Below are 115723 nucleotides of genomic sequence, written 5' to 3'. Positions count from 1 at the left end.
GCACGCGGTGTGCTTCACCCCTGCCTTTGCCCCGGAAACCAAGGCGTCCCTGGGCACTTCTGCATTTGGCCACTCTGGGGACTTCTGTATCTCTTTCTACTTTGAGTGTAAGGACTAGACAAAGGTCTGGATTAGGAACACACCACGGACTCATTGAACCCTCCCTTGTTTTCTTCTCGTCCCCCAACCCATTGCCGCCAGAGAGGACTCTTTAGTCCCCCACCCCACTCCCAAGTGCTCCTAGAGAACGGTAGTTTCTTTCCCACTCCTATCATGGAGGAGCTGGCGCCTGAAACATTCTCCCCTTGAGAGTGAATTTTCCTGAATTATTTCTGGTTTTATCGATTTCTTTTCAGCAATTGCACAGGATCCCCTTTAGCTCCTCTCTTGTTTGGGCCACAGAATGTCCCCCAAATAGCTAGGTAATCACCTATCTTTGGAGTGCCAGCCTATGGAATTGGCTTCCTGGGAGAAGGCTAGCTAGTGGATGTTTCTAGAAGGAGTTTTATTATGAAACCCAGTTGGGCAAGCGTTGTGAAATGGAAAGCAACAGTGTGTTGGCATTTGGATTTTCAAAAAGTGATGTGGACTCGAATTGGGACAGTCCTGGGGGTAAAAAATTATCTCCTGACCTTGGTCAGTGACATGCTAACTCCGAGTAAAATTTGTAAAAGAACCACTTCTCAAGGAAGGACTCTGGGCTGCACCACCACCCCCCCCTCAACACATGGCTAACACTGGTGCATAAATCTAAATATTGGGGTTCAACAGCATGTGTGGAAATAACAAATGTGAGATGCCTTTAAGCAATTATTTGGAAGTTTTTCCATACTTTTGAAAACATCCTTGATGCCTTGTTTCTTTGACGGCTGCTCAATAGACACCACGAGGGGCTGGCTGAGCTGTCCCCTCCCCAGCCTTCCTCTTGCGTGCAGTGCTTTCATCCAGCGCTTGAATTGTGTTGTCAAAATTTAGTAGAGGAAAGAGGAGGGGGGCATGAGAACTGGGGAGGGGTTCCTTGAAAAGTCTTGGAAATCGGTATTTTTGCAGGTGTAGAATGTGCCTAATAACCATAGCTAGTGTGTGCTCCCCAATGGCGAGGGTGTGACAGGGACAGCTGGCTCAGTTTTCAGCGTGAAAACACCCCCTCGGTGGACCAAACACAACGACACTGACCTTTCTGCAGGGGGAGCGGAGATGTGCCTTTGACTGAATTGGCCATAAAGACGTCTTGCTATGACTTTTGTTCCCCACGAAAGCAAAGAAATATTGCGTTTAATATGAGAAGTACTGTTCACAGCTTTTCTGTGCCCCTTAAGAAATATTACAGTGCTGATTTACTGGCCTTCTTCCTCTGAGTTGGCCTCAAGGCTGGAGGGTGGAGGGGTAGGGTTGGGGGGTGGGGGCGAGAACCGAGGAGGAGGCTGCAGAGGGAGTGCGGTAAATTGCCTGTTTCCAAAGTTCTCCCTTCGCAGCAGCAAATTTATCAATCTTTTCATCTGACAATACTTTGAAATATATCATTGTCATCCACAGTTGTTTGATAGATTATCTGCAGGCACACAGCCTTTTTCAAGGTCAAGTTGAAGATTCTTGTTTGCTGTTTAACTGGGTTGTTTAAAAACTCAGAACAATGCCTGCCTGTTAAATTTTCACTTGTTCTCATGGGGCATTCCAAAGCAAGTTTTCCTATTGACCGGATGTCGGGATATTTCATCCCTTTGAGCTTCTAAATTCAGCAACCAGGGCTTGGCAACGAAATCAACAGGAGAAGAAATAAAATTTAACCTTAGAATTTGCAGACACCAAGGAGATTGAACCATCTTTCACATCTCCTCAAAGTGTGTACTAATTTTGCTCTGCATGTTGCGGGCTGGTTATAGCCACACATCTATTCAACTTTCTGCCTTTATTCCAGTGGAAGCTGCACATACACTCCCCTAAAGTAGAAGCACAAAGAAATGGCGGCCACTCTGTCAGCACATAACCTGTTGCTCTAAGGACATTTTATAATAAAATCAGCCTCTAAATCATCATGTTTCATGGACATATTTATTTATGCTTTTAATGGAGACAGGCTTCACAGTTTCCACTATATCTGCGATGATTGATTTTTTTTTATTCAGCCAACTTTTATTTACCTTGCAAAAATGTTCTGGACCAATGTGATAAATTACAGATATGCAAATTTCTTTGAATGGTGTTGTAAGTGTGTCTAGCTGGAGCTGAATAACGCCTTGCAAGTCAGTCTGTGCGCGCTCAGGACCCCAGGGAGCTGATCAAAGCACCCATTCTCTTTCATCCCCGGTATTCTCCTCCAAACTATTTCGATACAATATGTTTCCATGATGCACTTAATGTGCTAGGGACATAGAACTCATTACAACCTAGCTAGTTCTGCCGACCTCTTTGTTCTGAGGCAGAAAGTCAAAGAAAAAAGGAAAAGCGCTGCCAGTTGCCAGCTTTCTGAAATGCTAAAGCATGCGTCATTTTTCACCAGGTCTCGTCTTAATATCCTCAGAAGACAAACTATGAAACCGGCCTCAGCCCTTTCTGGCATTAATTACGCTGCTGTCCAGCCGATCTGTTTTTCCTATTATATGCATTTCTCAGCAGGGATTTTTTTTTTTTTTTTTGCAAGAGTAATGCAGCTGCAAGTTAAACTATGAATGCATTTTTATCACTGTGGAAAAAATAAGTGAAAAGGCTGCAGAACACACAACTGAAGTTTGTAAAAAGTTTCTGGTAGATAAGATTTAGGGTGGAACTTGGGAGGTTTGCACAACTTCTGTAAAACCTGAAATTGACTAAGAGCCTCACAAGCATTTACAATGTGCCCTCAGTGTTCTGTAGAGTCATTCATTGTGCCATGTGAAATTCCTCTTTGGTACCCAGATAAATCTTGAAGGTGAAACCTTTCGAGGTTTCTCTGAAAATTCTAAAGTGAAATAGTCCATCCTACACCCAACCAGGAGGCTGCTTCCAAGGAATTTCCGTCCAGGATAACAGCCCAGAGAATATAAATTCTATTTCACTTCCTCCGCTTCTTGTAGGGTTGATTGGTTGGTGGAAATGGCTGGCAGCCAGTTCTGGGAAAGCTTCCAGACCTGACTCCGATTAACCCTCTCTGGTGAAACTCTGCTGGAAACCAACTCACCAGCAATTGCCATTAATCTACTTACTAATTAAGCCAATTCATTTCTAAAGGAGAAAAATTCCTTTCTTTAGCCAAACTGATGGGAGGAAATTTGAAAGAAGCGCCAAACTGTGTAACTGTAATTCAGCCAAGGACTGCTAAAACAAGGTGTTGATATATAGCAGCAGATTAAAACAAGTTTCTAGGGCAACACTCCTTTGGAGACGGTGGCATATAGTGCATAGTAGATGAAGCTCGAATAATGCTTCAGGGCGCTATGCCACCCTGTGTCCTCGCGTTGAAAATACCACGTCTCTCTCCAATTAAATCTGGTGCCTTTTACGCACAAACAAATCGCCTCTGTAGCTTTCTTTTGCACCAGAGTACATCAGCTTTATGTGATAGCCACCACAAATATATTTCTTGAGATTTAATAAACGTCTTTATAAATCTGTAAGCCAGAGCTTACGATCTTGAAACTGGGCTGCAGACCGGGCCTGACTTGTAGACAAGGGAACTGAAAGGGCTGGTTTGACCATTACGCACGGATGAAAAGCAAACCGGTCTTTCAGAAAATGGTGCCTGACATTCGGAAAGAAGAGATGCGTGAATTTTCATCTTGATACTTACCAGGAAACACAACCCCAAAGAGTTTCCACAATTACTAAAGAATTGTTTACAGCGTTTAAGATATGTCTGGGAGCCCCGCGCCTATGTAAGAGTGGACCTCCTTGGAAGACATTTAAAATCTCCTTCGAGGTTTTCTGGTACGCCTTTATGGATCAGTTGGTGGATGAGTAGACAGCAAATCAGTTTGACTTAGCGTTACAGGGATTTCAGGTAGATTAGAGAGGGAATGACACAGGGTTAGTGCCTCAAGCTTTTAAGTTTTAATCAAAGTTCGTTCCTTCCCACCCTAAGGCGACCCGCTGAGCCCAGGGAGTGCCCGGATGGATGCGGCGGCGGCTCAGAGTCTGTGCGCCCCGCTCACCACGCACCAGCCAGCGGTTTCTTGAAGGGTTTGGAAAGGTGCGTCCAAAGCGCGCACAGAGAGCGCACTTCGCGTTCTCTTCAAGTGCGATGCGCCAATGAGTATGCGGCATCTGAAGACGGAACAGTTAGGTTAGAAACACCTTGAAGACAGTGTCCCTCGTCAGGGAGGCAGGCCTTACGCCAGGGTGGTAAGGGCCCTCTTTCTGCCCCCCGCCACCAGACCCCGCTCTGAGCAGCGCAGTGTTCTTTGCCGCTACTCGGGAGCATCTGTGTCGCTCTCTGTGGTGTTCTGGGGCGTCGACTGCTTCTCCTCCTGAGATTCTTCCTCCAGATTTTCTGACCTCACTAAACAGAGGGAGAGATGAAGAGAAGTGTAATTTGCTTTACTTACTGTATGTAAACCACTCCCCACACACTTTCACTCTTTGCCTCACTTTTAGTGGGTTCTCCAAGGCCTGGCCCCGGCTGGGGGCCCTCCTCAGTAAATTGGAGGGGAGGGTGGGACAGGTCATTCTGGCGGTCAGCTCCTCCAAGGCTTTTAAAGGAGCATGTGCCGGTGAAGTCTCCCCTGAGATAGTGTTCCTGCTGTCCCAGACTGAAGAAATGGTCTGAGGTGCCTGTGACCAGGGCCAGTAAATGATCTTCCCGGAGTTACCGCCCTAGAATTAGGAGCTGTTGTAAGAGAATAAAACAAGGCAAGGGGGGACTTGTGTTTGGGTTCAAGGCCTAGCTCAGGTTTACATTTCCATTTGTGTTTTCAATCTTTCCTTCTTATGAAATAGAAAATTTTGAGTAAGAAGGAAAGAAAATCAACTTGGGGGGGTGGTTCTAAAGTTGGGGATGGGGAGGTTTTGCCCTCCCCAGCCCTCACCCCAGGCTGGGCTCCCTGCTCCCTAGGGAGGGACATTTACCTGGTGTGTAAATTGTGAGGAAAGCGTTGGGGGTCTGAGACAGGAAAGCCACAACATGGGATGTGATGTTCCAGCTTTGAAGGGGAACAAAGGCCCTGAGCTAATCCCAGTGAAAGCCAGGAGCGTGGAGAAGGCAACAAAGACTTGCAGCCTGCGGTCACCGGTAGGTGTCAATGTGGACACTTATGGCCGGCGGGGCAGTGGGAGAGGGGAACACAGAGCCGGGCTGTCATTCCAAGGCTTAACATGAACAAAGATAAAAACGTGACAAGCTCAGCTTTCAATGGTTGGGAGGTTCAAAGTGGAGTGCTAGCGAGTGTATCTGGGTCAAGTCTTTTCTGAAGCAGGGCTCCTCTTTCTCTCCTCCCATTATCAGCCAGGGAAGTTCTGAGGCCTTTTTCCTGATAACTTTTCTTACTGATAGAATTCTTCAAAATAATGTCCGATTCTACCCACTGCCTAAGGTGAAGAGATGGAGTTTTCAAGACTTCCAGACCTCAGAAACCCAAGTGGCTGTATAAAGACTTATGAACTTGAACATCCTACCTTAACTTTCAGGATAAAGTTCATGGACTCTTGTATGCATTTCATGAAAAGAAATAACATTTTCTTTTGTGAAACTGTTCATACATGTAGATGAATCGACAGGTAACATAATTTAGAAAGTATTCATCCAACGAAGAAGTTTCATTAGTAAACCATTGAAGGGATAATGGAGACCTGGGAGAATTAAATATGCCTGCGGTTTCAGATTCCCTATTAGAAATCCAGCAGATAAGACATCAACCAGCAAATGAATCTCCTCTAGAATCTGGGAAAGATAATTGGGAATCCTCCACTAATGCAACTGATTAGCAAAGATCATCTTACAGAATGAATAAGTGGAAATGACAACAAATTATGTTTATCCTAAGAACATGGACACATTGTGTTCCTTAAATTCTGGTACTAGAACCAAAACGCAAGCTTAAAAAAATGATCATATAATAAAATTCTGATTTTCCTTAGTTGAAGTAAGTCTCCTAAATAATAATTTTAAAAAAGGATGTAAATATCCTTAAAAGACTAATGACATTTCACAGGTAATGCAATTTAGAAAGAAACACTTCCATGTTTTCTTTTCCAACAATGTGCATTTTTGTAAACTGCTATAAATTGCAATTCAAAAGCACTGCTCTCACCATCCCCAATCATTTTTTATACTGATCAAATGAATGCAGATACTCCCATTTGGGAGGGGCGACATGACATTTCACTTGGCAGTTCTAAACAGGTCACAGACCTTTCACAGACCCTAAGGCAGTGGGAGGGAGTGCTTTACTAAACCGTGTAACCAAATCAAACCAATGGTTACCCCTTTTCAAAACCATTGGAATGGTCTGCACAATGCTATTCACATAGCAGCACAGAAACTGAAAGGATGGTCATCCAATGGAAATTTCTTTCCTTTTGTTTACACTTACAGAGCTCAAAAAGTATACTAGGAGGAAAACAATTACATTCGCTATGATAAAAGTCATAAACACTTAACATGCGTTCTGGCTGGTGTAACTGGTATAGATATGGCCATCCATTGGTATGTATATATGGCACATGTATGTATGTATATGCATGTATATTTATTGGAGATGTCCCTTTGTTTGAAACCTTAGGCACAAAGACACAACATGGCTGCCCTCAAGATGACCTATTGCTTTCAAGTTGCTTGAACACATCAGAATTTCCATTGTTAAGGTTGATTAATTGAAACTGATAAGTTACCATGAATAAAGATTGTTTTTCTGTTTAATGTGGTGGGCCTGATTTGGTAAATGCCTCATTCATGTAGCTTTGCAGTGCAGCATATGGGCAAGAGTCATTCAGTATCACAAACATATACAATTTATTATGCTTGTATGGGCACAACCAAAAGGCCTTCCTATTTTAACGACAAACTTTCAATGAAAAATTCCATTTAAAGAGTCACTAGGAACATGATGTGGGATTTTGTCATTTATTCTTAAGAGTTTACATCTCTGAGTTTCTCTGAGTAGTTTTAAAACTATTGTATTTAAATACAGTTTTTAAAAAGGATGCAAATGTCCAAATTATACCTTAGCACTGGTCATTGGGAATACAGCAGAATTTATGTTAAATGTTAACAGACATACGAAGAGAAAGCACCTTTTCATCTGACGCTGGCTTGTGTGCTATGTAATTGATAAAGTGATCTTAAATGTTTCATTGAGGTGCCATCAACAGAAGTTTCCAAGTTTACAAAGAAAATGTGAAGGGTGTTAGCTTCCTAAAGTCTTTTTTCCCTTTAATAAATCAGAAGACAACATTTAAAAATAATTAGGGACTATCACATGAAAATACAGTGGATTTATTAATTTGCCCACAATTTCATTACTGTTAGCATCCTTTCCTTGAAAGTTGATGTCACTTTTCAGACTACATTAAAAACTGTCATGAGTATTTACCAATAAAGGTAAGTTTTAAAATTTTTTCTAGTGATGTTGTACAGAAACATTCGTTTTTCATTTCAGCTGCTCACATAATCACCCGAAGGATAATAATGACAACAAAAATCTACGAGAGACTTGCTAATGAACTAAAGAAATGACTGTATCAAACCATCAAAGAGAGAGTTACCATATTCAGCCTTTAATGTCTTATCAAATAAATTCTCTGGTCATTCATGTCCTTAAAACAGTTCAAGTTCACCCAACATTTCTCAATTAAATTAGATGGGTAATCTCAGTTCAGCTCTTCGGGAGAGTAATAAACCACATTGGTCACAGTTGACCACAGCTAGTATGCGATTCATAAAGGACTGGATGTCCATTGGAAAGCTAATCAGTGCACCGTCACTTGTAAAATTCCCTCCTGCATTTTGAAGCGATAATCTGTATCTAATTTTTAAAGAAAAATTTACTCTCCTTTCACTCTTCTGAGGCCAATTTCTTTTCTGGACCTGAATAGAGATTATTGGTGAACAGTACCAAATAGCTTTGGTATGTGTACAACAAAAACCCACCTCTTTGTAGAACATAACAAATTATGCAATGTTCACAGATGTGCTTTGCATTGTGCCTTTTGTGAGAAAATGAAGGCCCAAGTCAATTCCCACCCTCCTCTTTATGAAAGCCTGGGCTCCCCATGCAATCTGTCCTAATCCTGGGGAAAAAAATCATTATACCTAATATGGAAGCTTCAGATAGTTATCTGAAAAGGGATTTTTTTCATTTGCACTTTTGGTCTCTGTAATTTGCAGAAATATGAGTTTGAAGTTGCAAGCAAATTTGTTCCTAGAAACAAGCAAGGAAGATTAAAATATTAACTGCTCCTCTAACCCACATCTGATGTTTAGAGGAAATGCTGTGTTCACATGATCTCATGCTTGAATTTATAGGCCACCAAAGAAATAGAGTCATTTTCCAATTACAGTTTGAAAAAATTTACACACTGAAAATATTTTAAATCTTGTTTCTGTATTTTGGCTTTTTATGATTTTTATGGAGGAAGAGGTTAATCCTATTATCATGAGGTAGCCATTGCTGCAGGAACGGTGACAAATGCGGAGGGGCATTCTCAGGTCTACCATGCTTCATGGGACCTCTGTAAATACAGGTATTACTTTTACTGAATGTGCTGGTCTTTGGGAGTCAGTCTTTCAAGCACTGAGGAGATTCTCTGCATCCTCAGTACCTAGCCCAAGGCTTTGTTTGTAGTACATGCTCACAGTTCCTCTATGATCCAGCAATTCCACTCCCCGGCATATATCTGGACAAAATAACAATTCAAAAAGATACATGCACCCAAATGTTCATAGTAGCACTATTCACAATTAGCCAAGACATGGAAGCAACATCAGTGTCCATCAGCAGACGAGTGGATAAAGAAGACGTGGCACATATATACAATGGAATATTACTCAGCTATAAAAAAAAAGAATGAAATAATGCCATTTTCAGCAACATAGAAGGACCTAGAGACTATCATACTAAGTCAGTCAGACAAAGAAAGACAAATACCTTATGATATCACTTATATGTGGAATCCAAAGTTTGAATTTATTTCTAAGACAGAAACAGACTCACAGACATAGAGTGGTTACCAGAGGGGAAAGGAGGTGGAGGAGGGATAAATAGGAGTTTGGGATTAGCAGATACAAACTACTATATATTGGGTTGGCCAAAAATTTTGAGTTTTTCCATAATATCTTATGGAAAAACTCGAACAAACCTTTTGGCCAACACAATATAAAACAGATAAGCAATAAGGTCCTACTGTATAGCGCAGGGAACTGTATTCAATTTCCTGTAATAATCCATAATGGAAAAGAATATACATGTATATGTATACACACATATACCTATATATATCTGAATTACTTTGCTATACACGAGAAACTAACAACACTGTAAATCAACAATACTTCAATTAAAAAAATATAGTAGGTGCTCAAAAAGTCTAGGGAAGGAATGAATAAATGAATGTATTAACAAAAAGAAGGTGAAACCTAGGAGGTTAAGTAGTGTGGGCCCTTGGCATCCACGGCCTTTCCCGTTGCCTCCCACGTTGACTGGTCTTGGTCACGAGACTTGCTCTTACGGAGCAAATGTGCCATCAGATTCAACAGACCTGTGTGTGCATTGGCACTTGCTCTTTTTTGCTGCTTCTGAGAACCCTGACAACCACCATGAAAGCAAGACTAGGTTTGTCTAATCAATATGAGAAATATAAGGTATGATTGCCTCTGTCATCTCAGCAGACACCCAGCCTGATGGCCAGCTAACTGTGGGATATGAGCGAGCCCCAGCAAGAGCAGGCAGAAGACCTATGACCTAGGTGCAGGCATGTATAAAGTCACAGAAGGGTACAAGAGCATGGAACAGCAGGGAATAGCTATTCCAAACAAACAGTTGGTGGTTTGTTATGACTAGATTAGGCAGCTCATGTAGGAGAGAGGCAGGGATTATGCATGGTTTTATAAGCTAAACTGAAGAATTTAGTTCTATCCTAAAAACCACAGACATCTATTGACGGATTAAGCAGAGGAATAACAAAAGCGAATCAAAGAATGAAATCCTTAGTGACTCCAACACTCACTACTCAGAGCTGGTGGCAGAACTGAGTAATCAGGAGAGACTAGAAGGATGCTCTGATAAGTAGGGGAGAACAAGAACAGGTTGGTGTCTTGGAGTAAAGAGGAGAGCATTTCACAAGTTAAGTGAGGCTCGGGGACTTCCCCAGTGGTCCAAGTGGCTAAGACTCCATACTCCCAATGCAGGGGGCCTGGATTCAATCGAATAACAACAAATGGTGGATAAATTGACAACACACTTCAATGACCCTGAGCAGAGGCTCAAAGGCAAAGGCATAGTAACAACACGTGGAGGAAAAAATCACTGCTAACCCTGAACATCATAGCTTGCTAAACTACCCTAAGACAAACAGAATTTACCAAATTACTGAAGTAATGATACTTTTTAGTATGCACATACCCTAAAATGTACACATGCTGCTGCTAAGTCACTTCAGTCGTGTCCGACTCTGTGCGACCCCATAGACAGCAGCCCACCAGGCTCCCCCGTCCCTGGGATTCTCCAGGCAAGAACACTGGAGTGGGCTGCCATTTCCTTCTCCAATGCATGAAAGTGAAAAGTGAAAGTGAAGTCGCTCAGTCGTATCCAATTCTTAGCGACCCCATGGACTGCAGTGCACTAGGCTCCTCCATCCATGGGATTTTCCAGGCAAGACTACTGGAGTGGGGTGCCATTGCCTTCCCCGAAATGTACACGTACACAGGGCGTATTCAGCTTGTAATTTTCTGTTGTCTGAATATTTGAAATATTTCATAGAAAAAAAGTTTCTAAATTAAATAAGCCTATAAGCCTTCCCTCAATGCATTCTTACTAATATGAGAACACAAGTAATGATTACTTTATAATTTTTTGTCACTCTAGTTTACATTTGTGTAGAATGCAATAGTACACAACTTACTTCTTCCTATGACCTATTTTTTTTTCATGTGATTTTTTCATTCAAGATGAGGAACATGCATTAAAGATGCTGAACCAGCCAGGAATGGGACAGGCTGAGGACTAGAGTCCTGTGATGCTTCTTTACACTGACTTACAAATATCTGCTTTTAGTTCTCAGTTTATTCCCTCAAACTCCAAACCTGGAGTTCCTCCTGCTGAAAGGAATATTCATATGGTATCTTTTACATGGTATGGATCAACAGAAGTAGAAGATATTAAGAAGAGGTGGCAAGAATACACAGAAGAACTGTACATAAAAGAGCTTCACGACCCAGATAATCACGATGGTGTGATCACTCACCTAGAGCCAGACATCCTGGAATGTGAAGTCAAGTGGGCCTTAGAAAGCATCACTACGAACAAAGCTAGTGGAGGTGATGGAATTCCAGTTGAGCTATTTCAAATCCTGAAAGATGATGCTGTGAAAGTGCTGCACTCAATATGCCAGCAAATTTGGAAAACTCAGCAGTGGCCACAGGACTGGAAAAGGTCAGTTTTCATTCCAATCCCAAAGAAAGGCAATGCCAAAGAATGCTCAAACTACCGCACAATTGCTCTCATCTCACACGCTAGTAAAGTAATGCTCAAAATTCTCCAAGCCAGGCTTCAGCAGTATGTGAACCGTGAACTTCCTGATGTTCAAGCTGGTTTTAGAAAAGGCAGAGGAACCAGAAACCAAATTGCCAACATCTGCTGGATCATGGAAAAAGCAAGAGAGTTCCAGAAAAACATCTATTTCTGCTTTATTGACTATGCCAAAGCCTTTGACTGTGTGGATCACAATAAACTGTGGAAAATTCTGAAAGAGATGGGAATACCAGACCACCTGATCTGCCTCGAGAAATTTGTATGCAGGTCAGAAAGCAACAGTTAGAACTGGAAATGGAACAACAGACTGGTTCCAAATAGGAAAAGGAGTACATCAAGGCTGTATATTGTCACCCTGCTTATTTAACTTATATGCAGAGTACATCATGAGAAATGCTGGACTGGAAGAAACACAAGCTGGAATCAAGATTGCCAGGAGAAATATCAATAACCTCAGATATGCAGATGACACCACCCTTATGGCAGAAAGTGAAGAGGAACTAAAACGCCTCTTGATGAAAGTGAAAGTGGAGAGTGAAAAAGTTGGCTTAAAGCTCAACGTTCAGAAAACGAAGATCATGGCATCTGGTCCCATCACTTTATGGGAAATAGATGGGGAAACAGTGTCAGACTTTATTTTTCTGGGCTCCAAAATCACTGTAGATGGTGACTGCAGCCATGAAATTAAAAGATACTCCTTGGAAGGAAAGTTATGACCAACCTAGATAGCATATTCAAAAGCAGAGACACTACTTTGCCAACAAAGGTTCGTCTAGTCAAGGCTATGGTTTTTTTCTGTGGTCATGTATGGACATGAGAGTTGGACTGTGAAGAAGGCTGAGCGCCGAAGAATTGATGCTTTTGAACTGTGGTGTTGGAGAAGACTCTTGAGAGTCCCTTGGACTGCAAGGAGATCCAACCAGTCCATCCTAAAGGCGATCAGGCCTGGGATTTCTTTGGAAGGAATGATGCTAAAGCTGAAACTCCAGTACTTTGGCCACTTCATGTGAAGAGTTGACTCATTGGAAAAGACTCTGATGCTGGGAGGGATTGGGGGCAAGAGGAGAAGGGGACGACAGAGGATGAGATGGCTGGATGGCATCACCGACTTGATGGACATGAGTTTGAATGAACTCCAAGAGTTGGTGATGGACACAGAGGCCTGGCGTGCTGTGATTCATGGGGTTGCAGAGAGTCGGACACAACTGAGTGACTGATCTGATCTGATCTGATCTTTCACATACAAATGAGAGAGTCATTTCCTAGGCAGGTTGATAAAAAGTCTAGGGGTCCCCAAGGACAGAGGGCTCTGGAATTCTCAAGGAGGAAGAAAGGACAAACTTTTTCCTCTACATTCCTTAGGATTATATAACAATAATGTATCCTTCCTGAGGACAGTCTCTGGATTAGACCTTCTGACTAATCCTGTTATCTTCAGTTCAGTTCGGTTCAGTGGCTCAGTCATGTCTGACTCTTGCGATCCCATGAATCACAGCACGCCATGCCTCCCTGTCCATCACCAACTCCTGGAGTTCATTCAAACTCATGTTCATCGAGTCAGTGATGCCATCCAGACATCTCATCCTCTGTCATCCCCTTCTCTTCCTGCCCCCAATCCCTCCCAGCATCAGAGTCTTTTCCAATGAGTCAACTCTTCGCATGAGATGGCCAAAGTACTGCAGTTTCAGCTTCAGCATCAGTCCTTCCAATGAACACCCAGGACTGATATCCTTTAGGATGGACTGGTTGGATCTCCTTGCAGTCCAAGGGACTCATAAGCGTCTTCTCCAACACCACAGTTCAAAAGCATCAATTCTTTGGTGCTCAGCTTTCTTCACAGTCCAACTCTCACATCCATACATGACCACAGGAAAAACTACAGCCTTGACTAGATGCACCTTTGTTGGCAAAGTAATATCTCTGCTTTTGAATATGCTATCTAGGTTGGTCATAACTTTCCTTCCAAGGAGTAAGCGTCTTTTAATTTTATGGCTGCAATCACCATCTGCGCTGATTTTGGAGCCCCAGAAAATAAAGTCTGACACTGTTTCCACTGTTTCCCCATCTATTTCCCATGAAGTGATGGGACCAGATGCCATGATCTTCATTTTCTGAATGTTGAGCTTTAAGCCAACTTTTTCACCCTCCTCTTTCACTTTCATCAAGAGGCTCTTTAGTTCCTGTTCGCTTTCTGCCTATAAGGGTGGTGTCATCTGCATATCTGAGGTTATTGATATTTCTCCCGGCAATCTTGATTCCAGCTTGTGCTTCTTCCAGCCCAGCGTTTCTCATGATGCTCTCTGCATATAAGTTAAATCTTAAAATGTAAATTATGGGAGTAGGTCTGCTGAGGTCTTTACAAACTCCAGACATTCTTTTGATTCATTGTAATGACTAACTGGAGTATATAACTCCATTGCTAACACTAGCAAGGGGGTACTCTTTCTGCCCCCTTCTGATGCCTCTGTCAGAAGCTTTCTATATCTCCTTTATACTTTAATAAAACTTTATTACACAAAAGCTCTGAGCAATCAAGCCTTGTCTGTGGCCTCAGATTGAATTCTTCTCCTCCGGAGGCCAAGAATCCTGGCGTCTTTTCATGGTTCAGCAACAACCTTTCACAAAGATGGCACTCCCAGTTCACTTAAGAGTGTACTTGATATGTCCATGAATTTGTGTGAATCCATACATAATATCTTGCAACATTTTGCCATTTCTCTAACAGAAACATTACTAAATTTAAAATTTAATACCCACTCTACACTACCTAAAACCTTTCTCAATATTTTGTTAACCACCATAAAAGGCTTATATGGTTTATAATGACTCTTAAGTAGCTGGGCAGCAATGAGTCTCTGGGGTTTGGGATGAAATCAGTGGCCACAGGATCCAGAGAGGCAGCTGGAATCCAATTCATGGCCCAATAAATGAATAACACACCAGAAAGTATTCTTGCCTTATGCTTCATGTTTTGGAGACCTCTGAGTACCAGTTTGGGGCATAATTAGGTATATGCTTTGTGGCATTTACTCAGTGAAATTCTGCCTGTGCTTAGTCACTCACTCGTGTCTGACTCTGCGACCCCTTGGACTGTAGCCCACCAGGCACCTCTGTCCATGGGGATTCTCCAGGCAAGAATACTGAAGTGGGTTGCCATGCTATCCTCCAGGGGATCTTCCCAACCCAGGGATCGAGCCCAGTCTCCTGCATTGCAGGCAGATTCTTTACTGTCTGAGGAAATTCTGTCTACATATACTTAAAAGCAGGCTTCCCAGGTGATGCAGTGGTAAAGAATTAGCCTGCCAATACAGGGAAACACCAGAGACTTGGGTTTGGTCCTTGGGTTGGGAAGATCCCCTGGAGGAGGAAATGGCGATCCACTCTAGTATTCTTGCCTGGACAGTTCCATGGACAGGGGAGCCTGGTGGGCTACAGTCCATACTGTTGCAGAGTTGCATACAACTGAGTGAGCACACATGTTCCCTTGATATCTCCAATTTTCTTGAAGAGATCTCTAGGCTTTCCCATTCTATTGTTTTCCTCTATTTCTTTGCATTGTTCACTTAAGAAGGTTTATCTCTCCTTGCTATTCTTTGAAACTCTGCATTCAGATGGATATATCTTTCCCTTTCTTCTTTGCCTTTTGCTTTCAAAGCATGGATTATCCATTTTAATTTTTCACATGTCGCAATCCCCTATTTGATCAGTCGACAAAGCTTCAGTTAGAAAGAAAACTTTGAATTTTTGTGATTAATTCTCAAATCCAATTAGTCATCTTGACTCTTCCCTATGCCATTGAAAATTCCCTGTATTTGGAAAGGTATGTTAAGAGACACACTGTTGGTCTTCCAGACTTCAATTTGTCATTCAATATCTTACATCTCATGCCTCAAATAGAAAGTATCAAAAAGAACAAAGGCATAAAGAGCAAAGAAAATTCCCAGGAAAAATGTAGTGAAGAGTCAGCCCAAATCTAAAAGACAAGGATGACGTATATAACCTAGAAATAGAACATCTGAATTATAAGTAATTGGTGACAATAAGGGAAGTAGTAGAAAAGTTGGTGGCAGTGACATCATAAACATTAATAGATAGGTTAAAACATTATATTTAGTAAATCAGGTTAGTCCCTTTTTAACATTTTTAATAGACATCAGTTACATGTGAAGTGATGTTACATACCATCAGCTATGTATATTGCTTGTGTAGGAATGTATGTATGTAGCAATATTATAAAATATGCATTTGAATATGAATACCTTACTAAATTATATTAATTACAGCTGAAGTCTAGAAAGAATATGTAAAACAATGCTAACACTTATGCCTAAAATGCTTCCTTTTTATCTTTTAAGTTACTTCTCTTGTGTGATTTTTAAAATTATTTTTGTGTTTAAAACAAAAACGGGGGAAGTGAACTCCACTTTTGGTGCATACCACAATTACTTAAGAATGAAACACTTTTCAGGTCTAAAGTTTCAAAGGATGAAAAGAAATATTTAAAAAACCTATCCAATGTACTACAATTATTCTACCATTCTTTAAAAACCTTTAAGATCATCTTTTCCATGTTTCTTCACTAAAAGTCTCAGAGAATTAACAATACAATGTAATCTAGGTTTAAATTTGGGTTTCTCCTGCGTTTCAGATATTTATGTTTGAGGTTTCTCTTACCGACAAGCCACTTAAAGGGTCACTGTTACTTTGAGGTTTTATCAATGAGATTCGTGTCTTTGGGGCCCATTAGGAACATTTTCGAAGATTACAATGTCAATAGCACCTAATTACTGGACTGTGAGAAAGGTCTTCTTAAGTACATAAAATCCGTGGCCGTGCACAGTACACAATGGACTGCTCAGATCCCAAATTTTATCACAGCTAAGTAGCAAACAAATTAATAATGTTACCTGGGATCTCCTGGGATAATTACTACTGTGTAAAAAAGACTGCTTTGAAATTCTGCCAATAGTATCGTACCTCATTTTTAAAAATTTCTTTATATTCATGAAGATTTCTTTATCTCTTAAATTTTCTTTCTTGCAAGAGCAACTCTCTGCTTCACACTAGAATTTTTTGGAGTAAAGCTTGCAACATAACAAAGAGTAAATTTCAATTTGCTTGGGAAGTATATATGCTCTGATGCGATTTTAAGTTATGTTTTATGTTTTATTTTGCCCTTTTCAAAATGTCTACAGTATGATTTGATACTAATGACAAACAAACATTATTCTTTCTTATGCATGGTGGACATAGAATTAAAAGAGACACCAGTTCTTTTAAATCACTAGCCTACTTCTGAGAACATTATAATTCTCATGTAATGGGTTAAAAAGCAGGTTTGCCAGACTTTATTTTCAGAACCCAGGGATTATATTATCCAGAGGTCAGGAGGAAAAGTAGGGATGGGGTTAGCTAGGCAAGTCACCTCATTTAATCCTCATAACAAAGCTAGGAGTTAGAGTCACCACCTCCATTTTACACAGCAGAAGGAGCTGAGACGAAGTCACCCAGGCAGTAAGTGGCCGGAATGAGATGGGAACCAAAGCCTGTCCACCTGCAAAGCCTTTCTGCTACATCACGTTTTCCCTTTGTGTGTTGTTGAAAATGAGACCACACACTGTCATGCATGTGTCTTAGAGTAAGTCAGTATAATTGACTGGTGACAAACCTGGTCCCTGGGGCCACATAGTCTGAGTCTGAACCCAGCCTTTTTTGTAGAAATAATAATCTATTTGCAGTCATAACCTTGGCAGCCTACTAGGCCCCTCTGTATCCAACTGTCTCCTTTATAGACTTGAGAAGGCAAGAGTGCTGACCTTACAGGGTTTTTGTGAGGGTTAGAGCTAAAACCTGAAAAGCATTTAGAATAGTTGGTTGTTGTTTAGTCGCTAAGTCATGTCCAACTCTTCGCTACCCCAGACTACAGCCCACCAGGCTCCTCTGTCCATGGGATTTCCCAGGCAAGAATGCTGGAGTGGGTTGCCATTTCCTTCTCCAGGGGATCTTTCTAATCCAGGAATCAAACCTGTGTCTCCTGCATTGGCAGGTGGATTCTTTACCACTGAGCCACCAGGGAAGCTCATTAGAATAGTACCTACACCCATTAAATGTTAGTTATCCATAATTTTCAGAAGTATCTTACTGTATAAATATACAATATAAAAACCTCTATCTTTAAAGCAACACTGAGGATTCTGGTAACAGGGAGGATAAGTATTCCATAGGGTATGTAAAATATTAATTTTCCATTTACGTAATTTAAAATACGGACCTCAATAACACAGTGACTTTAAAGGGCTCAGTTTGGCTTCTGTCACCAGATAGGTTACAGTCACCCTCATGTTATAGAAAGTAATGATTTGTCTATTGGTTCACATGAGTCATGTAGCTAAACACCTCCTAGACAATGAATTTGTGAATTAGTGCTTGAAAACACTGATAATGTACTGAACTATTTCCTAGGGGCCTGGAGGGGTTTCTCCACCTTCTAAAGCACCTGGGAAGCTTGGAGTGCCTTGTTTTGTGAAGACTGTTTGGCCTTTTGAACAACTAGTGTGCATATTGTTCCATCCCCATAACCATGAAAGACAGCTTTCCAATGAAAAAAAATTCATTTACTTTTCGAATTAGTAAATTCATAATTCAATTTCCTCCTGGCATTTATGTGTTCAGCTGAAGAAGCTGAAGTTGAACGGTTCTATGAAGACCTACAATACTTTTTAGAACCAACACCCAAAAAAGATGTCCTTTTCATTATAGGGGACTGGAATGCAAAAGTAGGAAGTCAAGAAACACCTGGAGTAACAGGCAAATTTGGCCTTGGAATATGGAATGAAGCAGGGCAAAGGCTAATAGAGTTTTGCCAAGTGAACACTCTGGTCATAGCAAACACCCTCTTCCAACAACACAAGAGAAGACTCTACACATGGACATCACCAGATGGTCAACACCGAAATCAGACTGATTATATTCTTTGCAGCCAAAGATGGAGAAGCTCTATACAGTCAGCAAAAACAAGACTGGGAGCTGACTGTGGCTCAGATCATGAACTCCTTATTGCCAAATTCAGACTGAAATTGAAGAAAGTAGGGAAAACTACTAGACCATTCAGGTATGACCTAAATCAAATCCCTTATGATTATACAGTGGAAGTGAGAAATAGATTTAAGGGACTAGATCTGATAGAGTGCCTGATGAACTATGGATGGAGGTTTGTGACATTGTACAGGAGACAGGGATCAAGACCACCCTCATGGAAAAGAAATGCAAAAAAGCAAAATGGCTGTCTGAGGAGGCCTTACAAATAGCTGTGAAAAGAGGAGAAGTGAAAAGCAAAGGAGAAAAGGAAAGATATAAGCATCTGAATGCAGAGTTCCAAAGAATAGCAAGAAGAGATAAGAAAGCCTTCCTCAGCAATCAATGCAAAGAAATAGAGGAAAACAACAGAACGGGAAAGTCTAGAGATCTCTTCAAGAAAATCAGAGATACCAAAGGAACATTTCATGCAAAGATGAGCTCGATAAAGGACAGAAATGGTATGGACCTAACAGAAGCAGAAGATATTAAGAAGAAGTGGCAAGAATACACAGAAGAACTGTACAAAAAAGATCTTCATGACCAAGATAATCATGATGGTATGATCACTGACGTAGAGCCAGACATCCTGGAATGTGAAGTCAAGTGGGCCTTAGAAAGCATCACTACAAACAAAGCTAGTGGAGGTGACGGAATTCCAGTTGACCTATTCCAAATCCTGAAAGATGATGCTGTGAAAGTGCTGCACTCAATATGCCAGCAAATTTGGAAAACTCAGCAGTGGCCACAGGACTGGAAAAGGTCAGTTTTCATTCCAATCCCAAAGAAAGGCAATGCCAAAGAATGCTCAAACAACCACCAATTGCACTCATCTCACACACTAGTAATGTAATGCTCAAAATTCTCCAAGCCAGGCTTCAGCAATATGTGAACCGTGAACTTCCTGATGTTCAAGCTGGTTTTAGAAAAGGCAGAGGAACCAGAAACCAAATTGCCAACATCTGCTGGATCATGGAAAAAGCAAGAGAGTTCCAGAAAAACATCTATTTCTGCTTTATTGACTATGCCAAAGCCTTTGACTGTGTGGATCACAATAAACTGTGGAAAATTCTGAAAGAGATGGGAATACCAGACCACCTGATCTGCCTCGAGAAATTTGTATGCAGGTCAGGAAGCAACAGTTAGAAGTGGACATGGAACAACAGACTGGTTCCAAATATGAAAAGGAGTATGCCAAGGCTGTATATTGTCACCCTGCTTATTTAACTTATATGCAGAGTACATCATGAGAAATGCTGGGCTGGAAGAAGCACAAGCGGGAATCAAGATTGCCGGGAGAAATATCAATAACCTCAGATATGCAGATGACACCACCCTTATAGGCAGAAAGTGAAGAGGAACTAAAAAGCCTCTTGATGAAAGTCAAAGAGGAGAGTGAAAAAGTTGGCTTAAAGCTCAACATTCAGAAAACGAAGATCATGGCTTCTGGTCCCACCACTTCATGGGAAATAGATGGGGAAACAGTGGAAACAGTGTCAGACTTTATTTTCTGGGGCTCCAAAATCAGTGCAGATGGTGATTGCAGCCATGAAATCAAAAGACACTTACCTCTTGGAAGGAAAGTTATGACCAACTTAGATAGCATATTCAAAAGCAGAGACATTACTTTGCCAACAAAGGTTCGTCTAGTCAAGGCTATGGTTTTCCCAGTGGTCATGTATGGATGTGAGTGTTGGACTGTGAAGAAAGCTGAGTGCTGAAGAATTGATGCTTTTGAACTGTGGTGTTGGAGAAGACTCTTGAGAGTCCCTTGGACTGCAAGGAGATCCAACCAGTCCATCCTAAAGGCGATCAGCCCTGGGATTTCTTTGGAAGGAATGATACTAAAGCTGAAACTCCAGTACTTTGGCCACCTCATGTGAAGAGCTGACTCATTGGAAAAGACCCTGATGCTGGGAGGGATTGGGGGCAGGAGGAGAAGGGGATGACAGAGGATGAGATGTCTGGATGGCATCACCGACTCGATGGACATGAGTTTGAGTGAACTCCAGGAGTTGGTGATGGTCGGGGAGGCCTGGTGTGCTGCAATTCATGGGGTCACAAAGAGTCAGACACAACTGAGTGACTGAACTGAACTGAACTGAAGGCTGTAATTAAAATGTCAGGTAGAACAAAGATTGCAAATTTAACAATTTACATTTTAATGATAAATCATGAAAGTCTCTCTTCCCCAGGCTTCCCTGTCCTTCACCATCTCTTGGAGCTTGCTCAAACTCACGTCCATTGAGTCGGTGATGCCATCCAACCATCTCATCCTCTGTCTTCCCCTTCCCCTACTGCCTTCAATCTTTCCCAGTATCAGGGTCTTTTCCACTGAGTCAGCTCTTTGCATCAGTTGGCCAAAGTATGGTAGTTTCCACTTCAGATCAGTCTTTCCAGTGAATATTCAGGGTTGATTTCCTTTAAGATTGGTTTGATCTCTTTGCAGTCCAAGGGACTCTCAAGAGTCTTCTCCAGCCCCACAGTTTCAAGGCATCAGTTCTTCCATGCTCAGCCTTTGGTGCTCAGTCCATATGATCACATGGACCTAAACCTTGCCTAACTCAATGAAACTATGAACCATGCCAAGTAGGGCCACCCAAGATGGATGGGTCATGGTGGGGAGTTCTGACAAAACATGGTCCACTGGAGAAGGAAATGGCAAACCACTTCAGCATTCTTGCCTTGAGAACCCCATGCACAGTATGAAAAGGCAAAAAGATATGACACTGAAAGATGACCCCCCTCCCAGGTTGGTAGGTGCCCAATATGCTACTGGAGAAGAGTGGAAAAATAGCTCCAGAAGGAATGAAGAGGCTGAGCCAAAGCGGAAACAATGCCCTTTTGTGGATGTGACTGGTGGTGGAAGTAAAGTCTCATGCGGTAAAGAACAATAGTGCATAGGAACCTGGAAAGTTAGGTTCATGAATCAAAGTAAATCAGAAGTGGTCAAGCAGGAGATGGCAAGAGTGAACATCAACATTTTAGAAGTCAGTGAACTAAAATGGACAGGAATGGGTGAATTTAACTCAAATGACCATTATATCTACTACTGTGGGCAAGAATACTTTACAAGAAATGGAGTAGTCCCATAGTCAACAAAAGAGCCTGAAATGCAGTACTTGGGTGTAGTTTCAAAAACAGTAGAATGATCTTCGGAGAAGGCAATGGCAACCCACTCCAGTACTCTTGCCTGGAAAATCCCATGGACGGAGGGGCCTGGTGGGCTGCAGTCCAGGGGGTCGCTAGAGTCGGACACGACTGAGCTACTTCACTTTCACTTTTCACTTTCATGCATTGGAGAAGGAAATGGCAACCCACTCCAGTGATCTTGCCTGGAGAATCCCAGGGACGGGGAGCCTGGTGGGCTGCCGTCTATGGGGTCGCACAGAGTTGGACACGACTGAAGCGACTTAGCAGCAGCAGAATGATCTTGGTTCATTTCCAAGGCAAACCATTCAATATCACAGTAATTCAAGCCTGCTCCAACCACTAATGCTGAAGAAGCTGAAGTTGAACAGTTCTATGAAGACCTACAAGACCTTCTAGAACTAACACACAAAAAAAGATGTCCTTTTCATCATAGGGGACTGGAATGCAAAAGCAGGAAATCAAGAAATACCTGGAGTAACAGGCAAGTTTGGCCTTGGAGTACAAAATGAAGCAGGGCAAAGGCTGACAGAGTTTTGCCAAGAGAATGCACTGGTCATAGAAAACACCCTCTTCCAACAACAGAAGAGATGACCTTACATATGGACATCACCAGATGGTCAATACCAAAATCAGATTGAGTATATTCTTTCTTCCCCATTATGATATTTTAGAAATAACTTACTGTAGGGATTGGAATTTCCAACAGTCTACAGATCTAGCCCTTTATTTAAATGCTGACATCTTTAGGGACTTCTCTGGTGGTCCAGTGGTTAGGACTCTGCGTTTCCACAGCAGGGACCTGGGTCTGATCCCTGGTGAGGGAACTAAGATCTCCAAGCCATATGGTGTGGCAAAAAAAAAAAAAATGCCGATATCTTTAAAAGGTTGCCATGCTTTAAGCCAGCAGCCACTATAGAATCCAGTCTGGGTGTCGTCATTGTTCAGTCACTCAGTCATGTCCAACTCTGCAACCCCATGGACTGCAGCATGCCAGGCTTCCCTGTCCTTCACCTTTTTCCGGAGTTTGCTCAAACTCATGTCCATTGAGTCAATGATGCCATCCGACCATTTTAACCTCTGTCGCCCCCTACTCCTCCTTCCCTCAATCTTTTCCAGCATCTTTTCCAATGAGTTGGTTCTTTACATCTGGTGGCCAAAGTATTGGAGCTTCAGCTTTAACATCAGTCCTTCCAATGAATATTTAGGGTTGATTTCCTTTAGGATTGACTGATTTGATCTCCTTGCTGTCCAAGGGACTCTCCATAGTCTTCTCCAGCACCACAGTTCGAAAGCATCAATTCTTCAGCACTCAGCCTTCTTTATGGTCCAACTCTCACATCCATACATGACTACTGGAAAACCCATAGCTTTCACTATATGGACCTTTGTCAGCAAAGTGATGTCTCTGCTTTTGAATAAACTGTCTAGGTCTGTCATAGCTTTTCTTCTAAGGAGCAAGTGCCTTTTAATTTCATGGTTGCAGTTACTGTCTGTAGTGATTTTGGAGCTCAAGAAAATAGAAACTGTCACTGTTTTCATTTTTTTTCCCCCTATCTATTTGCCATGAAGTGATGGGACTGGATACCATGATCATAGTTTTTTGAATGTTGAGTTTTAAGCCAGCTTTTTCACTCTCCTCTTTTACCTGCATCAAGATGCTCTTTAGGTTCTCTTTACCTTCTGCTATTAGGGTGGTCTCATGTGCATATCTAGGTGTTACTATGATCAAAAATGTCAGTCCAGGAAGCAGAGAGGACTGTGGCTGCCAAAAGATTCCCAGCACCCAGGCAGGCACCTCTGGAAAAGATACTACCTACATCTGTAAACACTACAGAAGTCTCTCCATTGCGTGGAGGCCCAGGAGAGAGGTTCCTTTCTCAATCTTGTTTTCAAAAAGTAGATGATTTTAAAATTAGGGTCTAGGATTTAAACTCATTTCACACACTTCCTCCCTGTATAAATATTCATGATAAAACTTTACTTTTAAAGATTCCAAGAAATGAAAATCAGAAATTACTGAACCTCTTGATTACTATCTATAATTCAAATGAAGAACATTGCATTTTGTTAATACATGTTCATTAGAGAAAAGCAAGCCTCCTAAAGACGTATAGAAACTTGTGAACAAAATGTACCTCCACCTCCCAAACAGTCCAATTTGAGGCCCTGCAAGGACTGATGGGAGATAAAAGAATGCTAGAAATGGTCAGATTTTTCTTCTATTATTAAACTGGAAACTAAGAATTTAACAGGAGCCTCAGATTTGTTGGCAGTTTAAAAAAAAAAAGAAACAGGATTCCAACCGAGACAGTTTCTAGTTTTGATGTATGACTCTCATTTTCAATAAACAGAGATCAATATTCAGAAATACATATTAACATTCTTTTATTCATCGTATCAATGCATTAGTCTTATAAAGTGGCTGGGAAAAAAGCCATGCATTCACCCAGAAACCAAACATCTCAGTACAACAAAGGAAAGTGCTGCTAATCTGGATTCATTGCCCATCCTGTGTGTGTGCACTGTTTCTCCAACAATAAGGATTCTTACCTTGTGGTGAAAGTGGGAGGGAAATCTGATTGCTGCCTACATCTTCATACTTGATGTCTACCTGTAGGTAAAACGAGACGTTTAATTACTGACGCTGAATAATACTGACTGATTAAATGTTAAATAGTAAAAAAGTAATCTACCTACCGAAGGCGAATGATCAACACTTGTAGCAGATGTCGTCACTGTTGCCAAGTTCGTTTTGGATTGCACAAATAAAGGTTTAACTTTCTGAAAGACACAAAGGGTATGTACCATTGTTATCCGGGGGAAATCAAGATCAACTCAAATGGAGGTAGAATGCTCTTCAGTCCTTAGTTAACTGAGATATGAAAATTATGCTTCTAACTTAATTGCTCAAATATCACTGGGGAAATAATTTCCTTTAAACCCAAGGAATGTCAGACTCTTTGTGACCCTATGGACTGATACCTTCCATGCTCCTCTGTCCATGGGATTTCCCAGGCAAGAATACTGGAGAGGGTTGCCATTTCCTCCTCCAGGAGATCTTCCTGATCCAGGGATCGAACCTGAGTCTCCTGCAACTCCTGCATTGCAGGTGGATTTTTTCCCCACTGAACCACAAGGAATGGATCCCTTCCTAATTCAGGCTACTTTGTGAGAAAATTTAAGCAAAAATGTTTTCCTCAATGTCTCTTGTGACTCTACTTTCTTTTGATTCTCCCTAAGCCATTTGGGATTCACTCCTTGTAACTGGCCAGGTATCACAAGGTCATCCCCAGCACCACTCAGTTCCTGGAAGCTACACAGTAGTGGTCCTGGTTCCCAGGAACTAAAGAATGAAAACACAAAAGCATCTCTTCTAGGAGTTCAGAAGCAGCAGCACAGAAGCAGAACGGCCACCAACATCATATACTGCACGGTAAATCATGACTTTAAAAATATGCTGGTGAAAATGACCAAAAGCACACCACGCATTATTATAAAAAAGAGGTCTGAGGTCTGTGGGTGCACCTGGGAATTTAAGTGACGTTTTCCCTATTCAAGGCTTCTCTCTTGTTGGTTTGTATGTATGCACACATATTTGCATGCATTTTTCTATCCCTCTACAGCCTGCTCCCACTCCCTTTTTGTTCCCCTCGACAAATAAACAATTTAAACATTTATATGAGGACTCCCTTGGTGGCCCAGTGGTTAAGACTCTGAGCTCTCAATGCAAGAGGCCTGGGTTTGATCCCTGGTCAGGGAACTAGATCCCATATGTTGCAACTAAAGATCCTGCATGCTGCAACTAAGACCCAGCACAGCCAAATAAATAAATAAAAAGAAATATCTTTAAAATTGTAATCTTTGGTTGAGAAGAGAAAAAAACAGAAGGAGAAGAGACTATTGTATATATAGACCAGTTTTGGAACACTTTGGGGGAGTCAATTATTAAAAATCCTTAGCAAGTTTCTCACATGTGTGCATGCTAAGTCGCTTCAGTCATGTATGACTCTTTGTGACCCCATGGACTATAGCCCATTAGGCTCCTCTGTCCATGGGATTCTTGAGGCAACAATACTGGACTGGGTTGCCATGCCCTCCTCCGGGAGATTTTCCCAACCCAGGAATCAAACCCATGTCTCTTATGTCTCCTGTATTGGCAGGCAGGCTTTTTTTTTTTTTTTACTACTAGCGCTACTTGCGAAGCACAGCAAGGTTCATTTTGCTATGTAAATTTAGCTAAAAATTAGAAATAATATCATCTTGCCAATGTTCTTAAGTTCTTTGATGTCTTGCAGCAACTTGGATTTTAAAAATCATCCTAAAGTGAAAATTGTGGAAAAAAATTTAAAAAGAAAGTGATTTTGGATTGTAAGCCTTTTGAAGCATGAAACCAAAATTTATATTTCTTGTGAAATATTTTTAAATATCTTTCTCACAAACCTTATTTGTCCCCAAAACACTTAGCATCACAGCAGTTTCTAAATGACATTTATAGTATGTTGTTTATTTTGTCTATGATATCACTTATACATAGAATCTTAAAAAATGATACAAATGAACTTATTTACAAAACAAATATAGACTCAGACATAGAAAACAAACATGATTACTAAAGGCAAGAGGCGGGGAGAGATAAATTAGAAGTTTGGGATTAAACAGATACTCACTAGCACATGTAAAATAAACAATAAAGACCTACTTATATTACAGGGAACAACTATAGTCAATATCTTGTAATAACTTATAATGTAAAAGAACCTGAAAAAGAACAATATATATACACTGTGTATATGTTCAGTTATATATATGTGTGTGTATATACATATATATATACACACGTGTATATACATATACACGTGTGTGTGTGTGTGCTCAGTCGCAAGTCATGTCCATCTCTTTGCGACCCCATGGACTGTAGCCTGCCAGGCTCCTTTGTCCATGGGATTTGCCAGGCAAGAATACTGAAGTGGGTTGTCATGCCCTCCTCCAGGGCATCTTCCCCACCCAGGGATAGAACTTGAGTCTCCTATGTCTCCTGCATTGACAGGTGGATTCTTTACCACTGAGTCACCTGGGAAGCACCCCACCCCCACCACCACCACATATGTATATAAATAATAACTGAATCACTTTGCTGTACACCAGAAATTAACACAACATTGTAAATCAACTATACTTCAATTTTTAAAAAGTCTATTTTAGAATTGGGCTTTGTCTACAGGTTACTTCTAGTACGAAAATGAATGACCTGGTACTAGGAACAGATTCTTTAACCTCCTTTTTCCATTTGGAAGTGACTAGATATTTGGAGAAGGCAATGGCACCCCACTCCAGTACTCTTGCCTGGAAAATCCCATGGATGGAGGAGCCTGGTGCTGCAGTCCCTGGGGTCGCTGCGAGTTGGACACGACTGAGCGGCTTCACTTTCACTTTTCACTTTCATCATTGGAGAAGGAAATGGCAACCCACTCCAGTGTTCTTGCCTGGAGAATTCCAGGGACTGGGGAGCCTGGTGGGCTGCTGTCTATGGGGTCGCACAGAGTCGGACATGACTAAAGTGACTTAGCAGTAGCAGCAGATATTTGAATCTTCAGCTGTGATTGTTCCTATGTTCCATCCATGCCCACAGTGGTCAGGTTAATAGATTCCTCCCAGGAGGAATGAGTCACCCTCCTCTAAAATTTTCACTTGCCTCCACTGTAGCTCAACCATATCGCATGGGAGCATCTGTTTACACATCTATTTCTCATACTACATTGAGCTCTTTGGGTTCAAACACTGTCTTATGTTATCAGCATCTAGCAGAGTGCCTCCTGTACTATCTCCAGGGCTAAGAGCAGAGATTCTAAAAAAGCTAAGTTCAAAAAGGCATGTTACGGCTGCATCAAAAAGACAAAGTGCATCTACCCCAACATGTACTTACAACATAATTGAAGGATGTGTCAGCCAGCACTGCAAACTGACGAAATAATGTGTGCCTAGTAAACATCTCATTCTTAAGGACATGAAAGCTGAAATAAAACATGCAATGGAATTAAAATGAGCAGAAATCATAGGAAAGAGCAAATTGGTATTATGTTCATGTGATGAGAAACTAGAATTTTCAATATAAGAGCAAAGAAATGCAAGTAAAAAAATTTAAATATTAATATAAACTTATCACTCTTTGGTTTCTAGAATTATATATTTTCAAGCCGTGAAAAGCAAATAAGGAGGAATAGCCTTATTAATACCAGATATTAACATATATCACAAAATGATAGCATAATAATATCCTGGAAAGGAAAAATAAATGGAATAGAATAGGAACACTGAAACAGATTCAGTAATATACTAGAACATAGTATGTGACCAAAGTGGCACCACAACCCACTCCAGAAAGAACTGGAATAAAGACCTAAATATGAGAGGTAAGTCAAGAAGGCTTGTTTATAAAAGTGGGAGAATATCTTAGTGAAGATGGAGAAAGATTTTCTAAATACATCTAAGGAAAAAATATTGATGGATAAAGATTAAGAATTTCTGTACAATAAAGGGCAACATACACAAAGTTCATAGACTGGGAAAAGGTATTTGTAACATCTAAAATTGATAAGGAATTGAAAATAAGAATACACAAACAAATTTCACAAGCTGAGAAGAAAGCAAAAAGATGAAAAGAGTTCACAAAAGAGGGACATCCTTTAAAGGGAAAACATCAGATCAATACAAACTTTTGAAAGTCAAATACCACCAGATATTAGAACTCAATCCTTGTATCTCTCCATTTTTCTCCAACACTTATTCTTAGCTAATCTCATTTAATCCCATGACTTTAAATACCATCTATACTAATGCACCCCAAATGCATGCCCCCAGCCTCAACTTTCTTCTGAGTTCCAGACTCATATATTCATCTGCCACTAGACATCTACCCTTAGGTTACTAAGAGGCATCTTGAATTTCACATATCAAAACTGATTTCCTGACAAAATGCGCTTGTTTGTTGAAGTTGAAGGCAACTTCATTTTTCCTGTTGTAAAAAATCTTTGCAATCAAACGACTTCTTTCTTTCCCCCCTTACTGCCAATCTTTCAATATCTCCTACTTTTAAAACATGCTGCTGCTGCTGCTAAGTCACTTCAATCGTGTCCGACTGTGCAACCCCATAGAGGACTTTCAAAACATATCCCACATTTAATCATTTCTCAACACCTCCATGTCTCCCATCCCAGTCAAATCACCATCATGTTTTGCCTAAAAGAGGCTTATTCTTTCTGGAGCTCCTAACTTTTCTCCCTGCCTTTCCTTTGGTTTCCCTATGGCCTTGTATCAATACAGAAGTCAGAATTATTCTTTCAAGACATCAGATCATTTGGGTCTTTCCTTAGTTCAAGACTCTCCAATGAGGTTTCAGGGTACCAACTCATTATTCTGAATATTGATAAATAAAAAGGATCAAGCATTTATCTTGCCTTATCTCATCTGAAACTATATTTCAGGGTAACCAGTTAAGGGGAATGTTTTTCTTTGATAGCACTTAGCTAAGAAATGCAGAAGGAAAGATAATATTGAAGTATTAACAATTTGCCATCTTAATGAAATCTTGACTCATGGTTTGTGATTATTAATGGATGTTAAGATTATTTGGAGAAAGGTCAATTGGTAAACCTTGAAATTCATGAATCAGGCTGATAACATGATAAATAACAAAGTCAGACACTAAAGTGCCCTATGATGGGATGCGTAAGAATTACCTAGTAGTTCGTGTGAAGTAGTCTTGCCTAAAATGTTGAATCGGAATCTAATCAACTCTCTAGATTTAAGATCAGTTTGTAGGACGTACAGACTGAAGAACATGCTAAAAGGCACCACACACACATACACACATGCGTGTAAACAATTAGCCAAATCCAGAATGGGGGACATTCTACATAAGAAATGAACACATTTCTCTAGCAAATCAATGGATTGGAAAGAAAGGGGCTTATGTGGGATCATTATAGAAAAAAAAAGATTTAAAGGATGTAACTCCCAAATGCAGTGATCTACTTATTCCGAATCCTGATTTAAACAAACAACTATAAAAGATGCCCTTGAGATAATCAAGAAATTTGAATATGACTTGGTTAATAAGAAATACTAAAGGATTTATATTGCTAGGTTTATTAAGTGTGGTAATGACCTAGTAGGCATGTAAAAGAGACTTTCTTATCAGTTAAAACCAAGAGCTCCTGGGTCGGTGAACGTGTGGAGGTGTGAGGAGAGCAGCATTGCCCAGGAGCAGGAGTTGTGAGAGCCCTCCCACAAACTTTGCCCTGTGTATCTCTTCCAGGTGGCTGTTTCTGAGTTATATCCTTTTTAAATAAACTGGTAATATGAAGTCCCAGAGTGGACTTCCCTCAAGGCCGGAATGTTGGAGAAATTTATTCAGGGGACGTGGGTTCGATCCTTGGTCCGGGAAGATTCCACATGCCATGGGGCAACTAACCCTGTGTGCCACGACTACTGAGCCCATGTGCTGCAACTACGGAAGCCCAGGTATCTAGAACCCATGTTCTGCAACAAGAGCAGCTCAAGGCGCACCGCAACTAAGGAGTGGCCCCTGCCTGCGTCAACTAGAGAAAGCCCGTGCACAGCAACGGAGACCCAGCGGAGAGGAAAAAACGCAAACGAAAAACGAAGCTTCTAGTGATTTCCCATTGAGCAAAACCTCAAATGTTCTTCTCTGAGCTCTTCTACCACTCGCCCCTGCTCACGTCATTCCAGCCATCTGGTGTCCTCCCTGTTCTTGAACACATGAACCAACGCTCATCCCAGCACTTCTGCACGTGAGGCTTCTTTGAGGGGAGTGGGGGGTCTCTTCTAAGCAACCAGACCTCACTCCCCCTCACTCACTCAGATCTCTATATCTGAAGATAACTATTATCATGTGCAAATAAGCCGGAAAACGTTTTAATAGGCCTATGGGGGAAGATGACTGTGTGGGTCCGATTAAACCAGTTATCAAGAGAGTCTGTCCATCCTGTTGATTATTTACATTTAAACACTGAGATCAGGAATAAAACAGAGTTTGGAATTTAGTTTTTATTTGAAGTGACTTTGACTACTCTTCTACTTTAGGTCAGTTATTTTGCATCTCTTATTTGAAGCATGTGATGGCATTTTATATTACTTAATACACAAGAAAAATGCTAGGCTCCCAATTTCCTTAAAAGATGATTAGTCACCTTTTTTACAAATAGACTTTGTATATATCACCACACTATACCTGTTCCTGAGAATTAAGAATTTCTTTTCCCAGTTTTTGTTGATATGTTCTGATTCCTTTTTAATCCTGTAATAAATTTATAGATGGTTATATATATATAGTATGTATTAGCTGCAAATGAACAATTATGAATTATTATTACCAGTACCTTTCTGACTTCTTTTTCTCTTTCTCTAACTTAGACTTTAATACTTGTATTTGCTCTTCCAAAACACGTTTCTCTTCTTCAATCTTTCAATAGAAAATACATCACAAAGTTAATGATATGAATCCTGTTTGTACTGTTTTATCCATAAATCTGAAATGTTATTTCTATTGAATAGCATACCATCAAAAATAATTTGAGAGAACAATGAGTTACATTTACTTGCAAATTCCCATAAATTGGAAGAATGTAAGATCCCATGCCTCCATTTCCTGTAAATGATTCACTTCAAAGCAGCCACTGTGAGACAACATTACAAAGCAACCAAAATTCTTCCTCATCACCCCTCCCCTACTAGGTATCGCGTTTTCTAATCTCTTCATTATAGTGGCAGCTGCCCCAGTTACTGTATTTCCTCTATCAAAACTATCCTCAGGAAAGGATCTGACCAACTCAACAACATTAGAGCTATATGTTATTTCTCAGTATTGTCTACATTTTACAAGGGGATGAAGTTTTGGAAAGGAATGAATCACGGTGGAGTTATAGGCATGTCATGAAGATTTCTTTGGATGTGGCAGGGAGATACCCCAGAATCATACTATAGAGGCAATCAGGTGCTCTGTCTCTTCATTCGATTGATTCTTGGTGTAGCTTTCGAAGTCACTGCTACTTTCTCAGAATAGTCAGCATCCATATGAACAACATTTAGGTTAATAAGAATGGTCACATTAGTCATAACTATACCTTAGCCACTGATAGTTGCATCTTTTCTCCATGCATCACAGCAGGTCCTGCATGTGTAGCCTGGAGAGAAAATAAACTAAGGTAAATATAACATTTCAAATCAAGGCATAAAGATGTGGTTTTTCTGTAGTTTAGAGAAAGGCAAATGAGAAAAATTATGCCAACACTAGTTCCATAGGGGTCTTGACTGCCTCAATTAATTTACAGGACTCAGGGTTTACACACTGCATTTGCAACTGGACAGTTACAACTGATTAAAACCAATGTTCCCACTATTGCTTTTTAAAAAATTTGTTTTTTTAATGCATTACTCTGAAATTGTATATGGGTCAAATTGTAACACTAGGTATATATTTTTAAATAAGCAGGCAATTATCACCCAGTGAAGTCACAAGCTTTAAAAAAAATTATTTTCCTCAACTATCTTTTGGATTACATCAAACAAATCCCAGTTATAGATATAAAAATGCTGCATTTCAAAATACTTAAGTAAATCACTTGTACTTTTTTGTTTTTTTAGACTGTAATGCATTATTTGCTCATTTATTTACTAATAAACTTTATTTTTAAATTTATTTACTTATTTGGCTATGCCAGATCTTTTGATCTATTGCCTGTCTTGAGGGGGTCAGTTCAGCCAAACAGGGTCTGCAGCCAGGTCTGCTGAATAAAGTGAAAGGAATCCAGCACTGCCCTGAGCAATGAGAAGAGCTTTAAAAGGAGAGGATGGCCAGGCAGGACCCTGAGGCGAGAGGCGCTAGTGCATGGTGAAGGCACAAGGTGACATGTGCCCAGGGGTGATGCCCAACATTCAATGTGAAACGGTATCTGGGTGATGCAAACTGTCCCTGTCACTCACCTTCAGCAACCTTGTCCATCTAAAAGGTGTCCTGTGAGTGGGTGGTTTTAGTAGCAACTGAAGAATTGGGTTGAGTTCAGAATCTGATTCAACAAAATGTGAACTGGAATGAGACAGAGTGCCCTGAAACTCAGGAACTGACTTGTTTCAGTAGGAGGAGGGGCCTAAACACAGCAGTGGCCATGAGAGGATGCCATGGGCATCAGTGGGAACCAGTGGACATCCTTCTGGCTCCCATAAAGCGAAGAATGTAGGCTTGAGCCAACTTTACTTACATTTGAAGGGACAGTGAGAATGCAGCTGACATTAGTTACCACATATAAAAAATGACAAAATTTGTAATTAACAGTCATAAAAGTTATAATTTTTTGAGTGCCTACTATATGCCAGTATGTCACACATATTGCCATTTATTCTACATACTAACATTAATTTCATCATCCCTGTTACTTTAGATATTTAACGTGGAGAAAGCATGCACGTTTAAAAAATATGAACAGCAGATAGTATATATGAACATAAACTCTCACTTCCCAGAAGCCAAAGGTTTTGTTTTCAGTTTTTCTCATTGTTATAAATAAGTAGTGGCCTTTATTGCTTTGGGCTCTCCACAAATAAAGATTAAGATTTAGAGCATTTGTTTACTATATAGCACAGGGAACTATATTCACTATCTTGAAATAACCTGCAATGGAAGAATAATCTGAAAAAATACAGCTGAATCATTTTGCCACTCACCTGAAACTAACACAATACTGTAGTGTTATACTTTAATTTTATCAGTTTTACTTCACAAATATTATTTTATTTTACAGTTTTACTTTACAAATTTACTTTTAATCAATTATACTTTAATTTTAAAAAGTAAATAAAAATAAAACCAATGGAAAAAATTTTAATTAAAAAAAATAATTTAGAGCATTCGAATCACCTGCTGGCTCTCTCTTTCCTCACACGCTCTATTTTTTACTTGCAAATGTTTAGCTCTTACTGTGGTTGCCTTTATTATGATTTCAATATATGAACGTCTATATCATGATCAATGAACCCTCTGCTGATAATTTCTGATTATCCCCTGGCTGACAGGTGAATTCTCAGCAGGACTTAATCCTGAATTTGACCCTAACCCTCTGCTGTTATCTTAGTCACTAAACTCTAACTCCTATTCCATCAGTCCCCACATCCCACAGAGCTTTCTGGTGGTCCTAGAACTACCGAAATTATTGTTCCCTTGGTTGTCTCCACACCTTCCTGGAGAAAACTACCACCTACCATCACCAGCATAGTGACTCAGTCTCCCCAAGGCCCATGTGGCAGGAAAGGAACCAAAAACAAAACCGGAGGCACAGCAACACTAATTTAACAAAACAGTGAGAGTCTTCATTCTCATCAGCCTTCCTTGGCTTCCAATATATGGGAATCACTCAAGTTATGGGAGGCATGCACTTTGGGGTCTCCCTCCACCTACCTGTTCTCAAAGAGCACAATCCACTTGAAAAGCCTCTCTGACCACGGCATAAGGAGTACACACTGCATACAGTGCCATCGGTTAACAGGGGACTGAAGAAACCGTAGGAATAAGAGCCCCAAGCTTTGGAGGGGCTGTATGCAAACGGATCTGCTGGCCACTGCAGGAGACACAGGTTGAATCTCTGGTCCAGGAAGATTCCACATGCCGCAGGGCAATTAGCCCTTGTGCCACAACTACCGAGCCCATGAGCTTTAGAACCTGCGCTCACCAAGAGAAGCCACCGCAATGAGAAGCTCAAAACTATCAGGTAGCCCCCACTTCCAGCAACTAGCGAAAGCCCACGCACGGTAGCAAAGACCCAGTGTGGCCAATAGTAAAAATAACTGAATAAATTAATTAATTAAGTGAAATAAAAAGAACCCACAGAAAGGAAAACAAACTGGCAAAGCAAAATAAGTTTCCACTGAGAAGGACATTTATATTTATTTCACTCTATCTGAAGTCATATCAGTAGTTGAAAGTTTATTTTAAAATTTGATTCTGTGTTTAAATTCGTGTACAGTAAAAATTAGTTCCAATTTTCAAGGCTCCCTTTTCCTGACTCTCATATAATGATCAACTCTGTAATAACTAGAGATAAAACCCTGCTAAAGCATATCTTATGTAAAGCAAATAATTATTCAATCTCTCCCAAAGACAATACTCTTAGCATCACAAAGATAGCTTCTCTTTTCATTAAAAAACAAAAAAGTACCGCGTGTAGACTAGCGTGTTTGCTCTCCAGTTCGAGCTGAACTTTCAGCTCTGCTATAGCACGTTATATTGAATCCTGACTCTGTCCACATTAAACTGTCATTTTGTTTTGCCAGCTGCTGGCATTCCACTTTCACTGGAATACATGTGCTGGTCTTTATGTGGTTACTTCATTGACAGGTACAAACACCGGACTGCTAAACAATAGATAGACGTGAAAGTGAGTGATAATAGGAAGTAGATAACTTAGTAAGTAGGAAAATGTACATTAAATTATTACAAGGAAAACCAAACATTGTGACTAGAAAGAACTCATTAAAAATATTTCTCATATTCTCTTGAATTTACTTCAGGGAGATTCTTTACCATCTGAGTCACCAGGGCTCTTTGTGTGTGTGTGTGTATATATATATATATATATATATATATATATATATATATATAATTTATATACATATATATCTCCAGGGGATCTTCCTGACCCAGGAATCAAACCGGGTCTCCCACATTGGAGGCAGACGCTTTAACCTCTGAGCCACAGGGAAGCCCCTTATATATATATATAAAACTAAAATCCATAAAATTAAGAAATAAGTTTTATTCATAACAGAAATCATGATTCTTAAATGTTTCCCATATTTAAGGATTTACAACAGGTTAAAAACCAACATTCAATAAATATAATCTAAATCTGGAATCAGTAGCCAAGGTTTCTATTAATAAGAACAGAAACACAATTATGTTTATGAGCTGTCATAAGAGCAACCATATTCCTTATCATACCCCCTTTCTCCTTTTGTTCTCAAAGAGTCATTACATTCTTTAATTTCTCCCAATTTCCACAAACATCCATCCTCCTAAACTTGGGCCCTTCATTCTGGATTTAATACCGCCTTGAATCTCTTCTTTAAACCATCAAATATATTATCATCAAAATGATGTTTCTAACTCAGGAAGAAAGATGATCTTCTGTCTCTAAAATTTCATTCATCTTGACTTTCATATTATCATTTCTTTCTAGTTATCTTCTAAGCAAGCTACTATTTTTGAACACTAGGAATGTGCCAGTGTGTGGTGGGCAGCGCAGTGGGGGCGGAGGGGCATGGAAGGGAGAATGACACAAGCATAGGAAGAGAAGAGGAAGAGCCTCTGAATAGAAACAGCACGTCAAATGCTCAGGGGGTGAGACCCAAGTCTGGGCAGTGTCAGGACTCTGACCAAATGACCTGGTGTTCGAGACTGGCCCTGACCTCCAGGGAGAACTGAGGAGAAACCCACAGCTAAAACCCAGGAAAGTGGAATAAAGCAACAAGATGCAGTGAGGAGTCAGAAGACTGCCCTGGGAGCTCCTGAGTGACATTTCCTGTTACTACCAGGTGATATTATGAATTAATATTATTAATAGTTAATATTATTAATACATGTCAGGACCTAGTGTCTGCCCCATGGTTCAGAGTGTCTACAGAAGAATAAAAATTGATACAAATCTCTTTTTTCCCTGGTTTCCATAGCAATATCTTAGGGCTTTAAATTAAATTACACTAAGATATCATAAATTTTACAAGTAAAATGTTATCATTGTTCCCCAATGAAAATTAACAAGAAGCAAAGCATAAAACATTTCAAGTGATTTTTTAACAAAAATTTTTTTCATTTGTGCAAGAGACGTTGGAGATTATTTTCACCAAAATATTTTCAGTTCCAAATATACTATAAGTACTTAATTATCATCAAGCTACTTAGAATAATATAACACAAAAGTCAAAGCCACCTTTCGGCTGAACTTTAAATATGATATTTCTCCAATTTTTCCATTTTGGTCTCTGACAGCGGAATCTAAAGATGCATTCACTGTAGTGGCAAATGACAAATGTGATTTTAAAATAAAAACAATTGTAGTGTATGATTTCAGTTATCTCTGCATTTGAAAGTTATTTCTATTTGGGACTTCCCTGGTGCTCCAGTGGTCAGGACTCGGCACTTTCACTGCCATGACCCCCAGGTTCGGTCCCTGGTGGGGGAATTGAGATCCTGCAAGCCTCTTGGCATGGCCAGAAAAAAAAAAAAAAAAGGAGTTATTCCTATTAGGAAACAAAGATTCAGTATGATTAGGAAACATAATCAATGGGCTTCCCAGGTGGCTCCAGTGGTAAAGAACCTGCCTGACAAGGCAGGAGACATAAGAGACACCGGTTTGATCCCTGGGTTGGGAAGATTCTCTGGAGGAGGGCATGGCAACCCACTGCATTCTTGCCTGGAGAATCCCATGGACAGAGGAGTCTTGTGGGCTATAGTCTATAGGTTTGCAAAGAGTCAGACACGACTAAAGTGACTTAGCATGTAATCTATCAAAATACAGTAAATTCCCTCTGACAGCCTCTGAAGACTGTATGCGTGTTCAGGATGGTCCCAGCTCTGCATTACTCCACCACCTTGCGGAGGGGTGGGGGTACAGATCAACAAGGAGCAAAAATGCCAGCTTTTTCACATAGCTCTGCAGAACTATGAACTGCCTGCTTTATCAAGCCAAGCCCAGAGGAAAAAAATAACAAAATAATGAAACAATGAACAGATTGTATGATTTTCTTCTCTGATGGAGTTTATTTTCCACTTCACATTCAATTCAATCCAGAAAAAGGAATGTATAGGAGAAAAATAGGGAAAGATCTTCCTTTCATCCACCTTACCTAGAATACTCTATACCATAATAATTCCATATCCCATAATCATAATAATTTTTAAAAATTACTAGCTTGCAAGATGACTATGGTCATACTTATAAAACTATTGCAAAGTACTTCACTGTGCAGTTCTTGAATTGTTTAAAGAATAGTGTTCCAGAGTTTTTATGAAAGTTTTTTTTATGCTGTCCAAATTGTTTTGTATCTAGTGAAGTTTACGGATGGGAACACGACTGACGGTCCCCTGTCCCACTTCCCACACGGAAAGGTCCTGATGCTTTCTGCAGATCCAAGCACACGCCATATGTTCCATCAGCACAGACAGGTGACCCCGTGGAAGCTCAGAAGTCTTCCAGAGAAGCATTTACTGGGCGCAGCCTTAACTCACTAATTACCCTGGAGCAGGGCTGAGGGGGGGAAGCGAGGAACCCAGTTTTAACCTTGTTCTGTGAAACCTCAGTATTTGAAATGTTTTACAGCTATCAAAAAATAAACTTTACACAAAAACGCTGTCCAAACACAAATTTCACGTTGTGAAATCTTTCATAAACGGAAATCAGACAGCAATGTTCCTATCACACTTTTCAGACTGGCTAAATACTCCGTTTATCACCGTGTGCGCCACTGAGTGAAGCACGTGTGCTGTTCCCACAGAATGACACAGATTTCAAAAAATAAGTATGATTAATTAGATAAGGTAAATGACTGATGTAAAATGTTCCTGCAGCAAGCCCTCCGTTCGGTCATCTACACATGCTCAAGATGATAAAACCCTTTAGAGACAATTTTTAAGAAGTCCAACTACTTCGGTATTGACAAAATATTCAAGAGTTCTGAGAAACAGGAAAATGATAACCAGAGTACATATGTGGAGAATTCATCTACAGTGAAGAATATATTGCATGGGGAGGTGATGGAAGGGAACACTCACTATAATAGGATTATCATTAACAAAAGTGTATATGAAAGTAATAACAGTGTGCTAGAAAAATATATTTCACATTAAAAATCAAGTCAATTCCTAGGAAAATGCTAAGTCCAGCTTACGTCATCTCTCCCCTCCCCCAGTCCAATTTTTACTTACTGTTACACATTAACTTCTGAGTCTCTGCAGCTGACAAAATGTACTGTTAAGCTTCAGAAACATCTAGATAACAATCATTACGGTCAGAAGGAAAGCCTGGGACACTTAAGAGAAAATCCTCATGACACTTTCTCAGATATCCTTTCTCCTCATTGTGGTATATTTTTTCTTTTTTTGTCTGCCCTTCATGATACATTTTCTTTGGGGGAGAATGGGCAGTATTTTTGCCCCTTGTAGCTGGGACTTTGGAAGCTCAGTTTTGATCTGTAACCTGGGGACACTGGAGTGTCTAGTCTGCAGTGCTACGATTGAGTTAGAGCCCTGGGCTTGCTGCAGGGACCAGGCTGCTCTGTCTGGGTTTCTGACCCTGCTCTGCGATTCTCCCACCATCATCTCAGAGCCTCAGACCACAGAGCCCTGGCATGCATCCTGATTTCACGGCAGCTCAGGGGTTTCTGGAACAGGCTCCCTAAGTCTTAGGCTTGAACTAGAGCCCCTCACCCAGTAAGGCTGGGCCCCCACCCAGGTTAGCAGGCAGCACTGCAAATTCAAGCCCAGCACTTGCTTTTGGCCTTTCTGTGTTTTTTTTTTTTCTTGTGTGTGTGGGCTTCCCCCTGTCCTGCCTCCCTCAACCCCCACTGCCCAAAAATACTTCCCAGACCTGGATTCCAAAAAATCTTACTTTTGGAACCTAGTCGCTGGTCAGGCATGCACCATATTCTCTAAGTGTCATTCTCCTCATTGGGAAATTACATTGGTTTCCGGTTGTTGATACTTTCTAACTCTCTGCAGAGTGGAAGTGCTTGTAGAGGAGAGGGTTTTTCTCAGCTCCCGGGCTTTCCTTCCAAATGGAGCGACTCCCCACTAAGCGTCACACCTGCCTCCCTCCACCTCTGCTCCACTGCCCTCGTTCCCCTCTGCTGGGTTCAAGGGGTGACCCTCCTGCTGCTGAGCTATGGAGACAGGTTGATGCCTTTTCCTGCCCCGTCTGGAGCCAGAATGACACAGTGAGCAAGATTCTACTCTGTCCTCCTGCCCTGAGTGTTGGAGCGGTAGACTCTGCCCTCTGTGAGAGGAGGAGGAAGAATGTGGGGACACACAGCAACAAGAGTCTGGGAAACCAAAATGTGCTAGTGGACAGACTATCTCCAGGAAATGCTGTACCTTGCAAGTACGTGTCACCAATCCTCATCTAAGCTTCCAAATGGTGTGAAAAAGGAGTTATGCCCGGGTGCACGATTCACAGTGCCCACAGGATAGATCAGTTGCTCAGAGAAATGCAACTATTCCCATAACTAGGGGAGTACCCTGGCAGTCCAGTGGTTAGGATTCTGCACTTTTGCTGCTGAGGATGTGGGGTCAATCCCTGGTTGGGAAACTAAGATCCTGCAAGCCTCTGATAAGATACTGGGCAGTCATGAGTTAGAGATTTTACACCTTGAAAGTGCTTGTAAGGTGGCTTCTCTTACTAATTTAACAGAGATCCACGAAGGCTTGGTGACTAAGCCAAATAAACCACCAAGCTAAGCACAGAGGTGGCGTCCTCCTGGGTAAGGTAGGGGGCCTGGTGAGGACACACTGGTGTGGAAAGAGCAGCCAGAGCCTCCTGTCCAGACGCCCACAGAGGGGACAAGGAGAATCGACTGTTTGAGACACTGGCCTTGCTGCTGGACCAGAGGAGCAACGCTGAGGTTGCAGCGGTGCTAACAGCGCCCTCTGCAGGTGAGGGTGTCACGGGTTGTGAACCAGTCTCACCATGGGTGGCTCCTCCTTTAAAGTCTTCTTTGAACTCTTGACCCTCTTGATCTTAGAAGGCGATGAACCGACGGAGGAAGAACGTGGCCTCAGAGTACTTACACCTGCACTCTTAGTCTGTGAGGGCCACTGGGATGAAGGGATCTCTTTCCCCTTGGTGCTTCTGGGGCTCTGGCACAGAAGAAGAACCATTCTGTTATTAACCATAATGTCATTCTCATTATTCCTGTTTCAGATTCACCTCCCTCTCTTTTGCTCCCTTGCCCTCCTCTCTTGAGCTAGAACCACAGGGTGGAAGTCTTCAGTCCCAAGGGGCCTAGATCTATTTTTGCTCCCAGTGCCACCATCCCTTATCCCCCAAGCCCAAACCCTGACTGATTTAGTCTGCGGGTGGGGCCTGTTTTTCCATCCCTCCCACTGATGCTCAAGTACTGAGACAAACATACCAACAGACCATTGATTTCTGAAAGTTCCTGGGGAGGTGGGATCTTTGTGGGGTGGGATGAGGCAGTAGCTTGAGGAGTGTTTCATATTCCTAAGAAGGCAGTGGGGGCAGCACTGGCAGGTGGAAGCCATGGGACAGGCATCGGAAGGGCCAGGGCACCAAGCCTGGGGGTCAGGACACCAGCGATGCCTCCCGCTCTCACTCTGCCCTTACTGCTCTAACCCCCCAGGTCCTCGTCTCCTACTCACATGCCTTGCCTCACTTTTAAGCATTTTCTCCTTCAAACTCAGATGCAAGAAAGTGAAAAGCCTCTGGATGGTGTGTATAGGTTCTTCAACTCAGATGCCCAAATATGAGTGAACAGAATAAAAGCAAAGAAATAAACTTAAATGCCAACCTTGGCAACTATGGCGTCATACTTTCTTCTCATTTCAAGGTCCTCTTTCTGCTTATTAACCTGTGAAATTAAAGACCCGTGTCATTTGTTATCATTGGCAAAGATGAAAAAAGAGAATTTGCGGTAAACCTTCCTTAAGCAATGAAAGAGTAGCATTTTAAACCATTTTGCTGCCCAAACTATTATGGGAATATAAGTCACCATATTGAATACAAATAAATTAGGAGAGAAAATAAATTCGCTCCCAGAAGAAAAAGTACTTTGTAATAGAGCTTATAGGAAAACATGTAATTGTTTGCTTATGTGTTTTTATTAACATTACTGTGTGCCAGGCACTGCACTGTGTTGCTATTCAGCCACACTGTATTAGGCTCTTAGAACAAATAATACGGAGGAGGCTTGCTGGCTACAGTCCAGGGGATTCTCAAAGAGTCAGACACAAATGAAGCGACTTAGCATACACACAAACCCTGCCTTCAAGCATTTAGGTTCTAGCAGAAAATGAGTTTCTAAAATGCTTCAATTAAAAAAAAATTATATATACCAAAAATGTATGCAGTGCAAATATAAGTTAGAAGTAAAATTAATATGACCATCCGACTTGAGAAAGAGAACAACAGCCATAGTGTTAAAGCTCCCTGTGTAACTGTCACGATCCTATAACCAACTCCAAACCAGGAAACCACTATTCTGAATTTTGTGCTTAGAATTCCCTTTTATTTTCTTGATTAATGTTTTGTCAGGTTTATAGACATCACTTCATCCCATTGGTATCCTTAAACAATATACACATTTAGTTTTGCTTACTTTTAAACTTTTTCAAAAAATCATAATTTATGTGTTCTCCCTTAATGTGTTCACTTCATAGTTTCTGAGATTAACCCATGTTGATACTGGAAGCAGTTTATTCATATTTGCTGCTGTATACTATTCAAGAGTACGAGAACAGCATAATGTATTTATCCATTCCCTGTCGATGAACATTTGGGAAATCTCAGGTTTCTTCTTTTCTATATAATATGGCTTTAAATATTCTTGAACCTGTTCCCCTAGGCACGTGTGCTAGGATCTCCTTGGTGATGTTATATGCCTAGGAACAGAACTTTGGGGCATATGTTAAGAGAATGATCAGCTTCAGCAGATAACCCAAATTTGTTTTCCAAAGTTTCTGCAACAACATACATATTCCCCAGCAGTTTATGAGAATTCTTTACATACTTAACAACATTTGGTACTGTTATATTATTCATGAAACCAAGTACATTTTCAGTCAATGTTCATTGGTCACTGGGTTTCTTCTTTGGTGAAGGGCCTGTTAAAAACTTCAGCCCAGATTTCTATTGGGTGGTCTTTTCCTTATTGATTTGAAGGAGTTATTCACATATTCTTGAAAACAGCTTTGTGAATACATAAATGGTGTGAATATTTTTGCAAATTTGTGGCTAGATCTTTAAATTTTCTTTGAGACGTCTTCTGATGAAAAGGGGCCCTTAATTCTCATGGGGTCGATTTTTTTTTTAATTAATCAATTTATTTGGCTGCACCAGGTCTTAATAGGGGCACATGAGATCTTTAGTTGTGGCATGTAGGGTCTAGTTCCCTGATTAGGGGTTGAACTCGGGTCCCTGCATTGGAAGTGTGGAGTCCTAGCCACTGGACCACCAGGGAAGTCCCTGAAACTTTTAATTTTCCATTTACACCTTGTTTATTTTGTGTCTTGTTTAGGCAATAATTTCTACTTTGAGATTACACAATTTTCCTCTAAAATTAAAAGAAAATTTCCCTTTATATTTGAATCCTTAATTCATACAAAATGGATATGCATGGTATGAGGTAGGGAGCCAATTTTATTTTAGGCAACTGTTTAATCAATTGTCAAGCATCTTTAGTGAAAATTCAACCCTATTTGCATTGATCTGCGGTACTGACAGATACTATTTATGCATGTCTGGTTCTGCTACTGGGTTCTCAATTTCCTCCCAAAGCTCTGTCCATGTCCCAGGACCATGACGTCTTAATTACCTTAAATTTATATTAATAACTCACAGAAGTCTCTCCCTACTCCATCATGTCATTATTTCACCTTGTTTCTTAGCTATTCTTGACCCTTGTTCTTCCATATTAATTTCATTGTTTAAAATTGTATTTATTATTTATTTTTGGCTATGCTAGGTCTTCATTGCTGCTTGAGGGCTTTCTCTAGTTGCGGCAAGTAGGAGCTAGCTGCAGTGCGTGGGTTTCTCTTGTGGTGGCTTCTCTTGTTGCAGAGTTCCGGCTCTAGGTGCGCAGGCTTCAGCAGTTGCAGCTCCTGGGCTCTCGAGTTGTGGTGCATGGGCCTAGTTGCTACATGGCATGTGGGACCTTCCTGGACCAGAGATTGAACCTATGTCCCCTGCATTGGCAGGTCGGGGAAGTCCCTTCCATACTAATTTTAAAATAGGCCTGTCAATTCCATGAAAAGCCTTATAGTAATTTTGGCTGGAATTTTATTGCATATAGAGATCAGTTTGGCGAAAACTATTGCTAAGATAATCCAACTCTGTAGCTCACCTTTTCTGTTTTCTTTCAATATTTGGAAGAACAAAAGTTTTTAATTTTGATAAAATGCAGCTTACAGTATTTAAAGAAATCTCTGCCAAATTTGATATCACTAAGAGAAGGCAATGGCACCCCACTCCAGTACTCTTGCCTGGAAAATCCCATGGACGGAGGAGCCTGGTAGGCTGCAGTCCATGGGGTCGCTAAGAGTCAGACACGACTGAGCAACTTCACTTTCACTTTCCACTTTCATGCATTGGAGAAGGAAATGGCAACCCACTCCAGTGTTCTTGCCTGGAGAATCCCAGGGACGGGGGAGCCTGGTGGGCTGCCGTCTATGGGGTCGCACAGAGTCGGACACGACTGAAGCGACTTAGGAGGACTTAGGAGGAGGAGGAGGAAGATCCCTACTTGGCCTTGTTCTATTAATTTGTGGCTTTAACTATTACATTTATGCTCATGAATCATCTCAAGTAGATTTTTATATGAGATGTGAGGCAAGCATTAAGGTTCATTTTTTGCCTAGAAGTATCCAATTATACCGGCATCACTTGTTGAAAAGATTATCCTTTCCTGCTTGAATTGTCTTGGTACTTTTGTTAGATATCAGTTCATCATATAGGACCCAAAGAGTCTATTTCTTGGCTTTCTATTCTATTCCATCAATCTATATGTTTATCTATATACTAGTAGTATGTTATCTTGACTAGTGTGTCTTTACAGTAAATCTTAAAATCAGGTTATGGGAGTTCTTTCTCTAGCTGTGCTCTTTTTCAAAATCATTTTAGCTAACCAAGGTCTGTGAATTTCCATATACATTTTTCGGGAGATTGTTGATTTAAAAAAAAAAAAGGCCTACTGGGATTTTGATTAGGCTTGTATATACAAACCAATTCAGAGATAAGTTAAACAACATGGATCTTCTGAATCATGAACATGGTATGTTTCTCCATCTATTTAAGTCTTTAACTTCAGTATTTCATATGGTTTTGTACATAATTAATAAAATTTATCCATAACTATTTCATATTTTTATGTTATTGTAAATCGAGTTTTTTAAAGTTTCAGTTTTTGATTGTTCTTTGCTAGTATATAGAAACACATTATTTTGATCTTTGCATTCTTGCTAAATTCACTTTATAATTTTAGTAGGTTTTTGTAGATTCCTTAGGACTTCCTATATAAATTATTGTGGTTATCTGGGAATAAAAACAGTTGTACTTTTTCCTTTCCAATCTGTATGCCATTTATTTCTTTTTCTTGAATATTGTACTAGCTAGGACCTAAATAACAATGTCTAATGGAAGTTATAAGAACAGAGTCTTGTCTCATTTCTCACCTTAGACTTAAAACATTGCCTTTCATGAAATATACTAACAGTTATGTTTCATAGGTATTCATGATCAGCTTTAGAAGGTTTCCTTCTATTCCCAGTTTGCTGAGAGCTTTTATCATAAATGTATATTGGACTTTCTCAAATGCTTTATATATATATATTTGCCCTCTGGCTCCAACATTTTCCATTTTTACCATATGCAAAATACATTCATCCTCATTCAAGGCCTCAAAAAATCTCATCCTCTGAGAGCATCTGCTTGAGGTCAAGATCTCATTAAATAAATTAGGTTCAAGTGCAGATGAAGCTCCTTGAGTAACTTTATCTTGATCAGAAGACCCAGCAATTAAAGAGACAAGTTATCTGACCCCACAATCAACATACCATGGTGGGACATAAGATAACCACTAAAGATCCTCCCCTTGGGTCAAGGACTCATCTATTTCCATTGGAAATCTGTGATGGCTCCTAGGCACAGAAAATCAAACATGTATTTTATGAGTAAATGATTGGGTTACCAAAACATGACTTTTCCAGCTTAATGGCCAAACACTGGCATGTTACATGTAACAGACAGATTTGAAGCATGTCTCAGAGGGAACTTGGGCAACAAGGAACCGAGTATGAGATCAAGGCCACTGCAGAGATAAGTCAGTGCTGTGCCCTGACATCTTAATTCCTTTCTATCTGAAGTCTGGATGGTTTCCTAGAAATAAGGTGCACTGAGATGAAACAGATGGAAAATTAGTTAAGGGTAAGAGTTCAATTATGGTAGTTTTCTGATAGGGACCTTTTTTTGTTAGCTTCAGGATAAATGAAAATTCAATATACAAAATCTACATATAAAAATCAGTAGCATTTCTATTCATGAACAACGAATTATCTGTGAGAGTAAAAAGAAAGGCATCTCATTTATAATATCACCAAAGGCAGTACAATATTTAGGAATAAATGTAACCAAGGGAGTGAAAGCTTACAAGACATTGATGAAAGAAATCAAAGAGCATACAAGTAAAGGGAAAAAAACTTCATGTTCATGGACTATAAGAATTAATATTGTTAAAATGTCCATACTACTCAAAGCCATCTACATATTCAATATAATCTCTATTAAGATTTCAATGGCACTTTTCACATAAGTATAAAAAACAATCATAAAATTTATATGGAGCCACAAAGTACCCCCCAAATCAAAGCAATCCTAAGAAAGAAGAGCAAATCTAGAGGAATTATACCTCCTGATTTCAAACTATATTATAAAGCTATAGAGTCAAAACAGTATGGTAGTAGGATTAAAAACAGAGACAGAATGGAACAGAATCAAGAATATGGTCAACTAATACTTGATGAGGCAGCCAAGAAATTCCATGGAGAAAAGGCAATCTCTTCAATAAATGGTGCTGGGAAAATTGAATAGTCACATATAAAAGGATAGAACTAGACTTCTATCTTATACCACTCACAAAATTAACCCAGAATGGATGAAGACTTAAATTTAAGACAGGAAAACATAAAACTAGAAGAAAATATAGGGGAAAAGCTTCTTGCCATAGCTCTTGGCAATGGTGTTTTTTAAAATATGACTTCTAAAGCACAAGTGAAAAAATAAGCAATTTGGGACTACATTGAACTAAAAAACTTCTGCGCAGCAAAAGAAACAACCAACAAAATGAAAAGGCAAACTACAGAATGGGAGAAAATATATCAAATCATATATGTGACAAGAGGTTAATATTCACCATATAAAATGATCTCATACAACTCAATAGCAAAAACCCAAATAATCTAATTTAAAAATGGGCAGAAGATCTGGGTAGATATTTTTCCAAAGAAGATATTCAGATAGTCAACAGATACATGAAAAGGTGCTCAGCATCAATCATCAAGAAAATATGAATTGAAACCACAATGAGAGATCATCTCCCTCTTATTAGAATGGTTGTCACCAAAAAGACAAGAGATAACAAGTGTTGGCAAGGATGTGGAGAAAAGGGAACTCTTGTGCACTTGTTGGTGGAATGTAAATTACTGCAGCTGCTATGTGAAACAATACAGAGGTGTTTCTCAAAAAAATTAAAAATAGAACTACCATATGATCCAGCATTTCCACTTCTGTATATTTATCCAGAGGAATCAAAACACTATCTTAAAAAGATATATGCAGTCCACGTTCACTGTTATTTACAATAGCCAAGACACAGAAGCAACCTAAGAGTCTGTCAATGATGAACAGATAAAGAAGATACGGTATATTTACATAACAGAATATTATGCTGCCATAAAAAGAAAGCAATCTTGCCATTTAAGACACTATGGCTGGACCTGGAGGGGATTTTTCTGAGTGAAATAAATCAGAGAGAGAAAGACAAATACTGCATGATCTCACTTATATGTGGAACCTTAAAAAACATAGATAATAACAACAAAAAAAGCCAAACTCATAGAGAGAACAGATTGGTGGTTGCCTGAGGTGGAGGGAAAAATGAGTGAAGGAGCTCAAAAGGTGCAAACTTCCAGTTATAAGATAAATAAGTCCTGGGGATGTAATGTACAGCATGGTGATTCTAGTTAACAATACTATGTTGTATATTTGAAAGTTGCTAAGAGAATAAATTAAGTTCTCATCACAAGAAAAAAAATGGTATAAGTTTATGTGATGATGGATATTAACTAAATAGACTTCTGGTGCTGATGATTTTACAATATATGCATATATCAAATCATTATGCTGTATTCCTGAAACCAATATTATGTTAAATGGCAATTATATCTCTATTGGAACAAAACAAGGGTAAATAAAAACCACAGAGCACAGGAATCATAGAAAGATTCAAAACTATTTCATATTCTTCTTCTAAAGCTAATCCAAGGGTACATCATCCATACTTTATTGCTTACCTATACTTACCGATCCTGCCTTTTTACTACAAGCTCCTTGACTTTTAAACTAGGCTCTTAAAAGGTCAGAACATACACTGTATTGAAAACAGTAACAGACCAGGGAGGGTGAAAGTCTTAATTTTTGCATAGTGACTCTGGTCAACTCTACCTTCTCCCACTCCTCCATCTAGCGCCCGTTGCAAATCTCCATTTCTGGGGGAGGGGGGTGGGGGAAGCATGGTAGCAGCAAAGTTCAGATAGCCACAAAGCCAGTCTCCCTCCAAGTGAATAACAGAATCCCTTGGTGCGGGGGAGGGAGCGTCAAATAGTGACCTTGCTGGGCCCAAAGGTACGCCATGGAAACCCAATCATGAGAAGTGCACTCACTCTACTGAAAAAAATGACCCTCCAGAGACCAGTTCTGAACATGCTGGAGGTTCGTGTGCTGTCCTGAGGTTTGCAGTGCAAGATCTTGCTGCTTGGCAACAAGCATGGTGCTCAACTTCTAAACTTGTAAACAACAAAATAAAACAGTTGGTTCCCCCGTGGGCAATATAATAGCACTGGTTAACCACTTACAGTTCAAATAAAGAGGCAAAATAATTCACAAACTGTTGGGTCTGTTCCTAGCATAGGCATGAACTCACTGATGAAGTAGTTCAGTTTCGTTTCTACTTCTCCTAACAGACTGACAGTTTAACATTTGCTTCTCATTTTCCATTTGAATGACAATGTACACATTTAGTTGGTTGTTTTCAGAAGCAACTCTGGGACTTGGGGTGGGGCGAATGACAGAAGAAGAAGAGGGTGAGACAGAAATTGACCAAGTATATTCAATTCATGAAGATGATTTTTATATACCAGGTATTTAAAAGCAAAGAGTTCACACTTCTATATTTTAAATGGATAAGCAACAAGGACCTACTGTAGAGCACATGGAACTCTGCTCAATGTTATATGGCAGCCTGGATGGAAGGAGGTTTCGGGGGAGAAAGGGTACAGGTATATGTAGGGCTGAGTCCCTTTGCTGTTCTCCTGAAACTATCACAGCATTATTTGTTAATCGGCTATACCCCAAAACAAAATAAAAATTTTAGAAAAACAGCAAAGAGTCCAAACCAACACACTTGTTAACACATGGTTTCTGTAGATTACTAGCCATAATTATTTTTTTCCTTGCCTGCATTCCCAAGTTGGTTTCATAGAAGGCTTTATTGTAATCCCAGAGCATTGTTTTGCATTAATTTCTATGACAAGGCACCCCAAACACATGGTGCTGAGAGCAACAAAACAGAGTTAGGGGAACAGTCATGACTTGGCACAAAGTGTGACAAGCTGTAGAAAAGGGAACGTTTCAATATCTGAAGTGGCGCTGATTTCCTATGAACAACCTTTTCTCTTCTAAACAGTATCATATTCTTTTCAAGCACATTTAGAACGCAAGTCAAGCTGTGTTTTATTTCTGATTATAATAAACACAGTCAGTTTACTGTAACAAAGGCAGAGTAGTGGTGATCAGTCTGAAAGCCAGAGTAAGACACCATAAGCTGGGGGGGAGGTGAGGTGGGGGAGCCTGGGGTGGGGGTGGGCAGTCAACTGATAAAATAAAAGACCAGCCGTCTGGAAAGTTCTCTTAAAAGAACATAAAAAGGCAGTGTTTTCTTATGAGACAAACACAGAATGCCAAAATATCTGGCTGGGCTGTTTTTTGTTGTCGCTTATGGCAATTTGTAACTAAAAATAGCAAATCCTTCAAAATATTGGGCTCTCATATTTGTTTTTTTAATCCCTAAAATAAAATACAAAAATTCTGTACACTGCTTTAAATTGTAATACTGTTTCCTGTATAAGACTCTTCTACATAGTAAGCATATTTATTATAACACTATTGCAATTGTTTTCTACAAAACAATCATTAAAAATGTTTATAACTATGCATGCATTTAGACTGTTGATAAAAGTGAAATAAAATGTTCACAGCAAACAGTTAAAAATAAAGTTTATAAAACTTTCATGATCAAATTCCTGGTTTCAAATTTATTAAGAAATAATGTAAATCCCCTTACCATATCTTGAACTAATGATTTTTCAAGCTCAAGCTCACTTATTAATCTGTCTCTGCCATCAATTAGCTGAAAGAGAAGAATATTACATTCTGATTAAAGATAACAAAACATCTGAGATTCCCCTTTCAAATTTAGTGAAAGATCTTGATTCCAAACGTGAGAAAAATGGATCCCAATATGATCAAAGCAAAAATTAAATGGCCACAGATTACCATGTAATAATAACATACTATTATATAATTATTTCTTAACTATATAAGCAGGCAAAACACAGACAGAGAATGCCAGTTCATTTATTTACAACCTTTCTCACCCTACTCCCCCCGCAAAATGTGACATCAATATATAATAAAGTAAGTCTGTCTATCAAAAAGAACAATTTTGCTTTACCCTTTATATGAACCATTTCTCTTATTTTAGGTTTTGGTGTTGTATTTATATACATATCAAGCCATATTCATATCAATTGAAAACAACCATCAAAGTATATACTGTAAGGCCTTTGGACCAACTTGACTTGCCTCAGTATTTTATATGACAGTGTGTGTGCGCTATATAACACTGACAAAATTCAACCTTTCATTCTGACATCCATTCAATTCAAGTAATTCATATATTCATTAATCTAATAAACATGTATGGAACACCTTTGAGATGCCAGACATTTTGTTAGGCTGTGGAGGTACAGAAGTGAAGTAGAACAATTCCCTTCCCTAAAGTACCTACAGTATGCTAGGAGAACAATGTGAAAAAATGACTGTAATATGTAAGAAAAAAGTTAATACATAAACTCTTCAGAGTCAAAAAGCCTAAACATCCACATAACTTGGTAATCCTGTAATTACAAACAGATAAGTTCTCCCTGGTGTTAATGGCACAGAAGGGCTATTTGACAAAGGTCTTGAAGGATCTGTAGAAGTTCAACAAGTTGGAGAAAGAAAAAGGCCAAGAAAATGGTAATAAAGACAGCAAAGTAACCACGGCGAAGCCTGAAGTAATGTAGGAACCAGGGAAGGTTTGGTGTTTGTGGACCCAGGGTGCATACAGACAAGAATATCGGAAATGAAGGGAGACAGAAATTCAGGGTGATATTACGAGGGGCCTAACCTTGATTAGGAAGGGAGGGCAGACTGGCGTAACGTACAGAATGAGAGTTGGTTCAAAAGAGAGCTCTGCTGCTTATGCTGTGTGGGTAAAGTAATTCTATGCTTCAGGTCTTTTTTCTTGCTTTTATGTAATTCTATGCTTCAAGTCTGTTTTCTCATCTAAAAATTAAGATAATAACACCTACTTAGAAGAGCTCTTCTGGAAAGAATTTGAGACAGCAAATGTGAAAGGGCCTAGTGGCTCCCAGCACATCAAAATCATGTAGAACACTTTGAGACAGTCTGATGTTATGTTGAAGACAACAGGAAAGCAAGCACTGAAGGTTGTAGCATGTAGGTGAGACTGGGGTGTTAGATAACCATGGAGGCAGTGTGGAAGCTAGACTTGAAGGAGAAGAGAGTGGAGATAGGAAAATGAAGTAGGAGTCTATACAGATGAGCAAACGATGGGGTCGCAACCAACTCTGTGACAACGCTGTTGTAGAGAAAAGGGACAAGAGGTAAATTTTGGAAAGAAAGTCTCTAGACCTAGTGACCAACAGTTTTAAGGTACAAAGGACAGAGTGGATGGAAATTACCTGGCAGTCCAGTGGTTAAGACTTGGCCCTTGGGTTCAAACCCTGGTCAGGAAAGTAGGATCCCTCCCACAAGTCGCACAGAGCAGCCAAAAAAAAAAATGAAGAAGAAGAAAGCAGAGAAGGACCCTTGATCTGTCAGTGGGTCCTCTGGGACAGATGTCAATGTAATTCATTTAAGTGGGAAGCACAGCTGAGTCCAGATTTGAGGAGTAAGGAGATCAAGTTTTGACACTGACTTTGATGAACATGTAAGGATTATTTTTTTCCAGCAGACATTTTTGAGGGCTCATATAAAAGTAATAAAGAATAAGACGTAGTTCTTGACCTCAAGGATTGAGGGCAAGATGAATCTCACTGTGAACTTATCAACAGCAGCAGTGTGAAGAAGAGGCCAGTAGATACATAGACAAGTTTACTTTAGTTGACATTTGAAGAGTGAATGGTAATGGCTTCAGGGGTAACCAGAGTCAAGGAACACCACCCAGAATGATGGCTTGGCTGTGTATACAGGCTAGTGGGGGATGCTTAGAGGCATGAGAGAGGGAGAAAGAGAGAGAGTTTGACCGATGAAGAAAGGTCTCAGAAGAGAAGGAAGGAGAAGATGGAGTCAGGCAAGTAAGTGGAAGGATGGGTCAGGGCAAAGAGGAAGGTCCCCTCTTCCGATGAGAAGGAATAGAGGTTAGGCTAAGTGACAAGGTGAGCAAGAGAGTGCAAAGGTGAAAAAGTCCACATGTCTACTGTTTCTCTGTGAATTAGAGAATAGCATAGATGAATGGAACTAGGAAAAGTAGCAATGATGGGAAGAGAGGCACTGGGTGGTTAGAAAGGGTGCTGGTTACAGATATAAATGACTATATATAAAATGGATAGATAACTAGGTCCTACTGAATAGCACGGGAAACTATATTCCATATCCTGCAATAAACCACAATGGAAAAGAATATGAAAAAGAATATATATAGGTATAGATGAATCACTTTGCTGTAGAGCAGAAACTAATATAACATTGCAATCCAACTGTACTTGAATAAATTAATAAAATGTGTTTTTGTCAAAGGGTGCTAATTAGATCCAAGTAAAAGGAAGAGTAGGAGGAGGGAGCAGTGAGTTAAAAATCTGAGTTAAAAATCCCATAACCATCGTGCAATGTCACCTAAAGGCAAGGATCTGTTTGTCTCCAATGGCAGGGTTGGGGAAAGTTGGGTCTGGGTACATGAGAGCCTCAGAAGGGGAGGTGGTGGTAGTGTTGAAGATGTGAAAGGCTGAACAGCAGGTTTAGAGAAAGTAAAGGAATGAGAAATGGAAGGAAAGGAAAAGATTTTTTGTTGAGTCATTATACCTTGGTCTGAAAAGAAGTGTCATTAAGTTTCCAACAGGCATCAATAACTGGCAAACACCAAAGCCACTGGCCCCAAGCCTTCCTGCCTCCTTGGGTCTCTTATCAGTGATCTCTTCTCTCTATTGTATTTTTACCCACTCATTCTTCTTCCCACTGATGTCATTTAAAAATGCTCTAGCTTCATCTTCAAAAAAATTCCTTCCTTAACCCCACATCCCCCTCCAACCACTCTCTGACCTCTCTTTGGCCATCCACAATCAAACTTCTAGAAAGGTGCCCATGCACACTGTCTCCACGTCTGCATTCACTCCATTCCTCAGTTACTACCATGTTCCAGTAAAATGACCTCATTAATTACCAGGGTAACTGGAAAGGACCCTGATGCTGGGAAAGATTTAAGGCAGGAGAAGGGGACGACAGAGAACGAGATGGTTGGATGGCATCACTGACTCAATGGACATGAGTTTGAGCAAACTCTGGGAGTTGGCGATGGACAGGGAGGCCTGGCGTGCTGCAGTTCGTGGGGTTGTAAAGAGTTGGACACAACTGAGTGACTGAACGGAACTGAATTACCAGGGTTTTAATTGCCAAAGCTAATTGTCCAATCCTTCGTTTCTAGTCTTTTGCACACCTGGCCTCTGGGAAGTGCTGGAATGGATCCTCTCTTCTTGAGCCTTTTGCTTTGTTGTTGTTCAGTCGCTAAGTTGTGTCCAGCTCTTTGCAACCCCCATGGACTGCAGCAGGCCAGGCTTCCCTGTCCTTCACTATCTCCCAGAGTTTACTTAGTTTGCTCAAACTCATGTCCACCAACTCCAACCATCTCATTCTCTGCCACCCTCTTCTCCTCCTGCCCTCAATCTTTCCCATCATCAGAGTCTTTTCCAATGAGTTGGCTCTTCACATCAGGTGGCCAAAGTATTGGCGCTTCAACTTCAGCATCAGTCCTTGCAATGAATATTCAGAGTTGATTTCCTTTAGGATTGACTGGTTGGATCTCCTTGCAGCCCAAGGGACTCTCAAGCCTCTTGCTTGGTTTCTGTGAAATCCACTCTCTGCTGCTCTACCACTGTACTCATTTTCATCTGAGTGTCAGCCGTCCACTTCTCTTCCTTTATCTCTCCCACTTTCAATCTTATCAAAGACCATGGCTTTTATTGCCTAATCATCTCTTGAATTCATCTACCCCCTTCTTCATCCCCGTGTCACTGTCTTCTTCCTGTTTCAGGACTTTCTATTAAGTTATCCCGGTTTATACAAGAAATCTTTTAATTGGTGTCTCTCTGGCCCTGGGTTTTCCTTTCCTCCATTCGTCCTTTCTCTGAAACACGAATCCCATCCTGCCTGAGTGTCCAAGATGCCCCTTTCACTCAGGAGGCAACTCACACTCCCCCCGAAATGCATAACAATCCTCAGCCACGTGCCCTGCTTCTAGCCACCCCTGTTCCCACACATCCTCCAGCCGTAATCAGTCACGTACCCATCCCATACACATGTTCTGGCTCTTCCCACTACTCTCCCTTTCATCCTTTCCTGGAAAACTCTAACCTTTCTTCTGAGGGCCAGTTTGGTGCCCTTCCTCTGAACTTCCCTGATCTCTTATGACCCAGGCTGGCTATGCCCCCAACTATCCCTATAGCAACCAACACTGCCCTGTATCCTGACACTGCCACACCTGGGATATAATCTCTGACTGCTGGTCTGTCCCCTCTCAGAAGGAAATTCATCTTGTAGCCACAGCTGAAACAGATTCAGCTGTCACTCAACTACTAACATTTAAACATAAAAGCTGCTGAATCTTAACAGTGTTTCAGTCCTATTTTCAACTCATTTTTAATTGTATCCAGGGATGAAAGGCTTCCCGGGTAGCTCAGTGGTAAAAGAATCTGCCTGCCAAGCAGGAGGCACAGGAGATGCCAGTTTGATCCTTGGGTTGGGAAGATTTCCTGGAGGAGGAAATGGCAATCCACTCTAGTATTATTGTCTGGAAAACCCCATGGACATAGGAGCTTGGTGGGCTACAGTCCATGGAGTCACAAAGAGTCAGACACGCCTGTAAGCAGAGAGAGGGCTGTACAGGCGAACATCTAGCTTATCCAAAGCCTTCTGAGCTGCTCCTTTACACTCTTCTGGTTTCTGTTTACTCCTTCCTCACACCCCAGACACCCCCTCTTCCTGTACTCACACAAATCTCACCACGTGGTCTCACTGATCCCACCTCCTGCTCCAGCCACACCAGAGTTCCACGGGGGTAACTTACACTTTACGCATTCATAATCTGTATGCAGCCTTCCACCCTCCTGCATGTATGCATGCTAAGTTACTTCAGTCGTGTCCAACTCTTTGCAACCCCAAGGACTGTAGCCTATCAGGCTCCTCTGTCCATGGGATTCTCCAGGCAAGATTACTGGAGTGAGTAGCCATTCTCTTCTCCAGGGAATCTTCCTGACTCAGGGATCAAACCCAGGTCTCCTGCATTGCGGGCAGATTCTTTACCGTGTGAACCACCAGGGAAACCCTAAACACCTGGAATCAGTTCAAGAGAAGGAGTAGGAGATAGGTCTGGAAAAATTTGTGAAGTATTTCTAGAACCTTCCAGGTCAATTTTCAGTTCAGTCACTCAGGCATGTCCAACTCTTAGGGACCTCATGGACTGCAGCATGCCAGGCTTCCCTGTCCATCACCAACTCCCGGAGCACGCTCAAACTCATGTCCATCGAGTCAGTGATGCCATCCAACCATCTCATCCTCTCGTCCCCTTCTCCTCCCGCCTTCAATCTTTCCCAGCACCAGGGTCTTTTCCATTGAGTCAGTTCTTCGCATCATGTGGCCAAAGTATTGGAGTTTTAGCTTCAGCATCAGTCCTTCCAATGAATATTCAGGACTGATTTCCTTTAGGATTGACTGGTTGGATCTCCTTGCAGTCCAAGGGACTCTCAAGAGTCTTCTCCAACACCACAGTTCAAAAGCATCAATTCTTTGATGCTCACCTATCTTTATTGTCCAACTCTCACATTCATACGAGACTCTTCCCTGGTGGCTCAGACGGTAAAGCATCTGCCTACAATGTGGGAAACCCGGGTTCGATCCCTGGGTTGGGAAGATCCTCTGGAGAAGGAAATGGCAACCCACTCCAATACTCTTGCCTGGAAAATCCCATGGACGGAGAGCGTGGTAGGCTACAGTCCATGGGGTCACAAAGAGTCGGACATAACTGAGCGACCTCACTTTCTTTCTTTCTTTCACATTCATACATGACTACTGGAAAAACCACAGCTTTGACTAGATGGACCTTTGTCGGCAAAATAATGTCTCTGCTTTTTAATATGCTGTCTAGGTTGGTCATAGCTTTTCTTTCAAGGAGCAAGCTTCTTTTAATTTCATGGCTCCAGTCACCATCTGCAGTGATTTTGGAGCCCAAGAAAATAAAGCTTCTCAGTTTTCATTGTTTACCATGTACATATGTCTATTACAGCACCATCACACTCCCTATGGTTATCGTCTCTCTCTAGACTTGATCTCTTTCACAACAAGCCCGTGTGTGTGTGTTTGTGTGTATGTGTATGTGTGTATAAAATTTCTGCATCTCAGCAGTGCCTGGCACTAAAAGGCATCTAATGAACATTGCTGAATCAATTGATTTGATGAAGGATATTGGAAACAAACCAGTAAATATTAGCTCTCATTTTGGTCAGCAACTGCTGGTCTGCTTTCCAATTGACAAAGCCTTTTGATGTACATTATCTCATTCTATCCACACAGTAAGTCTGTGAGACTCAGGAAGGAGAATGAGAAACTGGTCCAAGTAACTACAGTTGTCATAAATGGAACAGAGACCCAAGGGTCTAGATTTTTCCTGCTCAAAACCAAATCATATAATATCATATATGAAATGAATTGCCAGTCCAGGTTCGATGCATGATACAGGATGCTTGGGGCTGGTGCACTGGGATGACCCAGAGAGATGGTACGAGGAGGGAGGTGGAAGGGGGGTTCAAGATGGGGAACACGTGTATACCCGTGGCGGATTCATGTTGATGTATGGCAAAACCAATACAATATTGTAAAGTAATTACCCAATTAAAATAAATAAATTTATAATTAAAAAAAACAAATCATGTCTACATTCAACATCTGTGTGGAGGCCTAGTGTATGTAAAGAAAAAAAAAGAAGAGAGACAGGAAAAAAAATATGATCAAACAAACTACAGATTTGCTATATTTGTCTAGAACAAAATTGTCAAATAAAAATATGTGTCATATATATAACTGAATTTTAAACAGCTTTCTTAAAAAGGTAAAAATAGGTGATATTAACTTTAATAATATATTTTATTTATACCAATAGCTATGCAAAATAGCTTAAATATATAATAATCAATATTAAAAATCATTAGCAAAATATTTCACATTCCTTACAGCACCTAAGTCTTTGAAATCCAGTGTGTATTTTTCACTTAGAGCACATCTCAATTTGAAGGCTAAAATTTTCGGGCAGATACTTGATCTGCATTTAGATTTCATAAAATTTACAAATAGAAATGTACATTCACATGCTCAGATTATTCAAAATATACATAAAAGTTTTTCACTAACTGAAACAAATATCAGTATTTTATATTGAAATTTAAAAATTAAAAGTAAACATAATTTAAAATTCATTTTCTCAGTTGCACTAGACATAGGCTTTCAATAGCCACACGTGGCTAACGCTGGGCAGTGCAGCTCTAGAGAATGAAGGCAGCATTTAATATAACCAGCCACTCCGTGAGGCTGTTTCTTTCTAATTGATGCCTCAATGGTGAGACTTTTTTAAAATTTCCTTGAACTTTTCCCAGAGAAGAGTAGGCTTGTTTGACTCATCTTTACCAGTGACAGCACAGACTGAGACCCTGGAGAAATATTTACATAAACTGAGATGATGCCCTTGGAGGTTATTAAGTAAAACTAGAAAGCTGAGATTTCATTTTTAGCCTTAAAAGTTGATGCCAAGAAGGTTAAACTGGTCTCTTCTTATACTCTCATTATCTCTGTAAGAATGACACTCCTACCCTCACCATTGAAAACAGGCTCAAGCACCAGAAAATGACTTTATGTTGTGAAAACCTGTGATGGATTCAGTGATCATAGGAAACATCTCCCAACTCTGACCCATTACAGTGTGCATTTCTTTAGAAAATAGTTCTTGGGACTTCTCTGGCAGCCCAGTGATTAAGACTCCACACTGCCAATCCAGGGAGCTCAAATTCGAACCCTGGTAGGGGAACTAAGATATCTCATGCTGTGTGGCCAAAAAATAAAAATCAGTTCTTGGAAGCAATTTTATCTAAAACCGAAGAATAGGACTTCCCTAGTGGTTGAGTGGTTAAGACTCCACCCTTCCCCTGCAGGGGTGTGAGTTTAATCCTTGGTCTGAGGACTAAGATCCTGTATGTGCACAGCACCACCAAAAGTAAATAAGTACATAAATAAAATTTAAAAAAGTTTTTTTTAATGAAAAATAAAACTTAAGAATACCAGAAGTGCAAAATCTAGGTTGAAATCTGAATCTTAAGCTTTATGAGCTCTGGCTATGAGGCCAGCATGACTGAGGAACTCAATTTTTAATTTTATCTAACTTTAATTTTCATTTAAAAATTGATACTCAATTCAGTTTGTGGAAAACTTTATTTGGAATAATTTGAGGATGTAAATTCACATTTTTATCTGTAAATTTTATGAACTCTATCTAGATATACATTCTTACTCTATGAAATCACTCAAAGAATATTTTTAAATGTACCAGTGCTCAGCACTGGGAAAAGATCAGAGACCAGTGCTGTCTTTGGGTTATAGGGCCTTTGGCAGTGCAAACTGACCATCACAGAAGAGGGTTTTGAGAGCTGAGAAAGCTGAAAGCAGGAGCCCCTAACCTGGGTGTGGAGGGCAGGAATTGCCGTGGTTCTGTGACATCGGATGCCCCAGGAAATCTTGATCTTTATGATATCAAAAGCATTCCCTGCTCTAAATACAGATTTTCTGCAAAATACAAACCCAGTTCATTCACATACAGAGAAATGGAAATAAAACAACATCTGGTATGAAAATAGGCTGCCCATTCCTAATATCATTTTTCCACAAGCATATCTTTGGACTCCCTGTGTCATATGATTTTTCAATTCCTTACAGTCAACAAGGTAGACACTCAGTTACGCCAAATAAAAGAAAACATTAGTTCATTTTCAAGATGAAATCCTTTCTCATTACTAGAGAAATCATCCCAAACAACACTAAATACAGGAATCGACTTTTCTCGACATCACAAGACAAGGCGGGGGCATAGTGTTATTTCATTAATTATGCTGATATTCCCATTGAAAAGAGTCATTCATCAATGTAAAAAAGTTACAGTACCTTTTGAATAGTTTTATGATCCTTTTCTGCCATCTCTTTCAGACTTATAATTTCATCTTCTGTAAACAAAAGGAGAGAGAGGCCAACCATGAAATTACAAGCTTATGGCCCTGTATTCAATCTGCCTGCTTCAGGGCAGGCTATACACCGCTGGCAGGCATGGTGGACGCAAGTCCTAGCAGGACTATGACCTTCACAACTGCCCTTGACATTCACAGCCTTCTTCCTGCTGTTCAGACGGCTGGTCAGATAGGGATTAAGAACTAAGTTCAAGATCCAAGTGTGGCTGAAGGCTGAAAGCTTTTCATCGAGTCTAGCAAGGGACATTTTTGCTGTTAGTCGCAGCCAATACAAACTGCTTTAGCAGGTGGCACTTTATGGACTGGGTAAGAACTACCAAAACCTGGAGACGCATTATTACACCACATCAGGAGAGAAATGACGCTACACTGGCATGGTACAACTTACATCCAAGAAACACTGCCCCATATCTGATTTTATTAATGTTTTGCTACAAACTCTATATTGCCTACTCAAAGGGCAAAACTTCAATGTTTCACTACAAACTTTATATTGCCTACTCAAGGGCAACCATAAATACAGTGATAGCAGTGCCTGTAAATGCTTTAAAGCAATCCAACTTCAATGATTTAAATGCAATGTTTACCAATGTTTATGGTATGTAAGAAGGGGGTATAGGGCCAACAAATGGAAATTTATACTTAAAATCTGTGCCAAAAATTGAAGATAAAGTAGTAAGTAGGAGCATATTTTCCTGAAGGGCCAATTCTGTTTCTTCACAAAGCACACTTCAGTATATATGCTCAAATATGAAAATGTTAGAAATTTTAGGTTTTAGATAAAGCACATGAAATTTGTTTAATAGTTATAATATTTCTAAGTGATATTGAGCACTAATGAGCACATTTTTCAAAGGACAATGCTTGGATTTGAAAACAGCCACCCTGAGTTAAAAAGGCACGGCCAGGGGAGTATGACCAATTTCTGTCCCAAGAAAAGAATGAAAACTAGAAGTGGCTAACAAGCTGATATTTTAAATGTAAATATGGTTTGGTAACAAACACATGTTTGAAAAAGACAAGCGCGGCCATGAATTTTATAAACATGCCCAATGTATAGAGTTTTCTCAAAAACGACTCTAAAATGTTACCTAATACTGAATTTTCTTTTACATTGAGCTGGATTTCTTCTTCGAGTTCTGAAATGACTTGAAGCAGTCTCTCATTTTCCGTTTTGAACTCCAAATTTTCCTTTTCTAGAGTTGTTCTCAGAGGGCTGCTCTCTTTGGTAAAAGAATCCTAAAAGAGGGAGAATTCCATATTTCTAAGCAGGGAGCCAAGGATTTAAATATGCAAGACGAGACAATACAGATACAGAAGAGCTATCATATAATTTTCTGAATTCTATTACACACTTATAATATGAATAGTAAAAAGGGAAGGAGAGTAAAATAGAGCTTGCTGGAAGAAAGGCTGCAGTACCTTCTGTACAAAGACCACAGCACATGGGGACAGTTTATTGACAGGAATAATGCATATCATACTGTTTGTGTGCCCTCATCATTCAGGTCAATTCATCATGGAGGCTGCGTCCGGGGAGGCAGCTGGGGCCCCTCCACCCACACTTCCCTCTGTGTGCGTCTGAAGTGCTGCCGTAACCAGGCAGGCTGGGGAGCCCGCGGACCGGCAGCAGCGCCGGGGAGAGGGGGTGCGGGCGGGGGCGGGGGCGGGGGGCAGAGTGCACGGCTAAGGAGGGGGGCTTGTTGCCTTTGTGGCATTTTCCAGTGTCAGCGCTGCCAGTGTCAAGAGGAGCACACCGCATGTCAAAGTGGTGACGTTTCCAGGCTGGGAGCCGCATGGAGCCCATCAGGCACACGGATATCCACACAGTTGGGTTTTCTGCTTGGTGGAGGAGCCACCCAGAGGCAATTCATATTCTGAACATTAACGTGGCTTTGCATGCCTGTCACACTGGGACTGTGCAGGCGTTGAATGCTATTGAAGACTTCGGTTTAAATCTCTATGCAAACAGTGATTACCTTGTAAGAAGGTTTCAGGATAACTTACAACAAAAGACTTTAAAGTTATAGTTTTGGTAAAGCAAACTCATTTACATTTTTATTATGTGCGTCTTTTGTTTAAATCTTGCCATGTCCATTACGGGAGACGCTTTTTCTTACGCAATAGAAGCTTATTGGGACAGCGACTCTTCTTTTCTTCTTCTCGTCTGTTTTCAAAGCTATTGAAAACATCTGACTATACTTGCTTATGGCTGTCTAGATTTTACTTGCTGCACTTCTTTTTAAAATTAAGATGTAATGAGTTGGAGAAGCTGATGCAGAACCTTGTATTTCATGACGGTAAAATATTAAACTGATTATGCAATCTCAAACTAGTAAAGAACATGCTTGAAAGTCATTGTATTATTACATTAAAAGAGACAGAAGTATTTATATGCCTTTGTTCAAAATCAATATGGACACTAGAAATACTTTTAAACTTTAACTTTCAGATGAATTATAAGCTATTCTTTTAGTAGCAATCCCATGATTGCAAATACATAAGAATAAAATCTTCTCTTAAAAACAAAATCATTCCTCCCAAAAGTCATTCCTCCCAATATAACTAGTGTCCTTTTGAAAGTACACTTTTATTTAACCTTAGAGATAACTGAAAGTAAATTATCAAAAAAAAAAGGTTTCCTCCGTGGTCATTATAATGGTTCAAAAGAAAAATATGTAGCTATTATGTTTTATAGTACATGAATAAACTCTTGAAAAACAACAAGGGACTTTTTAATGAAGTCAGTTATACCAGACTTAATATTTATAATGATGACATTAAATTTTGCACTAAGCCCATTTGTGAATCTTCATGATTTTGATTCACCATTCCACTTAAATTATTTAAGCCCAATTCATTCTTAACTCATGAGACCTAACAAATTTAATAACTAATAACAGTATTTTCTTAATAAGAAAGAATCCCAGTCATTATTTTCTTGTCCCACATGGTTCAACTTGAGAACATCAACCAATGAATTTCTAGACTGAAAAAGCTTTTTAAAAAGCAAACAGCGTTTGCCTTAATTGGCTTAAATGTACATTTCCTAACAGTGGCAGAAAATGAACATCCATTGTGGATTACATGAGCATCCATTATAATAAACTAAACGAGAACTATTTGAATAATCAGATGAAGTGTAAAATTTACAAGAGGTGGCAGCTAGCACCTAAATGGGTTTTCTAAAAATCTCCCAGAAAAGCAGGAAAACAAGGCTACACTTGCAGCTCAAGGGTTTCCTCCCTCCCACAAATCCATGGACAGCCCCAGTTCCTGAGAGGTCAACCTTTAGCTCTGTCCCCACCATCTGTCAGCTGCAGGAACTGCAAGTAATTAACTATTCAGATTCCCACAGCAACGAGGACACTCATTAGCAAAATGAACAAAGGGATAGTTCTGGGCGGCTGCGGTCATCTGTTACACTCTGAGTGGCAGGTTTTGTGGTGGTGTTTCTCCTACCATCTGCCCACACCACTAGCTTGGGCTCACTGAAACCACGAGACTTCTTTAAAACAAGCTGTGTTAATAAACCGAAGTTAAGAAGGATGGAGATCATTAAAAGGCGGTTAACTAGTTAAAGCTATTTAAAGCTACATTATTGCCCAAGACAGCCTGCAGTGCGATCCACGGTCACTCTGGGATTTAAAATTTATAAAGGAACTTGTCAAGTTAGAGTTCTTCTATCATGCAGTGGACGCTAGGACTTCCAAGTGCCGGCTTACATGCTATTTCTCTTGTGAACAGCCACAGGATGTGCAGTATTCCTGTCCGAGGCCTCAGAATCCCAAACAGTAGTGAAAGAACCATTTCTGGAAATGGGTGTTCTCCAGAGCCTCACTACTCCAAACGTGGTCCAAGGACCAGGAGCCTCGGCATCACCTGGGAGCTTTTTGAAAATGCAGAATCTCCGGCCCCAATTCAGACCTGTCTGAATCTATATCTTAACAGGAGCTGCAGGTGACCCATACGCACAAAAAGTCAATAAAGGCTGAGAAGCACTGTTTGGGGCACCGCAGGTGCCTTCCCAGCAGTCTCCCTTTTGCCACACTGGCGTCTCAATCCGGCAGGCTCCGCGTACAGTGCTTGGACATCTCAATTTGATGCTGGGGGTGGGGGGTCGGGGTTTCTGCTGCATGCCCATGCTGTGTGACAGTCACAGAGACGAGCAGGTGCTTTCCCAGTGAGTGACAGCCAAGAAAGTGGCCCACTGGGGCAGTGCAGCCCTGCAGAGCTGCCGCTCTTGAATGACGGCTCTGTTTCAAAACTGTCAGCAACAAACAGTCATGTTTATGTGTTGGTGGTGGCGGGGGTGGGTAGGCATGATAGTTGCAGAGCTCATGCATGTTGGGGTAAGAAAGAAAAGTGAAGTCTTTTCGAAACAACTCTAACTGCAGTTGAAGCACACAGGCGTGTGCGTGGGTACACAGACACACTACCCTGAGCAGCTAGCTCCTTTAGCAATTCTTGAGTGGATTTATCAGCATATAGCACGGCAAGCTGAAAACTATAGCAGAGTACCATTAACTCATTGAGGCGGTTCACAGAGCCTGAAAAGACACTCAGCCCTTGAATGTGTTTGTGTGTGTTAGTCACTCAGGCATGTCTGATGCTTTTTGGCCCCGTGGACTGTGGCCTGCCAGCCTCCTCCATCCATGGTATTTTCCAGGCAAGAATACTGGAGTGGATTGCGATTTCCTTCTCCAGGGGATCTTCCCAACCCAGAGACTGAACGTGGGTTTCCTGCATTGCAGGCAGACTCTTTACCATCTGAGACACCAAGTGAAGCCCTCTTGGGGAAAACTCAACATTAAGGGTGTTCTGACCTGGAGAGATGAGGCTTCTGTAACTTGACGAGATTCCTTTTTCTGATTTCCATCTTGTCATAAATATAAGCTAAGCTAGATGTTTACTAAACCTTCCTTTCCCTGTCATTCTTAGATTTTACTCTAAAACAATCTGGAGAGAGATTATGAGACTAGTAACGATGAAGTGATTTATGTGATCAGACTATGAGGAAGAACAAACTAGAGTGTTCCCTTATTGTTTATTCAATTTTCTTATTTCAAGTTGTTTTTGTGAGTTATTTCAACTGCTGCTTTGAGAATTTCTAATTGTTTCTCCAAATTTGGTTTTCCAAATATAATTTCAGCTACTTGCTGTATTGAGCTTTTTATACCGCTAGAGGGAGCAGTCGTATTAGATGAAATTTCAAATTTAGGGCTTCTCTGGTGGCTCAGCAGAGAAGGCAATGGCACCCCACTCCAGTACTCTTGACTGGAAAATCCCATGGACTGGAGCCTACCAGGCTCCTCCGTCCATAGGGTCGCAAGGAGTTGGACAAGACTGAGCGACTTCACTTTCACTTTTCACTTTCATGCATTGGAGAAGGAAATGGCAGCCCACTCCAATATTCTTGCCTGGAGAATCCCAGGGACAGAGGAGCCTAGTGGGCTGCCGTCTATGGGGTCGCACAGAGTCGGACACGGTTGAAGCGACTTAGCAGCAGCAGTAGCAGCTGGTGGCTCAGATGGTAAAGAATCCACCTGCAGTGCGGGAGACCCAGTCAGATCCCTGGGTCAGGAAGATCCCTTGGAGAAGGAAATGGCAACCCACTCTAGTATTCTTGCCTGGAAAATCCCATGGATGGAGGAGCCTGGCAGGCTACAGTCTATGGGGTCACAAAGAGTTGGCCATGACTGAATGACTTCACTTCACCTAGAACTTGAGTGGCATGGAGTTCTAGGAAAGCTAGCTCTTAGAAGATTTTTTAAGAGAAATTTCAGATTTTTTTTTTTATAACCTGCTTTTGCAGTGTTCATTTCCATCCTATCGAAAGGTACACTAGCCCTGCTCTGCGTTGCCCTAGCGTGGGTACTGCTGCATGCCCTAGCATGGTGCCCTAGGATTGCACTAGGGTCCTCTGGTGCTGGGGAAAATGTATACACTCAGTTAATCAGGAGTCTCACCTTCCTCAATTCTTAAGTTGTTTACAGCAATACTGATGTGGTGTCCATGGATACAAATTACAGTGAAACAACCAAGGTCTTCTGCTGGAGAAGACTCTTGAGAGTCCCTTGGATGGCAGAGAGACCAAACCAGTCAATCTTAAAGGAAATCAACCCTGAATATTCAATGGAAGGACTGATGCTGAAGGTGAAGCTCCAATACTTTGGCCATGTGATACAAAATGCTGACTTACTGGAAGAGACCCTGATGCTGGGAAAGACTGAGGGCAGAGGAGAAGGGGGTGATGGAGGATGAGATAGTTGGATGGCATCACTGACTCAACGAACATGAGTCTGAGTAAACTCTGGGAGACGGTGAAGGATAGGCGTGCTGCAGTCCATGGGGTCACAAAGAGTTGGACACGACTGAGCGACTGAACAACAACCACCACCAAGGTCTTCAGAATGTTACCAGATGCAGAGAATACCTGCTTATACCACAGCAGTGTGGACCCTCCCACTTCTTGTGGTCCTCACCAAGCCCCGCCCACCTCATCTTGTTCTTTACCCAGGATGTCCAGGCAGACCAGTTAACAGGCTGAGGACAATCGGAGGTGTAAACACACCAAGAAAGACCTCGTGTTAGAAGCTCAATTACAAAACTGGGATATTTTCCAACAGTGCATTTCATGGAATGTAAACCAGATGGTAGTAAGGACTTGTGTATTTCCCCATCATGATAACTAGAATTTATATGCATGCCTTTCTTCAGAGAACTCACAGTGATTCACGTTCACAACAATTCCCCCTCATAACACTGTTGGCTAGGCAGAGATCACTTTTCATTTCACAAGTGGGAAATAATTGGATCAAAATTATCTTGCTAATCAATGCTGGATATCGTTAGTCAAGGGCAGGAGTAAAAGCCAAAACTATTACAACTTTTCTATTAAATTTTCTACTAATAATTCTATTAAATTATTTTCTCCAAAAAACTAAGAGTAAATGTAGATACAAGATAAGAAAAGTAAATGCAAAAATTGGATGTGTCTCTTCCTCCAAGGCGATCAGAATATGTAAAAAGAAATAATATTCAATTATATTAGATCTATGATAAGAACACTTAATACTAAATTGCTTAGAAGATGCTCTGTTTTTTTTTAGAACATAGAGAATTCTTTTTTTTTTTTTTTTGTATAACATAGAGAATTCTAATAGATTAAACAAAGTATTCTTTCCCCAGTTAGTAAACAAAGTCCTTTAGAATGGTGCAAGTTCAATTCCTTATCTTTTCTAACTTTGGGGGTTTTAAGTAAGAATACTAGTGTGGGACTTAGATAAACTAAGGACTGCACTTAAATAGCCCAGCAACCTGGAACCTGGAAGTGTTTCTTCCTAGCATTCACATTTGATGTGTTACTTCTCAGAGTTCTCCCATATATATATATATATACACACACATACATACACACACACACACACACACACACACACACACGAGTCAATATTTATGTGTGTCTACACAGGGATCACTATATACTTAGTGATGTACACTTAGTGAGCAGGGCATCCCTGATAGCTCAGGTAAAGAATCTGCCTGTAATGCAGGAGAACCTGGTTTGATTCCTAGGTCAGGAAGATCCTCTGGAGAAGGGATGGGCTACCCACTCCAGTATTCTTGGGCTTCCTTCGTGGCTTAGCTGGTAAAGAATCTGCCTGCAATGCGGGAGACCTAGGTTCGACCCCTGGGTTGGGAAGATCCCCTGGAGAAGGGCAAGGCTACCCATTCCAGTATTCTGGCCTAGAGAATTCCATGGACTATATAGTCCAAGGGGTTGCAAAGAGTCACACACGACTGAGCAACTTTCACTTTCATATACAGGGATCACTATACACTTAATTATAATTATAATAATTATGTATGTTATATTGATTTATATATATACTGTAATACCATAATCCATTATAATAATATAATGTACATAGAAGAAATATATGTTATATAAGAGTGTATATATTTGGTTGGCCAAAATGTTAATTTGGGTTTTCCATAACATTCTATGGAAAAACCCCAACTTTTTTTGGCCAACCCTATATATATGTGTGTGTGTGTGTATACATATATATATACGTATATTGCAACCTTTAATTCTTACTCTATACAGAGGAGGAAGCTACACCTCCTTATGTGGGACTCTGGATTCAGATGGACCTTGGTTTTCATGCCTCGTCAGCATTTACCAGCTGCATGTTATGGGTAAGTCTGTGCTTCCTCATTGGTAAACTGAGCTCTGAGGTCAGGAAGTACCCTTGCCAGCTGACACTCAGCAGGTTGTGATTCTCTGGCTTCTCTGGTCACCTCTTCTACTCAAACAATCTACTTCTTGCTCTTAGAACCTAATATGAAAACCCCTCTATGGCTATTTGTTCGGGGTCCACAATTTCAAGATCCTTCTCATTCATCTCCTCAACAGGTAGCTAAGCTCTCCTTTCTGCTTTCTCTCTCTCCCCACTTTTGTTCTCTTCAGACCTTGGAGCAATAAAGCAGCTCCTGGCTCCCACTACAACAGGGAGAACAGGGCGAAACTCCTCTGAGAACTTTCCTTCTTGACATTTCTATGGAAGGTCATCCTATTACAAGCTGGTTTCTTGAAAGCCTCTGGCTTGAGATTGTTTTGTGTCTTTCAGATTAACTGGACTGAAAAAAAAGGGTGGGACTCTTCTGTATTAAAACAAAAATGTATTTACATGCTTTTCTAGGGTGGGAGATAGGTTATTTTATTTCCCTTACAAATAAAAATTGAGAACAATTATACTGCTCCTATTTATAATTATTATGGGTTTTCTAGACTATGTTATTGAGCAAAAAAAGAGTTGAACTCTTATTTTGTGAAGAAGATACCCAAGATACATCCACTGTAGTCCCTTTATTCCAAACCCAAGCTTTCAGACAGCTGTAACTTCATTTACATATATTAACATAAATTATTCTTTGCTGTGAAACTTACAACTCTTTGAAATCCATATTCTTCATATTGGTCTAGTTCTTCTCTTAATTCCTTAATGACTTCTTCTTTCTCCCTCAGTCTTTTTAACAAAATGTTCATTTTGACAGTCATTGCGTCATGCAGGGATGTCCTCTCTTCTTCTACCTCAAAGTATTGCTGGGGGGAGAGAGATACTAGTCAGATACTATGCTAGCACCAGCAGAAAGCATTTCATGTTTTATTTAAGCTCCTGTCTTGTAAAGTTGTTTTATTTTTGCAACTTGCATGCAAGCTTTAGTAAATTATGATATTTATATTGACCAATCACTAAAAGTGTCAATGGCATCACAGCACACTCTTATCCTATAAGAGACAAAGCACAGTGTCTTACACTGACTGTCAGTCTGCCAATAATAAAAATAGTAAGCCTTAGCAGTACATCTACATCATGACTGTGAATGTCCTACTTCGATCTTCTTCTAGAAAGGAAACTAGTAAAAATTTTGACTATGTAAAACAGAAAAGAAATGTACTTCAATGGTGCAACTAATTCCCTCAATGGTTTGGAATGGAGAGGTGGAAAAAAAGTAGAACCATTTCTTGAACCTATTTTAAGTACTGAGGTGCTAGCCTATTCACAGTCAGGACTCTGAAGAATTGTGTCACAAAATCAAAGCAAGGAAAATGCTATAAAATGGATGCTGCTATTTATTTCCAACATATAAAAATCTCATTTTCAACACAGACATGCAAAAGCATTTTGTCCATTTTGGACTCTTTTGGGAATTATAGAAGCATTTTTTATTTTCATTATCTGTTACTAATATATGTGGACACATGGACTTACAATAAACATAGTAAAACTTAATCATATCTGCTAATATACATAATATTGTATTTAAAAGAGTTAAATTTAAAAACTACAATTGTTCTAATATTATATAATGAATACTGGCAGACTGAGAAGAATAATATTATGTCCGGGTAGCATTTAAGAGTCAAGCTAGGGCATCCCTAGTGGCTCAGTGGTAAAGAATCTGCCTGTCAATGCAGGAGACACGGGTTCCATCTCTGGTCTGGGACAGTCCCACATGCTGCGGAGCAACTGAGCTGGGCTCTAGAGTCCAGGAGTCACAACGACTGAGCCCATGTGCTACAACTAATGAAGCCCACACACCCAAGAGCCCATGTTGCACAACAGGAGAAGGCACTGCTGTGAGAAGCCCGCACAGCACAACTAGAGTAGCCCCTGCTCACCAAACTGGAGAAAAGCCTGCACAGCACACCCCAAAATAACTGACAGTCTATACCACACTAATGAAAAAAATCAGTAAATGAACATGTGGTAGAGTTTGAAAGAGTGAAAATAGAACAACCATATGACAGTATTCGGTTTTTAATTGGGTGATTCTAGAGAACAGTATTGAGTATGTAGGTCTGTTCTTCACATCTACTCTGTTTTATGTCTCCAGCTTAAATGCTCTGCAGAGGTTAAGACACTTACCCCACTGGTGCCCTGAGTGTAAGTTCCTGGGCATCTCAAATTCAACAGGTCCAAATAGAGGTTCCCATCTTCACTCTCCTCCTCTTTGCCTCTCCCATTAACATCAGCCCAAGCCAGAAACCCACTTTCTGTCATTTTAAGCACCTTCTATTCCCTCACTAACTCACCAAATCTGTTCAATGCACTTCTAAGTCACTCCCGAACCTACCCTCTCCTTCTCTGATCCACCGCCTTGACGTTATCACCAAAATTTGGGCCTGCCAATCTACTGACATCAGGCTTCCCTGGTGGCTCAAATGGTAAAGAATCTGCCTGCAATTCTTTAGGAGACCTGGGTCTGATCACTGGTCAGGAAGATCCCCTGGAGGAGGGCATGGCAACCCACTCCAGTATTCTTGCCTGGAGAATCCCATGGACAGAGGAGCCTGGAAGGCTACACTCCAGGGGGTTGCAAAGAGTTGGACATGACTGAGCGACTTAGCACACCCAATCTGCTGACACCAGGTTGTGGTAAAGGAAGGTTCAGTGTTTATTACTAAGTGCCAAGCAAGGAATCCAGCACAGTTAATGCTCAAAAGCCTGAACTCCCCCAATGGGTTTTGACAGTTTTTTAAAAAATGTATTTATTTGTTTGACAATGCTGTGTACAGTTTGTGGGCTCTTAGTTCCCCAACCTGGGAATGAACCCTGACCCCTAGCAGTGAAAGCAGAGAGCCCTAACCACTGGACTGCCAGGGAATTCCCCAGCAAGGTATTTTTAAAGGCCAGGTGAGGGAGGGGAGCCCCAGGGTGTGCGATCAGCTTGTGCAAAATTCTCAGATTGGTTGATGGTGAGGTAACTGGGAGGTGTCACAGGGGTTAATATTATTATTCCTTAGGATCCAGGAGGCCGGCAGGCTGTGTGCTCATGGTCATTAAGTAGTTAACAGGTCCCATTTGGTGAAGGTTTTAGAATCTGTTTAACAGCTCAGGAAGTGTGCATCAGATACTGCTATCTGGGTGCTGCAGAGATGAGGTGCAGCAGAGGACATGGGGGAGGAGGTCTGTTCCAGAAAGGCCCCATAGGGTCCCGTTCGGTTACATCGGGCTCTGTCTTGTTCACTTGCACTGTTGCACTAGCTCTTAACTCACTTCCTTCTTCTTCTTTTATTTTTTTTTAAATACCTAATTTTTAAAAATTAATTTTTTTGGAGTGTAGTTGCTTTACAATGTTGTGTTAGTTTCTGCTGTACAGCAAAGTGAATTAGCTATACAAATACATATATCCCCTTTTTTGGGGGGGATTTCCTTCTCATTTAGGTCACTATGGGCTTCCCTTGTGGCTCAGTGGGTAAAAATCCGCCTGCAATGTGGGAGACCTGGGTTCAATCCCTGGGTTGCAAAGAGCCCCTGGAGAAGGGAAAGGCTACCCACTCCAGTATTCTGACCTGGAGAATCCCACTCACTGTATAGTCCATGGGGTCGCAAAGAGTCAGACATGACTGAGTGACTTTCACTTAGGTTACCACAGAGCACTGAGATGAATCGGGAGATTGGGATTGGACATATATACACTAGTGATATATGCACAAAATAGATAACTAATGAGAATCTACTATATAGCACAGGGACTCCCCTGACTCTTCTTTTGTCCTCTCCAACCAATCTGCACCCTGTGACTGAACTGATCTTTCTAAAATGCAGTCCTCCTTGTCCTCACAGGCTTAAGTCTAACTCCCTTAGCACGATGGATAAAATAGCATCCCTGACTTTTGCTGGGCCCTTCCCTCACCAGACTGGGAATTTTATCAGTGCTGATACTCAGCACGAAATTTCTCAGAAGTACTGTGGGACCACAGGTCTCCACGCATTTGGAATTTCTAGGCTGCCTATTAAGCTCTTACTTGTCAATCTCCTGAATGGCATTAGAATAGGTTGGCTTGGGTCTGCAGATGAATCTGCCACTTAGTAGTAGCTTTGTTGCCTTGAACAAGTTTCTTAAGTTCCCTGGGTTTGTTTTATCATCTGTAAAACGGGAAATGTTGAATTTGATTTACCAGTAATTTGTTGAGGATTTTTGCATTTCAATCAGGCAACAATTCACCTGTGTGTGTGTGTGTGTGCGTGTGTGTGTGTGCATGTGCTCAGTTGCTTCAGATGTGTCCCACTCTTTGTGACCCATGGACTATAGTTCCTCTGTCCATGGGATTCTCCAGACAAGAATACTGGAATGGGTTGCCAAGCCCTCCTCCAGGGAATCTCCCAAACCCACGGATCAAATCCAACCGCACTGAAGGCAGATTCTTTACCATCTGCGTCACCAGGGCGTGTGATGTGACTGAATTGTAGTGCTTCCTATAGCACGTGTGCACGTGTGCTCAGCTGTGTACGACTCTTTGAGACCCCATGTACTATGGCCCACCAGGCTCCTCCTCTGTCCATGGAATTTTCCAGGCAAGAATACTGGAATGGGTTGCTATTTCCCTCTCCAGGGTATCTTCCCGACCCAGGGATCAAACCCACGTCTCCTGGGTCTCTTGCACTGGCAGGTGAGTTCTTTACCACTGTGCCACCGGGGAGGCCCTAACAAAGATGCTTTTGATGAACTGGCTGAGTCATCTCCTTGATAACATGACAAAAACCGCTGGGAGCTCATTTCAAATCCCACTATGGTACTTCCCTGGTGGTCCAGTGGTGATGAATCTGCCTTGCAATGTAGGAGATATGGGTTCAATCCCTGGTTGGGGAATGAAGGTTCCATATGCCTTGGGGCAACTGAGCCTGCGTGCTACAACTACCAAAGCCCACGTGCTCTGCAGCCCAGGAGCAGCAAATGGAGCCCATGTGCACCACCACTAAAGACTCCAGTGTGCTGCAAAGAAAGATTCTGCAAGCCACAACAAAAACCAGACACAGCCAAATAAATAGAGATTAAAAACAAAATTCCCACCAGGGGGCTTCCCTATGGCTGGGCTTTCCCAGTGGTTCAGTGGTAGGGAGTCCACCTGCCAATGCAGGACACATGGGTTCAGTCTCTGATCCAGGAATATCCCACGTGTCGAGGGGCAGCTAAGCCCGTGTGCCACAACTACGGAAGCCTGTGTGCCCTGAAGCCTGTGCTCCACACGAGAAACCACCTCAACGAGAGGCCTGGGTATCACAACTAGAGAGCAGCCCCCACTCGCCCAAACTAAAGTCTGAGCAGCAACAGAGACCCAGTACAACCAAAAACAAAAATAAATAAGAGCATTTAAAAATCCCACCAGAAACTGTGCTGTGATGCTGTACACACTCAGCATCACTGGGGCCAGCCTGCCTTTAGGATGTGCTCAGCCCCTCTGGACTTCAGGATGGGGGTGGGGGTGGGGTGAAGGGAGGGAGGGCACAGTTCTTTAAAAGAACAGAAAGTTTCACTTTTGGACATTTCATAAAGTAATTGTAAGGCCCAAACACACTGAATTCATTTCTCTTCATCTCCAGGAATGTTTCTGATGTTTTATGAGTACTGAATGAGCTGGGCTTAAGAGGAGGTAAGCAGAAAGCAGTTGTTTTTTTTTTACCACCCCTTCAAATCTGATATCCTGCCTCATGTTTCAACCTCTTAGAAGAACTCTCAGGAAAGTGCCATGGCTTTTTTTTTAAAACTCTTAGATAGTAATAACCATGTTGAATAAAAGAAAGAAAGTAATGAAGAAAGGAAAGAAGGGCAAGCCCAAAAAACACCCTCAAAGTCCCAAATCCCTATCCAGCCTACTCTTACACATCAAATCTGAACTTTCCCGGCTCTGGCCTCCCTTAGACTTGCAGCCCAAAAGGGAGGAGAGGGGTTGAGCCTGGGTCCCTTTTCTAGTATTCACAGATTTAGTCAAACATCAGCTTAGATATTGCTGTGAGGGTATTTTTCATATGAGATTAATATTTACATTATTAGACTTTGAGTAAAGCAGATTACTCTCCATATGGTGGGTGGGCCTCATCCAATCAGTTGAAGACCCTGGGAGAAAGATGAGATTCCCAGGGAAGACGGAATTCTCAGAGTGTCTTCAGACTCGAGCTGTAACATCAGTTCTTCTCCAGCCTGTCAGTCTACTTTTCAGATTTCAGATTTGCCAGCCTCTACAACCACAGGAGTCAATTTCTTAAATCTCCATCTCTTTCTCTTCATACACCCTATTGGTTCTCTATCTCTTAATATAATTTCTCTTAATTAATTTCTCCTAATACAGTATCTACATCTAAACAACATTCATTCACACCAATACCTTCCTCTCCAGCCCAACACCACAGCACTGATGATGGCTTGTCTCCTTTCCATAGTACAGCCCCTTCCTCTGGCAGTAAGACAGCCTGTGGTGCTCGATGCGCTGACATCCACTCCATCCTCCCTTCATGACTGCAATGCACCCTGAGAACTTGGCTCTGATGCAGGGAACAGCGAAGGGGAAGGATGCAGGGGTGTGTCTTTGGTATTTTAATTCACAATGGCAAGACAATTCTATTTTGGACTTTCATTCTTTTGGTCTTACAAGAAAATTTAATATTTTTCCTTTGGCAGTTGAAAGTAAGGAGTTCATATTCAAATCTGGGACATAACTGTTGGTTGTTTTATTATTAGAATAATTTTATGATGTTATTTGACCTCATAGGCACAACCTCTTGACAGATAATATTGGTCAACACAGCTGGATATAATCTGGGGTGAGAAACAGACCAGGAGGTAAATTCTCAGTATGGGGAGCAAAGTGACCTTGGAGTTTAATGTAAATGAGGCACTCTTCTAACACAATGCTGAGTCTTCCAGGGCACCAGTGGTCTCAGGATGACCAGAGGAGTGGGGGATGGTACTGAGGGGTCTGCATCATGAATGTGGGAGCAGGGCTTTCCTCCCCCCATCCCCCAAGGCTCAGACACACGCCTAGTTGATCACAGGCTAAGTGGTTAAGTTCAATGTGTTAAGAGAAGAAAAAAACCCCAAGGAATGATGTTTCCTTCCACGTGGAGTGACGCCTCCATTTATCTGATTAAAACCTGAGCAGAAGGAACATGGTCACATCTTGGCAGTCTCCTGCCCCCTGCCTTTCTCTTTGGGGAGCCGATGCTCTGCCCTGGCAGACAGAGACTGCCCCAGCCCAATTCTGCCTGTGAGGGGAGTTAATCTGCCAGATTCTGGGTTTTGGTACCGCGTAGTCTGTTTTATTAGTGAAGCAGATGACCTCCGTCTGCTGGCTCCCTGACTTTATTTCACCAGGTCCAGAACCTGAGGGGGGAGGACAAGTATTATTTATCAAGTCCCATAAATACTCCAGAAACAGTTGTCTCTCAGGTTTGCAAATCTAAAGCAGGTCATGAAAGCTGCTTGTGGAGCAGAGAGGAGGAATAAACAAGGAGATTGGGGTTGACATATACACACACATAAAATACATAGATATATAAAATAGATAACTAGTAAGATCTACTGTATAGCACAGGGAACTCTACTCAGTACTCTGCAATGGCCTGTATGAGGAAAGAATCCAAAAAGGAGTGGATATATGTATATGTATAATATAACAGATTCACTTTGCTGCACAGCAGAAAGTAAAACAACACTCTAAATCATCTATACTCCAGTAAAAATTAATTCACAAAAAAAAGCTGCTTAGAATTCTATGATGATTATTTGATGTCTTCGAGATAAAATATAAGCTCCATGGACTTCCCTGGATGTCCAGTGGCTAAAACTTTGCCTTCCAATGCAGGGTCTGTGGGTTTGACCCCTGGTCGGGGAGCTGAGATCCCACATGCCTCACGGCCAAAAAACCAAAACACAAAACAAAAGCCATATTGTGTCACAAATTCAATAAAGACTTAAAAAAAAATTCCATGGGTTCCCTTTCCTATATCAGCTCTCACCACTTCCTCAGCCCTCTTATACCAAAGGGCTAGCAGTTCCCTGGCTGTGCCCTGAACCTTAATTGCCTCTATGATGTCAAGTGGGCCACGTCCCTATCTTTTCCCCATTTTCCCTACGCTTGTCAATATTTCATCATCCTTTGCTGGGGGCCCAGTGCAACCTGCCCTAAAATGTGCCTCCATGGCATATTGATTATTTTGAATTACAGAAATTACTTAAGAAATGTTCAATGCAAGAGGGACACTCTGACCCTCCTTTCTGTCTCCCTGAAAGCAGAAAATCAACCTCGCATAAGAAAGGTGCTCTCCCAGCATCTGGAGGTAGAAGGACACCCTAATCACAAGGGTGCCCACATCCTGCTGCTCACACTCAGGGACGCAAGGGGGTGATCACTCAGGAGAAAGGGGAGAGTTAAGGGGGAAGATGCTTTGTACAGCTTGTGTCATAGTGAGTATGGGATGACCTATTTTGCAACTCTTTTCTTTATAGTCTTTATTTTCTTGTCATTTCATCTAAGCAGTTTTCTCTCTCACTGTCTTTTCAACAAAAGCCTCACTCAGGCCATTGCATTACTGGCGATCCAAGAGGATGCGCCCTGCCCTTGGCAGAAGCCCATCTTGGTTTCATAAATCAAAGTCTGGAAAATTTCATCCCCTCCAAACACCAAAATATCGGTATCTTATTGCATTATGAATTTTTTAAAAAAAATCTGAAATAAAAATTATTTAACACCTGGATAGTATTTGCTGCATCAAAATTTGGAATCTAAAGTTAGTGCTCTCATTAGAACGGGATTTTCTATACCTCTGCCATCCTCCAAAAGTGGGAGACAATGACAACACAGCAAGGCTTCTATTGTAAGAATACATACTATCTCTCTTCAGAGACTTTTAATTATAATTTTACTATTTCACCATTTTAACAGACTCATGTTTAACATAATAGCCTTGAAATGGATTTGGGTAATTCTTCCTTGAACCTTCATCCATATTTCAGGAAGTATGGAAGAAGACAAACCTGAAATGCTGTCCCTGAAATAAGCACTGCTACTTGCTATCCATAGGAGCGTTGTAGTCCTGAAAAGTGAACTAAGAGTTGTTTGCAACGATCTCTCCAAAGTTACCAAAACAGATGTGATTATTTGATAAGGAAGATATCATGGGAGAATATTTGAAGTCAACTTATAATGATTTTCATTCCAGGAGATGGCAGCTTAGCCAGAGGGGAGAAGACACGAGATAGTAGGGTCTTATCCAGACATTCGAGTGAGGGCACGTGGAAGAGGAGGGTTAGTTCATCCACCTTTCCTTCTGAACGCTGATCACAGTCACACCAAAAAGGAAGGCACTGGGATAAAAACTTAGGTATTAAAATTTACATTTTCCTGCAATCCATTTGAGCCTAACGAGTCTTTTTTGTCTTTCTGCAGAAATATAAAAGCACATGAAGCACTTTGCATAGTGCCTGGGCCATAGTAAATAAGTCACTGAGTGATAGCTGCATTCACTGTCATTAATTATGTGCCCTGGGAAAAGGAGGACGTTTCCCCAAGCATTGCCACTCACAGTTCAGCTCCATCACCAGCGCCACCTAACACAAAGAACTGCAGCCCCACCATGTCAGAGTCAAAGAGATCAGGTCTGTGCAGAACGACATGTGTAGGTACGCAGGGCTCCCTCCGCTCCTCTGTGTCCTTCTCCAAAGTCCCCTCAACACTCAGTTCCCTAAGGCTCTCTATCTAGCCCGAATTTTCCTCCAGAAGAAAAAATACCCAATAAGAAAGTAGTGACTTCATCCCTTAGCCCTTTGTATACAACCCCATAACTTATTTATTTTTGCCCAAACTCTTAAAAATGTAATATGCCTCAGTTTATCAGTTTACATGAGGAAAACATCAAAAACCAAGAGAAAAGGCAGAGATATTCAATAAATGATGTTGGAAAAATTGCTTATTTATTTGAAAGCTAGTGGCAGTCTCCCAAGCTTTTATTCCTCCAGTCTCTCTAAAGGGTTTTATTTGCTTCTAAATCCCTCAGTGTCTGAGGGACCTAAAGTAATGTGTTTTCCTATCCGAATCAGAGCTGATACATTTCCAGGACCAAAAGAAGCTAAATAAGGTGCAAGTTTTAACAAAACATTTTCTTTTATCTGAAAATAAGGTACTATAATAGCACACAAGAACTTGTTTTAATAGTTAAATAGATTTTTTTTTTTTTTTTTTTAATTCTTGTCCCTAAGGACGGGAGGCTTCTCCAGTCCCCTGGGGCTAGCTCGGCTTCCAGAGCTGGAGGGACGCCCCCACCCGCCTCCATCCTCGGGGACCACACCCTCCAGCCGCTGGCCCAGGGCTTCGAGTTGTGCACACCAGCAGGAGGGTCATTAAATAGATTTAAAACCTTGTTCCACAGCTGAAAAAGCACTTGGACCTGTATCCTGAACTGGTCTCCAGAGGGCAGCAGAGAGTCATTCACATTAACAAAAGTTCCCTCTTAACCACAAGTGTGTGTATCCAGGCTGTTTTTCCAACTCTTCTTTCTTATGACTAAGCCTTAACAAACTGGGTGGCCAGGATTTGGAAAGCTGTCTGAGGTCATGGATCAAAGTGATGCCAACAAGCCAAAGCAAAGATTCAAAGAATCACTTTCATATATTTAAAATAATTCTTTAATTAGATAAACCAACGAACCACAATTAATACACTGTTGACTAAGCATATTTAACCAGCACATGTTTATGAAACACTGATGCATATAAAGCATCTAATCCTTTCAGGGCTTTCTATTCCTAGACATACAAAAGGTATATAGAAAAGAGTAATAGTCACTTATTCTGCCATATATTTTTTGAGCATTTGATGCACACTAAAAATTTATTCAGTTCAGTTCAGTCCCTCAGCTGTGTCCGACTCTTTGCGATCCCATGAATCGCAGCACACCAGGCCTCCCTGTCCATCACCAACTCCCGGAGTTCACTCAGACTCATGTCCATTGAGTCAGTGATGCCATCCAGCCATCTCATCCTCTGTCGTCCCCTTCTCCTCCTGCCCCCAATCCCTCCCAGCATTAGAGTCTTTTCCAATGAGTCAACTCTTTGCATGAGGTGGCCAAAGTACTGCAGTTTCAGCTTTAGCATCATTCCTTCCAAAGAAATCCCAGGGCTGATCTCCTTCAGAATGGACTGGTTGGATCTCCTTGCAGTCCAAGGGACTCTCAAGAGTCTTCTCCAACACCACAGTTCAAAAGCATCAATTCTTTGGCACTCAGCTTTCTTCAGAGTCCAACTCTCACATCCATACATGACCACTGGAAAAACCATAGCCTTAACTAAATGGACCTTTGTTGGCAAAGTAATGTCTCTGCTTTTGAATACGCTATCTAGGTTGGTCATAAGTTTTCTTCCAAGGAGTAAGCGTCTTTTAATTTCATGGCTGCAGTCACCATCTGTAGTGATTTTGGAGCCCAGAAAAATAAAGTCTGACACTGTTTCCCCATCTATTTCCCATGAAGTGATGGGAGCGGATGCCATGCTCTTCGTTTTCTGAATGTTGAGCTTTAAGCCAACTTTTTCACTCTCCACTTTCACTTTCATCAAGAGGCTTTTTAGGTCCTCTTCACTTTCTGCCATAAGGGTGGTGTCATCTGCATATCTGAGGTTATTGATATTTCTCCTGGCAATCTTGGTTCCAGCTTGTGCTTCTTCCAGCCCAGCATTTCTCATGATGTGCTCTGCATATAAGTTAAATAAGCAGGGTGACAGTATACAGCCTTGACGTACTCCTTTTCCTATCTGGAACCAGTCTGTTGTTCCATGTCCAGTTCTAACTGTTGCTTCCTGACCTGCATATAGGTTTCTCAAGAGGCAGGTCAGGTGGTCTGGTATTCCCATCTCTTTCAGAATTTTCCAGTTTATTGTGATCCACACAGTCAAAGGCTTTGGCATAGTCAATAAAGCAGAAATAGATGTTTTTCTGGAACTAAAAGTTTATTAGTGACCCAGAAATTGTTAAAGACACAAAGACTTATAAAAGCACGGTCCTGGAGAAGGAAATGGCAACCCACTCCAGTATTCTTGCCTGGGAATTCCCATGGACAGAGGACCCTGGTGGGCTATAGTCCATGGGGTCATAAAGAGTCCTACACGACTTAGTGACTGAGCATGCACGCATATATACTTGTATATATAACTGAATCACTTTTCTGTATACCAGACCGTAACACAACACTGTATAGCAGCTATACTTTAATAAATATAATCAAGTAAATATCTTAAAAAAAATAAAAGCAAGTTTCAAAAAACATCAGGACTTCAGTGCTGGTGCTGTGAATAGGAATCCACCTGCCAATGTAGGGGACGTGGATTCCATTTCTCGTCTGGGAAGATTCCACATGTAGAGGGGCAACTAAGCCCGTGTGCCAAAACTACTAAGCTTACAGACCCCAACCACTGACCCTGAGCACCCGAGAGCCCATGCTCTGGACCAGGAGAAGCCATCACAATGAGAAGCCCGCATACTGAAAGTAGAAAGCAGTCCCCTGCAACTAGAGAAAGCCCAAGTGTATAAGGAAGACGCAGCACAGCCAAAAATAAATAACTAAAATTAAAAAGAAAAAAAAAAAACTTAAAAAAAATTATGTTTAAAAAAGCATGTTATTCTGACTTTTACTTTGTAAACAACAACAAATCTGGATACGATAGGTAAAATGCTTCTATGAGCTGACAAAGTAAGGAATAGTTAGGCCATAATTAAGTGAATGCAGGCATCCAGAGAAGTGTGTGGAACACTGAAGGTGGCCTGGACTCCAGGGCATTGCTAAACCAGGTAAAAATTTAAACTTTGGTTTACATGTCTTTAGAGGACACAGAGAAAAGGCATCCCAAAGGCCCCCTCCAAATGGGGATTCCCAACAACAGGAGACCACCTCATGAAGGCTGAGACGCCAAAGGGTGATCGCTTCAGGGTGAGAACGACTTAGGAGCAACCACCTTGGACCCTCTACCGCCTCCCACCCGAGGGAAAGTGAAATCGCCTCCTATCTGGAAACTTGGCTCAAAGTATGGAGGAGGGAAGAAAATCTCTTCTGAGTTTAAGTTGAGGTGGCCCACATTCGTACATCTGGGTGGTCTAAAAATAATGCCTCAAGTTGAAAATTAGGTTAAGGTGGTCACAGACACAGGAGTCTCACAGAAGCAAACAGAAATCTTCTTTGTAGAGACTCACCTCTATTCCAGGCCTAAAAGAGTTTCCATAGAAATATAAGTTTGCAATCAAACACCATGAAACCCGAAAGTAAAGGACATATCATGAGCGACAGCCAGTACTTATCAGACCCTCAAAGATGGAAGACGTGGAATATCGATCACATACGTTCAAATATATGCATAGAAATAGAAGGATGAGCTAAGGTATAGAGCAAGAACCATTAAAAAGTAACCAAACAAGCCAAACACAGGACTTTGTTTCATAAAAAACACAGTAAGTGATATTTTAAAACTTAATCAAGGAACTTCCCTGGCGATCCAGTGGTAAAGAATCCGCCTTCCAGCGCAGCAGACCAGGGTTCAGTGCTTGGCTGGCGAACTAAGATTCCATCTGCCACAGGGCAACTAGAGTCCCTGCAAGTCACAAGGGAAGAGCCTGAGCACCACAATGGAAACCAGAGCAGTGCCCTCCCCCCTCCAAAAAAAAAAAAAAAACTCAATGAAAACAGACAATAAGGTGATACTAATAAAAACATGCAGTAGGGTTAGTGGGATTAAAATATTTGAGAGCAGTAAGATACATATTAAGACTTTATTCTAACAAAGTTTTAAGTTTAAAGGAAAGACAAATGCCCTAACAAATAATACTTCACTGTATCTGACTCAAAAAGAATACAGAACCCAAATTGTCTCATAATCAGTTAAGGAAATTGAATGGGGACTTCAAAATATGTCAATATATCCATCAAACAACGCCTCTAGGCCCAGGTGGCTTTCCTGGCAGTTTAAAATATTTAAGGAAGAAATAGTTCTAATTTTACACAGATGCTGCCAAGGATGCAGATAATATCCTGCAATTCATTTTGTGAAGCTACCATAATCCTGATACCCAAACCCAATAAGAACAGCATAAAAAAAGAAAAGTATAGCTCACCACACTGATGAACACAGATTTAAAATATCGTAAGCAAAATAAGAACACACTAAGTTCAGAAACAAATTTGAGAGACAAACAAAAGGACATTATGATCAAGTTGGGCTTATACAAAGAAAGAAAGGTTGACTTAACATTCAAATAAAAATTAAGTAATTAATTTTACCACACCAAGAGATTAAGAGATTAAAAAAAATATGGCCCTTCAATAGATTCATAAAACCCCACGTTTTACAAAATTAAAATGCATTTGTGATTTTTTTCAAGTCATATAGTAAAATACATAGCCTGAAAGTTCCTATAGCAAGTGTTGTGTGTAATGTTGAAATGCTATATTCATTCCCTGTAAGATCAGATAGAAAATAAGGATGTAAAAATAGAAAAGAAGGATGCTTGCTGTCATCCCTTTTATTTAACATTTTATTAAGTGCTCCAACAGTGCAGTTGGCAGAGATGAATGAATAAATGAAGAAATGGTAGGAGAAAATTGTAGCAGACCAAAATTTGCCATCCCCAAAATGTGTCCCTTTGACATGAGGATTAATTGGGCTAATTATTTTTAAGAAACAGAAAACTCGGAAAGTTTCTCTTGTTACTTTCCCCTTCGCTGCCTAAGGAATTTAGATAAAGGGCCTGTTTCCATGTTTTGTAAAAAAATATAGACAACGTGTGGTGGGGGAAACTTGGCAGGGCCTAGAGATCAGGGTCCTCTCTGTGTCTCATTGTCTCGGCAGGCCCAGCAAACATTTGTTTACCAAACATTTGCTTTTCCATCTTCATTTCCTTCCTCTCCAACCCCCTTTATAAAAAATTATTTATTTTTGCTTGCACTGGGTCTTCAGTGCTGTTCTCGGGCTTTCTCTAGTTGCGGCAAGCGGGACTACTCTTGGTTGCAACACTCAGGTTTCTTATTGTAGTGACTTATTTTGCTGCAGAGCACAGGCTCCAGGGCACTCAGGCTTCAGTACATCAGCACGCAGGCTTAGCAGCTGCAGTGTGCGGCTACAGAGCACGTGGGCTTCAGCAGCTGTGGCTCAGGGGCTTACTTGCTCCATGGCATGTGGGATCTTCCCAATCCAGGGAACCTGTGTTCCCTGCACTGGCAGGCAGATTCCTATCTACTGTGTCACCTGGGAAGTCCCCACTTCCTCCCCTTTGAAGTCCCAGACTAGAGAATCTGTGTGCCACAACAAAAGATCCTGCATGTTGCAATAAGACCCGATGCAGCCAAATACATAAATAACAATGTTTCTTTATGGAAATATACGGCAATGAAAGACAAGATGATAGTTATAAAGACTAAAAGAATCTCAAGGTCCTCACTAAGATGAAAATATAATAATGGGAAATGATGAATTTCCCCATCATGTAGGAGAGGGATGCTCAGTTTCTGACAGATAGAAGTGTCCCCATCATTAGAGAAGTTATTCCACTGAGGATCCGAGACTGTTCCCTGGCATTTACTACAGACCTGATGAACTTTCTCTTGAGACTCCCTTACCTCCTTCTGCCGAACTGCATGCTCACCAAGCAAACTGGATCACTTTCCCAGGTGTGCTAGATACTCCACTGGAAGTTTCCAGTCTCTGGAGTGTTCTGTCACCATCAAGTGGTCAATTTAAAGTGAGCATGGACAGTCAAGGACCTGATCCCTTTTTGGTGACCTGAAGATCAAGGACTCAGATCTTGAAAGCTAAAAAATGCTGACTGGCAATCCATGATGAGCCCCATACTGGGCACTCCCAGGATACCAAGTTGCTCTCGCCCCTGACAGCCCTCAAAACTCACCTGGTACATTCCTTTGATAGTACCTATGGCATCGGCCAGCTGCTGATTGTAGCATTTTCGTAAGCTCTCTCCATTCTGCAAATGAAAAATAAATACAAAGAGTACCATGATGTATTCCCAAATATAATTATCAGACCTACAAGGGGAGGAGGGTGGGGGGGGGCTAAGTATCCACCATTCAAATCATCACGTTCTCTTGAAATTTCACTATATAATCATCTCCCTTAGGCTTCCACCTAAAACAACACATTTCATTTTCACTTACACTTAACCAAAGCAATAGAGAGTGTGTATGGATAAAATAAACACAGTGAATGTGACCATGTTCTCTCATCTTCATATCACAGATTTTTAGTGTCTTAGTTGTTGTAGTTGTTTAGTTGCTAAGTCCTTTCTGACTCCTTTGTGACCCCATGGACTGTAGCCTGCCAGGCTCCTCTGTCCATGGGATTCTCCAGGCAAGAAGACTGGAGTAGGTTACCATTTCCTACTCCAGGGGGATCTTTCTGACCCAGGCATGTAACCCACATCTTCCTGCATCACCTGAATTGGCAGGCAGATTCTTTACTACTGAGCCACCTGAGAAGCCGCCATATATACACTGCTAAGTCACTTCAGTCGAGTCGGACTCTGTGCGACCCCATAGACGGCAGCCCACCAGGCTCCCCCGTCCCTGGGATTCTCCAGGCAAGAACACTGGAGTGGGTTGCCATTTCCTTCTCCACATATATACACTACTCTGTATAAAATAGATCACTAATAAGAACCTACTGTATAGCACAGGCAGCTCTACTTAAAGTTTTGTGTTGACCTAAATGGGAAGGAAATCTGAAAAAGGGGATATATATGTGTGTGTGTGTGTGTGTGTGTCTGTATACACACATAACTGACTCAATTTGCTGCACAGCAGAAACTAACACAGCATTGTTAAGCAACTATACTCCAATAAAAATTTAATTAGAAAATAATTAAATAAAATAGTGAAGTATATTTGGAATCCATATCCTCTTTTGGTCCTGGTCCTTTTTCGATGAACCATGCTCATGAAAAGAAATCTAGGGCCACTAATCCTCAAACTAGAGTCATTTTCTGATTCAGTTCAGTTCAGTTCAGTTCAGTTGCTCAGTCATGTCCGACTCTTTGCAACCCCATGAATCACAGCACACCAAGCCTACCTGTCCATCATCAACTCCCGGAGTTCATTCAAACTCATGTGCATCAAGTCGGTGATGCCATCCAGCCATCTCATCCTTTGTCGTCCCCTTCTCCTCCTGCCCCTAATCCCTCCCAGCATCAGGGTCTTTTTCCAATGAGTCAACTCTTTGCGTGAGGTGGCCAAAGTATTAGAGTTTCAGCCTCAGCATCAGTCCTTCCAATGAACACCACGGACTGGTCTCCTTTAGGAGAGACTGGTTGGATCTCCTTGCAGTCCAAGGGACTCTCAAGAGTCTTCTCCAACACCACAGTTCAAAAGCACCAATTCTTTGGTGCTCAGCTTTCTTCACAGTCCAACTCTCACATCCATACATGACCACTGGAAAAACCATAGCCTTGACTAGATGGACCTTTGTTGGCAGTAATGTCTCTGCTTTTGAATATGTTATCTAGGTTGGTCATAAGTTTTCTTCCAAGGAGTAAGCGTCTTTTAATTTCATGGCTGCAGTCACCATCTGCAGTGATTTTGGAGCCTAAGAAAATAAAGTCTGACACTGTTTCCACTGTTTGCTCATCTATTTCCCATGAAGCGATGGGACCAGATGTCATGATCTTCGTTTTCTGAATGTTGAGCTTCAACTTTTTCACTCTCCACTTTCACTTTCATCAAGAGGCTTTTTAGGTCCTCTTCACTTTCTGCCATAAGGGTGGTGTCATCTCCACATCTGAGGTTATTGATATTTCTTCCGGCAATCTTGATTCCAGCTTGTGCTTCTTCCAGCCCAGCGTTTCTCATGATGTGCTCTGCATATAAGTTAAATAAACAGGGTGACAGTATACAGCCTTGACGTACTCCTTTTCCTATCTGGAACCAGTCTGTTGTTCCATGTCCAGTTCTAACTGTTGCTTCCTGACCTGCATATAGGTTTCTCAAGAGGCAGGTCAGGTGGTCTGGTATTCCCATCTCTTTCAGAATTTTCCACAGTTTATTGTGATCCACACAGTCAAAGGCTTTGGCATAGTCAATAAAGCAGAAATAGATTTTCTGATTAATCAAATTATTTAATCCTATCTGTTATGCATAAAATATACTCTTGATTCTGTTACCAATTTTGCTTCCAACATGGAGTGTAAACAATCAGTGGGCTTCAGAATCAGACAGAACTGGATTTCAATGTCACTGTGCAACTTACCATCTTTCTGATTTTAAGCAAGGACTTAACCTGCCTGACTTTAAGCAAGCTTAAATTTTAAGCAAGTTTCCTTATCTGTAAGGTAGGGATAACAGGATTTCCACTTGAGGATTGTTGGGAGACTTAAAGAGGAAATGCATTAAAAGTTACTCTGGAGACTTCCCCGGTGGTCCAGTGGTTAAGACTTCACCTTAAATATAAGGGGTATGGGTCTGATCCCTGGTCAGAGAGCTAAGATCCCATATGCCTTGGGGCCAACCCCCTCCCCGTCAAGAAACAAAAGCAATATTGCAACAAATTCAATAGAGACTTTTAAAAATGGTCCATATTAAAAAAATACTTAAAAAAAAATTGTGAGGCCAACAACACGTGGGTATTTTGTTTCACAGCAGAAAAGCAACACTAATGTCCATTTTTAATCACAGATAAATATGCTAACATGATCAAAGATTTTGGGGAATTCCTCAGAATAGCAGAGTTTTCATGTCTTTGGCTTCTACAGAGCCATTAAAGCACAAATAAGTTCATGTAAAATTTCAGTTAAAGGCTGGAACTCAAGCATGAAACTGTCTGACCTAGAACCTAAACCCCAGTGGTTTCTTAACCAGTGACACTGAGCAGGTGAATTAACCTTTCTGTGCCTTGGTTTCCTCAGCTGTATCTGTATAATACAGATCTCATCTGTATAATAATTGTATGTACTTCATCAGGTTAGTTGTGAGGCTTAAATGAGTTTGTACACAGACTACATACAAACGTTCCTGCACGTGGTAAAGTTGTAGGTGCCACACAGCTTTATGTAACTATCACGTGCTGCGCTTAGTCACTCAGTCATGTCCGACTCTTTGTGACCAGGTTGTAGCCCGCCAGGCTCCTCTGTCCATGGGGATTCTCCAGGCAAGAATACTGGAGTGAGTTGCCATTTCCCTCTCCAGGGGATCTTCCCAACCCAGGGATTAAACCCAGGTCTCCCACATTGCAGGCAGATTCTCAACCATCTGAGCCACTAGGGAAGCCCTGTAAGTATCATTAGAGATAACATATGCAAATTAAATTACCCTCATAAGTTGCCAAGCTAAAAACTGTAGTGCCTACACAACTAAACACAAAATTAATCCACAAAATTAATTACTTTTAAAACAGAGGAAATGAGAGAACTTCTACCTGTTGGTAATGTTTTTCAGCGGCCATGATCCTGTCATGTAGAGTAGTGAAGAGTCTGTAAGATTCCTCTTTAAGACGGTCCTCAAACTTCAGTTGCATCAATTGCTTGAGGAACCCAAAATCCACCTGTAGGGATTTAGTAATCTAAAAGTGGAAAAAACATCGGTCATTATAGAGCTTAAGGGCACTCTGTGTAAAGATTCCAACACCTGGCCTGGTTCTGGGCAGGTAACTTGGGCACCTGGTCAGGGGCCTGTCCTGAATCTAAGATTACATCTCCAGAGTCGTGTACATTGGGGAACTCCAGTTAATCTGCAGAACTAACAGATGCTGATGGAGGAAGGGAAAGGAGGCTTCCAGCAGTTTCCTCCCATAGTAGTATTAGTTGCTCAGTCACATCTGACTCTTTGCAACCCTATGGACTGTAACCTGCCAGGCTCCTCTGTCCATGGAATTCTCCAGGCAAGAATACTGGAGTGGGTTGCCATTCCCTCCTCCAGGGGAATCTTCCCGACCCAGGGATCGAAAGACCCAGGTCTCCTACATTGTAGGCAGATTCTTTACCATCTGAGCCACCAGGGAGAATAAGTTATCCCTTGGGACTTCCCTGGCAGTCCAGTGGTTAAGACTTCTCACTCACTCCCACTGCAGGAGCCACTGGTTCTATCCCTGGTCTGGGAAATAAGAACCCCCATGCCACAGAACACAGTAAAAAAAAAATGACAATACATTGGGAAGTGTGTGGGAAAAGAGACACCCTCCAAAGTGGGAGTGTAATTGGTATAATTTTTATGCAGGGCAATTTGGCAACATCCTCCAAAATGACTAATGCATGCATCCTCTGACTCAGACGTTTCACTTTTAAGAATTTACACCCTAGATTTACTGGCATGTGAGTATGTACAGAATTATTCATCTTGATAAGAGATCTGAAATGACCAAAATGTCCATCAGGAGGGGATAGCTAAATAAATGATGCCAGTTTGTGGTATGATGTACTTGTAAAATCGATGAAGAAGCTCTTTATGCACCAATGTATATAACTGATTACCAAGTTATGTTACTAAGTGAGAAAACAGAAGTGAAATACTATTTACAGTAGTATACCACCCTATGTCACTGTTTTGTTGGCTAGGACTTTTAATAATAAGTCTTAATATCTGATGTCTATGAAACATTCTGTTACTTTACAATCAAAAAAAGCACCAAGGCTTTGCTGTATAAAAGAAAGAAACACAACACTGTAAATCAACTACACTTCAATAAAAATTTTTTTTTTTTACTTATTTTATTTTTTAAAAAACTTATTTGGCTGCACTGGGTCTTTAGTTGCAGCACGTGGGATCTAGTTCCCTGATCAGGGATTGAACTTGGACCTTCGGCATTGGGAGCTTGGAGTCCCAGCCAGTGGACCACCACAGAAATACCACTTCAATAAAATTTTTAAAAATTAAAAAAAGCTTTTTTTTAAGTCCCAAAGGAAATATGATAGAATATTGAGATTTGGGGCTTCCCAGGTGGGATTATTGGTAAAGAACTGGCCTGCCAATGCAGGAGACATTAAGAAATGAGGGTTTGATCCCTGGGTCAGGAAGTTGCCTTGGAGGAGGGCATGGCAACCCGCTCTTGTATTCTTGTCTGGAGAAACCCATAAACAGAGGAGTCTGGCAAGCTACAGAGTTGCTCACACAGGGGATCGCACAGAGTGAGACGTGACTGAAGCGACTTAGCATGGACATATGCATCAAGATTTGACAACGGTGTATGGTGGTATAGGGGAGCAAAACTTGCCATCACAAACTGTTTCTTTGGCAAGAGTATTTATTTAGGCTGACTATTTTTAAGGACCGAAAGACTCAGGAAGAACCCATAAACTTTCCCTTAACTTCCTAAAAGATGGAGGACCTGCTTCAGGAAGGGAGTTAGCATCATAGATACCTGTATTATAACATGAACTAGGTATGCAGACAGAGGATGAGATGGTTGGATGGCATCACTGATTCAGTGGACATGAACTTGGGCAAACTCTGGGAGACAGTGAAGGACAGGGAAGCCTGGCGTGCTGCAGTCCATGGGGTCAAGAACAGCTGGACACAACTTGGAAACCGACAAACAACCGGTGTGTAGACAGATGGGAACCCAGCAAAGTGAGCTAAAGTTTCTGTGTCCCACTGTCTCTGCAGGCCCGGCAAATGTGAGTTGACAGACATTTGCTTTCCCATCTTCATGTGAATTGCCTTCCTCTCCCTGAAGTCCCATACCATTACCCTCAACGCCCTCTTCTGTCTTTACCTGAAGGTGAGACCTTTGGCTATTTAGACAACTTACTCAATTTTCCTCGGTCTCCCCCATGTATATGGTATTTAAGTTTTTGTTGGATTTTCTGTTAATCTGTCTCATGTCAACTCACTTTTTAGCTTAGCCAGAAGAATTTAGAGGGATAGAGGAAAATTTCTTCCTCCCTGACAATGGGTGACATAGTTATTTATTATATTATTCTCGACATTTTTCTATAGGCCAAAAATATTTTATAAAATTTTTAAAGTATCCTAAACAGAAAATGTTCACAGATGGCAAAAGAATTACAGAGAGAGTAAGAAAACATTTCCCCAAATAAGTTAACATAAGGACTTCCCTGGTGGCCCTGTGGTTAGGACTCTAGCTTCCACTGTCAGAATCCAGGCTTAGTTTCTCTCTGGTAGGGGAACTAAGATCCTGCAAGCCATGCAGTGCAGGGAGAAAAAAAAAGTTAACATACATGAAATAAATAGGATGCAAATAGAAGTAGTGTGTGTGTGCTAAGTTGCTTCAGTTGCGTCCGACTCTTTGCACCCCTATGGACTGTAGCCCGCCAGGCTCCTTTGTCCATGGGATTCTCCAGGGAAAAGTACCGGAGTGGGTTACCATTTCCTCCTCCAGGGGATCTTCTCAACCCAGGGATCGACCACACATATCTTATGTCTCCTGCGTAGGCAGGCAGGTTCTTTACCACTAGGGCCACCTGGGAAGCCCCAAATAGAAGTAGTGTGTATGCTGTATGCTCAGTCACTTCAGTTGTCTCCGACTCTTTGTGACCTGATGGACTGTAGCCTGCTAAGCTCCTCTGCCCATGGGATTCTTCAGACAAGAACACTGGAGTGGGTAGCCATGCCCTGAAGTAGTTGTTTATACTAATAATTAAAAACACACACACACACAACTGTTATCCACCTCAGTTTATAGAAGATGCTAATATTTTAAAAATGTTAATCATTTCACTTTTGTCAAGGAAAGAAACATGAAGGCAAATAATACAAATTATCTCAGGAGTTTCTAAATAAATTCAGATTTACCTGCACTAGATTTTGTGTAGCTAAGCTCAACTCTTTCAATGGCAGAATCTCACTGGAATCCGTTTGAGTAGCATGGTCTGTGCTGAAAAAGCCAACCTTCAAATCATCTGAAATGGTAAATCTGAAAAATAAAAGAGGGGGGGAGATTAAATGTGCTTTATATAATAGATATTACCTTAAAGATATATTTAGTGATATATATTTGGAGAAGGCAATGGCAACCCACTCCAGTACTCTTGCCTGGAAAATCCCAAGGGCGGAGGAACCTGGTAGGCTGCAGTCCATGGGGTCGCTAAGAGTCAGACATGACTGAGCAACTTCACTTTCACTTTTCACTTTCATGCATTGGGGAAGGAAATAGCAACCCACTCCAGTGTTCTTGCCTGGAGAATCCCAGGGACGGGGGAGCCTGGTGGGCTGCCGTCTCTGGGGTCGCACAGAGTCGGACATGACTGAAGCGACTTAGCAGCAGCAGCAGTGATATATATTTACACGTATTTTGTATAAATCATATATATTTTTTTAATTTTATTTTTAAACTTTACAAAATTGTATTAGTTTTGCCAAATATCGAAATGAATCATATTTTAAAGATTCAAAGGATTGGTGAAATGAGAAAACCACTTAATTATCTGCTCATGATTTTGGGTTTTCCCTAGGTCTCAGTTGGATTATCAGATTCTCTGAACTATTTCACATTGCTACACTGATCTGACTTCCATTTTCTGAGTCATGACCAATTTATGAGCCTCCTTTTAAAATCTCATCCACTGTTTTATGTATGCTGCTGCTTGAGGTCATTGTAAATCATGTGTGGGCATAACAAGCAAAATTCCTTTTAGGTAGAGGTTCTGAAAATGTGGTCTGAGAACTCCTGGAGTTTCCAGAACACTCAGGTAATCCACAGGTAAAAATTATTTTCATAATATTATTAAGATTGAATTTATCTTTTCTCCTATCATTCTCTCACAAGTGTTCAGTGGAGTTCCAGAGGCTATAGGTTATGTGCCTGGATGACAGATGAATGCAGAAGCAGAGAGGAGAATTCAGCTATTTTCCATTAAGCCAGGCATTGAAAAGATTTGCAAAAATGTAAATGATACTATTCTCATTACAGATTCTGTCTTGAAAAGAGTCCAATTTTCTTTAAAATATATTACTTATACAGAATAGGTTTATCATTATTTTAAATGTTTCTCCTTTAAAATTTCTAATATGGTAACTATGAATAAATAAAACATAAACTAAAGATCTTTGAGGGCCTCAATAATTTTTAAGACTGTAAAGGGATCCCGAAACCAAAAAAAAAAAATTGAGAACTACTTCTCAAGATAATCACACCACTCTATTGTATTTGGCTTTAAACTCAGTTCCCCCCGAAAAAATCAAAGTGGGAAGAAGTATTTTGTAAAATCCTCCTACAGACTTTTAACGATGGACATCTCAAACCGTAACAAGAAGGCCAAGTTTCTGGATGTCCTTTGTTTGTCAGTTTGACCAAACTTACCACAAGCAGTGGTTTCTAAAATGTCAGCTAAAAAAAGAGAGCCATGAAAGCCTAAGGAACATTCCCAGGCTTTTCAATGCAGCCTCTATAGAGAGAGTATCCATGTATCTACCCTCCCTTCTCTGCTGACCAGGTGGAGCAGATCGTGATGAGGGGTACCCCATGGCAATCTCCCTCTTTTTACTGCTGGCAGAGCCTCAGACTTATCTCCTACAGAACTCAGGGAAGGGTGAGAAAATTCCCAGTATCAAGGGCAACACTTGTGTGGTCTCAGCCCACCGCAGTGATCCCAATCTTCTGGGCAGGTTTTTTAGGAGTGGGAGTGGGACTCGGTTCTGAGGAGTGTGATAGGACAAAAGGCCTGTCAGGGGCATGTTAAGCTTTTTACACAGGAGCACCTGGGGATAGGTCCCTCTGTGACTCTGGACACTGCCACATGTAGAAATGAGGCCAGGAACTGGCACAGTTGTCTGATGACCACAAGGGGGTCAGCCAGAGGGCAAAGCCAGTGCATAGATGATGCACTTTTAAAAAGATGGACACAGGCACTTCCCTGGCAGTCCAGTGGTTAAAACCCCAGGCTTCCAATGCAAGGGAAGTAGCCTCCGTCTCTGGTTGGGAAACTAATATCCTGCATGCCTAGTGGTGTGACCAAAAACAAAACAAAGCAACATGTTGGGAGACTGGATAAATTGAACAAATATGTAAATGTACTGAAGATGACAGAAGTCAAGTTCTCCAGTCCCAGAAATGAAATTTACAAACATAAAAAAAGAAGTAGAATAGGATATACCCTGAGACAATGTAATGGAACTGGAAGTTTGGGTATGAAGGCATGGTTTTATAATTATGTACATAGATAGTGATAGGTACAAATATGTGCATACGTATGTGTGTACATACTTATGGACATTTGTTTCTAGTTCTGTCCAGCGTGAGAACCTAGAAGCGATGACACCCCAGTAGCAATGAACACACCAAAAACACAGATGTTGATTTTTTAAATAGCATTCTGCATTAAAAGGAACCAGGGCTTCTTGGGAAAATGGCTGGTTTCAAAGGTGGGAGAACAAAAACATAAAACGAGCCTGGAACATCTTGTTTTTCCAAAAAGTTGGGAAAGAGTGAAAAAAAAAATGATAGAGACAGAAACTAGACTGAAGAGATTCCCACTGGTCATATCTGGGACAATTTGAGCATCAAAATAAATGATGAAAGTATCAGATTACAGCCTATTGAATAAAACAGGAATCTAGCAGTCCAAATGAGAATGAGACGCTCTAGTAAACACAGAAGAGAATGGTGAAAATAGAGAATCACCAGTGGGCAGCCACTACAGAGGTGATGGATTAGGGTGGGAGTTATCAATAGCAGCTGGGGTTAAGCTTAGCTAAAAGGCTACAGCTCGTCAGTGGAAGTTTGATTAGGAAAAGGAAATTTTGTTGACAAATTGAACAACACTACTATATAATTCAGCAGTCTCACTTCTGAGTATATATCCAGAGGAAGCAAAATCACTGTCCCAAGGAGCTACCTGCACGCTCATGTTCACTGCGACGTTATTCACAATAGCCAGGGGTCCACTGACGGATGAAGGAATAAGGAAAACGTAGCGGACTTCCCTGGTAGTCCAGTGGACAAGACTCCATGCTCCCAATGCAGGGGGCCAGGGTCCAGTCCCTGGTCAGGGAACTAGATCCCACATGCCACAACTGAAAGATCTCACATGCCTCAACTGCAGATCCCTCAGGCCTCAGTGAAGATCGAAGATCCCTCGAGCCTCAGCTAAGTCCTGGTGCAACCAAATAGACAGACAAATAAAAAATAAACATCAAAAAATAGAAAATGTAGTGTGTGCATATGTGTGTACAATGAAAAGTCATGAAAAAAGAAAATGAGTTCCTGTTATTTTCAATAACACAGATGAACCTTGAGGCCGTTACATAAGTGAAATAAGGCAGACTGAGAAAGACAACTGTTTGATTGCACTCATATGTGGAATCTAAAAAAGTCAAACTCATAGAAACAGAGAGTACAGAGACCGTTGCCACAGGCTGAGGGTAAAGGAAATGGGGGGATACTAGTCAAAGGGTAAAAACTTTCAGTTATAAGATGAATAAGTACTGGGATATAATGTACAACATGACGATTACAGTTAATAATACTGTATTGTACACTTGAAAGTTGCTAAGAGAGTCAATTTGAAATGTTTTCATACACACAAATGTAACTATGAGAGATGATGAATGTGTCAACTAACCTTATTGTGATCGTTATTTACAATATAAAAATGTGCCAAATCTTCACATTGTACACCTCAAACTTACAGTGTTCTGCGTCAGTTATATCTCAATAAAGTTGGAGGCAGAGGAGGAAGAGGAAATTTTGTAATACTTAGGCCCTACAGGTGGTGCTAATGGTAAAGAGCCTGCCTGCCAATGTTGGAGATGTAAGAGACATGGGTTTGATCTCTGGGTCCGGAAGATCCCCTGGAAGAGGGCACGGCAGCCCACTCCAGTACTCTTGCCTGGAGAATGCCATGGACAGAGGAGTGTGGCGGGCTACAGTCCACAGGGTCGCTAAGAGTCTGACACAACTGAAGCAACTTACTATACACGCTCACACTCCCTACACACAAAATAGTAATTTATTACAAAGGGAAGCATGGTGGATTTATGGCAGATCTGGGAGACACCAACCCAGCAAGGTCAAGGTTAAAGCACCAATGAGGGAATAGACTGAATGACACGCACTGGCTCAACTGATGCCCTGAGAATACGCAGCTTCATTTCTGTGGCATTCCTGCCAAGAACGCATGGCCTGAGTCTGGTTACAAGGAAACAGAAGACGGACCCAGGTAGCGTTGGTCATGCTACAGAAGGTCTGTACTTTTTAAAAAAAGTGTCAAGGACATGAACAGTGGGGAGAGGCTGAGGAACTCTTCCTGCTGGACGAGTCTGAGGCGACTGGATAGCTAAAGACAACACACACTGCTAGATAGGATCCTGGACCAGAAAGGAAAAAAAAAGTAATTGCTGGTACTCTTGGCCCAGCTTGAAAGGAGGCTTCGATAGGGCTGTGCAGTGTGGATCTGCTGATTTGAGAGTGTGTGCTGGTCATGCAGGAAGAAGTATCCATTTTAGGAAAAACACACTTGAATGCTTAGGAAATTCACACTTAATGGGAAACATGTCTGTAACACGCTCTCAGAAGGTTCTAAAAAGACTGATGATAATGAATGTCTGGGTGAGTGTGAGAGTGTGTGTGTGTGTGTGTGTGTGTGTGTGTGTGTGTGTACAGAGGCAGGGGGTGAGGAGGAAGAAGAGAGAAAACACATGGGAAAATGTTGGGAACTGAATCTAGGTGAGGAGTTCTTAGTTCTGTTCTGACAACTTTTCTGTATATTTGAAATTATTTAAAGTAAACTATTTTTTAAAAGTCAGACACCACCTTCAAGCAAGCTCAGATTCTGCCAATTTCACTCGGTAAGAACCGTCAGTATTTTAGGCATAAATCTCTAGAAACTCTTATCAATGGAGCAGGCATGAGCTTAAATCTGCATCACAACCATCCCCCTGTTTACTGTGCTTTTTCTGGAACTTTCCATAACTGGCTCCCAACATCTGTTTTTGTCTTTAGGTAGAGATTCTATTTAAGGTAGTGGTTTGAACCATTTCAAGGAGTTACTCTGTTTTCCTGGGTATCTCCCTTGTATACAGGAGGAATAGATGTTATTAAACTTCTTTTTCTTTTTTCTCCAGTTAATCTGTCTTTTATTATGGGGGGAGGGGGGCTCAGCCAAGAATGCAGAAATGGTAGGAGAGATATTCTTCTTCTCCTCCACTCAGCACATGGGACCGTCTTTCCCACAGCCGTAGGTCCAAGAAGCTTGGTAAAAATGCAAGAGGCGCCTCTCACTATTACACCTAATAACCCACCCCTGAAATCATTGCTTCCTTTCCCAGAAACTTTATGACCTACTGGCTTGGAGGTCTTAGTTCCCAAAGGGAGATTGCTTCTACTGGGAAGCACAACCATGGTTCTACTGAATTAGACGAGAGTGAATTGAACTGGCACCTGGCCACTGTGTAATCCCTACGCCACTAAACCAAAGACAGAGAAAGGGGGCACAGTACTGGTTGAGGTGATTAATTCTGATCATCAAGAAAGCAGGTTGTTGGTACACAGTGGAGTCTAGGACTACGTCTGGAACTCAGGAGATTCTCTGGAGTGACTCTGAGCATTTCCACATTCAATAGTAAAGATTAATGTAAAAATACAACCAACTCCCCCGAAAAGGCAGGGCTTTTGAGGGCTCAGAACCTTCAGGAATGACTATTTGAATTTCCCAGCTACATAAAGAACCTTGGCCTGCCTGTATCTTTCACCAAGTTCACCATGGCCACTCAACAAGTCATGCCCATGGACCAGCTCTGGCCGGCACCCTCTGGCAAGTGTCTCTACCACCAGCCACATCCTCTCCCAAGAGGTCTTAATCTCAGCGTTTGGTGGGAGTGGGGGACCTTTTAAATTCTTAGTTCTGTCCACATTTACTCTTCTTCTGCCCTCGGGGTCACAGCTACATTTGCTATTGTAATGCTGCTTAGAGGTTTTTTTAAACTGAACTAAAAATCCTTGTTAATATTTAATAAGAAACAAGAAATAGGACTTCCCTGGTGGCACAGTGGATATCTGTCTGCCAATGCAGGGGACATGAGTTCGATCCCTGGTCCGAGAAGATTCCACATGTGGCAGAGTGACTAAGCTCCTGTGCCACGACTGCTGAGCCTGTGCTTTAGAGTCCAGGAGCCACAGCTACTGGGCCTGTGTGCCTAGACCCCGGGCTCCACAAGAGAAGCCATTGCGATGAAAGGCCGATGGATCTCAAAGAATAGCCCCCGCCGACCACAACTAGAGAAAGCAGTGCAAAGCACCCAAGACCCAGCACAGCCAAAAACAAATAAATAACAACATTAAAGAAACAAGAAATATTTGTTCCTTGTTCAAACACTGGTGAGGTTTCTATCTCCTGTTTGAACCCGGAGTGCTGCATCAATAAGATAAATACAAACATGACCTAAACTTAAAACTGTTTTCTTTCTGCAATGCCTCCCACTTAACAGACCTCCATGATTCATCGTTCCAGCTGAGAAATGCAATTCCTCCCCTTCCCTAGCACCAAGCAGCTCCTATTTATTATTCAGCTTCATCTTTCAATAAGCTTGACCATGTATGGTCTTTCCTTCCTTCCCATTTTAAGCTAAAGATCTAGGGTGGATGGTAAGTTATGAATGTGAGCAGGTTTTATGATAAATATACAATGTTACATGTCAGTTATATCTCAAAGCTGGGAAAAGAAGAGAAGTGCAAAAAAAAATCACCCCCAATACACGTATCTTTAGGATATGATTTAGAAACTTAGAATAATGTTTTCAGTTATTCCCTCTGGTGCCATAATATTACAGTAATACAGTCTGATATTTTAAAACCAGTTTGAAGAATTTGATAGATACCTCCTCCACGTGGTAAAAATAAAATTAGTGCCTATTTATTGTGTGAAACAGAAAACCATAGGCTCAAAATGGCATTACTTATTCTAAAGCACATGATACCAAATCCAGAATTAATACCTGACTTAATTTGGGTTTCAACCTTCCCCAGAAATGTTAACCTTAATTAGCCAGCACCAAGAAGATAATCTGGAGAAGGCAATGGCACCCCACTCCAGTACTCTTGCCGGGAAAATCCCATGGATGGAGGAGCCTGGTAGGCTGCAGTCCATGGGGTCACAAGGAGTCAAACACGACTGAGCGACTTCACTTTCACTTTTCACTTTCATGCATTGGAGAAGGAAATGGCAACCCACTCCAGTGTTCTTGCCTGGAGAATCCCAGGGACGGGGGAGCCTGTTGGGCTGCCGTCTATGGGGTCGCACAGAGTCGGACACGACTGAAGCGACTTAGCAGCAGCAGCAGCAGCAGCAAGAAGATAATCCGTCGTGCAGGCCCTCTCCACTCTGTACCCAGAGGAAGAAGAGGCAATCTGCATAAAACCCCTGCCTTGCCCTTTCCCCTGCAAGGATAAGTCCTGGCCTAAAAACAATGCTTTTTTTTCTTCCTGCCTTTTTTCCTTTATGCTAACATCTCCTTTGTCCCACCCTTTCCCTTATAAAAACCTCCCATTTTGTACAGCCCCCTTGGAGCACCCTTATAATTGCTGGACAGGATGCTGTCCAATTCATGAATCACCTAACAAAGCCAATCAGATCTTCAAATCTACTCAGTTGAATTTTGTTTTTTAACAACTGAATGCTTAACTTGTCCCCTGTGCTTAGTCAAGGCATCTGTCTTAACACACACAATCTTTTCTCAGGTTATCTACCTTTCTTTGTTTTGAGGATATGGAAGCTGAGGCTCAAAGATTGTAAGTAATTCATCTAAAAATCACAAGCCTGTAAATTCCCTGGCGGTTCAGGGGTTAGGACTCTACATTCTCATGGCCAAGGGCACTGGTTCGATCCCTGGTTGGGCAACCAAGGTATCACAAGCTACACAGTGCAGCCAAAATGAAAAAATCATAAGCCTGAAGTGAGAGTCTTATCCTCCATCCCTTGTGAGAACAGGTCTATGGTCTACTATCCCTAACTGGTCCTAACCTTCTGAATGACTGATTCAGAAAGTTCTGACTCATTCAGAATCCAAGTGAAACATGAAAGTTCATTCTTCAGCTTCCCCTTAAATTCCAAATGTCTCTAATTTTAGATGACAACCCCTCTGCCTAGAATGGAAACCCACATCACAACAAACTAGCTAAGTGGTTCCTACACAGTCCTTATTTATAGCCTCAGCAATTTGATTTCTGAATAATAGCTTGGTTGTTATGCATAAAATACAGTCTCACAAAAATAGCAATTACAGGTTCTTTTTTTAAATAAATGAGATACAAAATTAACATATTAACTTATTACAGAAAACAGATCCATGAATATTTATTAACAGAAGGCAGTGACACTTCTCACTAAATCCTAGAATAGTCTATCTTAACAAATGCTCATTAATGAATTAGTCAAAGACAGTGGCATTAAGTGCACTAAATTTTCACAATGGTGTATTGCTCAGTTTAAATTTTTTATTTATTTTCAGCCATACTATTAGGTATGTAGGATTTTGGTTCCTCCATCAGGGATCGAACCCGCACCCACTGCACTGGAAGCTCAGTCTTAACCACAGGACCATTAGGGACCTCCCTGCTCAATTTCAAACAAGGAAAAAAAAAACAAAACAAAACCAAAGCACTCTTGCTTCCACTTTTTTCCTCTTGAAAGAAGGAAAGTTTGAGGTGTCCCAAGGTTCACAAGTTTGAGGTGTCCCAAGGTTCACACACTTCTTTTCAGTCATTTCCTGGGTGATCTCACCAAGTCTCCCATTTGTAGATGCATCTGTGTGCCAATTACTCCCACACTGGTATATCCAACCTGGCTGGACCTCTCTTCCCTAAATATGGTGCTTTAGCATAAGGATGGTTTTGAGTCAATTGTTTTGAGAAACTGCAGACACAGGAGAAACCCTGGAAGCAGAGTAGAAGTTATCTGTTTGTAAGAGAAATTTACATTTATAAAGGAAATCTCCACTTATAAGTGTCTTCCTCTCCTACCAGGAAGATGACTCTAATTCACAAGAGAATCTTACTAATGGAGAAGGCACCCATTCAGATCTGCATAACAAACCTTACCCTTGTTTACTGCTCTTCTTGGTAACCCCCCATAACTGTCTTCCCTCCACTCAACATCTTTTGTCTTTAGCGAAGATGGTATTCAAGGTGGTGGTTTGGGCCATCTTAGAATTTTAGTCATTTTTCCTAGGTAACTCCTACGTACACATGAGATATGCATGTTAATAAACTTTTTAAGTGTCTTAGCCAAGAATTGAGAAGAATACAGGGTAAATTATTGTTATTGCCCTAAAGACTCATACAACCAAAGAGCCTAGATGGATGACTAAGAGTTACTTCCAAGATATTATGTCCAAAAGTAAGCTTCTGAGGGACTTCCCTTGTGGTTCAATGGTTAAGATTCTGAGCTCCCAATGCAGGGGGCACAGGTTCGAGCCCTGGTCAGGGAAATAGATCCTGCATGCCACAACTAAGCCCTGGTGCAGCCAAATTAGGAAAAAAAAAAAGTAAGCTTATGATATTCCCCACAAAGCTATTCGTCTCAATCTTCTTCATCCCAGCTCATGGCATTTCCATCCTTCCGGTTAGTAGTTCAAAAAAATCAGAATCTTACGCGCTCTGTGTCTATCAGTTCTACTTTCAGCATAAATCTAGAATCTGACTAGTCTCACGACCTCCAACCACTGCTACCATCACAGTCATTTTCCACGAGGCTTATTGTCGTAGTCCCCTAACTGGTTTCCCTCTTTCTGCCCGTCCTCACTCAGTTGTGTCTGACTCGGCCACCCCATGGGCTGCAGCACACCCATCCCAGAGCTTGCTCAAACTCATGTCCATCAAGTCGGTAATGCCATTTAACCATCTCATCCTCTGTGTCCCCTTCTCCTCCCACCTTCTATCTTTCCCAGCATCAGGGTCTTTTCCAATGAGTCAGTTCTTTGCATCAGGTGGCCAAAGTACTGGAGTTTCAGCTTCAGCATCAGTCCTTCCAATGAATATTCAGGACTGATTGCCTTTAGGATGGACTGGTTGGATCTCCTTGCAGTCCAAGGGACTCTCAAGAGTCTTCTTCAACACCACAGTTCAAAAGCATCAATTTGATGCTCAGCTTTCTTTATAATCCAACTCTCACATCCATACATGACTACTGGAAAAACCATAGCTTTGACTAGATGGACCTTTGTTGGCAAAGTAATGTCTCTGCTTTTTAATATGCTGTCTAGGTTGGTCATAGCTTTTCTTCCAAGAAGCAAGCATCTTTAAATCTCATGGCTGCAGTCACCATCTGCAGTGATTTTGGAACCCAAGAAAATAAAGTCTCTCACTGTTTCCATTGTTTCCCCTCATTAGAGTCTAATATCAAAACAATAGCCAGAATAATTTGGTTGACAGATAAACCAGATAATGTGATTCCTCTGCTCCATTCCCCTCATATCTTCCCATCTTTGCAGTGTGTTTTATAATTTTATAGATATAGATATGTGCACGCTCAGTTGCTCAGTCGTGTCTGACTCTTCGCAACTCCATGGACTGTAGCCTACCAGGCTCCTCTGTCCATGGAATTTTCCGGGCAAGAATACTGGAGTGGGTTGGCATTTCTTACTCCAGGGAATCTTCCTGACTCATTGGATTCTTTACCAACTGCACCTCCTGGGAAGCCCTATATGTATATATATACAATATACATATATTGGTCTTCATCCATGCTTCTTGCCTCACAGCAGCCCAAACCCTTGGAATTTCCTAAGCGACAAGCACAATGAGAGAATCTTTTATTGTAATGTTTGGTCTGCTGTCCTCATTTTCTGAAATAGGGGAAAAGGTGAACTGGGTGTCCTTGGCTATTCAAGAGAAGCCCCTTTCAACCACACCCGCTTTTATGTTAATGAAGTGACTTTTGAAAAGCCCCTGAGGATGGAGGTGGTTGCCAGGGGAACCAACCAGAAGGAGAGGGATAGAACTTCCAATCCCACCTCCCCCAACCTCACTGCCAGAGAGGGCTGGAGGTTGAATCAATCACAAAAAGTCAATGATTCGGTCAATTGTGCCCGTGTAATGAAGAGTTTATAAAAATCCCTGAATTATAGGGTTTAGAGAACTTCCAGGTTGGTAAACAAGAATGAATTCATGGGGTGTACCCCAAACTCCACAGGGACAGAATCCCCTGTGCCCCAGACCCTTCTAGACCTCACCCTATGTATCTCTTCCTCTGGCTGTTCATTCATGTCCTTTAATAGTCTTTGTAATAAACCAGTAGGCAAGTAAGTAAACTGGTTTCTTGAGTTCTATGAGCCACTGTAGCAAATTAACTGAACTCCAGGAACCTCTGAGCTAGCCCTGCTTGTCAAAAGCACAGGTGACAACCTGGACTTGCAATTAGCCTCTCAAGGAGGACAGGGACAGTCTTGTGGGGCTGAGCCCTTAACCTGTGAATGTGACACTCTCTCCAGGTAAACTGCAGGACACAAGAACAGACCAGGATTACCAGTGGGGAGAGGGAAAGAGGGAGGGGCAAGATAGGGGTAGGGGATTAAGCAGTGTACTACAAACTATCCGGTCCCATCACTTCATGGCAAATAGACAGGGAAACAATGGAAACAGTGAGAGATTTTCTTTTTGGGGGGCTCCAAAATCACTGCAGATGGTGACTGCAGCCATGAAACTAAAAGACACTTGCTCCTTGGAAGAAAAGCTCTGACCAACCTAGACAGCATATTAAAAAGCAAAGACATTACTTTACCACCAAAGATCCCTCTAGTCAAAGCTATGGTTTTTCCAGTAGTCATGTATGGATGTGAGAGTTGGATTATAAAGAAAGCTGAGAATTGAAGAATTCATGCTTTTGAACTGTGGTGTTGGAGAAGACTCTTGAGAGTCCCTTTGACTGCAAGGAGATCCAACCAGTCCATCCTAAAGGAGATCAGTCCTGGGTGTTCATTGGAAGGACTGATGTTGAAGCTGAAACTCTAATACTTTGGCCACCTGACGCAAAGAACCGACTCATTGGAAAAGACCCTGACGCTGGGAAAGACTGAAGGTGGGAAGAGAAAGGGACGACAGAGGATAAGATGGTTAGATGGCATCACCAACTCGATGGACATGAATTTGAGCAAGCTTTGGGAGTTGGTGATGGACAGGGAAGCCTGGTGTGCTGCAATCCATGGGATCACAAAGAGTTGGATACAACTGAGCGACTGGACTGAACTGATGTAAGCTACAAGGATATACTGTACAACATGGGGAATACAGCCAACATTTTATAATAACTATAAATGGTGTATAACCTTTAAAAATTAGGAGTAACTCTATTGTTCACCTGTGACTTATAATACATAATATTGTACAGCAACCATATTTTAAGTAAAATACATAAATAAGCAAACCACAAGACACACCCAATCACTGTCCGCTGAGAATTAGAGAATTGCTTGGGGGTGTTGGAACAACCACATCTGACCACCTCATTCAAGGTCAGTGCTGCAGTCCTTACAGTGATCTGGGTTCCACACCATGAGCACCATCCACCTCTGAGCTCTCCTCCATCACTCTTCTCCAGCCACACCAGCCTCATTGCTGGTCCCGTGACACCTATGCCCACTCTCCTTTACTTCTTGTCCTCTGCCTGGAACACTTGCTCCCTGATAGAGCAGAAAGGTCCCCCTCTCAAGTCTGCAGTTCTTCTTCCCAAAGTCATTTCCAAGAAGTCTTCCTTGAACACAGAATCTAAAATTATAGCCCTGTAAGACTTACCTGGTGGTCCAGAGGTTAAGACTCAGCACTTCCAATGCAGGAGGCTGGGTTCCATCCTTGGTAGATCCCCACACTCCACATGGTATGACCAAAAAAATAAAATTACAACCCTCTTCTCCACTCCACACGTTATTTCTTCTGCTCTGTTTCCTCCTTAGCACTCACCACCACTTAACTGACTTTATTACTGAGTCGGCTTATTTATCGCTGGTTTCCTGCCTAGGATGTAAACTTCAGAAAGGACAGGCTTCTGTCGGTTTGTTGACTGGTGCCTCCCCAGTGCCTGATTCTCTCCTCACCCCAAGACTGCAGCTTCTCTCACGCACACCAGATACCAGAGCACCAACAGCTGGCCTGGGTCCTGCCGATGAAGAGAAACTCACAGGGGCAGCCACAGCTCCTTTATTCAGACAACAAGCACTGACTGAGCCCCAGGCACTGTCAGTTTGGCTGCTGAGCACAGCCAGTGCATTTTGCTGGAGAAGCTCACCACCAGGAACACCAAGGAATCCACGGTAGGAAGTCATCTCTCTTAGTCAACAACTAGAGCAGTTCAACACCGTGCCCACCATCCGCTACCGCCAATATGTGCTTTCACACCACCAATCAACCGGGTTCTGAGTGCATCCCCATCTCTTTTCACAAAGGCACTCACTTAACACAGTTCAGCGGGGGCAGCTGGGCTGGCAGCGCCATCTCACTGCGTCAGTCCCCACCACGGGGCTCTGCGCCCTTCATCCTACCCTAGAGAGACGCCAGTTGCAGGGCTGGTGTCTCAGCCAGCCCACCTGGCACCACGAGGGTCCCTGTCTTAGGGCACCTAGAGCAGTTAACCTAGTGAGGGCCATTTACGGGATTTCAAAAGGTTTTTAGAAAGAAAAATACCTCCCTCCCAGTTCCCCCACCCCAAGCATCAGGTCTACATTATCCAAATAAAACTGGGACAGAGGAGGGCAAAGGATTATAAGATGAAAAAACTGTCCAAAAGGGTCAAAAACAAGATAATTATATTGGCAAACACTTGCACGATACTATGTACCCTATTTGTATGTCGATCTTCCAGATTGACTCATTGAATGTTCGCTATGAACTATGAAGGAGGCGCTGTGCACCACCATCTTGGCTGTTTTCCTGAAAAGATAAGGCGGCACAGAGAAGTTGACTAACTCGCCCAAGTCTTGGGCCCTTGGAGTGTCAGGAGGATTTGAACCCAGGCAGTCTGGCCCTAGAGTCCGTGCTTGGTACACGGTAGTATATTTAGATATCAAAACAGCTGCCTGGGGGCTTGGAGCTAGAGAACCCGGGAGCGGTGGAGCGCCGGCAGGGGCACGGGCCCGGGCGCTGCAGGTCGCGCCGGTCACCTGGGACTGAGCCGAAATTGTTCAAGAGTGGACTCGAGATTCCTGATAATCCTCCAGCACTCCTCGGTCTCGGGCGCCGAGTCGCCACAGACCTCCATGGGAGACGCGGAGGTGGCCGCTAGGCCATGCGCCGCCCGCGGAGTCCAGAACCCGGCGTCCGTTGCCATGGCGACTCCCGGGCAACCGGCCTTGCGCCAGAATCCCGGGGCGCTGGCGCGGCTGGAAGCCTGGGGTCTGCCGGGCCGGCAGTCGCCCGACTGTCGTTTCCACTGCCCACCTGGTTCAGGACTTCCTGTCCTGGACGTGTATGGACCAGGCCGCCGCTGACGTGTCCCCAGGAAAGCTGGACTCCTGAAGATAACACGGCGGCAGCCCACCACGCTCCGAACCCTCTGTGCCTTCTCCTGTGCGAAAGCTCAGAGCTCAGCCTCCTGCAAGGCCCATGCACTAAGGGGCGTGGATTCCTGAGCTGTGTTTCTGCGTCAACAACCCTCTGCAGGCTACTTTCAACGGTGCTCCACAGTCTTCGTTTTAGTGACCTTCCGCCCAATGCTAAAGGTCAAACCTCCAGGAGGATGGAAAATAGTGCACCTGGCTAATAAGGACGCCCTTTACATAATGAGCCCTGGGTTCTCAGAGCAATCCCATAATAAGAGGGAAACAGGCAGTTGATGAATTGCCTATACCTACCACTTGCCCATAAACGTAGGCGTTTGTGGACAAAAATTTATTTACAGAAACTAAAAGGGTTAAAATTCATATTTAACATAAAGTGTCAGAACCAATGCATTGTTTTAAACTATACCGTATTTATTATTTCCTTGGTCTCGTCTTGGGGAATGTGGGATCCATCTTGGTTCCCAAGCAAGGATCCAGACGTGTCCCTTGCACTGGCAATGGGGAAGCTTAACCAGGTAAGGCCCACCAGGTAAGTCACTAAGTTATAAGGTGTTGTGTGGAATTCATTATTACTGTTTCTACAATAATAAGAGAAGTTCCTTAGAGTGAAATTGTTGCTATCCTTTATTTTAAATTATGTACCGCCCTGATATGATAGCAAACATATTTCTGATATCATCTACATGTCATTGCCTGGTCTTCAGTTCAGTTCAGTGGCTCGGTCGTGTCTGACTCTTCGTGACCCCATGGACCACAGCACACCAGGCCTCCCTGTCCATTACCAACTCCCAGAGTCTGCTCAAACTCATCTCCACTGAGTCGGTGATGCCATCCAACCATCTCATCCACTGTCATCCCCTTCTCCTCCCGCCTTCAATCTTTCCCAGCATCAGGGTCTTTTCCAATGAGTCAGCTCTTCGCATCAGGTGGCCAAAGTATTGGAGTTTCAGCTTCAGCATCAGTCCTTCCAATGAATATTCAGGACTGATTTCCTTTAGGATGGACTTGTTGGAAATCCTTGCATTCCAAGAGACCCTCAAGAGTCTTCTCCAATACCACAGTTCAAAACCATCAATTCTTTGGTGCTCAGCTTTCTTTATAGTCCAACTCTCACATCCATACATGACCACTGAAAAAACCATAGCCTTGACTAAATGGACCTTTGTTGGCAAAGTAGTGTCTCTGCTTTTTAATATGCTGTCTAGGTTGGTCATAACTTTCCTTCCAAGGAGTAAGCGTCTTTTAATTTCATGACTGCAGTCACCATATGCAGTGATTTTGGAACCCAGAAAAATAAAGTCAGCCACTCTTTCCACTGTTTCCGCATCTATTTGCCATGAAGTGATGGGACTCAATGCCATGATCTTAGTTTTCTGAATGTTGAGCTTTAAGCCAACTTTTTCACTCTCTTCGTTTACTTTTCATCAAGAGGCTCTTTATTTCTTCTTCACTTTCTGCCATAAGGGTGGTGTTATCTGCATATCTGAGGTTATTGATATTTCTCCCGGCAATCTTGATTCCAGCTTGTGCTTCATCCAGCCCAGAGTTTCTCATGATGTACTCTGCACATAAGTTAAATAAGCAGAGTGACAGTATATAGCCTTGATGTACTCCTTTCCCGATTTGGAACCAGTCTGTTGTTCCATGTCCAGTTCTAACTGTTGCTTCCTGACCTGCATACAGATTTCTCAAGAGGCAGGTCAGGTGGTCTGGTATTCCCATTTCTTTCAGAATTTTCCACAGTTTATTGTGATCCACATAGTCAAAGGCTTTGGCATAGTCAATAAAGCAGAAATAGATGTTTTTCTTGAACTCTCTTCTTTTTCAATGATCCAGCATACATTGGCAATTTGATCTCTGGTTCCTCTGCATTTTCTAAATCCAGTTTGAACATCTGGAAGTCCATGGTTCATGTATTCTTGAAGTCTGGCTTGGAGAATTTTGAGCATTACTTTGCTAGCGTGTAAGATAAGCGCAATTGTGTGGTAGTTTGAGCATTCTTTGGCATTGCCTTTCTTTGGGATTCGAATGAAAACTGACCTTTTCCAGTCCTGTGGTCACTGCTGAGTTTTCCAAATTTGTTGGCATATTGAGTGCAGCACTTTCACAGCATCATCTTTTAGGATTTGAAATAGCCCAATTGGAATTCCATCACCTCCATTAGCTTTGTTCATAGTGATGCTTTCTAAGGCCCACTTGACTTCACATTCCAGGGTGTCTGGCTCTAGGTCAGTGATTATACCATCATTATTATCTGGGTCATGAAGATCTTTTTTGTACAGTTCATCTGTGTATTCTTGCCCCCTCTTCTTAATATCTTCTGCTTCTGAGGTCCATACCATTTCTGTCCTTTATGTCCTTTATCTTTGCAGGAAATGTTCCCTTGGTATATCTAATTTTCTTGAAGAGATCTCTAGTCTCTCCCATTCTATCGTTTTCCTCTATTTCTTTGCACTGATCACTGAGGAAGGCTTTCTTATCTCTCCTTGCTATTCTTTGGAATTCTGCATTCAAATGGGTATATCTTTCCTTTTCTCCTTTGCATTTGGCTCCTCTTCTTTTCACAGCTATTTGTAAGGCCTCCTCAGACAGCCATCCTACTTTTTTGCATTTCTTTCTCTTGGGGATGGTCTTGGTCCCTGTCTCCTGTACAATGTCACGAACCTCCATCCATAGTTCATCAGGCACTTTGTCTATCAGATCTAGTCCCTTAAATCTATTTCTTACTTCCACTGTATAATCGTAAGGGGTTTGATTTAGGTCATACCTGGATGGTATAGTGGTTTTCCCAAATTTCTTCAATTTAAGTCTGAATTTGGCAATAAGGAGTTCATGATCTGAGCCACAGTCAGCTTCCAGTCTTGTTTTTGCTGACTGTATAGAGCTTCTCCATCTTTGGCTGCAAAGAATATAATCAGTCTGATTTCGGTGTTGACCATCTGGTGATGTCCATGTGTAGAGTCTCCTCTTGTGTTGTTGGAAGAGGATGTTTGCTATGACCAGTGCATTCTTTTGGCAAAACTCTATTAGACTTTGCCCTGCTTCATTCTGTACTCCAAAGCCAAATTTGCCTGTTACTCCAGGTGTTTCTTGACTTCCTACTTTTGCATTCCAGTCCCCTATAATGAAAAGGACATCTTTTTTGGGTGTTAATTCTAAAAGAACTACAAGTAGTTCTTCAAAAAACTGTTCAACTTCAGCTTCTTCAGCATTACTGTTTGGGGCATAGACTTGGATTACCGTGATATTGAATGGTTTGCCTTAGAAATGAACAGAGATCATTCTGTCATTTTTGAGATTGCATCCAAGTACTGCATTTCTGACTGTTTTGTTGACTATGAAGGCTACTCCATTTCTTCTAAGGGATTCTTGCCCACAGTAGTAGATATAATGGTCATCTGAGTTGAATTCACCCATTCCAGTCTATTTTAGTTTGGTGATTCCTAAAATGTCGACATTCACTCTTGCCATCTCCGGTTTGACCACTTCCAATTTGCCTCGATTCATGGACCTAACATTCCAGGTTCCTATGCAATATTGCTCTTTACAGCATCAGACCTTGCTTCTATCACCAGGCACATCCACAACTGGGTGTTGTTTTTGCTTTGGCTCCGTCTCTTCATTCTTTCTGGAGTTATTTCTCCACTGATCTCCAGTAACATATTGGACACCTACCGACCTGGGGAGTTCCTCTTTCAGTATGCTATCATTTTGCCTTTTCATACTGTTCATGGGGTTCTCAAGGCAAGAATACTGAAGTGGTTTGCCATTCCCTTCTCCAGTGGACCACATTTTGTCAGAACTCTCCATCAAGACCTGTCCATCTTGGGTGGCCCCACACAGCATGGCTTAGTTTCATTGAGTTAGACAAGGCTGTGGTCCATGTGATCAGATTGCCTGGTCTTAGAACTAAATAATTTCAATTTAGAATGAAGCATATCAAACTGTTATCCACAGGAAAACAAAATATTTTCTTCTATCTCATAATAATCATGTAAAAATAAGTTAGTCTGATATTTGAAGCTCAAAATACAAATAATAAATCACTGTAACATTATCACTACTCTTAAAGACAAAGGTGAAAAGACCCAAATGCCCGACAAAGTTCATAAACAGTGCCAAGATAATCTTCCATGAAGGTTCATTTTCCTTCTGGAAGTTGAAGGAAAGAGAAAAAGAGCTACTTTTACTGTATAGGGGCTTTTTAAAATTTTATTAATTTTAATTTATTCCTTTGGCTGTGCCAGGTCTTATTTGTGCATGGGATCTTTAGTTGCAGTACTCGAAGTCTTAGCTGCACCATGTGAGATATAGTTCCCAGACCAAGGAATGAACCTAGGCCCCCTGCAATGGGAGCGTGGAGTCTTAGCCACTGCACCACCAGGGAAATCCCTATGGTGGTTTTTCTTTTCAAAGTCTAACTTCTAAGTCTACTTAGGAGAATTTTACTATTAATCAAAAGAGTATTTAAAAAATATATTTAAGTATAATATGTATGTGTGTGTATATATAGATAGATAGATAGATAGATAGATTATCTTGTCTTAGGTGAATTCTTATTTTACCTAAATGCAGGTGAATTTTTTAAAATGACTTAAATTCCAAGTTAAAGTAAAAAGCCTAATCTGTTCAGAACCCAGGTCAAGATAGGGAAAAGACTTACAAGCTGTTGGGTATTTTGCTAATGCAGTGCTAAATAAGTGTTTTGAAACTGAGGGAGATCGTCTCAGGATAGATTTCATAGTCATTGGTCAGCTCTGTCCTGTGTTTGTTGACCTAAAGGGGCTTCATAGTTACACTGTTCCCACAAAAACATGTACTGAACAAAACCTTTTTGTTTGAAGCCATGCTATATAGTATATCAAGGAGCTTCCGATTTCAGTGTCTAGGAGACCAAGTTATAATGATGTTGTTTTTGAAACTATTAATTACATAACACTTCTTAGCAGTTACTTACACTGATCTCTCAGGTGTTCTGACTTGTAAAATTGTTCATTTGGCATCACGTTCCCGCCTTCAATACCTGGGGTTGGCACTGTCAGAGTATTTATCATACTAAATGCAGACCTTTTGTATCACATATTTAATTCATTGATAGTTGCTAGTGGAAAGCTCATGAGCTCTGGGTTAAACGTTAAGACAAAAAAGTAGTAGTTCTGAAACTTGCTTTAGTATATGGGACAAATTTTCTGTTTTTGTTTTAACGTCTCTGAGCCTCTCTTTTTTCACCATTATAGACAAGAGAATCAACCTTTCCCAGGGTGATTGGGAATAATCCATAAAGCAAGAAAAGCAGAAAGCATAGAACACACTGCAAATCCAGTGCTAACCAGGCCCAGGCCTTCAGAGAGTGTGTTCTTTCCTTCTAAACCACACTGAGGAATGTATTCTTTAAAGTTTTCCATTTTTTAAAAAGTTGAATATTTCATTAGCTACAATAATTTTTACTTGCTAAATTAATAGGACTTGGGCTCCAACTGTAAATTTTCAAGTGCTTCTCTGAACCATATATAAATATAATGTGTCCTTATATGAAAAGATCACCTACCAATTATTAAAAGTGTTAACATCTCAGATTAAATAGCATGAGGATTTGATTAAGAGTCAAGTGCTGGCTCTAAACATAGTAATTTATATATTGCAGTTGGATATTATCAGTTCTACAGCCTAGTAAAAGCCGAGAGGGTTTCAGTGTAGGTTTGTAATTTAAATTCTTTCTAGAGCGTCATCCTATGTAAAGTGCTTATTTTTCTTTTATCATCAGCTGTAATCTATGATTATGTGGTGCAGGCTCTGTTATGTAAACTTCTTTTGTGTCATGCTTCATCCAAAACCAGAGTTCCAGGACATGTGTGTGTGCTCAGTTGCTCAGTCGTGTTCAACTCTTTGTGACCCCATGGACTGCAACCTGCCAGGTTCCTCTCTCCATGAGATTTCCCAGGCAAGAATTCTGGCATGGGTTGCCAATTCCTACTCCAGGGGATGTTCCTGACCCAGGATTGACCTGAGTCTTCTGCATCGCCTGCACTGGCAGATGGATTCTTTATCACTGAGCCACCTAAGAAGCAATGACAATATTATGGTATTAAATCCTTCATGGAAAAACTCCTGAGACTCAATCATGTTAATGTGTTAAATTTTGTTTCAATGAGATAACATGTCAACTCTTGTAAAAGTGCATCAATAAGTGTTTGTTGCCTGGCTAAAGCTGAAAACAAAGATAAGAACCTTGATAGGGAGTTTGGACAGGAGTAACTTTGATATATGGGCTTTAGATCTTACCGCCAAATGTTTTTGACCACTGTACTAAAGGTATCATCTATTTAAAGCTAAGTTTAGATCTTTAAACGGGAGATCAATAAAAATGTGAAGAAAATGGTAGAGTTTAGCCATTTGCAGAAGTGAATCCATCTGAGGTGGGAATTCCCTGGTGGTCCAGTGGTTAGGACTCCAAGCTTCTACTGAAGGGGGCACAGGCTTGATCACTAGTCAGGGAACTAAGATTCACCCAACCTTAGGGCACAGGCCAAAAAAAAAAAAAAAGAGTCCATCTGAGAGAAGATTTATGTACCTTGGGATGAAGGGAATTTGGGAAATCTCCAGGTCTGATCATGTGACCAGAATGTATCTTCATGGTTGGGACACAAGATGTCTGTAATGTTCATTACAATATAGTGAGGTGATTCAGGAAAGGTAGAAGTCTGAATGGAGAGTAATAAAAAGGCAGTTAACATATTTCATGCAATATATTGAAAGATGTTAAAAATGTGAATCTTAGAATCAGTGAAATAAGGTATAATAAAAATTTATCAGACCAAAATTTGTTCAGGGGGCTCTGTTTCAGCAGATCATAGAGGGATCTGATCTCATGAGATGTGGAACACTCATGAGATTATTTTTATCCAAGTTAAAGTATTTTATCCAAGTTATGTTTTTTCCATAACTTGAATAAAATACTCACATATTACCATCTATTTCTGTTCTTTTTCCGGTGTCACAAGGCAGCTTGCCAATAACTATTTCAGACTTACAGGTACATAGATTACCAAGAAAACTTGGTCTAGGCAGCAAAACTGTGATTTTGATTGGTGTGAGTATTCCCCTGTAGCCTGACCTAATGAACTGATAAAATAAGGATTTATTTTTTTATTTTTTTTCTTTATTTTAATTAATTTTATTTTATTTTTAAACCTTACATAATTGTATTAGTTTTGCCGAATATCAAAATGAATCCACCACAGGTATACATGTGTTCCCCATCCTGAAGCCTCCTCCCTCCTCCCTCCCCATACCATCCCTCTGGGTCGTCCCAGTGCACCAGCCCCAAGCATCCAGCATCGTGCATTGAACCTGGACTGGCATCTCATTTCAGATTCAGCTTCTCATGGACCAGACTCAGAGGCAAGGCTTTTCCCACAAGAAACCTGCAAGTCAGGCTTTGCCTGGGCAGTGAGCTCAGCTCATTGACATCCTATAACTGCAACACAGGCACTCGTCATTGTACTTCAGCTTCAAACCCTATCTGGGAAAAGTGGTAGAAAAAAGTGTCAAATTTAGCAATTTTGAGAACGAGAGAAGAATGATGGACATAGGTGAATATAGTAGCATGAAACTCAGGCTGTTAGTCTCCCGATGTATGTTTATTTACCTAGTGCACACTGAGAGGTATTATATTCATATAACATGGGTTATCCTATAGCATATAACCAAGGTGCTGACACATAGCCCAGGGATGGTCCACCCACCGTCGCTTAAATCAGGAAGCCCACGTGACAGGAGGGACTACTCCAGGCTCTGTTGTTAACGGCTGTAGACCAACAAGCCATGTTGTGCCAGTTAATACACTAAATGTCAGCAGTGGGTTTTTATTGAATGTTATGGTTTACTGACTATCACGGTAGATGTTGGAAGCAGGCTTGAATTGGTGACTTCAAAGATCTCCAAGATATGTCAGCCAAAATCGTTCCGAAATCCTCCCATGCTTGCAGGAATAGTACACAAGAACCTCAGGAAGGTTGTAACTTAAACCCTGAGGAATCAGGCTTGATCCTCTGATAGCCTTCTGTCTAGCCCTTGCTGCATAGTTTCCTCATCCCCACTGGAAGGGCTTAGAATATTGCTTCTGGAAAGTTACCAAAGAAACCGTCCACACCTAGTCAGAACACCTGAAAGAACAGGAAGGTGGGACTTTGTGAGCCTCTCTGAACCAGGTTGCATAAACTATTTGGGCTCTGCTTACTCATGAGTGCTTTTTATTTCTCTTTCTCTCTCTCTTTTTAATTTGTTTTAGTTTTGTTTTTATATTTTGAGTGTTTGTTTAAATCAATGTCTGAGATGCTTTTGTTGTAAGCTGAAAGCAAGGTTGTGGGGAAATAGCTAACCTTGACTTTCATCAAACTTCTTTCAAGGATACCACACCTATCCAAAGAAACCTAATAATTGCATGTAACCAAAGTTTTTTGGGAGGCCAGAGGAAATTATAAATTCTGCTTTAATATGACTGATTTTGATGTATAAAATCTGTATCTTATTCATCCTTGTATCCCCAGGACAATGCATGCCATCCACATAGTAGGTGTTTACTTAAGTATTTATCAAGTAAATCAATGACTAACTCTGTTTAGTCTGTTTTTGGGACAGACTGGTTCTAAATAAGAAAAGGAGTATGTCAAGGTTGTATATTGTCACCCTGCTTATTTAACTTATATGCAGAGTACACCATAAGAAACACTGGGCTGGATGAAGCACAAGCTGGAATCAAGATTGCTGGGAGAAATATCAATAACCTCAGATATGCAGATGACACCACCCTTATGGCAGAAAGCGAAGAAGAACCAAAAAGTCTCTTGATGAAAGTGAAAAAGGAGAGTGAAAAAATTGGCTTAAAGCTCAACATTCAGAAAACAAATATCATGGCATCTGGTCCCATCACTTCATGGCAAATAGATGGAGAAACAGTGGAAAGAGTGGCTGACTTTATTTTTTTGGGCTCCAAAATCAGTGCAGATGGTGACTGCAGTCATGAAATTATTATTATTATTTTTTTTTTTGCAGTCATGAAATTAAAAGATGCTTACTCCTTGGAAGGAAAGTTATGACCAACCTAGACAGCATATTCAAAAGCAGAGACATTACTTTGCCAACAAAGGTCTGTCTAGTCAAGGCTATGGTTTTTCCAGTAGTCATGTATGGATATGAGAGTTGGACTGTGAAGAAAGCTGAGCACCAAAGAATTGGTGCTTTTGAACTGTGGTGTTGGAGAAGACTCTTGAGAGTCCCTTGGACTGCAAGGAGATCCAACCAGTCCATCCTAAAGGAAATCAGTCTTGAATGTTGACTGGAAGGACTGATTTTAAAGCTGGAATTCCAATACTTTGGCCACCTGATGCGAAGAGCTGACTCATTTGAAAAGACCCTGATGCTGGGAAAGATTGAAAGTGAGAGGAGAAGGAGACGACAGAGGATGAGATGGTTGGATAGCATCACCAACTCAATGGAGGTGAGTTTGAGTAAACTCCGGGAGTTGGTGATGGACAGGGAGGCCTGGCGTGCTGCAGTTCATGGGATCGCAAAGAGTTGGACACGACTGAGCAACTGAACTGACTGACTGAAGTTTGTTTAAGTTCTTTTATTTTTAATCTTTATTTATTTGACTGCACTGGATCTCAGTTGTGATGTACAGGATCTTCAATCTTTGTTGTGGCATGAAGGATCTTTAGTTTGTGGCCTGCAAACTCTTAGCATCTAGTTTCCTGACCAAGGATCAAACCCTGGCCCCCTGCATTGGGAGCATGGAGTCTTAGCCACTGGACCACCAGGGATGTCTCTGTTATTCCTAGTTATTGTATATCTATCTCTGTCTCACAGATTATGATCATCTCCAGGGAAGGGCCTTATTTATCTTTGTATAAGTGGAACAGGCATTGCATGTGACACATAAAAGATGCTCAAAATACTTTCATAGAGTGTTCCCTGGTGGCCTAAGGGTTAGAATTTCAGGCTTTCACTGCTGGGGGCCAGTGTTCAATCCCTGATCAGGGAACTATTAATAAGATCCTACAAGCCTCACTACCCACCCCTCCCCAAAAAAGGCATTCCAAGAGTCGTAAGTAGTATCACCTCAAAGACAGGGAACAGATGATGACACCTTCTCAGACACAGTTGTTAGGGACCTT

The 115723-nt window shown here is 41.3% G+C and overlaps 1 protein-coding gene across 1 annotated transcript; it reads right to left on the bottom strand.

Moving 5' to 3' along the window:
• Positions 1 to 4003: 4003 nt before the first annotated feature.
• On the bottom strand, positions 4004 to 105312 carry C13H10orf67 (chromosome 13 C10orf67 homolog). Its single transcript, XM_086334466.1, has 17 exons — positions 105150 to 105312; positions 90861 to 90981; positions 87529 to 87672; positions 84017 to 84091; positions 68741 to 68896; positions 60876 to 61023; positions 59705 to 59763; positions 50292 to 50357; positions 41472 to 41531; positions 40630 to 40800; positions 32027 to 32086; positions 31283 to 31365; positions 31135 to 31200; positions 27808 to 27895; positions 24582 to 24665; positions 24435 to 24495; positions 4004 to 4474 (listed from the first exon to the last, which is right to left on the bottom strand). Exons 1-17 carry the CDS (start codon positions 105245 to 105247, stop codon positions 4383 to 4385), a joined length of 1632 nt encoding a protein of 543 aa, XP_086190592.1. The 5' UTR covers positions 105248 to 105312; the 3' UTR covers positions 4004 to 4382.
• Between the last annotated feature and the right edge of the window lie 10411 nt (positions 105313 to 115723).

Source organism: Bos grunniens, chromosome 13, assembly GCF_055505025.1.
Source record: "Bos grunniens cultivar Pamir isolate PY7600 chromosome 13, Bosgru_T2T1.0, whole genome shotgun sequence".
NCBI classification, from domain to species: domain Eukaryota; kingdom Metazoa; phylum Chordata; class Mammalia; order Artiodactyla; family Bovidae; genus Bos; species Bos grunniens.
This window is presented reverse-complemented; position numbering and strand designations above follow the sequence as displayed.

What these genes read in the sequence shown, in the direction of transcription:
- C13H10orf67 (XM_086334466.1), bottom strand. Translation starts at nt 105,247, where the DNA reads ATGGAGGTCTGTGGCGACTCGGCGCCCGAGACCGAGGAGTGCTGGAGG. An exon ending in CTATCAAAGGAATGTACCAG is followed by an intron (nt 68,897 to 84,016) that starts GTGAGTTTTGAG and finishes CTCTCCCCCCAG; the next exon opens with CAATACTTTGAGGTAGAAGA. An exon ending in AATCATTAGTTCAAGATATG is followed by an intron (nt 41,532 to 50,291) that starts GTAAGGGGATTT and finishes TTAATTTCACAG; the next exon opens with GTTAATAAGCAGAAAGAGGA.